The sequence below is a fragment of the Gorilla gorilla genome, chromosome 15, assembly GCF_029281585.2.
Source record: "Gorilla gorilla gorilla isolate KB3781 chromosome 15, NHGRI_mGorGor1-v2.1_pri, whole genome shotgun sequence".
In the NCBI taxonomy this organism is placed as follows: domain Eukaryota; kingdom Metazoa; phylum Chordata; class Mammalia; order Primates; family Hominidae; genus Gorilla; species Gorilla gorilla.
Genome location: NC_073239.2, coordinates 94,505,891 through 94,627,786, shown reverse-complemented (window position 1 = coordinate 94,627,786; position 121,896 = coordinate 94,505,891). Strand labels below are relative to the sequence as shown.

The window sequence follows — 121,896 nt, the reverse complement described above, 5'->3', positions numbered from 1 at the left end:
GTGCAGTGGCGTGATCTCGGCTCACTGCAACCTCCGTCTCCTGATTCACACGATTCTCCTGCCTCAGCCTCCCCAGTAGCTAGGACTACAGGAGCGCGCCACAACACCCAGCTAATTTTTGTATTTTTAGTAGAGACAGGGTTTCACCATGTTGCCCAGGCTTTGTCGAACTCCTGAGCTCAGGCAATCCGCCCGCCACGGCCTCCCAAAGTGCTAGGATTACAAGTGTGAGCTACCGCGCCCGGCCAAGAGTTGATCTTAAAATAGGGAGATTATCCAGGTGCTCCTGATCTAATCACATGAGCCCTTTAAAAGCAGAGCATTTTTCTCCAACAGTGGCAGAAGAGGAGTCAGAAAGATGTGCTTCAGAAAGCAAATATCCATGTTGTGAACTACCAATAAATAGGGCTCATGTGGGAAGGACTCGAGAGTGACCCCTAGGAGCTGAGGGTGGCCACCACTAACAGCACAAAACAAAACAGGGAACTCGATCCCACAACCGCCAGGAACTGATTTTTGCCAACAAGAATGAGTTAGGAGATGGATTTTTCTCCAGAGCCTCCTATGAGATTTCAGCCTTGTCATACCCTGGGCAGAGAACCCAGACACTCGGTAAATTACCAAGGATTACGAAATATCTCCCCAAGGGAGTGTTTTGGGGAGTGAGAGGATACGGTTTAAAGAAAAGTTTTGAGTGTGAATGTTTTCAGAGAGTCCAAGAACTCTCCATTAGCTAGTCTCATTATTACCTGTCGTTTTAAACGCCCTATCACTCTTACTTAAAGTAGCTGTCCCCGGGAAGCTTTTGTATTTTGTACCCCTTCTCGGGGAACGGGACTGAGTAAGGAACGTAATACAGCGGCCTAAAAGGCATCTCCCTGTATCTTTGATATTTTGCCTAGGGAACGCCCTATCATGTCGCATATAAGCCATCGAGTTATGCATTTGTTGCTAGCTGAAGACATTATTCCTTGATAACCGCTTGGTCTGGTCAGAATACAAACGGTACTCCTGTTCAAAGAACTACAAATCCCAGAAGGCCTTTTCGGCCAGAGCGCCTGCGCATCGCGCACTCCTTCCTTTCCGCTCCTCATCATCTGAAAAGACCCGCCCAGCGGTGCTGTCGCTCGCGTTGGAAGAAGCGGAAGAAGATGGCGCTCACCAGGTGGGTTGTTGATTGGGGTCCTCGATACGGAAGGGTCTGGGAGTACCAGTCTTCTTCATTTCTCTTCCCATATCCTCCGGGCGGTGACCTGACCCGGGGCACAGAATGACGTGGGCCAAGACTACGGCTACGCCCTCCCGCTGGCCGCCGCTACGACTAGGCCTAGTCGAAGCTGGGGTCTTTCAGCGGTTTCCCGGGTTTAGTTCACCCGCTCACCGAGGCCGAAAGCTGCGGAGTGGCCTCAGACACTGAAGAGTGGGTTTTTCGCGTGAGCATCTTGCGGGGAGCGGACAGCGCTCCCTCAGGTCCGCGGCTCGGGCGAACGAGATGGGGTTGGTGACCGTAGTGGCTTATTTGGGCGGAGTGAAGCGCGCGGGCTGCGACTGCGCGGCTTTCCGGCCGTTTGCCTGTGGTGGTCTCTCTCCTTTCGCTGTCCACTGGGTGTCTCGAAACAAGGATTCCTGAAAAAAGAGGCCCGGAGCTGAACACAGATTTAAATGAGCCACAGTAGTGACCGCCGTCTGCTGATATGCGCCACTGCTCCGCATTTTAACTTTGGAGCTTAGAATTTCTTCCGTAGATAGAACCACCTCAGTTTTGCTGTTTCCGGTTACCTTAGTAACCGTCTGTAAAGTGCTCTCCGCCTTTAAGAAAAAGATGCTTTTCAGTGGGAGAGTCCGAGAAGTTACGCTACTCCTACTAGTCCCCAGCCTTGCTGCCCCATTTTAAGTGGAAAAACTTTCCATGCGAACTCAACAGGAAAAGGCTAGTGTTCAGGAAGGTTGTAGAGAAAGTAATCCTTTTAGGACATCAGCTTGAGCTCTCTTAACACCCTTCATTCTCCTCACGCATGGTTTTTTTTCTGGCTGATGACAGTATGAATCCAAAAGTTTTAATCAAAAAATTATTTTGGGAATTACTGTTGGTGCCTTGCTCTGTCCTGGGGGTTATGTACACAGAAGAAAATCTGTCTTTGGCAACAGGGAAGATAGGGGTCCAAGGTATACAGACATAAAACTATTACAGAACACAAAATGTGCATTTGTGTAATACTAACCTTAGTGCAAAAAGAATTGAATGGAATAAGTTATGTGGGCTGGAGAGTTTTCTTCCCCCCTTCGTTTCTAAAATTTTTTTGCTTTTTTTTTTAACTTTATTTTTTGAGATGCGGTCTCGCTGTGTTGGCCAGGTTGGTCTTGAATTCTTGGCCTCAAGCAGTCCTCCTGTCTCGTCCTCCGAAAGTGCTAGGATTACAGGCATGAGCCACCATGCCCGGCATCTGAAATTTTTTTTAAAAAAAATTAGAAATGGGGTGTTACTGCGTTGGCCAGGGTGGTCTCCAATTCTTGGCCTCCATCAGTCTTCTCACCTAGGCCTCCCAAAGTGCTGGGATTGCAGGCATGAGCTACCATGCCCAGCCAAGAGTTTGTTTAGTAAATGTTACAGGCAGCAAACATTTGAGTGCCCCCCAGGTGTGAGACACTGTGTCATAGACTAGTAAAGTTATGAGGGGAGACTTTGTGGAAAAGGTGGAATTTGAAATGGACGCACAGGAAAAATTTCTAGAGATGTCATGGGTATTTTTTATTTATTTAATTTTATTTTTTGATACAGGGTCTCACTCTTGCCCAGGCTGGAGTGCAGTGGCCCAATCACAGCCCACTGCAGCCTCAACCTCCCAAGGCTCAGGTGATCCTCCTGCCTCAGCGCCCGAGAGTAGCTGGGACTCTAGACGCTTGCCATGATGCCCAGTTAATTTTTGTTTTTTTTAGTAGAGATGGGGTTTTGCCATGTTGCCCAGCCTGGTCTTGAACTGGGCTTAACTGATCTGATCTACCCATCTCAGCCTCCCACAGTGCTGGCATTACTGGCGTGAGCCACCACATCATCTGGCCTGTCATGGGTATTGTGTGCTTAAAATTGCAGTGGCAGAATGCGATCTTTAAATGGCCAGTCTTGAGGACTCCAGAGCTTTCCATACCTACCATGTGGTGTTCCTCAGTATTCTTTGTAATATCCTTTAAATCAGTAAACACATTTCCCTGAGTTCTGTGAGCTGCCCTAGCAAATTAGTTGAACCTGAAGATGAGGTCATGGGAACCCTGGTTTGTAGTTAGTTGGCCAGTGGCCTTGGACCTACTGTTGGCATCTAAAGTAAGGGCAGTCTTGTGGGACTGAGCCCTCAACCTGTAACATCTGACAGTATCTCCAGGTAGATAACATCAAAATTGAATTGAATTAGAGGACACTTGACTGGTGTCCAGTAGACAGTTGATAGCTTGCTTGATATGTGGGGAAAAACCATCACACATCTGGTATCAGAAGTGTTGTGTGTTGTTGATTGTTGAGTGAAATAATAGGATAAACTGAGTTTGTTTTAATTTTATACTCTATCCACATGGAGCTTACATTCTAATGGGACAGAATTAGAATTCTAATGGGACAGAATTCTAATTAGCTTACATTCTAATGGGACAGAGTGAGTAAAATCATAATGCAATTTCAGGTAATACATGCTAGGAATAAAATAAAGACCGGGTTAGAGAGTGACTCAAAGTTTGGGGTGAAGTGGCTATTTTGGGTAAGGTGGTCAGAAAACAGCTCTAGAGAGAGGTAACTGAGCAGAGACAAGAGTGCTGAGATGCAAGCTGTTGAAAGATCTGGGGCTACTCTAGGCATACTGCCTGTGGGATAGCCCTGCCCGGCAAGGAGCAGTCAAAAAAGAAAAGATCTGGAGATCTGGAGAAGAAATTTCTATAAAAGCATACGAAAATTTGTTCTTTTTTTTTTTTTTTTTTTTTTTTGAGGCAGAGTCTCACTCTCACCCAGGCTGGAGTGCAGTGGAGCAATGTCAGCTCACTACAAACTCCACCTCCCAGGTTCAAGTGATTTTCCTGCCTCAGCTGGGATTACAGGCGTCCGCCACCATGCCCGGCTAATTTTTGTGTTTTTAATAGAGACAGGGTTTCACTATGTTGGCATGGCTGGTCTCGAACTCCTGGCCTCAAGTAATCCACCTGCCTTGGCCTCCCGAAGTGTTGGAATTACAGGTGTGAGCCACCTCGCCCAGCCGGAAAAATTGTGATTGATTGATTGCAATAGATAGAGAAAAATTGTGATTGATTGATTGCGATAGATAGATAGATAGATAGATAGATAGATGATTAGATTGATTTTATGGCAGAAGGAATAGCCAATGTAAAGATCCTGAGATGGCTTGTTTAAGGAAAGATAAGAAGGCTGTAGTGAAATAAAGATGGTGAGTGCTGGGGAAGAGTGTATTTATTTCTCCTACAACATTTAAGGAGCTCCAGCTGTGAGCTAGAAGTCTTGGAGCATTAGGGATGAAAGAAGCATAAGGCGTGATTCCTGCAGAGCTGCTCACAGTCTCATGGAAACAGAATAGTTAAATGAGTAGATGATTGCAATACAGTAAGGTAATGTTGTAGTAGTGGTATATAGAGCGTTTTGGGGGAGCATAGAGACAGGCAGTTAACCCAAACTGGAAGAGTCATGGAACAGCCCTAAAATAATCAAACATACAGAACCTGTATTGAAAGTGTCTAGATACTATACCAACTGGTTCCTGGATTTCTCTCACTTAATACTTATAAGAACCTTATGAAGTAGATACTCTTATGAACTATTATTACAGATGAGAAAACAGATTCAGAGAGGTAAGTAGCTTATCCAGGTTAGTAAGTGGCATAGGTCGGATCTGAATTCTGAGCCTAGCCATCACTTACCTCCCCAGACTGGATTAGATCCCTCTCATGTAGACTGTCATAGCATCTATATTTTTCCATCATAACTTAACATAATGTGTAATTATAGATTTGTGTGATTTTTTTTTTTTTTTGGTCTCTGTCTGCAAGACTAAGCTGTCTTTCTCCATTTATAGTCTCATGCCTAGCATAGTGCTTGTACCCAAATAATAAATATTTTTGAATAATTAATAAGCTCTGCTACTTAGGTATGCTTACTATCCAAGAATCACAAAGGAACTAAGGTTATTTTCTCCATATTCATCCATCAGGATCCTTTTGTAATACTTTGGAGTATCACTGTAATACTTTAATACTTAAAAGTTGTTAAGAACCATTTAGTAGAAAGGTTACCTTGACTAAAGAATAAGCTGCATCTTCAGGGCTTCTGCTTTGATTCTTTGGCCTCTAAGGGTTTTTTTGTTGTTGTTTGTTTGAGATGGAGTTTTGCTGTTGTTGCCTAGGCTGGAGTGCAATGGTGCAATCTTGGCTCACTGTACCCTCCACCTACCGGATTCAAGTGATTCTCCTGCCTCAGCCTCCCGAGTGGGATTACAGGCGCACACCAGCACGCCTGGCTAATTTTGTATTTTTAGTAGAGACAGGGTTTCACCATGTTGATCAGGCCGGTCTTGATCTCCTGACCTCAAGTGATCCACCCGCCTTGGCCTCCCAAAGTGCTGGGATTACAGGTGTGAGCCACCATGGCTGGCCTGGCCTCTAAGTTTTAAATTTCATTGTAGATACCCTTGACACTTAAATATGCAACTTGTGTTTATTTTATCCACCTCTTTTTTACATTCAGTTTTAATCCTAGTTCTTTTGTATTTACACTGAAGTAGTTTAAAGTAAGGAGCATAACGGTAAAAATGTTAAAAACAAGGAGTAGCCAGGCGTGGTGGCTCATGCCAGTAATCCCAGTACTTTGGGAGACGGAGGCTGATGGATCACTTGAGGTCAGGAGTTCGAGACCAGCCTGACCAACATGGGCCAACATGGCAAAAACCAGTCTCTACTAAAAATACAAAAAATAGGGATGTGGTGGCATGCACCTGTAATCCCAGCTACTCGGGAGGCTGAGGCATGAGAATCACACGAATCCAGGCGACAGAGGTTTCAGTGAGCCGAGGTTGTGCCACTGCACTCAAGGCTGGGCGACAGAACGAGACTCTGTCTCAAAAAAAAAAGGAGTATAAGAATAGCAAGTATATACTGGACAGTTTATCCCTGAAGTATTAGGAATGTTTACTTGTTTGTTATAAGAAATATGGAAACAGGCTGGGCGTGGTGGTTCACACCTGAAATCCTAGCACTTTGGGAGGCCGGGGCGGGCACATCACCTGCGGTCAGGAGTTCGAGACCAGCCTGGCCAACATGGCGAAACCCTGTCTCTACTAAAAATACAAAAATTAGGTGGGCGTGGTGCTGAACATCTGTAATCCCAGCTACTTGGGAGGGTGAGGCAGGAAAATCACTTGAACCCAGGAGGTGGAGGCTGCAGTGAGCTGAGATGGTGCCACTGCACTCTAGCCTAGGTGACACAGAGAGACTCTGTCTCAAAAAAAAAAAAAGGAAAGAAATATGGAAGCATGGCCAGGTGTGGTGGCACACGCCTGTAATTCCAGCACTTTGGGAGGCCAAGGTCAGCGGATCACTTGAGGTCAAGTTCAAGACCAGCCTGGCCAACATGGTGAAACCGCATCTCTACTAAAATTGCAAAAATTAGCCTGGTGTGGTGGCGCATGCTTGTAATCCCAGCTACTTGGGACGCTGAGGGAGGAAAATCACTTGAACCCAGGAGGCAGAGGTTGCAGTGAGTGGAGATGACACCACTGTACTCCAGCCTGGGCAACAGAGTGAGACTCTTTCTCAAAAAAAAAAAAGGAAATATGGAAGCATAAACGCTTAAGAGTTTGTCTGTTATGTGAAATATCTGTTAATTTTTTATTCTGGACATCATTTGCTGTTGTCCTAGTCAGATGTTTTTACTGTGTATCTTTGAGTACTTCTGTCTTCCACATATTATAAAATGGCTAGTATTGAGTACTACCATAAATCATTGAAAAATCTGCTCTTTTTCTGAAAAGTAAAAGCATCGTAGGAAAAATTGTCTCTGTGGCCAAGTTGCAGTGGTCAAATTAAACATAAGAGTTTTTTAAATTTCTGACTTTTATTATCTTTGCTTATAGCTTTTTACCTGCACCTACTCAGCTATCTCAGGACCAGCTTGAGGCTGAAGAAAAGGCAAGATCCCAGAGATCGCGGCAGACCTCACTGGTCTCCTCCCGAAGAGAACCTCCCCCGTACGGATACCGGAAAGGCTGGATACCTCGGTTATTAGAGGTACATATAGATCTTAAGTTTAGATTTGTTAAATTGTGCTGAAATTTATTATAGCACACTATAACATAAATTTAAATGTTAGAACCTCTGATTATGAATGTCAGTGTGATAGAAATTCTGGTTATGTGCTCTCAAGATGTATATTTCCCTCAGAAGATGTATCATTTTCTTTTTGCTTATTATCTATCACTGCTTTGTGGTCGCTAGAGAACTGTACCATTTGTCTATTCCTATATCAAACTATTAAATATTTACAAGAAAACTAATATTTTATAAATTCAGGAATTACAGAAAATAATGGGAAAGTAAAAGATAAGAGAGATGAAAGTGGATTTCATATTTGGGCTTCTCCTCCTCCTCCTCCCCTCCGATAATACCACATAACCCTGAAGAGATAACTTTCCTTCAGGGAAAACTCCAGTAGCACTTCCTTTGCTGATTTCTTTCTCTTCACCTGTTTTCTTACCTTTAATTTGAGAGTGTTAATATATATCTGATATATAGATTAAATATATTTTTGCGGATAGACAAAATTTGGTTGATTTGAAGGCAATGAGGGAGAAGGAACCATCTGGAATAGCTCTTTCTATCTCTAGCTTGTTGCCAAATAACAAGCTTCCGGTTGGGCGCAGTGGCTTACACCTGTAATCCCAGCACTTTGGGAGGCCAAGGCGGGCAGATCACCTGAAGCCAGGAGTTCGAGACCAGCCTGACCAACATGGAGCAACCCTGTCTCTACTAAAAATACAAAATTAGCCAGGTGTGGTGGCGCATGCCTGTAATCCCAGCTACTCCGGAGGTTGAGGCGGGAGAATTGCTTGAACCTGGGAGGCAGAGGTTGTGGTGAGCCAAGATCGCACCATTGCACTCCAGCCTGGGCAACAACAGCAAACCTCCATCTCAAAAAAAATAAAAAATAAAAATAAAAAGAACAAGCTTCCTTGGCAGCACCTATTCTAATTACTCAGGATCCTTTACATTAATTAATTAATTTTTATTTTTTTTATTTTTGGGATGGAATCTCACTCCGTTTCCCAGGCTGGAGTGCAGTGGTGCAATCTTGGCTCACTGCAGCCTTCGCCTCCTGGGTTCAAGCGATTCTCCTGCCTCAGCCTCCCAAGTAGCCAGGATTACAGGCACGTGCCACCACACCCAGCTAATTTTTTGTATTTTTAGTACAGACAGGGTTTCACCATGTTTGCTAGGCTGGTCTTGAACTCCTGACTTCAGGTGATCCACCTGCCTCGGCCTCCTAAAGTGCTGGGATTACAGGTGTGAGCCACCGCGCCTGCCCCACACTCTTTATTAGAGTTTATAAGAGGAACACCCAACTAGATCATATCTTGTCCTATGTATTCCAAAAAACCCACATATAGGTCTTTTTGTTGCTTTTTTGTCAGCTTTCCTCTGGTCCTTATGAATGCTGGTGTGTGAAGGCCAGTCATATTGCAATTATTAAGGGATTTTTGTTGCTTTTGTTCTCTCTGATAGTGTAATTTGTGGGAGGCAGAGGAAGATGAAAGATTATCAAGGAGTCTTACCTGGGGCAAAAAAGTAGTGGTTGGCATCATCTAATAGAGCAGTTGAGTGTCTCTGTTGAGGCATTATAAATATTGTTTGGTCTGTCAGTACATTGCACAATGAGGGTGACAGGCATCATCTTACATAGAATGTAAATCTCATCCATGCATTTCAGCATTACGATACTTGGTTGCTATTAGATTTTTAGATTCTTACTTGGCTATCAGTGGTTTCATATATCCTGGTGAAACAGAACAACTTATTTGAAAATCAAGTTGAAATGGCTAGCTAATCTGGAAATGCTATGGATGCTGCTTGAGGGGAGTGAATGTTCTGTGGAAGAAGGCATTTTGTTCTAGTTTTCAAAATAAAAGCTATGATTTTCTGGCAAGCTTAATGACCACATAATGCTACAGCTACAGTTCTGAAGTACTTATTATAGTTGAAAAACTCTAGCAAATCCAAGCATGTGTCAGATTGATGGCTTGGGTACGGAAAGCACTTTTCTTAGGAATGCTTTAACTCTTTCTCATTTACAAGAAAATGTCTCTCAGCTTTATTCTCTTGGTTTTCAAAAACTTCAAACATCTCTTAAGCAAATAAGCATATTGTACTTAGGAACTCATATATCTTAGATCTAATGGAGTATTACTTAAAGAGGTCTTGTAAAAGTGAATATTTTCTTTTTTTTCCATCAAACCCCCTCTAAATGATTAATTTTAATTTGTGTTTTCTATTATTTCTTAATAGTACTCATTTGGCTGTTTTGAGCTAAAAGAAAGGTATTTCATAGTAGTAGAAAATACAAAGCTTTTCGGAGTCTCAAAAGATCTGGGTTCAGGTGCTGCATATAATACCTATGAGATCTCAGGAACACCGCTTAATTTTTCTAAGCCTGAATGTTTCCATTTAAAATGATGTTAAAGAGTTACAAGGATTAAATGAGATAATACGTGTGTGAATCATGTTTAAAGTGTACTAAGCAAATACTACTGAATTTTTTTTAACTACTTAAAAATTATACTTGATCCTCATGTTTATTTGATAAACCTTTTTAAAATACTACATTTCATCAGCAAACTTTATTTAGCTTGTTCTACTTTAGCAGTCTCAGTTCTCTCTCCTAAATAATTATGTATAATCACTAGTAGAAATGCAGTAAACTCATTTCTGGATCCTTCCTATTGTATTCATTTGCTTCTCACATAACAATGAATAAATAATATGTTAATAAAATCTGATTCCAAGAAAAAATCTTTTATATTTCTGCCCCAAGTATAGCTTTACCTGTTCCTCACTAAAATATGTATTTATATGCTAAAATATATACACATATATTTTGCCTTGTCCTAGCCATTTTACTTAGTTTCATCCTGCATATATGAAATCCACATTTTCTTGCTGTAGCATGTAAGTCCCTTTGTGATCTGGTGTTTTTTACTCATGTAACTTGTGCCTCAAGCTCTGCTGTCCTTATTAAGCTGTTAGCCCCACTGAATTCTCATTTCCTAAAATATACCAAGCTCGTTCTTGCAGCAGGGCCTTTGCATTGGCTATTTGATCCATCTAGAAAATGCTTCGTGTGTGTGTGTGTGGTGTGTGTGTGTGTATGTGTGTCTTCCCATGACTGCTTTCTAATCATTCAGGCTTTAGCTCACATGTTACTTCTTCACAAAGGCTGTCCCCAACCACCCTATCAAAAGTAGCCCCTTTTCCCAGTCTTTTTCTTTTATATTACCTTCATGGTACTTATCACAAGCCAAAGAATGTGTTTTTTATATCTTTGCCTACTAGAATGTAAACTCCACAAGAGGCAGGGACCTCTGCTGTATCTCTAGCATCTAGCATACTAAGGACTCAACAATTACTTGTTGAATGAATGAATATATCTTGAATGTCAAATGATGATTAACTATTTTATTTAACTACTTCTAATGTGTAGGATTTTGGAGATGGAGGTGCTTTTCCAGAGATCCATGTGGCCCAGTATCCACTGGATATGGGACGAAAGAAAAAAATGTCAAATGCGCTGGCCATTCAGGTGGATTCTGAAGGAAAAATTAAATATGATGCAATTGCTCGACAAGGACAGTCAAAAGACAAGGTAATCCTCTCATGTTTTCCCTGAATGATGAATATTTTAGGAAACATTTTAAATTTTGTGGACACGATAAATCTCTTGCTGTTTGAATTATGTTAAAAGTAGCAGTGGCTGGGCATGGTGGCTCGTACCTATATTCCCAGCTACTTGGGAGGCAGAGGTAGGAGGTTTGACTGAGCCCAAGAGTTTGAGGATACAGTGAGCCACTGAACTCTTGCTTGGGTGGCAATACCTTGTTTTAAAGGGGAAAAAAAGTACATTTTAAAACAGTTACTTTATATTACTAGCATTCTAAAACTGCCAGTAAATTTTTTAAAATCTGCAACCCCAGAGCCTTACCATCAACTTTTAATTTATCCTGTAGTTTCTTCTAGTTTTTTCCTATAGTCTTGACTCATTTCCTCCATGTACTTAGAGTACTTACATGTACTCTATTACAAGTATTTAATAGTTTATTTGAGTATAATAAATTACACAAACTTCTTTTGCCCTAGATTAAGTACAAAACTAGCATTTGCTATCCAGATTTAGGATGGCCCTGCTACGAAGTAATCCATAGGCCAAAAATAAAATTTGCTTAAAATAATCTCATCACAGAACAGCTACACTCAGGGCCAAGGAACTATTTTTAAGAAGACCTAGTTTTTTTTTTCTTGTAAATAAATACTCAAGATAGAAGTGAAAGATTTCTTTAGAACTGATGATGTTTGGAAAAATACTTGAGAGCTTTCAGTGCCTATCATTGGCCTCTCTCTCCCCCCAAACTTTTTCAATTTACCCTCTAAAATAGCACTAACAACCCATCCTTTGCTTCTGCATCATGGCTGCTGAGCTTTGGGGGAAGACAATTATGCAATCATGCAGATTTATATCTCCTATTTCAGCTCAGCTCCCTTGTTACTCCCGCCAAACTTTAATTCCTACTCCTTTCATCCCATCTCATCCTTAGCAGGTGACTCCCCCATCTATTTGAATATAAAGCTATTGGAAGACAGTTGTCAATTTTCTTCATCCTGCACTTGTCCTTTTTCCTCGACTTTTACTTTTGTTTTTGCACGAAATGCCTTCTTCTGTCTAAGCCTAATCTTTTTTTATTTTATTTTTTATTTGTTTTTTTGAGACAGGGTCTTGTTCTGTTGCCCAGGCTGGAGTGCAGTGGCACGATGATGGCTCACTGAAGCCTCGACCTCCTGGGCTCAAGCAGTCCTCCCACCTCAGCCTCTCGAGTGGCTGAGAGCACAGGTGTGCACCACCATGCCTGGCTAATTCATTATTTTTTTGTAGAGGTGGGATATCCCTATGTTACTCAAGCTGGTCTTGAACTTTTGGGCTCAAGCAATCCTCCTGCTTCTGCCACCCAAAGTGCTGGGATCACAGGCGTGAGCCACTGCACCTGGATCTACACCTGATCTTGCCATATATATTCTGGATCTCAATCCCTTCCCTCTTCCTCTATGAACCTTACCTACTAGTTAATCTTCTCAGCAGTTCTTCATCCCTCCTCTTCTAACGGCTCTTTCCTGTTAGCATTTGAATGTGCTTGTTTTTCTTGTCATTTGTTTGTTTGTTTATTCTTTTTTAGATTGTAGTGCCATGGCACCCTCATAATTCATTGCAACCTTGAACTCTTGGGCTCAGGCGATCATCCTACGTCAGTCCCCCGAGTAGCTGGGACTACAGGCGCCTGCCACCATGCCCGGTGAATTTTTTTGTATTTTTAGTAGAGATGGGGTTTCACCATGTTAGCCAGGATGGTCTCGATCTCCTGACCTCGTGATCCGCCCGCCTCGGCCTCCCAAAGTGCTGGGATTACAGGCATGAGGCTGCCTGGCCTTTCTTATCTTTTGAAAGATAGGCTTTTCCCTGAGTACCTACTCGCAGTGTTCTGTCTAGCTACCACCTAATTTTCTTCACTTTTTTCAGGCTTGTTTCAGGAGTTGTTTTTGCCCTCTCTGTTTCTTCACTTTCCTTTCACTCTTCAATTCACTACAAAATGACCTCACCTAAACCAGTTTGATGAGGTGCTCTCTGGCAAAAGTCTCTTAACACATTTTTTTACAGCACATTCTCTTTATATATTTTTTTTCTTTTAATCATTCTGTGACTTTAACCAAAAAACACAGCACATTCTCTTTAACTAATGTAATTTATTTGCCACTCATATGCTGATGACTGTTCAATCTGTGTTTCCAGCCCAGTATTCTCTGCTGGGCTGTAGGTCCTTATATCTTACTGTCTACAAGGGCAAGTGTATCTAGATTTCCCTAAAGTGCTACTTAATCAAATCCAAACCTAAATACATAATTGTCCACTTAATCTACCTGCTATTTCTGTAACTCAGTAAGTGGTAGTGATATTTTCCTAATTGTTTATGCTGAAAGCCTGGGAGTCATTTTTTCTTACTATTATATTGATTTTTTTTAAAAAAATTATACAAATAGGCTGGATGTGGTGGCTCACACCTGTAATCCCAGCACTTTGGGAGGCTGAGGTGGGTGGATCACGAGGTCAGGAAATTGAGAACATCCTGGCTAACACAGTGAAACCCCGTCTCTACTAAAAACACAAAAAATTAGCTGGGCATGGTAGCGGGTGCCTGTAGTCCCAGCTACTCGGGAGGCTGAGGCAGGAGAATGGCGTGAACCTGGGAGGCAGAGCTTGCAGTGAGCTAAAGATGGCACCACCGCACTCCAGCCTGGGCGACAGAGCAAGACTCTGTCTCAAATAAAAAAAAAAGTTATACAAATAATATATTATAGTAAAAGATACCATAAGTATATATCACAAGTATATACAGTCCTGCCCGCTTTTCTCCTACTTTACTTCCCAGAGGTAACTGCTGTTACTACAGTGATATATATAATTCCAAATTTTTTTTTCCTAAAATATTTTATTTATTTATTTATTTATTTTAGTATTTATTGATCATTCTTGGGTGTTTCTCGGAGAGGGGGATTTGGCAGGGTCATAGGACAATAGTGGAGGGAAGGTCAGCAGATAAACATGTGAACAAGGGTCTCTGGTTTTCCTAGGCAGAGGACCCTGCGGCCTTCCGCAGTGTTTGTGTCCCTGGGTACTGAGATTAGGGAGTGGTGATGACTCTTAAGGAGCATGCTGCCTTCAAGCATCTGTTTAACAAAGCACATCTTGCACCGCCCTTAATCCATTTAACCCTGAGTGGACACAGCACATGTTTCAGAGAGCATGGGGTTAGGGGTAAGGTTATAGATTAACAGCATCCCAAGGCAGAAGAATTTTTCTTAGTACAGAACAAAATGGAGTCTCCTACGTCTACTTCCCTCTACACAGACACAGCAACAATCTGATTTCTCTATCTTTTCCCTACATTTCCCCCCTCTCCATTGGACAAAACCGCCATTGTCATCATGGCCCGTTCTCAATGAGCTGTTGGGTACACCTCCCAGACGGGGTGGCCGCTGGGCAGAGGGGCTCCTCACCTCCCAGATGGGGCGGCCGGGCAGAGGCGCCCCCCACCTCCCGGATGGGGCGGCGGCCGGGCAGAGGCACCCCCCACCTCCCGGACGGGACGGCTGGCCAGGCGGGGGCTGGCCCCCACCTCCCTCCCGGACGGGGCGGCTGGCGGGGCGGGGGCTGCCCCCCACCTCCCTCCTGGACGGGGCGGCTGCCGGGCGGAGACGCTCCTCACTTCCCAGACTGGGCGGCTGCCAGGCGGAGGGGCTCCTCACTTCTCAGACGGGGTGGCCGGGCAGAGACGCTCCTCACCTCCCAGACGGGGTCGCGGCTGGGCAGAGGTGCTCCTCACATCCCAGACGGCGGTGGGGCAGAGGCGCTCACCACATCTCAGACGATGGGCCGCCGGGCAGAGACGCTCCTCACTTCCTAGACAGGATGGCGGCCGGGAAGAGGCGCTCCTCACTTCCCAGACTGGGCGGCCGGGCAGAGGGGCTCCTCACATCCCAGACGATGGGCAGCCAGGCAGAGACGCTCCTCACTTCCCAGACAGGGTGGCGGCCTGGCAGAGGCTGCAATCTCGGCACTTTGGGAGGCCAAGGCAGGCGGCTGGGAGGTGGAGGTTTTAGCGAGCCAAGATCACGCCACTGCACTCCAGCCTGGGCAACATTGAGCACTGAGTGAGTGAGACTCCGTCTGCAATCCCGGCACCTTGGGAGGCGGAGGCTGGCAGATCACTCGCGGTTAGGAGCTGGAGACCAGCCTGGCCAACACAGCGAAACCCCATCTCCACCAAAAAAATACGAAAACCAGTCAGGCGTGGCGGCGTGCGCCTGCAATCCCAGGCACCCGGCAGGCTGAGGCAGGAGAATCAGGCAGGGAGGTTGCAGTGAGCCGAGATGGTGGCAGCACAGTCCAGCCTCGGCTCAGCATCAGAGGGAGACCGTGGAGAGAGAGGGAGAGGGAGAGGGAGACCGTGGGCAGAAGGGGAGGGGGAGGGGGAGCTATAATTCCAAATTTTTATTATGGATTTAGATATTTATGTATATCCTCATTTTATGTATACATACAAACTTAGAAACTGTTGTTTACATGAATGGAATTTTGATGCCCATAACTTCCTTTGACTTGCTTTTTTTTTTACTTAACACATTTGACAATTTTTGTTAGTACATATAGGTCTACTTCATTTTTTTTTATTAATCTATATAGGATTCCATGGCATGGTTATCTGCTAGTTTTTTTAAGCATTGGTGGTTTTTAGTTTTACAAACAAATGTATTCAAGATCCACATACAAACATCTTGTTGAACATGAGTATTTGTTTAAATTCTTAGATGTGGACTTACTGGCTCAAAGGCTATTCAGATTTCACATGTGACACATACTGCCCATATGTTCTCTCTGCTCAGCAATCATTCTAGTTCTTGTTTCCCTCAGACCTTCCATCTATTTATTCTCTGTGAACGATCTTATTTCCTTAACACTTCTCAAGTATGTTCCCCTCTCTGCTACTTAGTTCAGGCTGTTTTCATTTTTTTTTTTTTTTTTTTTTTTTATTTATTTTTTTTTTTTTTTGAGACGGAGTCTTGCTTTGTCGCCCAGGCTGGAGTGCAGTGGCGCGATCTCGGCTCACTGCAAGCTCCACCTCCCGGGTTCACACCATTCTCCTGCCTCAGCCTCCCGAGTAGCTGGGACTACAGGCGCCCACTACCACGCCCGGCTAATTTTTTGTATTTTTAGTAGAGACGGGGTTTCACCGTGTTAGCCAGGATGGTCTCGATCTCCTGACCTCGTGATCCGCCCGCCTCGGCCTCCCAAAGTGCTGGGATTACAGGCGTGAGCCACCGCGCCCGGCCAGCTGTTTTCATTTCTTGCTTGATTTACTGCAGCCAAGCCTGCAACCATCTCGTTGACATTTGTCTTGCTGGCATGAACAAACAAATTCATCCATGTCTGTTTGTCTTTCTCATCATGTATATACACATACACGCAAGTGTGCACAATTAAAATCTTTCTACGGCTTCCATGGTCTTTAGGGTAAGGACTAAGCTGCTATGGCATGCTTGACCCCTTACTCACTTTTCTGGGCTGGCTTCAACTCTCCTGATCGGAATACTGAAATCCAAAAATAAATAGTTCAGTTTTAGCCATTCTGTTTGTTTTCACTATAAAATAAATACTATTATAGGTGTTGTTGTTTGTTTTTGAGACAGAGTCTTGCTCTGTCACCCAGGCTGGAGTGCAGTGGCACAATAACGACTCGCTGCAGCCTTGAACTCCTGAGCTCAAGTGATCCTTTCACCCCAGCCTTCTGAGTAGTTGGGACTACAGGTGCACACCACCATGCCCGGCTAATTTTTGTATTTTTTGTAGTGACAGGGTTTCACCTTGTTGCCCAGGCTGGTCTCAAACTCCTGAGCTCAAGTGATCTGCCTGCTTTGGCCTCCCAGAGTGTTGGAATTACGGTTGTGTGCCACCGCACCTAGCCAAGGTGGTTGTTAAGAAGAAAAAAACTTTTTTTCTGAGACCAAATCTTGCTTTGTCCCTCAGGCTGGAGTGCAGTAGGGCAATCTCAGCTCACTGCGACCTCAGTCTTCCCAGTTCAAGCAGTTCTCCTGCCTCAGCCTTCTGAGTAGCTGGGATTACAGGCGCCCGCCACCAGGCCCAGCTCGTTTTTGTCTTTTTAGTAGAGATGGGTTTCACCATGTTGGTTAGGCTGGTCTTGAACTCCTGACCTCAAGCAGTCCACCTGCCTTGGCCTCCCAAAGTCCCGGGATTACAGGCATGAGACACCATGCCCAGCCAAGAAGAAAAAACGTTCAAGCATTCCCTATAAATATTTGCCATGAGGAACTACTTGTAGTTCCCATAATATGACACATTCTCTCTTGAGACTTCCCATGGATATTCTTTTTCCTAGAAAGTTCTACCCTTATTCACTCTCTGACTTAATTCTATTGCTTTCCATTCTCAGCTCACTCTTCACTATTCCAGAGTGTTGTCCTGGACCTTCCCTGGCTAGACTAAGTGTCCCTCTTCTCTACTCTCAATGTTTATCATAGCAGTCTTCACCTTTTGTTGTAATTATCTGTTCACTCATAATCTATATCATTTGACTATAATGTTTTTAAGGGCGGGGATTATATATTTATATTTCCGTCTTTGGTGCCTTACTTACTGCCTGAAAGTTTGACACATAAGGCGTCCACCAGTGTTTGTTCAGCAAATAATAGTGGTTTTCATTGTATAACACAAAACCACTTCTGAAGCCAGTGAGGAAGTATAGTCCACTCCTGCAAAAGGAAAATTAGGCCCCTATACATGGAGAACATATACTGGAAATTTACCCTATACCATGGAGGCGTTCACTTGACTTCAGTTGCCTTTGTTTTGGTGCATCTCTCCTTGGGGGTAATCACTCTTCTTTATTGGTATGTGCTACCTCTCCAGTCCTATTTGGTAGGAAAAAACAACATCTAAGGGCAACAATTTGGCATTGGCAGATTGTGTTATTTTGAATGAAATACAGCTTTGGTCCGTTTTGCATTATATTTCAAGACTGGAAAGGAGTTTTATCTGATTTCTAGGGAATGATGTTTAAATCACTGTCTGTATTGGTGATTATTTTGTGTTCAAAATAGAGTAGAACTGTTCAGACTGAACTATCTATTTTTGGAGTTTAGTATCTTGGCCAAATAAGGTCTCCAAAGCATTGTTCCTTGTTTTTTCTCTTTTTTTTCTTTTCTTTTCTTTTCTTTTTTTTTTTTTTTTTTTTGAGATGGAGTCTTGCTCTGTTGCCCAGGCTGGAGTGCAATCTTGGCTCACTGCAAACCTCTGCCTCCCAGGTTTAAGTGATTCTTCTGCCTCACCATCCCACGTAGCTGGGATTACAGGCGCACACCACCATGCCCAGCTAATTTTTTTGTATTTTTAGTAGAAACAGGGTTTCACCATGTTGGCCAGGCTGGTCTTAAACTCCTGACCTCAAATGATCCATCCTCCTCAGCTTCCCAAAGTGCTAGGATTATAGGTGTGAGCCGCTGTGCCCAGCCTATGCTATTTTCTTTTTTTCTTTTTTCTTTTTTTTTTTTTTGAGATGGAGTCTCACTCTGTCACCCAGGCTGGAATGCAGTGGCACGATCTTGGCTCACTGCAGCCTCCCAAAGTGATGGGATTACAGGCATGAACGACTACGCCCGGCCAGATCGTTGCTTTTGTCTGTAATGTAGCCACTAGAAACAAACCCCAAACTGGGACCACTCTCAGGTTTATATCTTTTTGTTTGTTTGTTTTCTAGAAGTGGATAGATTCATGCATGAAGTTTGGAATGCACTGAGTAATTCAACATTAATCAAGTAACTATTATGTGCCATTGGCACTGGGGGAGCACTTTGATTGTTTAGGACCATCTTCAGCATTGTACAATGTTTAGCATAAGTGGTACTACCTATAAATCCCAGTAGTGTCCCCATCCTACCCCCATTGTCTTAACTAGAAACACCTCACACATTTACAAAGGCACTGGGAGAGAGGAGTTAGAGGTGGCAGTGATGCCCTGTTTGACAATCACTGGTTTTCCTGTTTTAGAAGAAATAGAAATGGACTGCATAATATATAAAATAGGATTTAAAAAATTTGTTATTCCAGAGACTGAACAGGTTATTGGATTTATGAATTTGGACTAAGATTTCTGATTTGCTTCCGAGAGGTCTGGTATTCTTCAGAAACGAGGGAGTTCTCACTGAAATATTAATAGTGAATGAGTAAGAATGGAAAATACTAGGTGTTAGGTATAAGAGGTGAGAAGAATCAGTGAGGATTCTAAGACGTAATATTCTAGGACAAGTCTAAGGCAATTCTCTATATGTGAAGTAAGTACTGTGTATACGACTTATTAGTCATACAAAATTGGGGATGAAAACGTTTTTTTAGTGTAAATCTTGATACAACCAAATGCTTTTTTTTTCCTAATTATGAAAGTGATAAATCTTTTTTTTTTTTTTTTGAAACGGAGTTTTGCTCTTGTTGCCCAGGCTGGGGTGCAATGGCACGATCTCAGCTCACCGCAACCTCTGCCTCCCGGGTTCAAGTGATTCTCCTGCCTCAGCCTCCCGAGTAGCTGGGATTACAGGCATGTGCCACCACGCCTGACTAATTTTGTATTTTTGGTAGAGACGGTGTTTCTCCGTGTTGGTCAGGCTAGTCTCCAACTCCCAACCTCAGGTGATCCACCCACCTCGGCCTCCTAAAGTGCTGGGATTACAGGCATGAGCCACCACACCCAGCCAAGTGATAAATCTTGAAATAAAGGGCTTGGTGTATGTATTTTTCCCTCTGAAATAGTTATGTAAGAAATACTACATACAGGCCAAGTGCATTGGCTCATGCCTGTAATCCCAGCACTTTGGGAAGGTTGAGGTGGGAGGATCATTTGAGGCCAGGAGTTTGAGACTAGCCTGGGCAATATAATGAAACCCTATCTCTTAAAGAAACGAAATGTTACACACATACTATACCCAAAAGAATGCCTTCAACATATTACCCCTAAAAAACCGTAACAACTTTAAACTGACCCCATGATAAATTATATGTTATCTTGTTTGTATGATTTCACACACTAGCTAAGCTAGATTAGCGTTTTCTTTCTACCTCACATAGTGAATGTTTTGACAGGCTTATCCTTTTAGTCAGTCTAGTTCTTTGCCAGTTTTCTGTAATAAAATATCTGTTTCACAGATGAGTTACCACTTTATCTTGTTGACAAAGCTTATTTGTGCTTCTGATACTTTCAAGAGTATATTGTATTTTTCAGAAAACGCTCCCCAGCCCATTTGCCTCCTGGTACTCAGTTTCCTCAGCACATTTAATTCTCAGACTATAAAAATTTGGGGTTTTGGCCAGGTGCCGTGGCTCACGCCTGTAATCCCAGCACTTTGGGAGGCCGAGGCGGGTGGATCGCCTGAGGTCAGGAGATCGAGACCAGCCTGGCGAACATGGTGAAACCCCATCTCTAATAAAAATACAAAAATTAGCTGGACGTGGTGTCATGCGCCTGTAATCCCAGCAACTTGGGAGGGAGGCTGAGGCAGGAGAATGGTTTTAACCCAGGAGGCGGAGGTTGCTATGAGCTGAGATCATGCCATTGCACTCCAGCCTGGGCAACAAGAGCAAGACTTCGTCTCGAAAAAAAAAAAAATGGGGGGTTTTATAATTAATTACTATGGAGGAATCTTGCTCTTCAGATGTCCTTCATTCAGCCTTGTGAGATACTAGAATCTTATTGATGCTCATTTGAAGGGTTATTAACTTTGGAATGCCCAAATAAGGAGCAGCAAATGACTCTTGTATGCTAAATTAGTATTGACACTTTATGTTGAACATACATGACTACCAGGGAGCCATTTACTTAGAATCCTTTCCTTATAACCGTTGCTATGGAGAAGTGATAAACTCTTCATGATTAACTCTTCATAGAATTGGTATTTTTTTCTTGTGTTGTTATATAATTTTCAGCTTAGGGTTGTATAGGTTTTTCCATGCTGAGAGGAAATAAGACTTTTGAGGTCAGATAGTAGCTGTATGATCTTAATGTACTGAACCTCACTCTTTTCAGTAGAGTGAGCTTTATGGTCCCTTCCAAAATCAACACTCTTAGAGTATGGTGACACTAATAACTCACATATCAGTAGTACGTGTTTTGTGCTAAATCACCTTAGGCTTTCTTACCTGATCCCTCTTCTCACTCCTGAGAAAAACAAGCTGGAGATTTTAGTGTATAGCCATGAGATAGTTTTTTCTGGGAAATCAGTAGCTTATAGAAAGTTCTGTAGGGCCTAAAATATAAACTTATTTATTTATTCATTCATCCATCCATTCTTTAAAATAGAGATAGGTCTTGCCATGTTGCCCTGGCTGGTCTCGAATTCCTGGGCTCAAGCTATCCTCCAACCTTGGCCTTCCAAAACGCTGTGATTACAGGCGTGAGTCACTGTTCCTGACCTATAAACACCTTTAGCTTGTAACAGAATATCTCTAAAATTCATTTATTTATTCATTTGTACAAAAAATATTGACCAAATATCTCCAGTCATTATTATAAAGCACAGGAGACACTTTTTTTTTTTTTTTTTTTTTGAGACAGTTTCACTCTTGTTGCTCAGGCTGGAGTGCAATGGCATGATCTCGGCTCACTGCCACCTCCGTCTCCTGGGTTCAAGCGATTCTCCTGCCTCAGCGTCTCATGTAGCTGGGATTACAGGCACCCACCACCATGCCTGGCTAATTTTTCTGTTTTTGGGAGAGACAGGGTTTCACCATGTTGGTCAGGCTGGTCTTGAAATCCTGACCTCAGGTGATCCACCCGCCTCGGCCTCCCAAAGTGCTGGGATTACAGGCGTGAGCCACCGTGCCCTCCCCGTTTTTATTGTTTTAATAGGGGAGACAGATAATAACCATGTAAAGTAGATAATTTCATGCTGTGAACAGTCTTGATCACAGTAAACAGTGCTATGGAGCAAATGATTGGGTGGGGAGGGGTTACTACTAAGGCAATCAGAAGAAGCCTCGATAATGGAGGACCTTTGATCTGAGACACACAGATTGAGAGCTTACTTGAAGAATGATAAACGGAACTCTGTAAAGGCCTAGAATTGGGGAAAAGTATGTTATGTTCAAGAAACAGAAGATGAGCTAGTGTGACTGAAGCATAATGAGTGAGAGAGTGAGAGTTGTAAGGGGAGATTGAAGGCATAGGCAAAGTCAGGTCAAGTTGCATAAGCCATAAAGTGGCTCACACTTTTTTGCTCTGTTTGGAGTAGAAAATTAGAAATAGCATGCATTTCCTTTAAACTTTTTTAATGAATGATGTATGATAGACTTATTAATAGAAGACTTTGGCTTGTAGTGGTAAACAGTTCTACAAAAAAAAAATTCTGGAGATCTCAAGTGCCTAGGAATTTGATTTTCTTTGATATTTATAAGTTGTCCTTTCTTTTTATGTACCTCAAAGAATTTCTGACTAAAGCATTAAAGGTAGAATGCCTATTATTTATTGAATTTTCTGTATCTCTCTCTTTTTTTTTTTAATATACAGTGTCTTGCTCTGTCACCCAGGCTGGAGTGCAGTGACGCAATCTTGGCTTACTGCAAGCTCTTCCTCCCGGGTTAAAGCCATTCTCCTGCCTCAGCCTCCCGAGTAGCTGGGACTACAGGCGCCTGCCACCACAACCGGCTAATTTTTTGTATTTTTAGTAGAGACGGGGTTTCACCATGTTAGCTAGGATGGTTTCGATCTCCTGACCACATGATCCAGCCACCTCAGCCTCCCAAAGTGCTGGGATTACAGGCGTGAGCCACCGCGCCCGGCCCCTCTGTATCTCTTTTTTACTTTAAAATATGCCATGTAACTTGTTATGAAAATATTTAAGAAGTATAGATGGACCTGAAAGTAACCAGTATTCTATTTGTTAAGAGCCTACCACATCAGTGTCAGCCTAATAGAAACCATGTTGGGCATAGTAGAAGTCATATAACAGGCCTCAATTTGGATAATGGATATAAAATAAGTTGTATATATAGAATATATTTTTCTTTTTCTTTTTTTTTTTTCTTTTGTCTTCTCATGGAAGAAAGCATTCTGGGTTTTTTAACTGTGGCACATGTTTATTTTCTTAGTCTGTGAATAGAGTTGATGGCAGAAAAGAGAAGCGTTATAAATAGGATGAGGTCAATAAAATTTTTCAGGCCCAGTGAATTTGGAAATTATTTGGTAACCTGACTTAAATTCTGATGAGTTTGTAATCTAGGTTAATGGTGCTATAGGCAATTTATATTATCATTAATTTCAAGTTTTAGTGGGCCTCAAAAATAGTGATCATCAATGCATGATTTTGTTGGCATGGTTTATTTGGATACTAACTTGATTAGAAGATCTCAAACAATTTAAATGCATGAGGTCAAGGGAAAATTACTAACTTGTAGCCAGGGTAGCAATTTGTTTATATATTTTAAGCTTCCTTGGTTTTAAAATCTAAAAGAGAAAATCTGAGTGTCCTAAATTTTTAAGTGTGCTGAGAGGGCATGTTGACATCTGAAATGGCTAATGAGGTTTCTTTTCGTTGTTTGCTTTTCTTAAGCCTGCTTGTGTTTGAACATTTTAGGTCATTTATAGCAAATACACTGACCTGGTTCCAAAGGAGGTTATGAATGCAGATGATCCAGACCTGCAAAGGCCCGATGAAGAAGCTATTAAAGAGGTAACTGGGAATTGATATATTCGATGACTATTTACATCCTGATTAACTTCCAAACTCTCAATGTGATATTTCCTATTTCAGATAACAGAAAAGACAAGAGTAGCCTTAGAAAAATCTGTATCACAGAAGGTCGCCGCAGCCATGCCAGTTCGAGCAGCTGACAAACTGGCTCCTGCTCAGTATATCCGGTATGAATCATGCCTAGAAGACTTAGTTTCATTCTGAACTTGATTCAGCTTGGGGGGTCATGGTATTCTTTCACTAACCCACTTAGCAACCATTATAAATGCATTGTTTTCAATAATAACTCAAAGCCTGTCTACTGTCTTTGCAGACAATTGAAAGCAGAATTTTTTAAGGTGTCCACTTTGGTTTTTGTTTGTTTTCTGAGATAAAGTTTCTCTGTTGCCCAGGCTGGAGTACGGTGACACCAACACAGCTCACTGCAGCCCCCACCTCCTGGGCTCAGGTGATCCTCCTGCCTTGATGCCACCATGCCTGGCTAATATTTTAATTTTTTGTAGAGACAGGGTCTCGCTGTGATGCTCAGGCTGTTTTCGAACTCCTGGGCTCAAGCAGTCCTCCTGCCTTGTCATCCCAAAGTGCTGAGATTACAGACTTGAGCCACCACACTTGGCCTCTTTTTATGCTTTTTTTTGGGGTGAGGGACAGAATCTTGCTCTGTTGCCCAGGCTGGAGTGCAGTGGTGTGATCTTGGCTCACTGTAACCTCTGCCTCCCAAGAGATTCTTCTGCCTCAGCCTCCTGAGTAGCTGGGATTACAGGTGCCCACCACCATACCTGGCTAATTTTTGTATTTTTTTTAGTAGAGACAGGGTTTCACCATGTTGGCCAGGCTGGTCTCGAACTCCTGACCTCAAATGATCCATCCTCCTCAGGTTCCCAAAGCGCTGGGATTATAGGCGTGAGCGACTGTGCCCAGCCTATGCTATTTTCTTTTTTTTTTTTTTTTTTGAGATGGAGTCTCACTCTGTCACCCAGGCTGGAATGCAGTGGCACAATCTTGGCTCGCTGCAACCTCTGCCTCCTGGGTTCAAGCGATTCTCCTGCCTCAACCTCCTGAGTAGCTGGGATTACAGGCTTGCACCACCATGCTCAGCTAATTTTTGTATTTTTAGTAGAGACAGGGTTTCACCACGTTGGCCAGGCTGGTCTCAAACTCCTGACCTCAGATGATCCGCCCACCTCGGCCTCCCAATGTGCTGGGATTACAGGCATGAGCCACCCGGACTGGCCCTATGCTGTTTTCAAATTATATTTTTTGTTTTTAGAAATTAACAGTTACTTGTGGTATATGACCTAAATCACAATTATTATTTATAGTTTTCCATTTATAAGTAATAGATATCTTTATAATACTTCTAAATTTTGAGGCGTTTTACTTGACTAAATCTGCATAGAGAATTGAATCACATACAGATATTGAGGGAAAATTCAGAGCTGGTAGGGCTGCTGTCATTATTCTTTTCTCTGTTTTATAACCTATGATTAATCGAAAACTGCTAACCGTAAGTTGCCTGCTGGGATTATTATGAGTGTTTTTTCCTCAGATGCAGGCATACTAAATAGGTACTATTTTCTAGACTGCTTATCTGTGAAACTGAACACGGCACCTTCCATGTTGGAAAACATATGAGGATGGGTTATTTGCAAACTAATACCACTCAAGTTTATATTTTGACTGTAACTCATAATTTATGTTCTTTTATCCCTCTTGCTGTCTGCTTTGTCTAAATATTTTGTTAATTTTCTGTTAATACTTTGCGAAAGGAATTGAAAATGTAGTCTAGCTTAAGATTGTAATAGAAGGAAAATACCTACTGAAAGCTTGAACTAATTACACCTTTAGTTTTTATCTGCTTTCTTCAGATACACACCATCTCAGCAAGGAGTGGCATTCAACTCTGGAGCTAAACAGAGGGTTATTCGGATGGTAGAAATGCAGAAAGATCCAATGGAGCCTCCAAGGTTCAAGTAAGTGAAAAGGAATAGGCTACTAATACACACAATAACATGGATGAATCTCAAAACAATTATGCTGAGTGAAAGAAGCCAGGCAAAAACAAGTACATACAGTATGATTCCATTTATCTAAAACTCCAGGAAATGCGAACTAACCTATAGTTACAGAAAGTAGATAGGTGGTTGCCTCTGGGGAAGGAGGTAGGGACAGAGAGGAGATGGGAGGGACAAGAGGAATAGGCAAGGGGCAAGCAGAAACTTTTGGGGATGATAGACGTGTTCACTATCTTGCTTGTGATGATGATTTCACAGGTGCATATTTGTGTCAAAATTTAATCAAATCGTATGCTTTAAATATGTATAGCTAATAAATGTCAATTATCTCAATAAAGCTGCCTTTTTTTTTTTTTTTTTTTTTTTTTTTGAGAGACAGTCTCGCTCTGTCACCCAGGCTGGAGTGCAGTGGCATGATCTCAGCTCACTGCAACCTCTGCCTCCTGGGTTCAAGCGATTCTCTTGTCTCAGCCTCCTGAGTAGCTGGGATTACAGGCGTGTGCCACAATGCCCAGCTAAGTTTTTGTATTTTTAGTAGAGACAGGGTTTCACCATGTTAGCCAGGATGGTCTCGATCTCCTGACGTCAGGCTATCTGCCCACCTTGGCCTCCCAAAGTGCTGGGATTACAGGCATGAGCCACTGCACCCGACCTAAAGCTGCTTTTTAAAGTGGAAAAAAGTATATTACTCTGCAAAATGACAATAATGTGGAGGTGGGGTGAGTAACAGTTTCAAAGTTGGCCATGTTTTATTCATTGTCGAAGTGGAGTGGTAAATGTATATCATTATACAGTCTCTGTTTTTGTCTATGTTTGAAACTTTTATGCAAGAAAAAGGAGGAGAGACTTGATATGATGACTAAAAGGGAGGAAACTATATCACTCTCTGGTTGTGTTTTTATGCTTCAGGATTAATAAGAAAATTCCCCGGGGACCACCTTCTCCTCCTGCGCCTGTCATGCATTCTCCTAGCCGAAAGGTATTCTTTGCTGTAGTCCAAAATATTTTTTTCTACTCATGGTTATTAATTTTATAGATAACCTCCCTATGCCTATACAGGTGCATGTCACCACACTGACTTGTAGTTTCTTTTTTTATTTTTCAAGATGAAGTTTCAAGAATGCTTATGAGAATGTATATAACATGTTAGCTATAAGTTTTGTTATTAGTAATGCAAACCCTACTTTTAATGGAATGGGCAAAGTCTGCTGTTTCAGTTTAAGGATGTTATAGGAAGTGAATATATGGGTTCATTAGGTCCCTGGTAATTTGACTTTTTAAGATATGTTTTGTTAATCAAAAGAACAATTTTTCATCCAAAAGAAGTCACATCGGCCGGGCGTGGTGGCTCACGCCTGTAATCCCAGCACTTTGGGAGGCCAAGGCGGGCAGATCACCTGAAGTCGGGAGTTCAAGACCGGCCTGACCAACATGGAGAAACCCCGTCTCTACTTTAAAAAAAATTAGCTGGGCGTGGTGGCGCATGCCTATAATCCCAGCTACTTGGGAGGCTGAGGCAGGAGAATCACTTGAACCCAGGAGGCGGAGGTTGTGGTGAGCCAAGATTGCACCATTGCACTCCATCCTGGGCAACAAAAGCGAAACTCCGTCTCAATTAAAAAAAAAAAAAGAAGTCACATCACTTTAAATATGGAAAAATACTAGCCAACATTTATAACTGTCAAGAATAATTTCTAGATTATTTTCCATTTTTCACACTAGTTCAAAGTTATTACTAGAATTATATGGTAAACTAGTGCTAGCAAACAAATGGACTGCTGGCCTTTTACTACGGCTGTGCATATGTCAGTGTATATGGAGCTGTCTTTGAAGATAAAGATTATACTTAGATTTACTTTGTAGACTATAAATCTAAACTTGTCTCTTCTTTCCCTCTTCTCTCAGATGACTGTAAAGGAACAACAAGAGTGGAAGATTCCTCCTTGTATTTCTAACTGGAAAAATGCAAAGGTAATTAAGTTGTCAAATCAGTCTCTATTAGTATAACCTACTGGAAAACACCAGTAAAACAACTACAGCCTGCATAACTGTAGTTGAAACAACACGTGGTTTAACTGAGCATTTTCAAAAAGGAATGCCCGATTTGGTGACTTTTTTAATGTAATAGAAATGTTAGTATGCCAGGTACGTGAATACCGTGTCAGTTCCTTTTTTTTTTTTTGAGACAGAGTCTCGCTCTGTCACTAGGCTGGAGTACGGTGGCGTGATCTCAGCTCACTGCAGCCTCCACCTCCCAGGTTGAAGCGATTGCCCTGCCTCAGCCTCCTGAGTAGCTGGGACTACAGGCGCATGCCACCATGTCCGGCTAATTTTTTGTATTTTAGTAGAAACGGGGTTTCACCCTGTTGGCCAGGTTGGTCTTGATCTCCCGACCTTGTGATCCGCCGGCCTCGGCCACCCAAAGGGCTTAGATTGCAGGTGTGAGCCACCGCACCCGGCCCCATATCAGTTCTTTTAGTGAATTGTAGCTAGCAGAAGCACATAGAGAAGGAATAAGTAGAATAAAGTGTCATATAAATACAAGATGGTATTTAGAAAACTCAAATTTATATCTAAAAATTATTTATAAAAGAAAGTAAACTGATGTAAAAGATTATATGACAAAAGAACAGAGTAAATGTTTGGATACTTTAAGTGCTTTAATATTCAACTACTTGGCTCTGTAGTAGTGAAGGCTTAAGCTATATATCTCTAATAATTGCCAAAGTTTCTAGGAGTTGTTAAGAATCTGTAGATTGTGGGATAGATTTGCTAGTTACTGTTTCATCTTCCCTGAATCATAGTTCATGATTTTATTTTTGATGGATAAAGAAGACCATTTCAGGTTTCTTAAGAGAATTTATATACTCACCCTAAACAAAGAAGTTGCCGACTGGTCTGATTTGAGTTGATTAGTATTATGTAACTGGATGGTATCTTGAGCTGGTTCTGTAATGCTTCATTTTATTATGAGACCATGGACTAAAAGTCAACATTTGAGAGACTAGTCAGATATCTGGAAAATAAAGCTAAGCCTGAAAGTTACATAGACATTCAAGTACAGTTCTTGAGTTATTGAAATGGGATGCAAAGTTTTAGAATGTAGAAATTCAGTTGTTTAGCAAACATTTTTTTTTTTTCCTTTGGTTTTTTTTTTTTTTTTTTTTTTTTTTTTTTGAGACGGTCTCGCTCCGTTGCCCAGGCTGGAGTACAGTGGTATGATCATGGCTCACTGCAGCCTCAACCTCCCAGGCTCAGGCGATCCTCCCACCTCAGCCTCCCGAGTAGTTGGGACCACAAGTGTGCCCCACCATGCCTGGCTACTTTTTTGTATTTTTGGTAGAGACGGGGTTTCACCATGTTGCCAGGCTGGTCTTGAACTCCTGGGCTCAAGCAATCCACCTGCCTTGGCCACCCAAAGTGTTGGAATTACAGGCTTGAGCTACTGCACCCAGCCTTTTTTTTTCTATTTACTAAAACTTCAGGATTCTAAGAATATAACAGATCATTAAGACAGTACAGCAGATTTAACTTCCTGTAGATGCTAAGATTATAGTGATTCTACCTTTGTTTGACTGTTACATTTACTTGAGGAGCAACTGTTGAACTGTTTGACAGTGATTTCCTTTTATTAAAATCCACAATTATTAACACAAATATCTATTTTTCCAGAGCTTGGGTTCTGAAATCCTGCTGTCTGAGTTTAAATCCTAATAGCCCACTTACTAACTGTATGACCTTGGGGATGTTACCAAAGCATCAGTGAAATGGACACAATAATGTTAGAAGCTTTATAGAGTTATCGTGAAGGTTAAATGAGACCATAGGTGTAAGTGCTTGATCTTCTACATAAAGCACTCATTGATAGCTGCTGTTGTTTTGCATCATTGTGAAGAAAGATGCAAGGAAAAAGAACCTCCAGTTAAGTGGTTCTCAAAATGTGGGCATATTTAAATTTAATTTTAGGCTCGATGGCTCATGCCTGTAATCCCAGCACTTTGGGAGGCCAAGGGCGGATCACTCAAGGTCAGGAATTCAAAACCATCCTGGCCAACATGGTGAAACTCCGTCTCTACTAAAAATAGAAAAACTAGCCGAGTGTGTGGCGCATGCCTATGGTCCCAGCTACTCGGGAGGCTGAGGTAGGAGACTCGCTTGAACCCAGGAGGCAGAGGTTGCAGTGAGCCGAGATGGCACCCCTGCCCTCCAGCCAGGGTGACAGAGCAAGACTCCAGCTCGAAAAAAATAAAATTAATTTAACTTCAAATAATTAATTGAAGCACTTCTGTGACTGGGTTTTCTGTCTGCATTCACTCTAGGGTTATACAATTCCATTAGACAAACGTCTGGCTGCTGATGGAAGAGGACTACAGACAGTACACATAAATGAAAATTTCGCCAAATTGGCAGAAGCCCTCTACATTGCTGATCGGAAGGTTGGTTTGTTATAATTTGTTTAATGCTCTTGTTACTTTTAAAATCCATTCTTGGTTACCTAAGGTACTGATAATTTAACTATAGTACCAAGCACCCAAAGAGAGTCTCACCCACGGTACGTGTGTCAGAAATGGCAGCTGCTAGTTGGCAGCTCTCTGCATGCTCCCAGCTTTTGTAGATGTGTACATACACCCCACAGTGGTGATCCGGCTCCCTCACAACATGTCAGAATAATGGTTTCCTAGGATGATCCCATTTTTTGAAGATTGCTAGGTTTCATAATTTTTGATTTCAAATTTTCCTCTATTTTAGATGTAGATGTCCCCCAAAAGGGCAGTTGCAGGAAAAGGCAGATAAACATTCTAATGAATTGAATACTACATAAAATGGCGTTCATAGCATTGGCCATCTATTAATGTTACATAATGTATTAAATATTATGGAATTAGGCTGGGCACAATGGCTCATGCGTATAATCCCAGCATTTTGGGAGGCCAAGACTGGTGGATTCCTTGAGGTTGAGAGTTCAAGACCAGCCTGACCAATGTGGTGAAACTCCATCTCTACTAAAAATACAAACATTAGCGGGATGTGGCATGCACCTGTAATCCTAGCTACTTGGGAGGCTGAGGCAGGAGAATCTCTCGAACCCAGGAGGTGGAGGTTGCAGTGAGCCAAGAACGCACCACTGCACTCCAGCCTGGGCAGCAGAGTAAGACACTTCATCTCAAAAAATATATGTAAATATAAAGATTATGGAATTAATATGTGATATTGAAGTTCACATGCATCATAGCATGTGTTTGGAACATAAAAAAAAATGTCTTTTGTATCACAGTGAGTACCCTTATAAAAATTATCTAGCAGATGTAAGTTAAGATTTTATCTTGAGTTGACTTGATTAACTTTGAAAGTGTTATTAATTTTGAAAATGTTATTTTTTTGAGATGGATCTCACTATGTTGCCTAGGCTGGTCCCAAGCTCCTGAGCTCAAGCAGTCCTTCCACCCTGGCCTCCCAAAGTGCTAGGATTGCAGGAGAGAGCCACTATGCCTGGCTTTAATTTTGTTCTTTAGATTGTTTCTGAGAAAGCATTAGTGAAATACTTGACTTACAAGATTAACTGGGGTCACGATAGTTTCAATCACTAAAATATTCCCAGAGAAAAAAGCTGACCTTGCAGTGTCTTCCAGGCAGGATATCTTTTAGTGGACAAGACTCTTTGTTTTAATTAGCAATAACAAATCTGAATTCTGTATAATTGCTCTTACCAGCCAGATGTTAGGGAGTTGGATGATAGCCATAAATATTTATCCCATGATAGTGTCCTGTTTAACATGTGACTTTACCAACAGGCTCGTGAAGCTGTGGAAATGCGTGCCCAAGTAGAGAGAAAAATGGCTCAGAAAGAAAAGGAAAAACATGAAGAGAAACTTAGAGAAATGGCCCAGAAAGCCAGGGAGAGAAGAGCTGGGATCAAAACTCATGTGGAAAAAGGTATGACATTCTCATTACTGAATTGAATTTTGCTTGGTGAACAAAATATATCTTATTTTAGAAAACCTTTTTCCTACTGCATATAAAGTAGGTACATATAAACAAAATTTAGGTACATCAGATATAGTGTAGAAATGGAGAGTAATCTCTGCCTTAGTAAGCTGAAGCAACAGGAGATAAGAAAAAGTGGGTCTTCAGTTTGGGACTGTACCAGAAATTTTTAAACTTCTGAGCAGTGTACTTTTCAAAATTGCATTATTACTCAAATGATAGGCTTGATTTTCTCTTATTTTAATCTCAAAACTTAAGAGAAATTAGGTATCTAACGGAATAATTCAGCTCCCTCATATGGTGAAGTAATCCAGAGTTTTTCTATCTTGTAGGCTCCAATGCATTTCTCATCATTAAATCTGCCAGTATTTTCTCTCTGACTTTACTTAGTGGTCTACATTGGTGTATTAATTCAATTAGAGTGGGAAGTCGAGTCCTAAGTATAATTCAAGAAATTTTGTGAGGGTGGTTATTTTTTTTTCATTACTAAATTCTTACCTGGTACATTTATTCATTCTTTCATTTATTTAGTTCATATTGAGCATCTGCTGTGTGCAAGGTTCTCTTTTAGACACAAAGTGTTTTTGCTAGACAGGGGTAGGGGGATGGGATATAACAGTCAACATTCTGGTGAGTGTAGACAGACAGAAATTAATCATGTAGTATAGTAAAAGGTAATAATTGCTGTGGAGGAAAAATAATACAGGGAAAGAGGATATAAAATTGCCAGAAGGTGAGAGTGGTCAAATAGCCCTCACTTCTGAGATGGTGCTGTTAGCAGAAATACTTGAAGAAAGTAAGGAAGCAAACCATGTGGATTTCTGGGGGAAGAGCATCCCACACAGAAGGCCAGCAAGTACATGGCTCTGAAATGGGAGTATGCCTAGTGTGGCCCAAGGAAGAGCAGACAGGCCAATATGACTGGATTTGTATGAGAAAGAAGGGGATAAGTAGGAGATGAGGTGTCAGAATAGTTAGGGCAGGTGGGAAGAGTAGTGGCCAGATCATGTATGGCCCTTTAACCTAAAGATAAAGCTTTTACTACAAGTGAAAAGGGAAGCAATTGCAGGGTTTTGAGCAGAGTAATGACCTGACATACTGTTTTCCAGCTTTATTGAGGTATAATTGGCAAATAAAAATTGTATAAAGCATACAACATGATGTTTTAATATACACTGTGAAATATTCATTACTGCCAAGCTAATTAACTTACCAGTCATCTCTGATAGTTACTTTTTAAATTTTTTGGTGAGAACACTTAAGATCTACTCTCTTGGCAAATTTCAAATATACAATGCAGTACTGTTAACTATAGTTAACATACAGTATATTAGATCTCCAGAACTTACTCATCCTGCATAAATGAGACTTTGTACCATATGACCATTTCCCCTAACATATATTTTTAAAAGACCTCCCTGGCTGCTGTGTTAAAAATAGAATACTGTGGAATGGGCATGGGCTAATGCCTTCCAAATAAACTGTAAGAGAGATGGTAACAAGAGGTAACAAAACATGGTCCCATATTGGTTGTATTTTGGTGGTAGAGTTGACAAAATTTGTTTGTGGGTTAGGTGGAGATACGAAAAAAAGTAGGAGTTAAGGATGACTCCAGAACTTTTATCCTAAGCAGTTGGGAAGGATTAAATTGCCAACTGCTCAGGATAAAAGTAAATATTACTTTTATTTACTAATATTGGGAAGACTGCAGGAGGAACAGGTTTGGGAGGGAAAGATGAAGAATTTATTATAGTTAAGGATATGTTAAGTTTAAGATGGAGGTGCCAGGTAATTGGTTACAAGAGTCTAGAGTTCAACCATAGGGAAATAACCAGGGTTTTAAGTAGTGATCCACTTCCCTCAGTTATATATGAATGACTTAATAAGGTGAGATATAAATACCTGCCTGGTTGTATACCTAACCATAGAAGATAATTAGAAGTAAAACTTACTGCATTTGAGTTCTCTAAACTAATAAGAAAAAGACAACAGAATCGTTCTCAAGAAATTAAAAATTTTAATGAATCTCTTGCCAGATAGTAGTAAAAACTAACATTTATCAGGTGCTTCTTATGGTGGACACCACTCTGAGTACTTTATTTGCATTATCTCATAATCCCTGGGATAACCCTATGTAGTGATACTATTATTATGACTGTTTTACAGAGGAGGAAACTAAGGCTTATAGTATTAAGTAATCTGCCCAGGTCACATGGTTAATTGGCTATAGAAACAGGATTTGAATCCAGACAGGCTTGCTCCAAATCTTATGCTCTTAACTGTACTCCATTCCCTCAGACTGGCGAGGGTAGAAAAAAATGAAGATAGATATAAATGCAGTGGAAATCAAGATCCAGCCAGCCCCTAAGGGAAATAAGCCGACAGTTCTTTATTCAATAGAATCTTTGAAAATATAAGGGAAACATTATGCATAATTCTTTTTTTCTGACTTTTTTATTATTATTATTATTTGGTTTTTTTGAAACGGAGTTTCGCTCTTGTTGCCCAGGCTGAAGTGTAATGATGCAATCTCAGCTGACTGCAACCTCCGCCTCCTGGGTTCAAGCAATTCTCCTGCCTAAGCCTTCCGAGTAGCTGGGATTAAAGGTGCCCATCACCATGCCCAGCTAATTTTTTGTATTATTAGTAGAGACGGGGTTTTACCATATTGGCCAGGCTGGTCTCAAACTCCTGACCTCAGGTGATCCACCTGCCTCAGCCTCTCAAAGTGCTGGGATTACAGGCATGAGCCACCACACCCAGCCTTTCCTGACATTTTATTATGAACATTTTCAAACATACAGAAAAGCTGAAAGAATTATATGATGAACACCCGTATCTCCTACCACCTAGATTCTACACTAAATTTTTTTTTTTTTTTAACCATTAACATTGCTCCCATGAAAGAAAAGCTCAGGATTTGACAGCTTCACTGCCGAATTTTTCCAAACATTTAAAGAACTAAATACCAGTTCTACTCAGACTATTCCAAAAAATTGAAGAGAAGGGAATGCTTCCAAATTCATTCTACAAGGTCATTAGTATACTGACACCAAAACTAGACAAATATACAACAAAAAAGAAAACCACAGGCTAACATCCCTGATAATCTTAGATGCAAAAATCCTTAACAAAATTCTAACAAACAGAATTCAACACATTAAAAAATATCATTCATCATAATCAACTGAACTATCCTTCATTCCAAGGATGCAAGGATGGTTCAATATATGCAAATCAGTAAATGTGATACATCACATTAATAGAACCAAGAATAAGAACCATAGCATCATTTCAGTAGAAACTGAAAAAGCATTTGAAAAAATTCAACATCCCTTCATGATAAAAACTCTCAACAAAGTGGGCTTAGAAGGAACATAACTAAAAATACTTAAGGCCATATATGACAAACCCACAGCTGACATTATACTGAATGGAGAAACATTGGAAGTCTTTACTCAGAGATCTGGAAGAAGGCAAGGATGCCCACTTTCACCACTGTAACTCAACATGGGACTGGAAGTCCTTGCCAGAGAAATTTAGGCAAGAGAAAGAAATAAAGGGCATCCAGATTGGAAAGGAAGGCCAGGCACAGTGGCTCACACCTGTAATCCCAGCACTTTGGGAGGCTGAGATGGGCGAATCACTTGAGGTGAGGAGTTCAAGACCAGCCTGGCCAACATGGTGAAACCCCGTCTGTACTAAAAATACAAAAATTAGCTGGGTATGGTGGCGTTCACCTGTAATCCCAGCTACTCAGGACGCTGAGTCACAAGAATTGCTTGAGCCCAGGAGGCAGAGGTTACAGCGAGCTGAGATCATGCCACTGCACTCCAGCCTGGGCAACAAAGCAAGACTCCATCTCAAAAACAAAAAAAAACAAGACATCAAATTATACTTTGTCAGAGACAGTATGATCCTATATTTAGAAAAACCTAATGATGCCACCAAAAAACTTAAAACTGATAAACGAATTCAGTAACATTACAAGATACAAAACCAACATACAAAAATCTGTAGCATTTCTATATACAAATAGCATACCCAAGCTGAAAAACAAGAAGGCAGTCCCATTTATAATAGCTACCAAAAACTACCTAGGAATAAAGGTGTTTTTTTTTTGAGACGGAGTCTCACTCTGTCACCCAGGCTGCAGTGCAGTGGCATGATCTCAGCACACTGCAACCTCCGCTTCCCAGGCTCAAGCAATCCTTGTGTCTCCGCCTCCTGAGTAGCTGGGACAACAGGCGCACACCACCACGCCTGGCTAATTTTTTTTATTTTTAGTAGAGATGGGGTTTCACCACGTTGGCCAGGCTGGTCTCAGACCTCAGGTGATCTGCCTGCCTCGGCCTCCCAAAGTGCTGGTATTACAGGCATGAGTCACTGCACATAGCCTCCTAGGAATAAACTTAACCAAAGAAGTGAAAGATCGCCACAAAGAAAATGATAAAAGACTGATGAAAGTAATTGAAGAGGCTGGGCATGGTGGCTCACACCTGTAATCCCAACACTTTGGGAGGCCAAGGCAGAAGGATTACTTGAGGTCAGGTGTTCAAGACCACCCTGGGCAACATAGTAAGACCCTATCTCTTTTTAAAAAAAAAAAAAATTAAATTTTAAAAACACAAATTGTAGAAGACACACTAAAAATGGAAAGATAGCTCATGCTCATGAATTGGAAAAATTAGTATTGTTAAAATGTTCATACTACCCAAAGCTAGCTCTAGACACAATGCAATCCCTATCAAAATACCAATGACATTCTTCAAAGAAATAGAAAAAACAATACTAAAATTTGTATGGAACCACAAAAGACCCCAAATAACCAAAGCAATCCTGAATAAAAAGAAAAAAAACTGGAGGCATCACACTGCCTGGCTTCAAAATATACTACAAGGCTATAGTAACCAAAGCAGCATGGTACTGCCATAAAAACAGACACATAGACTAGTGGAACAGAATAGAGAACCCAGAAATAAATGGATCGGCTATAAATGCATAGAATTTTTGATTGTTTGGAGACAATGTCTCACTCTGTCATCCAGCCTGGAGTGCAGTGGTGTAATCTTAGCTCACTGCAACCTCTGCCTCTCAGGCTCAAGCTATCCTCCCACCTTGGCCTCCCAAGTAACTGGGACTAAGGCACGCACCACCACGCCTGGCTAATTTTTGTGTTATTTTAGAGACAGGGTTTTGCCATTACACCCAGGGTGGTCTCAACCTCCTGGCCTCAAGTGATCCACCCGCCTCAGCCTCCCAAAGTGCGTTACAGGCATGAACCACCACCATGCCCAGCCAATGCGTGGATTTTTAACACTGATGCCCAAAGCATACATTGGGGAAAGGATAGTCTCTTCAATACATAATGCTGTGAAAACCGAATAGTCACATGCAAAAGAATGAAAATAGACCTCTTATTTCTTATCACATACAAGAATCAAATCAAAATGGATTAAAGACTTAAATGTAAGGCCTGAACTGTGAAACTACTAGATGAAAACATTGGGGACATGCTTCAGGACATTGGTCTGGACAAAGATTTTTTGGGTAAAATCTCAAAAGCACAGACAGCAAAAGCAAATATAGACAAATGGGATTGCGTCAAGCTGAAAAGCTTCTGCACAGCAGTCAACAGACTGAAGAGGCCACCTACAGAACGGAAGAAAATGGTTGCAAACTATCCATTTAAGAAAGAATTAATAACCAGAATGTACAAGAACTCAATCGCAAAGAAACGAGATAATCTGATTTTAAAATGGGCAAATGATCTGAATAGACAGTCTCAAAAGAAGACATACTTATGGCCAACAGGTGTATGAAAAAATGTTCAGCATCACTAATCATCACGGAAATTCAAATCAAAACCACAGTGAGATATTATGTCACTCCAGTTAAAATGGCTATCATTAAAAAGGCAATAATAGATGCTGGCGAGGATACAGAAGGGGGGAACACTAGTACGTTTTTAGTAAGAATGTAAATTAGTACAGCCACTATGGAAAACAGTATGGCAGTTCTTCAAAAAACTGAAAATAGAGCCACTACGTGATCCAGCAATTCACTGCTGGGTATATATCCAAAAGGAAATCAGTATATCAAATCAAAAAGGGATATCTGCACTTCCATGTTTATTGCAGTGCTCTTTACAGTTACCAAGATACGGAATCAAGTTGTGTCCAGTGGGTGAATGGATAAAGAAAATGTGGTCTATATACACAATGGGATATTACTCAGCCATAAAAAAGGATGAAATCATGTAATTTGCAACAATATGGATGGAACTGAAGGTTATTAAGTGAATAAGCCCGGCACAGAAAAACGAATACTGAATCTTCCCACTTGTATGTGGGAGCTAAAAAAGTTGGTCTCAAGGAAGCAGAGAGTAGAATGGTGGTTACCAGTGGTTGGGAAGGATGTTGGGGACAGGGAATGAAGAGAGATTGGTTGATGGTACAGAAATACAGTTAGAAAGAGTAAGTTCTAATGTTCCTAGTACAGTGGGGTGAATAGTTAATGATAATTTATTGTATATTGCAAAATAGCTAGAAGAGAATAGTTAATGATAATTTATTGTATATTGCAAAATAGCTAGAAGATTTAGAATGTTCCCAACACAAAGAAACAAATGTTTGAGGTGATGGATATCCTAATTACCCTGATTTGATTATTACACATTTTGTTCATGTATCGAATATATATACCCCATAAATATGTATAATGATTATATATCAAAAATAAATTTTAAAAGCAATTAACATTGATAAATTTGCTTTATCACATATTTGCCCATCTTTCTGTCCATCTGTCTGTCCGATTTACTGCATTGCATTTCAAAGTAAGTTGAAGACAGCAATACATTTTACCCTTAAATATTTTAGCTGCATGCTTGATTCTAGAATTCACATTCAAAAATTAAACTAATATCATTTATTAGACTTAAATTAATTGCAAGTAAGGTTTAAAAGGCTGAGTGTGACTACAAAGAAGTTTGGAATTTTCTAAGGTTAAAAAATATTCTCTTGTTCAGAATATTGGCTGGGTGCGGCAGATCACTTGAGGTCAGGAGTTTGAGACTAGCTTGGTTGAAACTCCATCTCTACTAAAAATAAAAAATTAGCCCGGCATGGTGGTGCACACCTGTAATCCCAGCTACTTGGGAGGCTGAGGCAGGAGAATCGCTTGAACCCGGGAGGCAGAGGTTGCGGTGAGCTGAGATCGCGCCACTGCATTCCAGCCTGGGCAGCAAGAGCGAAACTCCGTCTCAAAACAAACAAAATACTAATGGGGCTGAGTGCAGTGGCTCACACCTGTGACTCCAGCACTTTGGGAGGCCTAGGTGGGAAGATCACTAGAGCCTGGAGTTTGAGACCATCCTCGACAACATAAGTGGGACCCCATCTTTACAAAAAATTTAAAAATTAGCCAGGCATGGTGGCACACATCTGTGGTCCCAGGTACTCGGGAGGATGAGGCAGGAGGATCACTTGAATCCAGGAGGTAGTGGCTGCAGTGAACCATGTTCATGCTACTACACTCCAGCCTGGGTGACAGAGTGAGACGCTGTCTCTTTTTAAAAAATTATATATATAGACACATGTGTACACGTATGCACACATATAATACATATTACAGTGAAGTACTTTTCAACTGTTCACACAGAGGATGGGGAGGCACGTGAGAGGGATGAAATCCGGCATGACAGGCGAAAAGAGAGACAGCATGACCGGAATCTTTCCAGGGCAGCTCCTGATAAGAGGTAGGTGTTATTTAAGATGTGTACCAATCATGGTGGCCAGGCGCAGTGGTTCACCCCTGTAATCCCAGCACTTTGGGAGGCCAATGCGGGCGGATCACGAGGTCAGGAGATCGAGACCATCCTGGCTAACACGGTGAAACCCTGTGTCTACTAAACATACAAAAAGTTAGCCGGGCATGGTCGTGGCAGGCGCCTGTAGTCCCAGCTACTTGGCAGGCTGAGGCAGGAGAATGGCGTGAACCCGGGAGGCGGAGCTTGCAGTGAGCCGAGATCACGCCACTGCATTCCAGCCTGGGCGACAGAGCGAGACTCCATCTCACAAAAAAAAAAAAAAAAGATATGTACCAATCATGAAGAGTGGCCTTTTTGTACCTTTTAGAGCAGAGTTTTAGTCTACTAAGATCAGTTTTGCTTCTCTCCCTTTCTTCTTTAGTTTGATAACTTAATAAATTAGCACTTAATTTTCTTGTACTTAACTACTTTGTCTCAGCTCTAGTTGACTGTCTTTGGAATTAATCTTTTCTTCCATCACTTAAGTCAGAATTGAGAATGATGGGAATATAGAAAACGGAATCGAGATCAGATTTTTGAAAAGGATGTAGTAGTAAATTTGGACTGTTACAGTCCATTCTTTTTCTACCTCAAATGGTGAGATAAATGGATTATGTGCCTCTTTAGACAGGAAATAGCTTTCATGCTTTTATTGAGATCATTTTATATGCATAGTACTGCATCTAGTACAATTGAGGAGAAGAGCAGTTTTGAAAGAAGTAGAAAATCAGCTGATTTTTAGGAGTAGTTTAACTTACAGTTCAGAAAGACAGAGCTATCCATAAAATAATTTGAGAAAATTTGCAAAGCACTCTTAGTAAGTATAAACGTATAGAACAAACTAAATATATATATGAGGGCATAGAGTAAAGTAGGAATTGGGGAAGTTTATGGCTCACCAAAGGCTGAGGACTAAAAGTTCTGAAAAGTAGAGGGAATGCTGCAATACTAAGGTGGAATTCTGAGTGAGGGTTAAATGCAAATATAAAATATTTTCTTCCCAAATGAACAGTTTTCTGTGCTCTGATCATCCCATGAGCCTAATACATTTTTCAAGTCATATTTTAAACACAAAAAAGAGGCCGGGCACAGTGGCTGACACCTGTAATCCCAGCACTTTGGCAGGCCAAAGCACGCGAATCACTTGAGGTCAGGAGTTCAAGACCAGCCTGGCCAACATGGTGAAACCCCCATCTCTACTAAAAATAGAAAAATTAGCTGGGTGTAGTGGCACATGCCGGTAGTCCCAGCTACTCGAGAGGCCGAAGTGGGAGAATCACTTGAACCCTGGAGGCGGAGGTTTCAGGGAGCCAAGATCGTGCCACTGCATTCCAGCCTGGGCGACAGAGTGAGACTCCGTCTCATAAAAAATAAAAAATAAAAAAATAAAAATAAATAAGCATGAAAAAGATTCCTGCTGATATTAATTGGCATATTTCATCTCCCTGGATAAATGATGTCATGGAGAAGCAAAGACTCTTACTCTTGAGAGTTGAGGGTAAAGTACATGTAGAAGGAGGAGCAAAGTGTGAAAGTGTTTAATTAATGACAGTCTTGGTTAGTAATTCCTGAGTTGTAAAAGTTACAATGGCTCTGTGGATAAATTGGGCCCTCAAAACGAGTAAAGTGGCTATCAGAATTGACAACATAGAAAAGCTGTAAAATTGTAACTGGATGAAAATCAAATAGCCTATAGAAATCATGCTGTGACCTGAGTTTTTAGTAAAACAAGTAATGACAGTTACCATGGTTTCATTGGGATGTAGATTGCATATATAATGCGACAGCCAGGAAACCAAATTAATCTGAATGTCAAAAATCATACTAATTCAGTCATTGACATGTTTTCCTCAAAATTCTAGTGGGATAAAATTACTAAATGTGGTTAGATAAAAGAGCTGTTTCTAGCTTATTTAAAATGTTTCGTGTGCTATATCTAAATTGTATCCACTTCCCCAACCCCCAAACCATCATATAATGATAGTAAATATAGACCATAGCAATTTTATATCTCAGTATGGTTGTAAGGTGATTGCTTATATTAAAGAATTCCATGTCAACGAATCTGTTAGATGTTCTTTTGAGCTAACAGGACGTCCTAATTGTAAAACTCTCCCTCTAATCTGAAATGCTTTATAAGGGCTGCCAGCTTGATTATGTATCATCAAGGAATATATATGTTCACAAGATGTGAATGTGACATATTCACATCCTTTGCTTCTGAGATTGGTTGTATTTCTATTGAACATATTCAGCTTGTCTATAAAGAGTTTTCAGTTAGTGATGTCGTATTTCAAAATAGGTCGAAACTTCAGAGAAATGAAAATCGGGATATCAGTGAAGTTATTGCTCTCGGTGTTCCTAATCCTCGGACTTCCAATGAAGTTCAGTATGACCAAAGGCTCTTCAACCAATCCAAGGTACAAGTTTAGGAACAGCATATTGTGTGTGTTGATGTGAATACCTATCCTCAGGGAAACGAAAATTAACATACTTTACATTTGGATGTAAATGCCAGCATGATGACAAAAAAATTGGAAGTTGTATGTTGAAACTTGAGACAAGATGAAACAGTTCTGATTTTAACTTCTTATAGTGGGCTGAGATTTGAGACACTAGGAGAAGAAAGAAATTAGGTGATTAAAAACTTGGTGTTGTGGTACGTCAACCTTTTGTTTCTAAAATAGAACCAGGGAGCCCAGGCATGGTGGCTTTTGCCTGTAATCCCAACACATTTGGAGGCCAAAGCGGGCAGATCACCTGAGGTCAGGAGTTCACAACCAGCCTGGCCAACATGGTGAAACCCCATCTCTACTAAAAATACGAAAACTAGCCAGGTGTGGTGGTGCACGCCTGTAATCCCCACTACTTGGGAGGCTGAGGCACGAGAATTGCTTCAGCTTATGGTGAGCCAAGATTGTGCCACTGCACTCTAGCCTGGGTGACTGAGACTCTATCTCAAAAAAATAAAAGAGTCAGTGTCCTACAAAAGTGCCTCTTGGGTTTTTTTGTTGTTGATTTTTGGATTTTTTTTTTTAATGCTATAGAAATATGTCAATTTGGGATTCTTTTAAAAATGAAGCTGTAAAACGGGATTAAAGTACTAGGCTGGCTGTCAGGAAATCTGATTTCTAGTACCAATTGCCATTAGCTAACTAGGACACTTTAAGCCTAGGAAAACACACGCGGGCACGTGCGCACACACAAGAATACAGAAGTGTAAGTTCTACTGGAAAGTAGAGTGGGAAACTTAATTATGACTTGGAGGTTTTAAGTAAGCTCTTCTAAGTGATAATTTATTAGATGAATTTGATATTCTTGGCATTGTTCTAAGTCTTGTTATTATCTCAATTCTTACAAAAATCCTATGAAATAATACTATTATCTCTTATGTTATAGATGAGGAAATTGAAACACAGGTTTAGCTTGTGACTGATGGAATTAAGATTCAAACTGGGTGTCTTGATTTCAAATTTTTTTTTTTTTATATGGAGTCCCACTCTGTCGCCCAGGCTGGAGTGCAGTGGTGCCATCTCGGCTCACTGCAACCTCCACCTCCCAGGTTCAAGGGATTCTCCTGCCTCAGCCTCCTGAGTAGCTGGGATTATCACAGGGCATGTGCCACCATGCCAGGCTAATTTTTGTATCCTTAGTAGAGACAGGGTTTCATCACGTTGGGTCAAGCGGGTCTTGAACTCCTGACCTCGTGATCCTCCTGCCTTGGCCTCCCAAAGTGCTGGGATTACAGGCGTGAGCCACTGTGCCCGGCCAATTTCAAAGCTTTCTTAACCACTATACAATGGCAACTTACCAGCTGAGCAAAACGATCTAGGGGTGAAATTTCACATAAGTAAATATTTTCAAGATAATCACCTGTTAGAAGCTTAAGCTTAAAACATTTAAAAATTGTGATGAAAATATTTCTGGCTGGGCACTGTGGCTCACGCCTGTAATCCTAGCACTTTGTGAGACCTAGGCAGGCAGATTGCTTGAACCCAGTTTAAGACCGGCCTGGGCAATATGGCAAAACCCTGTCTACAAAAAATTAGCTGGACATGGTGGCACACACCTGTACTCCCAGCTACTTGGGAGGCTGAGGTGGGAGGAACACCTGAGCACAGGGAGGTCACAGCTCCAGTGAGCTATGTAGCACTTTGTGAGACCAAGGCAGGCGATCACCTGAGGTCAGGGGTTCAGGACCAGCCTGGCCAACGTGGTGAAACTCTGTCTCTACTAAAAATACAAAAATTAGCTGGGTGTGGTGGCACATGCCTGTAATCCCAGCTACCTGGGAGGCGGAGGCAGGAGAATCACTGGAACTGGGAGGCGGTGGCTGCAGTGAGCCAAGATCACACCACTGCACTCCAGCCTGGGTGACAGAGCAAGACTGTCTGAAAAAAAAAAAAAAGAAGAATCCAAAGTTGTTATGAAGTTTATGTGCTACCAGTTTTTTAATGAAGACTTTTTAATTTGCAGTTCAGATTGTTGAAAATGTGAGCTGTACATTAGCAAGGGTTTACTGTAAACATGTTATGATTCAGCTTTTGATAAACAATGTTTACACTTTTATTTAATGTCATCCATTTTTCCACAGGGTATGGACAGTGGATTTGCAGGTGGAGAAGATGAAATTTATAATGTTTATGATCAAGCCTGGAGAGGTGGTAAAGATATGGCCCAGAGTATTTATAGGCCCAGTAAAAATCTGGACAAGGACATGTATGGTGATGACCTAGAAGCCAGAATAAAGACCAACAGGTGCCAAGCCATACAACTCAATTTCAGTGTTTACACTGGTGAAAGCAAAGTAGTTCATAGTTTTTTCTCCTTTTCCTTAGATTTGTTCCCGACAAGGAGTTTTCTGGTTCAGACCGTAGACAGAGAGGCCGAGAAGGACCAGTTCAGTTTGAGGAAGATCCTTTTGGTTTGGACAAGTTTTTGGAAGAAGCCAAACAGCATGGTGGCTCTAAAAGACCCTCAGATAGCAGCCGCCCCAAGGAACATGAGCATGAAGGCAAGAAGAGGAGGAAGGAATAGGCACAGGTCTCTTCAAAGTGAATGAACTCTTACCCATAACCCTAATGATGCAAGTCATATGGGGGAACACTTTGTAAATGGTCAGGATAAAAACCAAATCTGGGTGCCAGATCCCAGCACTACTTTTTATTACTGGAGAAATGGGGGGGATAGAAAATTCTACTTTGAATTATTTAGTTTTTTTTAAAGAGTGGGTTGTGTTTGTGCTTCTCCCACCTTTCAGCATTTATAGAACATGCTGCCCCACATACAAAGTCAAGACCACTTCCTTTTGTGTGACACTAGTAGTTTGGGGTTAATGTTTTGTGTAAGAACAGCTGCATATGAGTAAAGTTACCCCAACCACAGTGAGGAGGAGGATGTTCACATACTGGAACCGTCCTGCCAAATAAATTTTGCCCCTATTGTGCTCTGTTTTAATTTGGAGTGGGCAAAGTAACCTCTTGCTTGGTGCAACTATTTGTTTCAAATAAAAACATTTAGACAAAATTCTCAGTTATGTTAACTTTATTAATAGGCTGCAGTCTCAAAAATCTTTCTTTTCATCATCAGATGTTTGCGGAAGTTTTGGCCTTCTAGTGTGAACCTGGACCTGAAAAAAATAAGCACTGTAAGGGAGGAAAGGCAATGTCTGCAAAAACATTCAAACTGAAAATCACTTTATTAGGGAGTCAGTATGAATAACCCAGGCAGTTTTTATTTGTCCCTTGTTCTTTCGTTTTCTCCTCAAATTTCTTTTACCATCTTTGTTGATATTATGACTCCCTAACCCTCAATTAAAAATTGTAAATCAGACCAGGGGCAGTGGCTCAGGCCTGTAATCCCAGCATTTTGGCAAGCTGAGGCAAGAGGGCTGCTTGAGGCCAGGAGTTCAACACCACCCTGCAACATAGCAAGGCCCTGTCTCATTAAAAATAAAATTTAAAGTAAAATAGTAAATCAGTTTGGCCCAGGATCACATGGTGGAAGCCAAGATTTCAGCCCCAGCTTGCCTGACCTGAAAAGCAGACTGCTGGCCAGGCGCTGTGGCTCACGCCTGTAATCCCAGCACTTTGGGAGGCCGAGGTGGGCGGATTGCCTGAGGTCGGGAGTTCGAGACCAGCCTGACCAACATGATGAAACCCAATCTCTACTAAAAATACAAAAAAAATTAGCAGTGCGTGGTGGCGCATGCCTGTAATCCCAGCTACTCGGGAGGTTGAGGCAGGAGAATCGCTTGAACCCAGGAGGCGGAGGTTGCAGTGATCCAAGATCGCACCATTGCACTCTAGCCTGGGCAACAAGAGTGAGACTGTCTCAAAAAGAAAAGTAGACTGTTATGTCCACTGTGTTACATATCTTGCTACCCATTAAAGGGTCATCTTGTACTTTCCTGGACCTTTTAAAACTGGGCACTCTACCACCCCCCCTTTTTTTTTTTTTTTTTGAGATGGAGTTTCGCTCTTCTTGCCCAGGCTGGAGTGCAATGGCGCGATTTTAGTTCACTGCAACCTCTGTCTCTTGGGTTCTCCTGCCTCAGTCTCCTGAGTAGCTGGGACTACAGGCATGTGCCACCACGCCCATCTAATTTTTTTTGTATTTTTAGTAGAGACGGGGTTTCTCCATGTTGGTCAGGCTGGTCTCAAACTCCTGACCTCTGGTGATCCCCCCCGCCTCGGCCTCCCAAAATGCTGGGATTATAGGCATGAACCACTGTGCCTGGCCTACCACCGCACCATTCTTTTGTTGTTGTTTTGTTTGTTTGTTTGTTTGAGACGGAGTTTCGCTATCACCCAGGTTGGAGTGCAGTGGCGCAATCTCGGCTCACTGCAGGCTCCACCCCCTGGGGTTCACGCCATTCTCCTGCCTCAGCCTCCCGAGTAGCTGGGACTACAGGTGCCCGCCACCTTGCCAGGCTAATTTTTTGTATTTTTAGTAGAGATGGGGTTTCACCGTGGATGGTCTCGATCTCCTGACCTCGTGATCCGCCCGCCTCGGCCTCCCAAAGTGCTGGGATTACAGGCGTGAGCCACCGCGCCCAGCCTCCACCCCACCATTCTTAACAAGCATTAAGGCAGCTTCAGTTACAAATCTCTGCAAGTCCCCATCATTCCACATTTATGATCTATTTAATTGATACATAATTAAATAGTACCTACATGTATATCATGTATGTATCTGGCATAGAAATAAATTTACCTTTACTCCATCTATAATATGATTTTCCTGTTGTAGTGCATTCCGAAGTCCTTCTTCTGAAGAAAACTGAACCCAACCCAAACCTCTGTGAAAGCCAGTCTCCTTGTCCTAAAAATTCAAAATATAGGAAAAGATTAATCATGAACTTCAGAAAGTTTCCATGAGTTCCAAATCAAACTACCAACTTTTTCATCTGCCAAAAATCGGACTTTTTAATTTAATTTTATTTTATTTTTAGGCAGGGTCTTGCTCTGTCACCCAGGCTGGGGTGCAGTGGTATGAACGCAACTCACTGCAGCCTCAACTTCCTGGGTTCAAGCAATCCTCCCACCTCAGCCTCTTCAGTAGCTGGGATCACAGGTACATACCACCATGTCTGCCTCATTTTTTTTTTTTTTTTTTTTAATTGATCATTCTTGGGTGTTTCTCGCAGAGGGGGATTTGGTAGGGTTACAGGACAATAGTGGAGGGAAGGTCAGCAGATAAGCAAGTGAACAAAGTTCTCTGGTTTCCCTAGGCAGAGGACCCTGCGGCCTTCCGCAGTGTTTGTGTCCCTGGGTACCCCTGGGTACTTGAGATTAGGGAGTGGTGATGGCTCTTAACGAGCATGCTGCCTTCAAGCAACTGTTTAACAAAGCACATCTTGCACCGCCCTTAATCCATTCAACCCTGAGTGGATACAGCACATGTTTCAGAGAGCACAGGGTTGGGGGTAGGGTCACAGATCAACAGGATCCCAAGGCAGAAGAATTTTTTCTTAGTACAGAACAAAATGAAAAGTCTCCCATGTCTACCTCTTTCTACACAGACACGGCAACCATCCGATTTCTCAATCTTTTCCCCACCTTTCCCCCCTTTCCATTCCACAAAACCGCCATTGTCATCATGACCCGTTCTCAATGAGCTGTTGGGTACACCTCCAAGCCGGGGTGGTGGCCGGGCAGAGGGGCTCCTCACTTCCCAGTAGGGGCGGCCGGGCAGAGGTGCCCCTCACCTCCCGGACGGGGTGGCTGGCCGGGCAGGGGGCTGACCCCCCCCACCTCCCTCCTGGTCCGGGCGGCTGGCCGGGCAGAGGGGCTCCTCACTTCCCAGTAGGGGCGGCCGGGCAGAGGCGCCCCTCACCTCCCGGATGGGGCGGCTGGCCAGGCGGGGGGCCGAACCCCCACCTCCCTCCCGGACAGGGCGGCAGGCTGGGCAGTGGGCTGACCCCCCCACCTCCCTCCCGGACGGGGCGGCTGGCCAGGCGGGGGGCTGACCCCCCACCTCCCTCCCGGACGGGGCGGCTGGCCAGGCGGGGGGCTGACCCCCCACCTCCCTCCCGGACAGGGTGGCAGGCTGGGCGGTGGGCTGACCCCCCCACCTCCCTCCCGGACGAGGCGGCTGGCCGGGCTGAGGGGCTCCTCACTTCCCAGTAGGGGCGGCCGGGCAGAGGCGCCCCTCACCTCCCGGACGGGGCGGCTTGCTTGGCGGGGGGCTGACCCCCCCACCTCCCTCCCGGACGGGACGGCTGGCCGGGCGGGGGGGGCTCCTCACTTCCCAGTAGGGGCGGCCGGGCAGAGGTGCCCCTCACCTCCCGGACGGGGCGGCTGGCCAGGCGGGGGGTTGACCCCCCCACCTCCCTTCCGGACGGGGTGGCTGGCCGGGCGGGGGGCTGACCCCCCCACCTCCCTCCCGGACAGAGCGGCTGGCCGGGCAGAGGGGCTCCTCACTTCCCAGTAGGGGCGGCCGGGCAGAGGCGCCCCTCACCTCTCGGACCGGGTGGCCAGCCAGGCGGGGGGCCGAACCCCCACCTCCCTCCTGGACAGGGCGGCAGGCTGGGCGGTGGGCTAACCCCCCCACCTCCCTTCCGGACGGGGCGGCTCGCCGGGCGGGGGGCTGGCCCCCCGACCTCCCTCCCGGACGGGGCGGCTGGCCGGGCGGGGGACTGACCCCCCCCCCACCTCCCTCCTGGATGGGTTGGCTGGCCGGGCGGGGGGCTGACCCCCCCACCTCCCTCCCGGACAGGGTGGCAGGCTGGGCGGTGGGCTGACCCCCCCACCTCCCTCCCGGACGGGGCGGCTGGCCGGGCTGAGGGGCTCCTCACTTCCCAGTAGGGGCGGCCGGTCTGCCTCATTTTTTATATTTTTTGCAGAGATGGGGTCTTCCCATCTTACCCAGGCCGGTCTCAAACTCCCGGGCTCAAGCAATCTTCCCATCTGGGCCTCCCAAAGTGCTGAAATTACAGGCATAAGCCACCATGCCCAGCCAAAAATCGGATCACAGACATTTATAAGTGTCAGTAACCTTGCTTTACACCCTTCCTGATTACCCAAGGCTAAATCCCTGTGTTGTTAAACTTCCTGTTTTCCTTGCTGCCATTAGAGAAGATACGGGTCATGAGCTTTCTGTGTCCTTCTAGATGCAAACCATACTAACAGTAATAGCTAAGGGAAATTTTGATCAGTACTCTTGTTCTAAGCTTCGTTTCTAGAAACTAGAAAATTAAGCCTCAAAGCCTTGTTGCACTCATTTCTGAATCCAATCACCCTCACCACCACCACGACGACTATCATCACGTGTTCCTAATGAAAAACAAGAAAAGATAATATTTAGCCCTTACTCAACCTAGTTACAGACTTCTGGTTAATTTAAACAATTTTGCTATTTTCCCTTGTGCAAAAGTTTCAACCTATACATCGCATACGGAAAACAGATTCTAGAGTGCTTGGATGTACCCTGCCCCTCCAGCCCTTCAACAGAAAACAGATATTAAGATGTCTAGTACCTGTAGATGACAAACTGGTCCTCATTAGTCTCATTCAAGTTATGCTGTGCTTTGCCAAAAAAAAACAAAATCTTACAATTGCTCCTCTACTTCAAGGATAACTTTATAAGGATTAACCTAGAAGACAGGGAAAGTTTCTGGTGATGTCCCAATGATCCATTCATTGTAGATACAACAATTTCTAAAGCATTCCTTTATTGTCATGTGACCACTTCCACAGTCAAAGGCATTAAGAAATTTGTTTATATTAAAACATAGGCCAGGTGCAGTGGCTGAATCCCAGCACTTTGGGAGGCTGAGGTGGATGGATGGCTTGAGGTCAGGAGTTCAGGACCAGCCTGGCCAACATGGTGAAACTCCATCTCTACTAAAAATACAAAAATTAGCTGGGTGTGGTGGCCCATGCCTGTAGTCCCAGCTATCTGGGTGACTGAGGAAGGGGGATCACTTGAACCCGGGAGGCAGCGATTGTAGTGAGCTGAGATCGCGCCTCTGCACTCCAGCCTGGGCGACAGAGCAAGGCTGTCTCAAAAAAAATAACTCAGTCCAGGTGTGGTGGCTCATGCCTGTAATCACAGCACTTTGGGAGCTGAGGTGAGTAGACTGCTTGAGTCCGGGAGCTCGAGACCAGCCTGGGCAATATGGTGAAGCCCCATTTCTACAAAGAGTACAAAAAATTAGTCAGGTGTGGTGGCACACGACTAATCCCAGCTACTCAGGAGGCAGAGGCAGAAGGATCCCTTGAACCCAGGAGTTCAAGCCTGCAGTGAACGTGATTGTGCCACTGCACTCCAGCCTGAGTGACAGAGAGAACCTGTCTCAAAAAAGGAACCAGGATTTCCAACTAGAGTACAATGAATGGAACAAAAAAATATTTTTTTTGTCATATTTTATTTTGTTTTACCAACATCAAAGCCGCCTTTTATTTAAATCTAAGATCTATTCTTTGCAGGTCCTATTTTATTTATGGACCAATAAAAATCTATTCTTTTTTTTGCAAGGAACTTTTTATTTAAATGCTCTTGAAAAAACTGAAGTTTTCAAACTTACAGAAAATATTTCATGTCCATAATACATGTGCCCAACTTTTCTATTCAACTATATAAAATTCCATTGCATCAGTGACTTAATATCTAATCAATCCCAGTGATGAACATTTAGGTTTCTTCTTCTTACTTGATTGACATTAAATAATGCTGCTTTGGAATATTCTTGACCACACATTTCTGTAGGATAAATTCTTAGAGAAGTAACCGCTAGATCAAAGCAAATATAAATTCTTAACTTTGGTATTTTGCCAACTATAACAGAACTGAAGGTACCAGTTGAACTTCTCAACAACTTGAGTGCCAGATTCCCTACACCTTCACCGGCACTATATATAACTAATCTGTTAGTCTTTGGGGGTCAAGTAACATTAAACCAAGAATTAAGAATTTAAGTTCCTTTATGTTGTTATTTTACCACAGCCCTTACAGTGCTGCAAGGAAAAAAGGGTTTCAGTGAAGTGTGTGTAAACTCTATGTACTCACATCACACCCTAAAAAAGCCCACAGAAAAATACAGCCCAGGATAAATTTATAGACTGATTTCTAAACCCTCACAAGAAAGCAAAGGAAATGTAATTAATATAAAAATATTGTTTTATTAGTTATAAATCTAAAAAAGAAAATGGTACTCAATGAAGATAAAACTTAAAATATCCTCTGCCAATTATTAGAAATCTCAAGTCCTTATTAGAATACTGTAGTAGGCAGAATTCTAAGATAGGCCCCATGATCTCCATGCATTCCCCACGTTACACCCTATATAATCTCCTCCCCCCTTGGGTGTAGGAGAAACCTGACTTGCTTCTAACCAAAAGAATACAGCGAAAGTAATGGGATGTCACTCCTGTGATTATGTTCTATATAAGATGCCATCTTAAGCAGACTGGAGAAGCCCTTGCTGGCTTTAAAGAAGCAAGCTGCCATATTGTAAGACAGCCTACAGATAAACTAGGTAACAAGGAACTGCAGGGAGTTCCTAGGTGAGAGCAGCTCCCAACTCAGAGCCAAAGGTCAACAAGAAAACAGACCTCAGTCCTACAGTTAAAGATGAATTATGGCCGGGCATAAAGGCTCACACCTGTAATCCCAGCATTTTGGGAAGCCCAGGCGGGCGGGTCACTTGAGGTCAGGAGTTCAAGACCAGCCTGGCCAACATAGCGAAACTCCATCTCTACTAAAAATACAAAAAATTAGCCGGGCATAGTGGTGGGCGCCTGTAGTCCCAGCTACTCAGGAGGCTGAGGCAGGAGAATGGCGTGAACCCAGGAGGCAGAGCTTGTGGTGAGCCGAGATCGCGCCACTGCACCCCAGCCTGGGCCACAGAGTGAGACTCCGTCTCAAAAAAAAAAAAAAAAAAAAAAAATAGCCGGTCGTGGTGGTGCGTGCCTGTAGTCCCAGCTACTCAGGAGGCTGAGGCAGGAGAATGGCTTGAACCCAGGAGGCAGAGGTTGCAGTAAGCTGAGACTGCACCACTGCACTCCAGCTTAAGCAAGGGAGAAAGACTCCATCTCAAAAAAAAAAAAAAAAAGGAGTTTTGCCAACCACATGAGGGAGCTTGCAAGTCAAGTCTTTTTCCCCAGCTGACCCTTTGATGAGACACACCACAGTCCCAGCTGACACCTGGAATATATAGCTATGTGAGATCCTAAGGAGAGGACCCAGCTAAACTGTGCTCAGCTGTGAGAGATGTGTTGTTTTTGAGCCATTATGCTTGTGGTATTTTGTTATACAACAATAAAAAAACTAACACAAATACCTATGATAAAGCTTTTTCACTTTTTAATCAAGTATCACTCAAAATGTAATCAATAAAGACTGTAGGCCGGGCACAGTGGCTCACGCCTGTAATCCCAGCACTTTGGGAGGCCAATGCAGGAGGATTGCTTGAAGCCAGGAGTTCAAGATCAGCCTGGGCAACATGGCAAGACCCCCCATCTCCACAAAAATAAGCCAGCACAGTGGCTCACACCTGTAATCTCAACATTTTGGGAGGCCGAGGTGTGCGGATAGCTTGAGCCCAGGAGTTCGACGAGACCAGCATAAGCAACATGGCGAAACCCCATCTCTACAAAAAATACAAAAATTACCCAGTTGTGGTGGTGCATGCCTGTAGTCCCAGCTACTCACGAGGCTGAGGTGGGAGGATCACCTAAGCCTGGGAGGCAGAGGTTGCAGTGAGCCATGACTGCATCACTGCACTCCACCTGGGGTGACAGAACAAGACCCTGTCTCTTAAAGAAAATGAAAATTTAAAAAATTTTCTAGTCTGGGCAGTATGGCGAAACCCTGTCTCCACTAAAAAATACCAAAAAAGTTAGCTGGGCATGGTGGCACATGTCTATAGTCCCAGCTACTCAGGAGGCCAAGGCAGGAAGATCACTTAAGCCTGGGAGGCAGAGGCTGCAGTGCTGCAGTGAGATCAGGCCACTGCACCCCTGCAGGGGGACGGAGCAAGACCCTGTTGCAAGATAAGAATTTTTTAAAACACTTTAAGCTTTTTTTTCAACAATTTTTGTGAGTGTATAGTAGGTGTATATATTTATTTGGGTATTTATATATATTTATATATTATTAGGTGTATATATTTATATATATAAATATATATATTTATTATGGAGTACATGAGATGTTTTGATACAGGCATGTAATGTAAATTAAGCACATCATGGAGCATGGGGTATCTATCCCCTCAAGCATTTATCCTTTGACTTATGGGGTATCCATCCCCTCAGGCATTTATCCTTTGAGTTACAAATAATCCAATTACACTCTGAGTTATTTTAAAATGTACAATTATTATTGACCATAGTCACCCTGTTGTACTATCAAATAGGTCTTATTCATTCTATTTTTTTTATACCCATTAGCCATCCCCACCTCCCACCTACTTTTCCTTAATACTTACAAAAGGTAAAATGCACCTTCTGACATGGCCGAACTGTGCAAAGTGTTCTTTCAGCTGACCTGTGTGGCAGAAGAAAACATTAAAAGTAGTTACTATATTTTGGATTCTCTATCTTAGACTGTAGAAAGAAACTAAAAGTGGTCCCAGGGTCACCAGATTTCTTGGGGACAGGAACTACTTTGCATTTCCTTAAAGGCTTAAGATTTAGGAAGCAGCTATGGTACTGACTATAAAGCCATAATGTACCAGACTTGGTGGTGAGGAGGTGAGATGGACAGAGAAGTAGTTGAGTTGGCTGCAGTCTCCATCCTCAGCAAATATCGAGTGTTTTCATACCAGTTACTGTGCTATGTGGACTATGATCCCTGTGAGCAGATCACAATGAAGAAAAAGACAAATTACAATCCAGTGTGTTTCCCGGTATACTGAAGATTTCCAAATAAAATCCCAACTTACTGGTCTTTCACAATTTAGTAAAATGTGTTGAGTTGCCCTCACCTACCCTTCCTGCCTTATTTCCCCACTGCTAGCCCCTAGTTACTCTCTAGTACAACTAATTGAATTATCTTTATCTGTCCTGCGGGTTACCCTCTTTGCATATGTTGTTCTCTCCCCTCCATATGTTGGTAATCCTATCTCCCCCTGGCTAACTTGTAACTATAACTATCCTTCAAGACCCAAACCAAGTACATCCACTGAGTATTACTTTATTGGGCTCCTATCACAGTACAAGACAATGTACCAGCCCTGTGAGACTTCAAAGATTTAGAGTATATAATCTTAAAGACTAAAAACTACACGACCTGTTTCTCTTCTGAACTACAGTGCTTGTACTTCACTGATTTACTTTTTATAATATCTATTTAGTTCTCCTAGTTCACCAAAACCTCACTGGTTCAACAATTGCCTATATTTGTTCTAAGTCTCTTCATCCCCACCACTAATTGTAAGCTCCCTCAGCATATAAACCACTATGTTTACAGTGACCAATAAACAGCAGGGCCTCAATATTGGCTAAATGAATAAGTAAAAGTCCACTAATCCTTCCAATAATCCACAGAGACTAAATTTTGAAGGGCTCTAATGGTTAAGTCAAACCAACTGGCAAGATCAAGGTCTCACAGAATATGATACTGGAGAACAAAATAATGTTAAACATATGTTTTATACCAGATAATTAAAGTCCTAGAAGACACTGATTTCAAAACAAACCAGCTCTGGAAGGTAACCCTCTTCCTAAATTGCCTAAAACGGTGAAGGAAAAACAGCTGCAAGCACCAAGAACAATGCCTACCACAGAATAGATACTCAAATATTTGCTGAATCAATGGAACAACAAAGAGAAACTGTTTCGAAGCTGTACATAATGCTGACTCTTTTTAAGGGTTTTAAACTAGCCCTTTATTGTCTGGAAACTTGCATCCACAAGATGCTAATGAAACTCCTCAGCCTTTCCATAAAGTTTCACAGGGACTACGGGAGACTTTACTGGGCTTGGTCTTCACCAACCACATGTTTAAAAGATGGGGCACAAACCAACCTATTTCCCATTCTACTACTCACATCTGAGCCACAAAAAACTTAGAAGAAACTAAATCTTGCTCCATTTTGTTTCCAGGGGTTGACCTGAAACATGAATATCTACAAAAAGAGTGACCACGAATGTTTACATGTTGGTAAGCAAATATAAAAACCTCATCTCAAAACTGCAGCTGACAAAAATTGAAGGTGGTGAAAGATTTCAGAACTAATTATTCCAACCTTTATCTGTAGACTAGGCCTCTCCCGTAAGTTTCAATTTTAGTTATCGTGAAAATAACTATCATTTGCTGAGTACTTACACTGTATCTAACACAAGTCTAAGAAGTTTGCATATAAACTCAATCCTCTCAACAATCCTATGAGTTGGGTATTATTGACTCCATTTTATCGATGAGTAAACTGAGGCCCAGTTGTGAGCCCTTTTCCCATACTAACTTCAGTTATTCAAGTGATACAACGATTAAATGGCCAAGTTGGAATTCTAACCCCAACGGTCTAGCTTCGGAGTCCACTTCTCAGCCACAATGATATACAACCTTTGTCCAATTGCCTGACGGAAACCTCACAAGTTTCTCAAAGTCAACACATTCAAACTTTACTCATCTTCTCTTGGCCTGCTCCTAACTTCTAAACAAACAATTCACCAATGCTAAAAACCCAGAAATCATTCCTCCCTTTCCTTTATTCCGTACACTTCTCCCACTTAAGCCATCATGAAACGGCATCTAATTTGCTTTTAAAACATTAATGCATCTGACCACCATCCTTCTACCATCGCCCTAATTCAGGTCCTCACGTTTTAAGTAAATTAATGAAATTGCCTTTTAGCTCCTCTGCACGCCTACAATCTTGCCACCTTGAATCCATCCTCCACACTACAGTCAAAATTATCCCTTCTAAATTGTAAATCTTGGTTACCAAGTAATAAATCTTTACACCAAATCACTCCTAAAGGCAAGAGCCGGTGCATTCGTGACCCCAAAAGCTCAAGGGACATCCCTAAACGGTTAACTGCAAACAAAATTTCTTTCTGCTCACGTGCATGCTCAGGAGCAGTCTCCTAATTCAGCCACCACGCTGACTTAAGTACCCTGCAAAAAGCAGAAGCTTTGAGGATCACTTGGACCTAAAAATTCCACTACTCCCACATCTCCATCACTCACTCGACGCCGCAGTCCAAGGAATTCTTCTCACAAAAGCAACCGGCTGATTGATACTTCTACGCAGCGCCGCAGCACCTCGCGCTGCTGAGGCTGCCATCTTCAGACTAAAGCACCTTCTCGAGCCGAGGTCGCGGCCCCGGAAAAAATTTCCGGATCCGGAACACGAGAGAATCTGCTTCCGGATCGGAGGGTATAGGCCGCGAGATGGGGAAGATGGCAGCGGCCGTGGGCTCTGTGGCGACTCTGGCGACTGAGCCCGGGGAGGACGCCTTTCGGAAACTTTTCCGCTTCTACCGTCAGAGCCGGCCCGGGACCGCAGACCTGGAAGGGGTCATCGACTTCTCGGCGGCCCACGCAGCCCGTGGCAAGGGTCCTGGTGCCCAAAAGGTACAGAGAGAGGAGTGGCGTGCGTCTCTCCATCGCTTTGCCCCGCGTCTTGGAGGGACTTACGTGTCTTCTTCGCCTCTTTTCACCTCCAGACCGATTGTTATTGAACGATTCCTGCCCTCCTTTGGCTGCAGAGTCGAACTCCCCACTAACCGTCACACTAGCAATAAAGCGTTGAGATGCCTGTTTCTTTAGGCGGCCATTCCTGGCGGGGGCGCTCAGTCAAAAGAGCCTGGGAATCCGTGTTTATTTCTTACTGTAACTGTCTCCTCACATTTCTGTTTGGGTTTTTGTAAAACCCCATAGAACGTCTTTGTAGACGGTAGGGTAGACTTCTGCAGCTTAAAAAAAAACCACTCCCGAGGAATCCCAGAACTGACAGGGATGCGGGGCTGTTTGTTAAGCCGCTGTGCGTAAAACTAGTCCCTGTCTTCTCCTCTGGCCTTTTTAGAAGGAGGTCATTGAAGGATTCTGAGAATCCCTCCGTGTTGAAAATAAATGGCAAACAAGTATATATGGAATACAGGCACCGTTCTCTCTCTCAACTTTTCCCCATAGAGATTAAGAAGGGGAACACAGTCCGGGAGCGGTGGCTCAAGCCTGTAATCCCGCACTTCGGAGGCCGAGGCGGGTGGATCGCTTGAACCCAGGGGTTCGAGACCAGCCTGGGGCATGGCAAGACCCCCGTTTCCGCCAAAAATACAAAAAATTAGCCAGTCTCATAACCTGTTCTCAAGTAAATAGATTTTTAAAAAATTATTTTTTTAAGAGAACATAACAGGCAAGAGGGAAAACGGGGAACCAAAACTGTAGTCCAATTTATATTTTCTTTCTTTACAATCCACTTTAACGTTGAGGATATGCAGTCCCTTAATTTGCTCTTGGTGTTGTCCACAGATGTCTAGATGAGGCATTCTTTCCAAGCTTCCTAACAGCTCTGATAAAATTGGGATGCTACAGTATTAAGTGTTAATGATTGCATACTTGAGCTGAGCTTTTCAGCACCTTCGTTAGGGAAAAAAGTGGTCTTAGAGTTGTCAAAATACAGAAAGTCCACACCCCAATAATAATATACTTTTTCTCTCCAGAGCGCTTCAGACTCTCATTCAGCTCCTTTTACCTACATTTTACCATAATATGTACATGCTTTTTAGAATGTCAGCCATCAGGGAATGAGCCATTATGTGTCTAGTACAGGACCTAAAACAGTACTAAGTACAGTATGTGTTGAGTACATGAAAACTTGGGTGTTTAGTTCCTCAGCTCAAAGCAGATTAAAGTACTAATTAAGAGAAGTTACTATTACAAGCCAGCTGATGAGACTGGTGGGGAAAGTGGTGGTTAACAGTCTGGCAAGGGAGGAAAGAGAAAACCTTTTATAAAAGCTCAGTGGTGTCGTTCAGTTTAGCATATGATAGAATAGGTCCACTAACATCACCTCCGAGAGTGTGTTGAATTATAGTGCAGTATTAAGTATGGCCTATTAAAGAAATCATGACAAAATGCTTAAAAGTGTTTTACCAGTGCCTAGGTACCTGGAAAACTCAACTGATAGTACTGTCAGAGGGTTTCAGATAGCCCTTTTATTATAGAGACTGGTTATACGTCAGCAAACTTTTGGTATTTTGTCCAGGAATCTCCACACTTGGAGAAGTTGATAAGATAAAAGATCATTCTCTTTCAAAGAGAATGTTTCATATATATATATATATATATATATATATATGTGTGTGTGTGTGTATATATGTGTGTGTATATATAATATATATACTTTTTTTTACTGAGACAGCGTCTCACTGTGTCACCCAGGCTGAAGTGCACTGGCGTGATCTTGGCTCACTGCAACCTCCGTCTCCTAGGTTCAAATGATTCTTCTGCTTCAGCCTCCCAAGTAGCTGGGACTACAGGCACGCGCCATCATGCCTGGCTAATTTTTGTATTTTTAGTAGAGACGGGGTTTCGCCATGTTGGCCAGTCTGGACCCAAACTCCTGACCTCAGGTGATCTACCTGCCTTGGCTTCCCAAAGTGTTGGAATTACAGGTGTGAGCCACCGCTCGGCCTGTTTCATATATTTTAAGGCAAGGCAGACCCTAGGCTTACTATTCAGGGAAGAATAAAGGTTTTTTCCTTTAATGTTTTGACTTCAATGACTGCATAGTGGGTCTCTTAACCAATGTAATGAGCCATCCATTAGATACTCACATACAAAGAAAACTTCAGCCCCTGAAATACTAAATTCATTTCTAAGTAATTAACAGAAGCAGAAGTTGTAGCGTCAGTTGGACATTTCATCTAGAAGAGGGCAAACAGGATTTTTTAGCTTTTACTTTTAGCAAACAGGATTCCCAGTGTCTCACTGAAACATTTTTTCTGTCTGTTTACAGCACTCTCTTTTCATTCTCTTTTTTTTTTTTTTTTCTCAGACGGAGTCTTGCTCTGTTCCTAGGCTGGAGTACAGTGGCACAATCTCAGCTCACTGCAACTTCCACCTCCCAGGTTGAAGCAATTCTGGTGCCCCAGCCTCTCGTAGCTGGGATTTCAGGCGCCCGCCACTACACCCAACTAATTTTTGTATTTTTAGTAGAGACGGGGTTTCACCATGTTGGCCAGGTTGGTCTCGGACTCCTGACCTCGTGATCCGCCTGCCTCAGCCTCCCAAAGTGCTGGGATTACAGGCGTGAGCCACTGGGACCGGCCTTCTCTTTTCATTTTCTCACCCTGTCCAGCTTGGTGTTCCTTATAGCTCTGTTTAAATACCAACTCTATACAAGTGTCTCAAAAGCATTACTGTTAGCCCTAACTGAAGTAAATAGCTTTGTGACTCAAGATATTTCAGTACACCAAGCACCTTTCATGATTCAACCCCATAAGAAGTTGGAAAGGTGTGATGTCATAGGAAAAAGTAGTTTTGAAAGCCAAAATTAGCCTGCTTAAGTTTTCTTATTACCATTTTGCTTTAATTTTGGGTGACTCTACTGTTACTATATAGATGAGAAACTGAGGCTCTGAGACATTAAATGACTCATCTAAAATGCCCAGATCAAGTAAGCAGTACAGCTAAGATTAACCCCAGACTTAATACTCCTTGCTTTGGCCAGGCACAGTGGCATATACCTCTAATCCCATTGCTTTGGGAGGCCAACACAGGAGGATCACTTGAGTTCAGGAGCTTGAGGCTGCAGTGAACTATGATCATGCCTCTGCACTCGCCTGAGCAATAGAGCAAGGTTCTGTATCTTAAACAAGAATCCTAGCTTTGCCTCATACAAGAAATGTCTTTGGAGGTTTGAGGTTCCCGGGGTTGACCTGCAAAATAGATTTAGTCCTTTAACTTCTGTTTCCTTCCTGCAAGGTGATCAAATCTCAGCTAAATGTGTCTTCTGTCAGTGAGCAGAATGCATATAGAGCAGGTCTTCAGCCCGTCAGCAAGTGGCAAGCCTATGGACTCAAAGGCTATCCTGGTGAGTGTAACTGACCTCAGAAAAGGCAATATCACTCAGTCATTTATGTCTTCATGTCTTCAAAGAAGGTACTGTGTGTGAGCAAGTAAATAGACAAAGGATACACATAATAAACAGATAAATGTTTCATTTCCAAACCCATTCTAGACTGTACCTTGTCTAAGACATCCGTTTTGAAAGGATAGAACAGGAGTCAGCAGTGCCTGCAAATGTGGCTGAAAGTGGCATGACCATTGAAAAAATAAGGACATTGCCTCTGGGCTCCCTGCCACAACTCTGAACATCTGATTTGGCAGAAGTGCTGTGAAGAATAATTTATCATTATCATTGTAATAAATGTCATATAATAGTTATGAATAATTCATAATTGTCCCTCTAGTCACATTCTCAAATGGCATAACAACTTAAAACTTGTTGCTATCAAGGCTGAACATATTTAATAAAGAATTACAATTAATGACATCAAAAGTCCTCGCCAAGTGTGGTGACTCATGCCTGTAATCCCAGAACTTTGAGATGCCAAGGTGGGTGGATCACCTGAGGTCAGGAGGTCAAGACGAGCCTGGCCAACATGGTGAAATCCCGTCTCTACTAAAAATACAAAAATTAGCTGGGCATGGTGGTGCGTGCCTGTAATCCCAGCTACTTGGGAGGCTGAGACAGGAGAATCGCTTGAACCCAGGAGGTGGAGGTTTCAGTGAGCCAAGATCGCGCCATTGCACTCCAGCCTAGGCAATAAGGGGGAAACTCTGTCTCAAAAAAAAAAAAAAAAAAAAAAAAGCTGGACGCAGTAGCTCACGCCTGTAATCCCAACACTTTGGGAGGCCGAGGTGGGCGGATCACGAGGTCAGGAGATTGAGACCATCCTGGCTAACAAGGTGAAACCCCATCTCTACTGAAAATACAAAAACAAAATTAGCCGGGCATGGTGGCAGGCCCCTGTAGTCCCAGCTACTCAGCAGGCTGAGGTGGGAGAATGGCATGATCCCGGGAGGCAGAGCTTGTTGAGCCGAGATTGTGCCACTGCACTCCAGCCTGGGCAATAGAGCAAGACTCTGTCTCAAAAAAAAAAAAATAAAGAAAGTCCTAATAGGGACCAGGCGAGGTGTCTCACACCTATAATCCCAACACTTTAGAAGGCCAAGGTGGGAGGATCATTTGAGCCCAGGAATTTGCAACCAGCCCGGGTAACATAGTAAGACCCTGTCTCTACAAAACAAAATTTTTTTTTCCCAGACAGTCTCACTCTGTCGCCCAGGCTGGAGTACAGTGGCACAATCTCAGCTCACTGCAACCTCCGCCTGCCAGGTTCAAGTGATTCTTCTGCCTCCCGAGTAGCTGAGACTACAGGTATATGCCACCACGCCCAGCTAATTTTTGTGTTTTTAGTAGAGACAGGGTTTCATGTTGGCCAAGCTGGTTTCGAACTCCTGACATCAAGTGATCCACCCGCCTCGGTCTCCCAGAGTGCTAGGATTACAGGCGTGAGACACCTCACCTGGCCAAAAAAAATGTTTTTAATTAGCCAAGTGTGGTGGCATGCCTCTGTAGTCTCAGCTACTCAGGAGACTGAGGTAGGAGGATTGCTTGGGGTGCAGTGAGCCGAGATTGTGCCACTGCACTCCAGCCTGGGTGACAAAATGAGACCCATCTCATTTTGCAGAATAGATTCGTCTGCAATTTTAAATTTAGTAATGTTAGGTAGCTGGTTTTACAGAGAATGAAATTAAGAAAATAATGAAGAATAGGTAGTGTTATTAACCTTTTTTCTAGGCTCCTGGGGCCATTGTAAAAGTTAACATTGCACTTGTGATTTCAAATATGGGTTAAAAGTAAGAGAAATCTTTAAAAAGAAATGTTAGTTTTCATTGTGCCAATGGCCAGGACTCTATGGTACAGCTCTTAATATGTTATGACCACCGAAATACTTGTTAATAGCTTGGGAAGATATAACAGCCTGGCTCCTCCTGAGTTTGGGTAAATGTAGAGCATGCATCACCAATAGTCTTGTTCTTGGAGGCCGCTCTTCACCTTTCAACTCTAGCACTTATTTTTATTTATTTATTTATTTTGAGACAGAGTCTTGCTCTGTCGCCTAGGCTGGAGTGCAGTGGTGTGATCTCGGCTCACTGCAGCCTCTGCCTCCCAGGTTCAAGCAATTCTCCTCTCTCAGCCTCCCAAGTAGCTGGGACTACAGGCACCCGCCACCACGCCCAGCTAACTTTTTTGTGTTTTTAGTAGAGATGGGGTTTCACCATGTTGGTCAGGCTGGTCTTGAACTCCTGACCTCAGGTGATCCACCTGCCTTGACCTCCCAGAGTGCTGGGATTACAGGCGTGAGCCACCACGCCCGGCCTCTAGTACCTATTTTTAAGGCCATGATTCTCTGTTGCTCTAGGCTTTCTCCCCTTAACAGATTGTTCATGCCACAAACTTAACCCCACTTGAGTTTTAAATTGTCTAAACTGCTGTATTTGCTTTCTGAGGCTTTCTAGGATTTACTGCTTAATTAAGCCACATCTTTTGGGTGGGTGTCTCATTATATCCTTGGAGAGTTTATTCTGTCTCTCTTGCCATTATAAGCTATGTTTATTTTATTTATTTATTTTTTACTTACTTTCCCCTATAAGCTGTATTTAATAGAAATATAATGTCCAAAATACAGGAGAGAACAGTCTCTTCTTACTCTGAGTTGATCAAAAGGATTGTGTTTACTTCTGGATCTGACTTAATCTGAAGGAAGCTGAGTATACTACAACCTGTCCTCACACTTGTGTGAGGACACATCCTCTTGAACAAGAGGATAATAGGCCTGGAAACCAGAAACAGAATCTAGGGAAGAAAAGACTTATGGGGGAACATGACAGCATTAAACATTGAAAAATTGTCCTGCACAAGAAGTGGTGGGAAGCAGTGCACACCAGTGGTTAAGGCATAGGTTCTGGTGCCAGGTTACCTGGGTTCATATCCTGGCTCTGCCATCTACTAACTGTAAGACTTTGGGCAAGTTTTTAAATTCTCTTGCCCTCAGTTTCATCATATGTAAAATGTATATAAAAATAGTACCTACTTCATAAGGTTCTTTTGAGGATTAAATGTTAATGTATATGTTAACTGCTTAGATCAGTGCATTTATCAAGCACTTAAAAATGATTTGGGGTTGCTCTAGGTGTCAGAACCCAAGACCAATGACTGAAAATTATAGAGAGGCAGATTTTTTTTTTAATCTGGAGAACATGTAGATGCAAGATAGGCAGAGTTTGGTTTTGTTTGTTTTCTTGAGACAGGGTCTCATTCTGTCACCCAGTGGGGTGCAGTAGCACAATCACGCTTTACTGCAGCCCTGACCTCCCAGGCTTAAAGGTTCCTCCCACCTCAGCCTGCCTAGTAGCTGGGACCATTGGCTTGCACCACCGTGTCCAGCTAATTTTTTTTTTTTTTATTTTTTGTAGAGATGGGGTCCCACTATGTTGCTCAGGCTAGTCTGGAACTCCTGGACTCAAGTGATCCCCCTGCCTCGGCCTCCCAGGGTGCTGGGATTACAGACCTGAACCACTGTGCCTGGCTAGGAGGCAGATTTTAACCCACTAAAAAGAAGACAACAGTTGTCTAAAATGGACTGCCTGAAGAGATGTTAAATTTCCTGTCACCATTCAAGCTTGGACTAAACCAGAAGTATTATTCCTTTAGTCTAATATGTTTGGGAATATTATAATATTCTTTATTTCGTGAAATTGTGGTGATAGCAGGTGGTAGGTTGTCGGGGGGTTTCCTATCTTTTTCCATAATATTGATGATCGTATCATTCTCCCAAACTATTTGGAGAATTTTACTGATAAATGAAACATAAAATCCAAATGTATTTTGGAGCTACTTTAGAAGACATATGAAAAATCAGATTACTGGTAAAAATCTTTGTATGAGGTTTCCTTGATGCCAAAAGCTCATTGACTTTGGTCATTAGGTTTAGTTTGGAGTGTATGCTATTGATAATATTAAATGGTGGAACAGGATTAATCAACTGCAATGAGGAACCTGTCCACATTGAATATCTCTAAGCTGTCTAGTTTTTTTCTATATCTGCAAGAATCTAGACATAGAATTTTAAGTGCTTTTAGTAAGATTTAGTACAGTAGAGGAATCTTCAGGTTATTTCCTGTGTATTTCTACAATGGCATAACTTCCTTTCAGCTGAACCATATGTGGTTTTAAATCTCTTTGAAATTCTGATAGTGGACCATTGATGATATTGTTCAGAGATTTGTTTGGTTAGAGCCTAGTATTTATTTATTTATTTTTATTTATTTATTTATTTTTTGAGACGGAGTCTTGCTTGTCGCCCAGGCTGGAGTGCAGTGGCGCGATCTCTGCTCACTACAAGCTCCACCTCCCGGGTTCACGCCATTCTCCTGCCTCAGCCTCCCAAGCAGCTGAGACTACAGGCGCCCGCCACGACGCCCGGCTAATTTTTTGTATTTTTTAGTAGAGACGGGGTTTCATTGTGTTAGCCAGGATGGTCTTGATCTCCTGACCTCGTGATCCGCCCTCCTTGCCTCCCAAAGTGCTGGGATTACAGGCATGAGCCACCGCGCCCAGCCAGAACCTAATATTTATAACGCAAAGAGCATAGGTTTGTTGCTTATGTGGGCTTACTGGTTTTGCTTGTTCCATGGCCACAAATCCAACTCTGTTTGTCGTATCCCAGATTGTTTGTTTGTCTTATCCCAAATGTGTGCTAGCCTTGTGATGGGCCAGGAGAGAGGGATGAATCAGTGAAGCCATGTTACCCCTCTGAAATTCTGTTCTCTTATCTGCAAAACTGGATTAATAACTTCCTCATAGAGTTACTGAAGATTAATGAGATAGCATAAGGTTGCTGGCACAGTGTCTGACACTTGTAGGCATCTAGTTATTTTTAGCAGCTACTATAATTAATGACTTAGGAATAAACTTACTTATTGTTAATTGCTGTTATTAAACTTTATCATTATTCTATTAATTTATGACTAAATTATATGCCAAAGAGAAAAGAGGAAAAGTAGTTAAGTAATAACAAAGTTGTTTCTGTTTTAGGCTCTCGGCTCAGTGTCTTTACTGTCTGCTTTCCATAGTAATTCTCCCTAAGGATATTTCCACAAAATGTGTCGTTATTGCTAATAGTCTATGCCAGGACTTGGCAAACTGCAGTTTTATTGTAAATACATTTTATTGGAATACAGCCACACCTTTTTGTTTACTTACTATGTATGGCTACTTTCTGGCTACAGTGACAGAATTGAGTGCTAAAGAGACCAAATAAGGGCAAGCGCAGTGGCTCAGGCCTGTAATCCTAGCACTTTGGGAGGCCGAGGCGGGCAGATCAGTTGAGGCCAGGAGTTCGAGACCAGCCTGGCCAACATGGCAAAATGCCGTCTCTACTAAAAAATAAAAATAGAAAATAAATTAAAATACAAAAATTAGCCAGGCATGGTAGTCCAAGCCTGTAATCTCATCTACTCAGGAGGCTGAGGCAGAAGAATCGCTTGAACCAGGGAGGTGGAGGTGGCAGTGAGCCAAGGTTGTGCCTGGGTGACAGAGCAAGACTCTGTCTCAAAAAAATAAAAATAAAGAGACCAAATAACTGTCAAAGCCTAGTCTTTACTATCTAGTTCTTGACAGAAAACATTTGCTGACCTCTGGTCTAGACTAGATCTGGAGTTCAACCAGGAACTGAAGAAGACTTTCAAATTATTGCCAGCATTTAATTCAGAAATCCTTAAGCTTTAGTCTGTTCATCTGTTTTTAAAATCCTTTTGCAAGGGGAACATTACACTAATATATGATGCTTGGCTTTTATATCATTGCTTGGATTCCTTCTTGTTCCTCAGGACCTGTCCAACCATGCTCACTTTTGTTGAGATGACCTTGCTATTTATCTTATTGGGAAAACTGAGTCCCTCAGGCACAAACCCTTTGAGCCTTCAATGCCCCCAACACTTATAAGCAAATGTTCTCATTTCCACCATCCAGTCGTAGAGGAGGAGTTCCTTTAGTTCAAAGCCAGTCTCTCTACCCTCTTGATCCATCTCACCTTCTTAAACCTCTTCCAGCTTTCAAGACCTTGCTCTATTTCTTTCCTCTCTTCTGTTTCCAAGTGGCTCTTCCCTGTTGGCTCTTTCTTCACAATCTGTAAGCATACTTAGGTCTTGCCAGTCCTTAAAAACCAAAAACTACCGTCTTAACTCTATTTTTCTATGACTGTGCCTAAGCTTTTATTTTCTTTCATAGCTGGTCTTACAAAAAGGAGTTTAACTTGTCTTTATTGCCCCCTCTCCAGACAAGGTTTTTTATCACTTTATCTCTAATTCTTTTTTTTTCTTTTGAGGCAGTCTGTTTTTGTCACCCAGGCTGGAGTACAGTGGTGCAGTCTTGGCTCACTGCAACCTGTGCCTCCTGGGTTCAAGCGATCCTCCCACCTTAGCCTCCCAAATAGCTGGGACTACCTGTGTATGCCACCACGCCTGGCTAATTTTTGTATTTTTTGTAGAGACAGGGTTTCACCATGCTGCCCAGGCTGGTCTCGAATTCCTGAGCTCAAGTGATCTGCCTGCCTTGGCCTTTCAAGTGCTAGGATTACAGGCATCGGCCAAGCCACCATGTCCGGCTTCTAATTCTTTTTTTTTTTTTTTTTTTATTACAGCAAATGATTTTATTTGTAATTTCTACCCCACTCAGTGCCTCCTCCCAAAAAACCTGCACATGAATTTACAAACCTATTAACGTATAAATAATGAGAAACATCCTGGCCAGAGTCTCCCGGTTGTCTTTGCTGGAGATTAAGACTGGAGGGGACGCTATCTTCATACAGACTTCCAGTGACATCGAGAGTCACTTGGTGGCTGTTCTGGGCCCACAGCTGGCTTTTTCAACACCTCCAAGTTCAACCACCAGTCTGTCTGGTGTGTCCAAGGTAGAGCCCAGGGACTGCGAGCATGTGCAGCTCCATTGCCCGTCATTGCTCCAGCTGAGGTCATGCTGGAAGGGGTGCTTCCTCTCCTGACAGTGCTTCATGGTGGCCAGCCCGCTCCTGCTGGCACTCAGAGCCTCAGTACTGGGCCACCTGGCAGCACCCACAGATTTTGAACTCCTGGAGCTACTTCTCAATCACTGTGCAGGAAGGGTAATGCTACTGTAGTAGGTGTAAGAATTCAACTCTTCCACCACGTCTCCATTGGTGTTATAGTACCAGGTCACAGTTAGGACAGGTCACTGCTCTTCTTTGGGGTCCATGGGAAGCTGCTGAATTGCAAGCCAGTACAAGCTTTGCTACCTCTTCTGGAGGTCTCTTTGGCTTTGGGCCACCAGCCCCACAGCACCAGCTACAGGTTGTCCAGGCAATTGTCTCAGTCAGGGCATTGAGATGTACCACCTGGAACCCAGGGGTCATGCCTCTTCTGTGCTCCCACAGCAACTCATGAAGGAGTCTTCCCAATCCTCTTCCTCAGTGCTTGTCGAAAGCGTACCTGAATATCTTAGTACCATTTCTATCTGCATCTACTTCCATTTGGACCTCAGAGGAGTATCTCTCCACCAGCAGGATATCTTTGCGCATCTATCAGTGTATTTGGTCATTATCTGACTGCATACTGCCTATACTACTCTCTCCTACCAGAAGCTACAGCCACTGGTGACAGGAACAGAGCTCTCATGAGGGTAAGGTCCCTGGCTAGTACAGCTACACAGGTAGCTCCCTCACAGCCAATGAGCTGAGCCATGTGATGTCCAATTTGAAGTCAGTCACGGCCAGGCCTATGCGCTCAGCCAGCAGTGCCACTCCCATGGGAGACAGGGGTGCTGGGGCAAGGCCAGGGCTAGGGTCAGGCCAGGCAGGCCCCAGGTAGGACAAGACCAGGCCCGGCTCACCTTGTTCATGCCAGACCTCCCAGGCACTGACCTCTAATTCTTAAGAAAGTGCCTAGTACAGACCAGCCTGGCCAATATGGTGAAACCCCGTCTCTACTGAAAATAAAAAAAATTAGCTGGGTACAGTGGCAGGCACCTGTAATCACAGCTACTTGGGAGACTGAGGCAGGAGAATCACTTGAACCCGGGAGGCGGAGGTTGCAGAGGAGCAAGATCACACCACTGTTCTCCAGCCTGGGCAACAGGATGAGAGAGACCCCCATCTCAAAAAAAGAAAGAAAGAAAGTGCCTGGCACATATTGTGTGTTTGATGAATGAATGAATCTTTACCATGCGTAGGATTCCAGTTAAATATTATTATTTATCTTTTGTTTTTGAGACAGAGTCTGGCTCTGTCGCCCAGGCTGGAGTGCAGTGACGTGATCTTGGCTCACTACAACCTCCACCTTCTGGGTTCAAGTGATTCTCCTGCCTCAGCCTCCTGAGTAGCTGAGATTACAGGTGCGTGCCACCACGCCCAACTAATTTTTGTATTTTAGTACAGACGGTTTCACCATGTTGGCGAGGCTGGTCTCAAACTCCTGACCTCATGTGATCCGCCCACCTCAGCCTCCCAAAGTGCTGGGATTACAGGCGAAAGCCACCACGCCCGGCCTATTTATTAATCTTTTACAGAGAAAAATGAGGTTAGGTTGCTGTCAAGGTCACAAAGATCTTTAACACACGTGCTGTAGTTGTTTACAAACACTGAGATAATACAGAGACACTAACTGCAGGAATTTGCAAACACTGAGATATTACAGAGACAGTAACTGCAGGAAGCAACTGTCACCCCTGCAGCTGAGAAGAACAACAAAAGAGCTTGGGATTACTACATTGAGAAGCTTGGAAAAGGGACTACATGGAACTGGGGCTTAGACTTCTGAGGAGAGGACATAATGAGGCTGATTCTAGTGATGTGGAAAAGCTACATTAGAACCAACTTCCGCCCTCCAGTCTTCCATTAGTGACCCTTATAGGCACAGGTTAGCAGACAGCCAGCTGGCAAATAAGAAATGTAGTTGGCAGGGTCTCAGCCCCATATTATGAAGCTAAGTATAGAAGAGTGGATTTGAAACTGAGAGAAAATAGACCAATAATGAGCACGCCATTCATTAGACGATGACTTTCAAATCTATGTTTTAGCTAAAATTCATTATAAGATTTCGTGTAATCATGCCTGTAATAAATGAAATAGGGAGGTAAAGAAGTCTCGGATGACTCTAAGTGTCAAGACCTGATAAAAATTAGAGGTATACTTTTACCACTTCCAATTCTAAAGTTTGCTTTGGGATAACAGTTGTTGTGGAATATTTATTTCTCTTGAGAATACCCAGAAAGCCAGACACATTTGCATAGGGGTAGATGTCTAATGTTCATCAAAACCTACCTGTTCATTAACTTGAAGCATGACCAAAAAATATGGGGAGTAAATAACAAAATAGTGAGTATAAAGATGTCAAAATTATTTGAATAACTGATGGAGAATTTCCCTCTCTTCTTTTTTTCCCACCCATCTTTTGTATAGGGTTTATTTTTATCCCAAACCCCTTCCTCCCAGGTTACCAGTGGCACTGGGTGAAACAGTGCCTTAAGTTATATTCCCAGAAACCTAATGTATGTAACCTGGACAAACACATGTCTAAAGAAGAGACCCAAGATCTGTGGGAACAGAGCAAAGAGTTCCTGAGGTAAGTCTTGTCAATCAGAATGAAGTGTTAATACTCAGCTCAGATCATCACAGGTCTTTGAAGGAACTGTTCTATAACAATGCAGTAAAAGTGACTGGCTGGGTTTTTTTTTCCCTTCATTGTTTCCAAGCAAAAACAGCACAGTTGTATTCTTTCCCCAGGAACATTTGGACAGATGCTTTGACAGTTATAGTAAATTGAGATCCATTTTAAAGACTTGCTTATCATAGCTTAGATAATTGAGTTCATCCTCATTAATCATCACATGATCCATTTCCATTAGCTTCAGCCATTTTTTTCTACTTAAAGTGAGTTCCTTTGAAGGCTTTTGGTATCCTAGGAAAGGTAACATCGAAAGCTCTTTGCTTCTACCCTCCTAGATGGATTCAGTGGTACTAGCCGTTTTATGATAGGTCAGTTGTTCCTCATGAGAATAACTAATATTTTCACCTTCATGCTTCAACATTCATTCATTCATTCCACAAATACTTAATGAGGGTCAGTAGTGTGTCAGGCATGATGCTAGGCACTGGACACAGAAAGATAAAGGCACCCTCCCTGCACTCAGCAGTGCATAGTGTCTGGCAAGAATGCATTACCTATGAGAATAATTACTGTAGAGCTCAGAAAGTGTTATGATGGGATTTAGAAAAATACTGTGGGAGCATAGAGGAGGAAATAATTATTCCAGGCAGGGTAGAAGTGTGAACGAAGAAAAAATGATTTTTTGTTTGTTTGTTTTTTGTTTTTTGAGATAGAGTCTCACTCTGTCACCCAGGCTGGAGTGCAGTGGCACGATCTCAGCTCACTGCAACCTCTGCCTCCTGGATTAAAACGATTCTCCTGCCTCAGTCTCCTGAGTAGCTGGGATTACAGGCATCCACCACCACGCCCCACCAATTTTTGTATTTTTAGTAGAGATGGGGTTTCACCATGTTGGCCAGGCTGGTCTCAATTCCAGACCTCAAGTGATCCCCCTGCCTCAGATTCCCAAAGTGCTGAGACTACAGGCGTGAGCCACCAAGCCCGGCCTGAAAAAATGATTTTTTGATTGGGTTATCCTCCTTTCACTGTCCATTTGAACTAATCTTCAAAAATGAGTAGGGGTTTACCAGTCAGAAAAGTAAAAAGTCTCTACTGAGTAGAGAAAGCAGCCTGAGCAAAGATACAATATTTAAGACAGAATAAATCGTCCTGCGAGACAAGAGCATAGGATGTGTACTTTCTTATGTTTATTCAGTCGTTATCTATTGAGTTTCTGCTATGTGTCAGACACTGTGCTTTAGTGTTAGAGATTCAAAGGCAGATAAAAAACAGTTCCTGTCTTCAAGAAATTTGTACTTTAGTTATGTTCAAAAACATACAAACAGATAATTAGATACAATTTGGGTCTGGGCTTGGTGGCTCATGCCTGTAATCTCAACACTTTGGGAGGCCAAGGTGAGAAGAACACTTGAGGCCTGGAGTTACCAGCCTGGGCAACATAGCAAGACTCCATCTCTATGAAAAAAAATTTTTTCTTTTTTTTTTTTTTTTTTTTTTTTTTTTTGAGACGGAGTTTCGCTCTTGTTGCCCAGGCTGGAGTGCAATGGCATGATCTTGGCCCACTGCAACCTCCACCTCCCGGGTTCAAGCAATTCTCCTGCCTCAGCCTCCAGAGTAGCTGGGATTACAGGCAAGCGCCACCACACCCGGCTAATTTTGTATTTTTAGTAGAGGTAGGGGTTTCTCCATGTTGGTCAGGCTGGTCTCGAACTCCCGACCTCAGGTGATCTGCCCACCTCGGCCTCCCAAAGTGCTGGGATTACAGGTGTAAGGCACTTCCCGGCCCCAAAAAAATTTTTTTTAATTAGCTGGGCATAGTGGTGTGTGCCTGTAGTCCTAGCTACTCGGCAGGCTGAGGAGAGACTGTCTCTAAAAATAAATAAATTAATTAATTAATTAATTAATTAAATACAATTTGGTAGATGCAGGGATAGACATTATAAGATATAATGGGAATGGTCACTTAAGTAGCTAGGCTGGAGGTAGATTATAGAAAATGCTTCCTGGAAACCATGAGTAGGTGGAATTGGTAAAACATGAAGGAGGAGAGGTGGATTTGGGCCAGATGGTAAAGGTTTTAGTGATGTGTAGAGCAGGGGGGTCCCCAACCACTGGGCCGCAGACCCAAGCATTACCACCTGAGCTTCGCCCCCTGTCAGATCAGCAGCAGCATTAGATTCTCATAGGAACGCGAACCCTGTTGTGAACTGTACATGCAAGGGATCTAGGTTGCGCACTCCTTATTGAGAATCTAATGCCTGTTTATCTGAGATGGAACAGTTTTCATCCCCAAACCACCCCCCATCCCCACTCCATCCATGGACAAATTCTCTTCCATGAAACTGGTCCCCAGTGCCAAAAAGGTTGGGAACCACTAATGTAGAGCACCAGTTCTGGAGTCAGACTGACTGTGTTCAGATCCCACCTCCACCACTTAATAGCTGTGTAACCTTGAGCAAGTTGCTTCACCTTTCTGTGTTCATAACAGTTCTTTCCTTATTGAATAGTATGAGGATTAAAGATAATACGTGAGAAGTCCTTTAAAGTGCCTGTTAAAACCATTTTACCAACTTTGTGTCCCGTTTGGTGTTACATGGCCTTAATTTTGTAGTTTTCAGAAACTGTCATGCCGATCCTAACAGAGTAAAGAGAAGATTTTCTTAAGGGGAAAGGAGAAGTAAAATTCAGTGGTTTTTTTTAAACCTTGGTCTGTAGGTTATGGTATCAACAGGAGCAGTGAGGAAAATCCTGTCCATGAGCTTTTAGTAGTGTCTTCTTCACAACTGAGAGCAGGGGAAAGGAAGATGGTGGTTAAGTAAAATTAGTCCAAGAGAACCTACTGCTATTAAACCAGCCTGTGTTTTCAAGTAATTTTTTTTCCTTCTGATATATGACTCTGCAGAAATCCCAGCTGTCTTTTAAGATAGCTCAGATGGATCTCTGCAATAAATCATCCTGTAAGCAGTGGTGAGATACCTTTTTTTAGGTCTAATAAATTAGCAAAAATAAAAAATTTGATGGTCGTACCTTATGTTGTCAAGGGTTGGAAGAAATTGGTATGCTCAAGACATTGTACTGGCAGCACTGAAAATCGATTAAGGCCAAGTTTTCATTGTATCACTATGTGATACGTGCTTCAGTTTCCTCATGTAAGAAATGAAGGTATTGGACTGGATAAACCATTCAAGGTAATTGAATCATGGGCAGTCAGGGTCATGTGGACAGTACATGGCAGCTCTCCCAACTTTGCCAGAGTCTCTCAGAACAGGAGAGAGTCTGTTGTTCAAAACAGTTCCCCTGGAGATTTTGATTAGGTATCATAACATCCTCTGACATTGAGAACCACTGAAGTAAAGGACCTCTAAGATCCTTTTGGTTTTAATTTTCTAGAATTCTATGGTCAGGGAAGAAAAAGCTTTAAATAGGAAATGAAGAAGAAATACTTGAACTTAAGCAAAAACAAAAATTATTTAAAAAAAAATACTTGAACTTAAGGACTGTTCAAAAAATTAGAGTACCTCAATTCTGTTCTTTTTTTTCAAATTGAATGGCGTAGCTAGAGATTGTTGTAAAAGTGTACAAGAGTTATGTGCAGGCCGGGCACAGTGGCTCATGCCTGTAATCCCAGCACTTTGGGAGGCCGAGTTGGACAGATCATCTGAGGTCAGGAGTTCGAGCCAGCCTGACCAACATGGTGAAACCCCGTCTCTACTAAAAATGCAAAATTAGCCGGGCATGGTGGCGCATGCCTATAATCCCAGCTACTCAGGAGGCAGAGGCCGGAGAATCACTTGAACCCGGGAGGCAGAGGTTGCAGTGAGCCGAGATCACGCCATTGCACTCCAGCCTGGGCAACAAGAGTGAAACTCCGTCTCAAAAAAAAAAAAAGAGTTATGTGTAAACATCTTCATTGTGACATTGTAACAGAAAAAAAAAATGCAAAACAGCCTAAGAGTTCATCAACAGGAGACCAGGTAAATCTAACGTGACGTATCCCAGACATAGAATGCAGCTGCTGTGCAAGGATTAAAAAAACTTTAAATGCAACCCTCTAGTATATATTCCAGACTTCAAAGCCAGAATAAATTCAGTCATTTCTCACCATCTCCATCACAACTGCCTTGGTCTAAGCTGCCATCATTTCTTATCTAGAGCACTGCAGTAGCCCCCTAACCAGCCTCCCTTCGTAGTACAAACTCAGGTGTGGTTCCAAGGGCCCACCTTGATTAACAGTGACACTTTATCACTCAGGAAATTTCAAGGGTTTAGAAGTTCCCTACCAGGAGCCAGGGACAAAGACCAGTCAAATTCTTTGTTACATAACATCATCACATTTAGAAAAAATCCAGAATTCTTAACCATGGCTGTAAGGCCGAGATGTCCTGGCCCACAGCTACCTCTCTACTCTCATTTCCTACCATTCCTACCTCATTTCCTTTTCATTTGTTCTTTTCTGCCACATTGACCTCCAATGCTATCCTTAAACACATTAGGCATGCTCAAGATTTTTTTTTTGTACAGGCTGTTCTACCTAGGAAGCTCTTCCCTTAGATCAACAGTGTCTTGCTTCTTGTAAGTCTTTGTTCTAATATCATCTTAGAAGAAAGTCTTCACTTATCATTCAGTCAACAAGAATCTCCTACTTCCCCTCATTCTTTATCTTCTTGCTTTGGTTTGTTTGTTTATTGCCACTTTTTTTTTAGAGATGGTGTCTTGCTATGTTGCCCAGGCTGCCTTGAACTTCTGGGCTCAAGCAGTTGTCCCACCTCAGCCCCCTGAATAGCCAGAACTACAATTTTCTGTCTATTTTTTGTTTTCTAAATTTTTTTGCTTGATTTTTTTAATTAAGTGCAACATAGTTGCCAAATAACAACTTAGCTTTATTTGTTCTGTAAATTAGCTTATGAAATACTCTATTTTTATGTATATGAAAGCTTTTTTCCCACTGTTACCCTCATTGTGGAAGCAGAATTAATCCTCTCCTCTTTCTACTTAAGACTGTTTATAATGCTAGTATAGCATTTATTCTAGTGAATTGAGTTATCTACCCCAGTCTCCTTCCATTGCCTTCCTCTCCCATCTTGAAAATTTTGTAGCCTTGATTCTTACCACAGTTCTTTGTATATATTAGAAGGTGCTCATTAAATATTATTTCAATTAAATTCATATTGCCTCTTTATTAATCCAATAAGAACAATGCTAAATTTGAGAAGGATCATTTAGAGACTATATGGCTTTTCTTCTTATTTTCACTAATTTATTAAATAATGTACATTTGTGTCTTAGAAAATATGTGATGCTAGGATAGCTATGAAGAAGAATAAAAGCCAGTGAGGGAGGGACTGTTAAAGGAGGAACCCAGGTACTTAAATAAGGAATTTACAATACCAAAGCATGTATACTTGAATAGAAGTTGCAAGGTGCTTTGGGGGCACAATATAGGAAATGGCTGGGAGAAAGACTTCCCAGAAGAAGTGAGTGTAAACTGTATGAAAAAACAAATTGGAAAAATCTGCTAGGCTGAGAGTGGAGTAGAGCATTTCAGTAGAGAAAACTGTATAGTCAGAGGCACGGCCATGAAAAACGTGAGAAGAGCATACCTTGTGGGAAATGCTTGGAGATGAGACTAGAAAGGTTAGTTAGAGCCAGAATATAAATGGCTCTGCATGCCATCTAAGAGTGTGGACTTTGTCCTATTAACAGTGGGTATTTATCAGGATTAATAACAGATTTTTCACTTCAGAAAAATAACTCTGTGGTAGTGGAGGAAATTGACTGAAAATGCAGTGGTTGCAAAAAGCACAATTAAGAATTTAGTTCAGGCCAGGCGTATGGCTCACGCCTATAATCCCAGCACTTTGGGAGGTCGAGGTGGGGGGATCACCTGAGGTCGGGAGTTCAAGACCAGCCTGGCCAACATGGTGAAACTCCGTCTCTACTAAAAATACAAAAAATAGCTGGGCATGGTGGCAGGCGCCTGTAATCCCAGCTACTAGGGAAGCTGAGGTGAGAGAATTGCTTGAACGTGGGAGAATCGCTTGAACCCGGCAGGTGGAGGTTGCAGTGAGCCAAGATCGCACCACTCTACTCCAGCCTGCGCAGCAGAATGAGACTCTGTCTCAAAAAAAAAAAAAAAAAAAAGGCTGGGTGCGGTGGCTCACACCTGTAATCCCAGCACTCTGGGAGGCTGAGGTGGACGGATCACGAGGTCAAGAGATTAAGACCATCCTGGCCAACATGGTGAAACTCTGTCTCTACTAAAACTACAAAAATTATCTGGACATGGCAGCACGCACCTCTAGTCCTAGCTACTCAGGAGGCTGAGGCAGAAGAATCCCTTGAACCTGGGAGGAGAGGTTGCAGTGAGCTGAGATCACGCCACTGCACTCCAGCCTGGCGACAGAGCAAAAGCAGAGCAATTGAGACTCTGTCTCAAAAAAATAAAGAAATTTAGTTTAATCCATGCAAAAGATGATAAAGGCCTCAAAAAGATGTTGTCTACAGAACTTAGTTACCAAGCAATTATAAAAAGTGAGAGAAAAGAAAGTTAACAATTATCTACAGATTTCTACATGGCAGTGAGGGTAATACTGAGGCTTGTAATGGAAATAAGTATTGAAAGAAGAAAAGAATGAGCAGAGACTATACTTAGTGTAGTTGGGGCCATACTGTTTTTTGAAATGCCTGTAGGGTATCCAGGTGGAGATGTCCAGCATGATTTTGGAAATACAGAACTGAGCTTAGGAGTAACGTAAGGGTGAGAGGGACATGAAGAGAAAGAGATGAGATGAGGGAGTTACACGTAAAGGCCGTAGTGAAGCGCTGAAAATAGATGTGGTTTTCTTTCTTCTTTTCTTTTCACTTTTCTTTCTCATCTATAGAAAAGAAGGCTGTTGGCCCCAGGAAGCATCAGCACAGGATGATAGAGCAGGAAAAGACATCAAGCAGCCAGAAGGATATGAGGAAAAATAGAAGAAATGCTGTTAGAGGCTAAGACAGGAAAATGTTTCAAGAAGAGAAGGGCCAGCCATGTCAAATAGGTCTAGGATTTGATAATTAATTGGTGTAATGAAAACTAAGAAACTAGATTCAGTAGTGGTATAAACAAAAGTCAGATTATGGTGAGGGGAGAGAGTGAGGGAGGCAAATGTTGAATTTTTTAGAAGTTTAATTATAAAGGGAAGGAAAGATAGGTAGGGGGTAGAAGGAGGTGAGATATAAGCAGGGGAGCTTGCATAAGTGACAAAGAAAATGTTTTTGTTGTTTATTCTTAAGTACGTAGGAGTATTAAACATGTTTGAAGGCCAAGAGGAAAAAACAAGTTCAGAAGAGGACTTGAAAGTATGAGAAGAAACATTCTATTAATGGAGAAAGGCCTCAGAGGCTGTGTCAGGGAAATAGGATATAGTATAGGTAGAGAATTAGCTTTGGAAGAAAGAAGTAGGACCACTTCTGAAACCAGGAGGATCAGGTGAAAATTTAGAGAAGTTTAGTGGTGTGGGGGAGGAAAGTTGAAATTGTTCACTGGATCATTTGAGCAGGCTTCTGTTTTCTCACTGACATAGAAGGAAATAAGAACAAAACTAAGGACTTGAGATGAATGGTGAAGGTTTAGAACAGAAGACGGTTAGATAAGACTGAATATTTGCAGGATAGCAAAAGGATGTTAGCAGTTACGGTGGCATTGGATGTCCATTTACAGTGAGTGACTGGGAGTGTCAAGTTGAGAAGGGAGAGAGAAAACTGGAAGCACTCAAACACTGAAAGAATGGGGTGGCCAGGCGCAGTGGCTTACGCCTGTAATCCCAGCACTTTGGGAGGCAAAGGCGGGTGGATCACAAGGTCAAGAAATCGAGACCATCCTGGCCAACGTGGTGAAACCCCGTCTCTACTAAAAATACAAAAATTAACTGGGCATAGCGGCACACATTTGTAGTCCCAGCTACTTGCGAGGCTGAGGCAGGAGAATCACTTGAACCCAGGAGGCAGACGTTGCAGTGAGCCAAGATCACGCCAGTGCACTCCAGCCTGGTGACAAAACGAGACTCTGTCTCAAAAAAGAAAAAAACGATTGCTAAGAGAAATGCCAACGCTTACATAAGGCACTTACCCATGACAGAAACCAAGCAAACTGCTGTATGAGCACATTCACCAGGGGAGAATGTGGCCAGCCCACCCATCCATCATCCTTCTGCTAGTGCCTGGAGAAGGCAGCAGGGAGCATAGCATGTTTCTTTTTTAGTGAGACCCAATAATTAGGGTCATGTTTGCTTGAACACATTCTCTTGGATAATTGGATAAAGATGTATTAGGTGCCAACGTATTTCCTGCATTCTTCAAGGTGAGAGTTGTATTGGTACTGATCCTTCTTGACCTCCTTTTGGACAAGTCAGGTTTAAAAAGAGAACAACCCACCCCCTTCAGTGATTCTCTCAGTATTTTATGCTTAAAAATGATCCGGAAGCATGTTAAATGGTTTTGGTCTTACTATTCACAGTGTTCAAGAACAAATCTTGGAATTTCTGTTACTCAGGAGGCCCATGATTAAGCAGAAGGGTCCTTAAATAGTACTAAGACAAGAAATGTTTGGTGCTGGCCAGTCCTGCTCTCAACATATTGAAGGCAGATATTAAGAGTTGTTGCTACTTTCCTTTCAGAAAATACAAAGGCAAGAATTGAAATCAGGTTTTCAGAAGAGAATATAAAATGAGGGTCTAATGCACTTACATGGGTCTAATACGTTACAAAAATATATATGTCATTGCCCCCAAAATGGCATAGACACTCAAAGATCACAATTTTTCTTTTTGTTATGAGGACTGAACTTAATGCTTTTCAATGTAAGACTCAACTCTGGCTTGTTTTACATCCCTGGACCAGTCATCCTCCATAATATAACGCAAAAACTCAAAGCCTTTTTTTTTCCCCCGAGACAGGGTCTCACTCTATTGCCCAAGGCTGGAGTGCAGTGGCACAATCTTGGTCTACTGCAGCCTTCTCCTCCCAGGCTCCTGCCTCAGCCTCCCGAGTAGCTGGGACTACAGGCGTGCACCACCATGCCTGGCTAATTTTTTGTATTTTTAGTAGAGACGAGGTTTCACCATGTTGCCCAGGCTGGTTCTCCAACTTCTGAGCTCAGGCAATCCGCCCACCTCGGCCTCCCAAAGTGCTAGGATTACAAGCGTGAGCCACCACGCCCAGCTCAAAGCCTTTCTTTTAATCATACAGTTAGAGTCCTTTTTTTTTTTTTTTTTTAAGACGGAGTCTTACTCTGTCGCCCAGGCTGGAGTGCAGTGGCATGATCTTGGCCCACTGCAACCTTCTGGGTTCAAGCGATTCTCATACCTCAGCTTCCTGAGTAGCTGGAATTACAGGCACCCACCAGCATGCCTGGCTAGTTTTTGGTTTTTTAGTAGAGACAGTGTTCCACCTTGTTGGCCAGGCTGGTCTTGAACTCCTAGCCTTAAGTGATCCGCCCATCTCAGCCTCCCAAAGTGCTGGGATTGCAGGCGTGAGCCACCGCTCCCAGTGAGAGATGTTATTTTGGCTTCTTAGGAAAGGAACTGAATTAGAAAAGGTATATTACAGGATGATTCTATTCATGCTGTCACTATAATTTCGATAATTTTTATTGTTAATAACATAAACCTGTGTTTATAAAATGTATTCTCTCTTCTTGAATATTAGACTAAATCTTTTGGTGGAAAAGCAGTTTGTTGCGGCCATATCAAATGTCTAAAATACTGTCACCTTTTGAATTATTTCCAAAGCTGCATTATTACGTTTATTGTTTCAGATCAGTCTAACATTGATATAATGTATGGATTCTTCATAAAATGAGGCTGGGCATGGTGGCTCATGTCTGTAGTACCGATACTTTGGGAGGCCAACGCAGAAGGATTGATTGAAGCTAGAAGTTCAAGACCCACCTGGGCAACATAGAGAGACCCCGTCTCTACAAAAAAATTAAAAATTAGCCAGGCATGGTAGCACACACCTGTAGTTCTAGCTACTCAAGAGGCTGAGGTGGGGAGGATTACTTGAGCCTGCAGCAAGCTGTGACTGTTAGGAGGCTGAGGCAGGTGGATCACCTGAGGTCCAGAATTCGAAACCAGCCTGGCCAACATGGTGAAACCCCATCTCTACTAAAAATACAAAATTAGCCGGGCGTGGTGGTGCATGCCTGTAATCCAAGCTCCTTGGGAGGCTGAGGCAGGAGAATCACATGAACCTGGGAGGCAGAGGTTGCAGTGAGCCAAGATCGCACCATTGCACTCCAGCTTGGGCAACAAAAGCAAAACTCCGTCTAAAAAAAAAAAAAGAAAAAGAATAAAACAATCTGTTATTGAGCTAGAAAGAAACGGAAGGTATTGTGTTTTGTTTTTTAGTTTGGGCTAGAATAGTGGTTTTCAAAGTGTAATTCCTGGACCAGCAGCATAAGTATCATTTGGGAACTTACTAGAAATGCAGTTCCTAGGCCCCCACCCCAGACCTGCTGAATAAGAATTTATAGGCCTGGACCCAGCCATGTGAGTTTCAACAAGCCTTCTAGATGATTCTGATGTAAACTAAAGTTTGAGAAACACTCGGCAAAAATTAAGTGGGTTCTGTAATTAAGACAGGTTCTGTAAAGGCTTTCAGTAGAGCTCTTAAGACACTTTGCGCCTTTCAGCTGGAACTGCCATCTTCCAGTAATTTGCCAAAATGACGAAGACAAAGGGAAAGAGGAGAAGTACCTGATAGATGTTTTCTAGGCCTTTTAGAAAATGGAGTTTTTCCTTTGGCCATGTATATGCGCATCTATAAGAAAGATGATATTGTCAGCTGGATGCAGCGGCTCATGCCTGTAATCCCAGCACTTTGGGAGGCTGAGGCGTTTGGATCACCTGAGGTCAGCAGTTCAAGACCAGCCTGGGCAACATGGGGAAACCCTGTCTCTACTAAAAATACAAAAATTAGCCAGGCGTGGTGGTGCGTGCCTGTAATTCCAGCTACTTGGGAGGCTGAGGCAGGAGAATCGCGGAACTTGGGAGGTGGAGGCTGCGGTGAGCCGAGATTGCACCACTGCACTCCAGCCTAGGTGACAGAGCAAGACTGCATCTCCAAAAAAAAGGAGGATGATATTGTCGACATTAAGGGAATGAGAATGGGTACTGTTCAAAAAGGAATGGCCCACAAATGTTGCCATGGCAAAACTGGAAGAGTCTACAGTGTTCCCCAGCATGCTGTTGGCATTGTTGTGAACAAGTAAGTTAAGGGCAAGATTCTTGCCAAGAGAATTAATGTGCGCATTGAGCACATTAAGCACTCTAAGAGCCGAGATAGCTTCCTGAAACGTGTAGTAAAATGATCAGAAAAAGAACCCAAAGAGAAAGGTACCTGAGTTCAACTGAAGTGCCAGCCTGCCCCACCCAGAGAAGCACACTTTGTGAGAACAAATGGGAAGGAGCCTGAGCTGCTGGAACCTATTCTCTATGGATTCATAGCATAATAGGTGTTAAAATACCCCTGGACTGTTTGTAAAAAAAAAAAAAAAAAGACTTTGTAGCTTGGCGCGATGCCTCACTTAGCACTCTGAGAGGTCAGGGCGGAAGGATTGCTTGAGGTAAGGAGTTCAAGATCATCCTGGACAACATGGTGAGACTACATCTATATATTTTTCTTTTTTGTTTTAATTAAACAGTAAAAATAGGCCAGGTGCAGTGGTTCACGCCTATAATCCCAGCACTTGATGAGAGGCCGAGGTGGGTGGATCACCTGAGGTCAGGAGTTCAAGATGAGTCTAGCCAACATGGTGAAACCCCATCTCTACTAAAAATACAAAAATTAGCCAGGCGTGGTGGTGCATTCTGTAATCACAGCTACTTGGGTGGCTGAGGCAGGAGAATCACTTCAAACTGGGAGGCAGAGGTTGCAGTGAGCCAAGATCGTGCCATTGCCCTCCAGCCTGGGTGACAAAACGAGACACCGTCTCCAAAAAATAAAATTTTTGAGAACACTCTTTGCCATTTAGATACTTAGGGTGCCATCTATTTTGAGTTCTAGATTCCAGTCTTAGATGACCAACTTCTTTCATCTTTTACTACCACTTCTACCATCTCTCTTTTCCCCCTCCTCAAAAACACATAGCTTCAGTATTCATAAGATCATCATCATCATCCTTTTCTTCAACAGCATTTTCTTGTATCCTAGAGATTACCTTAAAATATGGAATTGGCTACGAAGTAATACCTTGGAAAGAGAAATAGAATGGATCACCTCTATAAGGTGCTTATGTAACTCTAGAACTACGTTTATATTTCCATTAACCACAAAGTCCACATGAGTCATACTTATTTTTCTGTCTCAGGCTACTAAAATAGAACATATTCTCTAGAGGAGAGCATCAAGAAGTTCTTTTATTTGTACCTTTAGCTGAATAAACATTGGTAGACCTCAAGTTGTGTTAATAACTACATTACATTTTTTTCATTTTTCAGTTTTTATGCACAAAAATAATGTGTGGTTGTTATCCATATTGTAATTGTTCAAATCAGCTAGTTGCTGTCAGTGGCCAAGCCTTATATTTTTCCCTAAATTATTAGTTGTCTGTCTCCTGTTGTGTCAGGGAGTCCCCAAAACCACACCCAGATTTGATGATTCGCCAGGAAGACTCACAGGACTCAGCATATGGTTGCACTTACAGATTTATCACAGTGAAAGCATACAAAGCAAGATCAGCAAAGGGAAAAGGCACCTGGAGCAAAGTCCAGGAAAAACCAGGTGCATGCCTCCAAAAGTCCTCTGCCAAGGAAGTCACACCGGATATGACAATGGGTTGTGACAAAATCTGTGAAATGTCTACCAAAGAAACTCAGTGCCTAGGTTTTTACTAGGAGCTTGTCATGTAGGCAGCCTCTGCCTGACACATGCCAAAATCACAGATTCCCAGAAGCAAAGCAGGTGTTGACCACAAACCATATTGTTTGCACAGTTTAGGTGCAGTAAGCCACTCTTAACACTTCCAGAGAATTGTGTGAACCTTGCCAAGGACCATCTTTGTAAGCAGACCATCAGTCAAGTCTGCTATGTCTCTTCTGCACACCTGTCCTAAATAAATCAGTGTTTGTTCGTTTCTTTTTATCTGCTGGTCCTGATGTATGTATGTGTCATGATGTCTTTCTTAGAATGTAAACTCTGTGAGGACAGATAGCATCTATTCTGTAAACTCTTTGTCAAACATCAAGATGAGTGCCACTGAACAGTGTGGGTCTCAATAAATCCTTTGCTTTTGCTTGTGCTGTGTGCCCATATTGCCTACTGCATCACTCCGTATTTAAATGCTGCCCATTCTTCAGTGCCGTGCTCAACTCCCAACTCTGCCAAGAAGCCCCGACTGATTCGACAGCTGACTTTGAGCTCTCCTTTTTCTTAATTCTCGTGCCCCTCAAAGTCTGCTGTTTACTTTAGTACTAGACTTTATACTGCGTTCAGTTTCCCTCTAATTTCTCCTTAGACTTTCTATTACATTTGCCATTTCCTGTCACAATCAGATTCCTTAAAGGAATCTGATTTTTTCTTTTTTAAACAGCCATAGTTTTGGACAAAAAAATTTTTGATTGATCAATGATGTAAATAACAGAGAAAAATTAAATCATTAGACCTACCATTCTCATATTTTTAGATATTTGGAGGTGAGCCAAACAAACAAGCTTCCTCTTTAGAAAAAGAGTAGTGGGCCGGTTGTGGTGGCTCACGCCTGTAATCCCAGCATTTTGGGAGGCCAAGGCAGGCGGATCACCTGAGGTCAGGAGTTCAAGACCAGCCTCAATATGGAGAAACTCCGTCTCCACTAAAAATACAAAATTAGCTGGGCGTGGTGGTGCATGCCTGTAATCCCAGCTACTTGGGAGGCTGAGGCAGGAGAATTGCTTGAACCTGGGAGGCGGAGGCTGTGGTGAGCCAAGATCGCGCCATTGCACTCCAGCCTGGGCAACAAGAGTGAAACTCTGTCTCAAAAAAAAAAAAAAAAAAGAGTAGTTAATCACATAGATTTGATCAGACGAGATGTAATTGCAGAAAGAGCACCTCTCGGTTGTACAGAAACCTCCTGTGGTTTGAACAAGGGTATGTCAGAAACCAAATCAGTTACAGTGGTGCCTTAATTGTTAGCTAAGCCTCAGTTATCTAAGCTATGTTATACAGAGTTAAAGAAGTCATGTTAAACCAGTTATTTTTTATTGTACTATACACTATATTTTGCTAAACTTTTTTTTTCCCAACCTGCAATTCTGGGAAGCCACCGTCATTATAGACATAGAAATCATTGTGATTAACCATACCCTGCTTTTAGCAAACCAAACTGAAAATGTTCTGTAAGTCAAATTTTTGATTGCCCATAGTGCTCTTGGTACCATTTCCCATGGACAGGTAAAGACATTTCTCTTGTCATTGTTGTCATTCTTATTTTATCATTACCAAGATGCTGGAGGCTTGTGATTTAAAGTTGACCCCATTCAGCAGAGGATTTAGAACAAAGGATTATAAATTAGAAGTGCTAACATGTTTTTCTCTGTTTATGTATCTGTGGTCTACTTATTTATCTCTTCTAATTTCTCCTACTGAGTCTTGGCTAACGGCTTATACCATGTAATACTAAATTTTAACTCCAGAGTCCATACAAATGGCTATTGCTGCCATTTTGCATGAATGATTCCTCTTTTGTCGCCAATCTTTGCAGGTATAAAGAAGTGACTAAACGGAGACCCCGAAGTTTGCTGGAGAAACTGCGTTGGGTGACTGTAGGCTACCATTATAACTGGGACAGTAAGGTATTCAGGTTTTCTTAATTCTTTTGTTTTCTGTTTATAGGCTTCTTTAGCCCACATAGTTGTATTTCTTCCTAACCACGCTTAAGATATCAAGATTATACATTTGTGGGAGGATCCCTTTCTTTTATTTCCTTAAAAAATCTCAACTGGGCCAGGTGCCGTGGCTCACATCAGTAATCCCAGCACTTTGGGAGGCTGAGGTGGGCGGATCACTTAAGGTCAGGAGTTTGCTGCCAGCCTGGGCAACGTGGCACAACCCTGTCTTTACAAAAAATACGAAAGTTTGCCGGGCCTGGTGGCACATGCCTGTAGTCCCAGCTACTCAAGAAGCTGAGGTGGGAGAATTACTTGGACCCAGGAGGTGGAGGTTGCAGTGAGCCAGGATCGCACCACTGCACTCCAGCCTGGGTGACAGAGCAAGACTCTGTCTTAGAAAAGAAAAAAAAAAATCTCTCCTCAGGTATCTCAAGAGGAATGAATTTTATTATATCAGAAGTCACCAGTGCTTTCTCACAGTAGGTTCCAGGAATATAGAACTCTTTTCAAGAGCAGTTCTCACCATCTTTATTTCCATTATTAGTGAGAGTTTGTTGAGCATATATTTTTCTTTTTCTTTTTTTTAATTTTTATTGTGCAACAAAAGCCACATTCAAGAGCACTTATTTTTCTATGTAATATCTGCCTGGAGTAAAAGAAGCTCCATGTATTTCAATTGTTCATTCGTCAACTCACAAAAGAACTTTCAACATATGGATACCGATGACACGTGGTGGCTCACGCCTGTAATCCAAGCACTTTGGGTGGCTGAGGTGGGAAGATCGCTTGAGCTCAGGAGTTCCAGACCAGCCTGGGGCAACATAGTGAAACCCCATCTCTACAAAAAATAGAAAAATTAGCCAGATGTGGTGGTGCATGCCTGTGGTTCCAGCTACTCAGGAGGCTGGGGAGGGAGGATCGCTTGAGCCTGGGAGGCAGAGGTTGCAGTGAGCCAAGATCGCACCACTGCAGTCCAACTGGGTGACAGAACAAGACCTTGTCTCAAAAAAAAAAAAGATATTTGCCTGCTCTATAATGTCTGGGAAGGAGGGAGGTGGGAAAGAATTTCCTACAGTTGACAGTTTCGTGTTTTCTTGAGCTACGATTTCTTCTTTCCTATCCTCTATGCTTTAGAAAATGCCTTGTAACTAGCAGTGCAGTGCCTCTTGTCTCAATTAGACATTTGCCACCAAGTGAATATACTGATTATAAGAAGAAAATGAAAAAAAAAATATTGGTATAGACCATTTTCTTTGCCTAATAACCAGTTACTTTGTCTGTTTTTTTTGTTTTTTTGTTTTTTTTTTTTTTTTTTTGGTAATGGTCTTAGACTGTCACCTAGGCTGGAGTGCAGTGGCACAATCACTATAGCCTCGACCTCCCCAGACTCAGGTGATCCTCACACCTCAGCCTCACAGTAACTAGTTACTTTCTAAAAGCTCCACAGTTTCAGCCAACCCAACTTATTAACAGATACATTAACTGCTCCAAATAATGACAGATTTGTTTTAAAAATATTTGTGATATAATTCTGACTTTCAGCAATACAGACTCAGTAGGAAACTAGATATTTTTTGAGGGGAAATGCCATGTGATTTTCTTTGGATTAGACAGCCCGAGTTTGAATCCTTCCTCCAGTAATGATAGTGCCTACCCCATAAGGCAGTTGTGAAAATTAAGTGATCAGTGCCTGTAAAGTGATCTCAATGGTGTCTGGCTATTCTAAGCAGTTAAATGCATTATCACAATAAATGTTAGCTTTTTTTTTTTTTTTTTGGTGATAATATTTTTACTGTTGATATTGTTATTCCCCAAGACCTCAAAGTTAACCTCATTGACTAAGAAAAATAGGGAGTAAAAATGACCAAAAACTGAATGAGTAGTCAGAGAAAAGTGAAAGAGAACTTTAAAAGAAAAAGTAGTGAGTAATGCAGAGACAGTTTGGACAGGGTTGAAAGCCCAAAAGGGTGATTATTTCATTATAGCAGAGGCTATCTGCAGCTAGAATGACAGCCTTGACTGTTTGATTATCTGAGGGACTAAAGCTTAAAATGATAGAGGAAAACTTAAAGTTCTTTAATCACACTTTGAGTTTTGAGAAATTAAATAGGAACTCTTCTAATTTACAGTTCAGTAAAAGGAGAAAAAATAAAAAACAGAAAAGTTCCAACTGAAGAGACCAGGCCATTCATCAAGAGTCTTCCTTACACCTGAAGTTAAAGGTCGCTTCTGGCCAAAGTAAATACTTGCTGTCCAGACCTATGACTCTGCTGCTTCAGCTAGAATACGTTCAGACAGTAGTAGAGATATGAGACAAAAGTAGATTTTCTGATCAGATTTGAGGTTAATTTAGCAAAGAAAGAAGTGAGAGCAGAGGAGCATCAAGACAAAAGAAGAGTGTGTCAGGTACATGTAGCCCAAATAGCCCTCAGATTCATCCATATAGGAACCTGTAAGTGAAAGTCTTAATCATAACTGCAGCCATGTCACTCATGCAGAAAGATGTTATAGAGAGTATTATGGCCAGGCCAGGCATGATGGCTCACACCTGTACTCCCAGCACTTTGGGAGGCCGAGGCAGGCAGTTCACTTGAGGTCAGAAGTTCAAGACCACCCTGGCCAACATGGTGAAACCCTGTTCCTACTAAAAATACAAAAATTAGCCAGGCGTGGTGGCAGGCACCTGTAATCCTAGCTGCTCAGGAGGCTGAGGCAAAAGAATCACTTGAATCTGGGAGGCAGAGGTTGCAGTGAGCAGAGATCGTACCACTGCACTCCAGCCTGGGTGACAGAACGAGACTCAGTCTCAAAAAAAAAAAAAAGAGTATTATGGCCTTTGATGTATTTTTTTTTTAACTGGAAAAAGATATTTGTGATCCTTAGGTGTAAAAAACAGAGACAGCCCAGGGAAGTAAGTTCAGGAAATTACTTCCAATTTAAAGGCCTATCTTGGCCATGCTATAAATGAGAGTTAGTTCCGATGTTTTGAGCATGTCATCCCATCAGATTGACCAGTCAAATTGCCACTAAGCCATGTTGCAAGCTGAGAGGTCCAAAACCAAACTGGCTATAGTATTTGAGTTGCCTTTTTATAAATTAACTTTTTAGTTTAGGATAGTTTTAGATTTGCAGAAAAGTTGAGAAGATAGTACAGAGAGAGCTTGTGCTCTCCCCCTATTATTAACATTTTACCTTAGTATGGTACCTTTGTCTCAAATAGTTAACCAATAGTAATACATTACTGTAATAGCATTTGTACTTCATTTAGATTTCCTTAGTTTTTAACTAATATCTTTGTTCTTATATCTAATTTTCTAATATCCAGGATCTTATCCAGGATACTACATTATATTTAGTCCTTGTGTTTCCTTGGGCACCTGTTGGCAATGACGGTTTTGAGTTGCATTTTTACCCTAATAGAACTGTCTCATTTACAGATAGAGTATACTAACTAGAGGGTGGTGGAGTAATTGCTTCATGTATAGACTCAATGCAGTATATAGCACAGTGCCTGTTATATAACAGGTACTTGGGTTTTTGAATGATTCATTATTAGATCATTAGATACCCCAAGAATGGATGGATAGACCGGGCACAGTGGCTCATGTCTGTAATCACAACGCTTTGGGAGACTGAGGCAGGAGGATCATTTGAGACCAGTCTAGGCAACATAGTGAGACCCCATCTCTGCCAAAAAAAAAAAATTAGCCAGGCATGGTGGCACGCACCTGTGGTCCTACCTACTTGGGAGACTAAGGTAGGAGGATCACTGAGCCCAGGAGGTCTAGGCTACAGTGAGCCATGATCACACCACTGGACTTTAGCCTGGGCAACAGATTGAGGCCCTGTCTTTAAAAAAAAAAAAAGAAAAGAAAAGAATGGATAGATAATGCTGTGTTAATATCTTTGTAAGTAAGATTATTTTAAAGTGGTAATTAATCTTATAGTTTCCTGTATTCCTGAGATCATTGTTTATTTTTCTTATTCTCTCTACATTTACCAAAGAAATACTCAGCAGATCATTACACACCTTTCCCTTCTGACCTGGGTTTCCTCTCAGAGCAAGTAGCCGCTGCCTGTGGATTTGAGGATTTCCGAGCCGAAGCAGGGATCCTGAATTACTACCGCCTGGACTCCACACTGGGAATCCACGTAGACAGATCTGAGCTAGATCACTCCAAACCCTTGCTGTCATTCAGGTGAGTTAGTTCCAGGGATTTGGGATTACTTTTTATCATTTAATTCTTTTTTCTAAGGCATTTTACTCTAAAATAAATACAGGTATTTAACTTTAAAAAAGTGGTTGGACTCTATAATCTTCCACTTCTGGGAATTTTAACAAATTATAGTTAGTATCTCTGTTTAAGACACATGGAGCCTACCTTTTATTTTTATTTTTTATTATTGTTTTTTTTTGAAACAGAGTCTCGCTCTGTCACCCAGGCTGGAGTACAGTGGCTTGATCTCAGCTCACTTCAACCTCCGCCTCCCAGTTTCAAGTGATTCTCCTGCCTTAGCCTCCTGAGTAGCTGGAACTACAGGTGCACACCGCCACACCCAGCTAATTTTTTTTTTTTTTTTTTAGTAGAGATGGGGTTTCGTCGTGTTGCCCAGGCTGGTCGTGAACTCCTGAGCTCAGGCAATCCGCCCACTTCGGCCTCCCAAAGTGCTGAGATTACAGGCGTGAGCCACTGCACCTGGCCGTAACCTACCTTTTATAATGAAAGGTATTGTCAGTGCTCTGTGGAATAGACAAGTGGAAAGCCATAAAAGCAAAGCGAGTGACCTTTGGTATAGAAGAGCAAACTATAGAGCAAAGCACAAAAGCCTGAGTAGTTTACTCTCCTTGTCTCCCTAAAAGTAAGTTTAAATTTGTGCCAAGTTTTGCACCTGTATCTCGGGAAAGTGCCTTTTATTAATTGCCTTATCTTTAAAATGAGGAATGGTAAACATAGTAAAGAACTCAAATGATTTTATTGAAAGACTCAAAGACACATCAATAGGCTGGGCATGATGGCTTACACCTATAATCCCAGTACTTTGGGAGGCCGAGGCCAGTGGATCACTTGAGTTCAGGAGTTTGAGACCAGCCTGGCCAACACGGTAAAACCCCATCTCTACTAAGATACAAAAATTAGTCGGGTGTGGTGGCACACGCCTGTAATCCCAGCTGCTCTGGAGGCTGAGGCACAAGAATCACTTGAACCCAGGAGGCTGAGGTTGCAGTGAGCCGAGATCGCGCCGCTGCACTCCAGCCACTCCAGCCTGGGTGACGAAATAAGACTCTGTCTTTAAAAAAAAAAACCATCAATAAAACTTAAATGGATAACATTAAAGCTAAGTTCTCCATTTGCTTATTTAACTGCATCCAATTTTATTTTGCAGCAGTTCTGTGGGCTGTCATAACTATAGGTAGAAGGTCATGAGTTGGTCACTCATAGACACGAGCCAGAAGAGAAGGATCTTAGCACAGTTTAAAAAGGAGGATTTGGGAGCAATAAATATCAACCTGAAATTACAAAATAACACAGTTGGCAGTAACTTTCCCAGTCATAGTTAATAAACAAAATTTATACTTTTTTATTGTTGTGTGTTTTTACTTATTTTTTGTAGCTTTGGACAGTCCGCCATCTTTCTCCTGGGTGGTCTTCAAAGGGATGAGGCCCCCACGGCCATGTTTATGCACAGTGGTGACATCATGATAATGTCGGGTTTCAGCCGCCTCTTGAACCACGCAGTCCCTCGTGTCCTTCCAAATCCAGAAGGGGAAGGCCTGCCTCGCTGCCTAGAGGCACCTCTCCCTGCTGTCCTCCCGAGAGATTCAATGGTAGAGCCTTGTTCTATGGAGGACTGGCAGGTGTGTGCCAGCTACTTGAAGACCGCTCGTGTTAACATGACTGTCCGACAGGTCCTGGCCACAGACCAGAATTTCCCTCTAGAACCCATCGAGGATGAAAAAAGAGACATCAATACAGAAGGTTTCTGCCATCTGGATGACCAGAATAGCGAAGTAAAACGGGCCAGGATAAACCCTGACAGCTGAGACTTGGAGATCCCATCCTTTTTACTCAGGCACCTGCTTACCGTAAATGATCATGTTATTGTGTATTGCCGTGGACTTCAGCACCCAGACAAGCCAAAAACAGAGACAGGGAAGAACTCATTGTTGATCACGCTGTTGCCTTGGAACCCACGCAGAAGTAAACTCAGCCACTTTGCTCAGAGAAGTGTTTGACATGGTCTGTTCCTAGTTACATGTTGGCTGTAATGTATGTTGAGAGGTCAGTCCAAGGAGGTATGTTCTTCCACAACAGCCTTCTCAGCCTCTGCTATTTCCTTTGAGGAAGGTAGAAGTGAGTTTCCATGTTTGCAGAGTATTTAAATACCTCAGATTTTATTAATGAGAAATACAGTACCCCTCCCTCCACTCCATCTGGTAATTTATGGTAAAATTGTGGTTCTGTGAACCAGCTATTAGTCTCATCTTCTTAACTCCCTCAGGCATCATCAAATTCTTTGATCTTCTCTTCCACCTCTCTGGCTCTCATGGAAGAATCCTTTACACATGAAAACAATGGAACTGGAAAATCTTGTCTCTTAGAAAAGAAATTAATCACAACTATCTCTCTTGCCTAAAAGATAAATATAGGTAAACCCAAGGAAAGGGGAATTTAGTTTCTGTACATGTCATTTCGGTCTCCAAACTCCCTGTTGGCTTTTTAATGCAATTTTAATTGTTGGAATAAAAAAGTCCCAAGGGTGTTTTGTTACTGTTTTCTCCATGAATAAACTCACTTGATTTTAAATTAAAGATCTATATCTGTCTTTGGGGTTTAGTCTATCTGGGATTAAGGTTTTTTTTCTGTTTTTCTTTGCCGTATTGTTCATGCTATTGAAGCCCTCTAGCTGTTTCTGCCCTACACCATTCTGCTGTGCCCTAAGTATTCTTTGTGGCTATCTCACAGAAGAGAACATTTCTTAATATTCCAGTCACTGCTGTTATTGTCTGAGGGTAGGCAGCTTGGAAAATGTAGGCAATACCAAGTTTTAATCTTTATACCCCCAACAATTTGACTGACTGTATCATGGTCCAGGTTACTTTACATTTCTCTGGACCTCGGTTTCCTCATCATAAAATGAAGATACTGTAGACTACCATCTTCCTAAAGGGATATTGGTATTTGAAAGAGAATTAAGTGCTCCTTTCTAGAAACATGATGTGCCAAAATTGTTTTATTATAAGGGCTCTTTGAAACATCCTAACTTCCTTGTGTGGAGGACTGGCTGGAAGCCCATTTGGTACCTACTGTTTGCAATGCATGTTATTAAGTTTACATGTCTCCTCTGTCCTGCTCTGCCCCTTTTTTAAATTACTGGCATTGAATATTGAGTTCATATGGTAATAGCAGGGTTTTTTAAATGAATAAAAATTATGGATTTATCTCTTATGTGTAAGCTAGGTTCTTTGTTTTTTGTTTTTTGTTTTTTTTGAGTCAGAGTTTCACACTTGTTGCCCAGGCTGGAGTGCAATGGCACAAGCTCAGCTCACTGCAACCTCCACCTCCCGGGTTCAAGCGATTCTCCTGCCTCAGCCTCCTGAGTAGCTGGCATTACAGGCATGCGCCACCACGCCTGGCTAATTTTGTATTTTTAGTAGAGATGGGGTTTCTCCATGTTGGTCAGGCTGGTCTTGAACTCCTGATCTCAGGTGATCGGCCCGCCTTGGCCTCCCAAAGTGCTGGGATTACAGGCGTGAGCCACTGCACCCAGCCTAGGTCCTAAAATTAATACATAGGAAATCTTTATATAATTAAATAATACCACTGGATAAGATTACCACTGTTAACCTTAAATTTTCTACAACGTATGTTAAATGTGACCTACAGAAACCAACATACTGTCATTTAGTAAATCCAACAGACAGTCTAGCGTTAAGACAGATTATTCTTTCTTCACTTGTGTGTCAGATAAAGGCATTGGTTTGTGTATGGGAACCATGTTGTACAAAAAACACATAACTAAATTGTAGACTCACTCCATGAAGTGAGATGTTTATGCTATGAGAAGCAGGTAGAAACAGGCCAGCCAAGAGAATAGCACATTCCTGTCTCCTGGGATGGTGAACAGATCATTCGTACAATTAAATATTCACGCTCTCTCTCTCCCCGACCCCATCTCCTCCCTCTAGCCCTCCCCACTTTCTCTGGCTCTCTCTCTACTTTTATTTATATATTTTTATGAAGCACATATAATTGAAGACGTATATAATGTAACTCAGTCGGACGTGGTGGCGGGCGCCTGTAGTCCCAGCTACTCAGGAGGCTGAGGCAGGAGAATGGCGTGAACCCAGAGGCAGAGCTTGCAGTGAGCTGAGATCGCGCCACTGCACTCCAGCCTGGGCGACAGAGCGAGACTCCGTCTCAAAAAAAAAAAAAGAGTAGGCCAGGCACAGTGGCTCATGTTTGTAATCCCAGCACTTTGGCAGGCTAAGACGGGAGGATCACTTGAGCCCAGAAGTTCAAGGTTACAGTGAGTTATGATTGTGCTACTGCACTCCAGCCTGGGCAACAGCAAAAACCTGCCTCTAAAAACAGGGCTGGGCGCTGTGGCTCATGCCTGTAATCCCAGCACTTTAGGAGGCCAAGGCAGGTGGATCACCTGAGGTCAGGAGTTCGAGTCCGGCCTGACCAACATGGTGAAACCCAGTCTACTAAAAATACAAAATTGGCCGGGCGTGGGGTGGCTCACACCTGTAATCCCAGCACTTTGGGAGGCCGAAGTGGGTGGATCACTTGAGGTCAGGAGTTTGAGACCAGCCTGGCCAACATGGTAAAACCCCATCTCTACTAAAAATACAAAAATTAGCCAGGCATGGTGGCAGGCGCCTGCAATCCCAGTTACTCAGGAGGCTGGTGCAGGAGAATCGCTTGAACCTGGGAGGCAGAGGTTGCAGTGAACTGAGATTGTGCCATTGCACTCCAGCCTGGGTGACAACAGCAAGACTTCATCTCAAAAAAAAAAAAAAACATAATAATTAGCTGGGCGTGGTGGCGGGCGCCTGTAGTCCCTGCTACTTGGGAGGCTGAGGCAGGGGAATCATTTGAACCTGAGAGGCGGAGGTTGCAGTGAGCCAAGTCGTGCCATTGCATTCCAGCCTGGGCAACAAGAACAAAACTCCGTCTCAAAAAAAAAAAAAAAAGTAAAGTCACAGACGTTAGGCCCTGAGAAATTGGTTTTCTAATACTCTGTTAGTAGGGATGTAAATTGCTATAGCCCCTAAGGCACAATTTGGCATCATGTAATGTGTGACTTTTTATCCTACTTTGACCAGGGTAGTCCTGGATCTCCTTTTCCACCCAGAAGTGGTCTTTCATTCAATGATAATTTATGTGGTCATCCTAATAATGTTTTCAAATGTATACCCTTTGTCCCAGTAAATTTCACTTCTAGGAATTGAGTCTGTGGAAAGTAATCAGAGCTGTCCAGAAAGATTTTTGTGTGAGAATATTCATAGTAGAGAAAATATGAAATATACTCAATATCCAGCAACAGGGAGTTAAATTCATTTACTTTTCAGCACGTGGCTACTGAGCCCTGTTCTTTGGCTGCACAAGTACTTTCCTTTGTGGAGCTTGTATACTGGATATGCCATAACCCTATGTAGCCTTTAAAGGCCATGTTTTACAAGAATAGTTAGAGATAAGGGGAAATGTTTATACTATATTTAGGTGAGAAATCCAATTATGAAACTGTCCATAGTAACCTAATTTTGTATAGAATGTTGACATTTTTATTTTACGTTTTTTTGTTCAGACCTCTCAGAGATGAAATGTTTACGTATTTTTTTAAACTGGAATGATGTGAATACCAAAACATGAATGATGGTGGAATTACAGTTGATACTTACTTGTGCTTTTCTGTATTTCTGATTTTTAATTTTTTTTTCTCTTTCTGCGCACCCCCCTCTCCCCCTGCCCCATCTACTGGGCACCAGAGTTATTTGATTTTTTTTGTTTGTTTTGTTTTTTTGAGACAGGGTCTGGCTCTGTTGCCCAGACTGGAGTGCAGTGGTGCAATCATAGCTCACTGCAGCCTCAATCTCCTGGGCTCAAACAATCTTCCCACCTCAGCCTCCCAAGTAGCTGGGACTACAGGCACCACCATGCCTGGCTAACTTTTCTAATATTTTTGTAATGACAGGATTTCACCATGTTTCCCAGGCTGGTCTTGAACTCCTGAGCTCAAGTGATCCACCTGCCTGAGCCTCCCAAAGCTCTGGGATTACAGGCATGAGCCACCGTGCCTGGCTTGTCTGATATTTTTGACATTAAAAATCTTTTTAAAACATTTTTTTAAGACTGGGCACAGTGGCTCATGCCTGTAATCCTAGCACTTTGGGAGGCCGAGGTGGGCAGATTGCCTGAGCTCAGGAGTTCAAGACCAGCCTGGCCAACATGGTGAAACCCCACCTCTACTAGAATACAAAATAATTAGCCAGTCACCATGGCACGTGCCTGTAGTCCCAGCTACTCGGGAGGCTGAGGCAGGAGAATCACTTGAACCTGGGAGGTGGAGGTTGCAGTGAGCAGAGATCACGCCCCTGCAGTCCACTCCAGCTTGGGTGACAGAGCGAGGCTACGTCTCAAAAAAAAAACTTTTTTTTTTTTTGAGGCAGAGTTTTGCTCTTGTCGCCCAGGCTGGAGTGCAATAGCACAATCTCTGCACACTGCATCCTCTGCCTCCCGGGTTCAAGCAATTCTTCTGCCTCAGTCTCCCTAGTAGCTGGGACTACAGGCGCCCGCCACCACACCTGGCTAATTTTTGTATTTTTAGTAGAGACAGGGTTTCACCATGTTGGGCAGGCTAGTCTTGAACTCCTGACCTTGTGATCCACCCACCTCGGCCTCTCAAAGTGCTGGGATTACAGGCGTGAGCCACTGCGCCCAGCCAAAAAAAAAAAAAAAAACTTTTTTTTTTTTTGAGACGGAGTGTCGCTCTTGTCCAGGCTGGAGTGCAGTGGCGCAATCTCGGCTACTGCAACCTCCGCTTCCCGGGTTCAAGTGATTCTCCTGCCTCAGCCTCCTGAGTAGCTGGGACTACAGGCACGTGCCATGATGCCTGGCTAATTATTTTGTTTTCTAGTAGAGATGGGGTTTCACCACGTTGGCCAGGCTGGAAGAGGAATTTTCTCTGCACTTCCTCTTATTTTAAAATATGTCTGGCTAAGGTGGATCCACTCACTACTCTCTGCTTATTATTTTGGTAGAGCCTCTTGCCTGTTGCTCTTTTTTTGCACCCCATGTCTGGTTTTTCCTGGAAGGGTGCCGAGGCCTCAGACATAGATGTCCTGCTGAACAGGACAGACTCAGCGAGACTTGGCTTTCCAGTGTTCTCATTTTTTCAGTTCTTTGGTCACTAAGATGAGCTGGTCTTACCCCATTTCTCTTTTCCCTTAATCTAAAATATTGGTTTATTAGAGTAAAAAAAAAAAAAAAAAGACCCTACCCTAGGTGGATCCAATAAGGCAAATTAGAATGGTAATGAGGCAGAAGGGAGCCCTTGGGGTGACTTGATCTCAATGTGATTGACAGGAGGACCTAGAAAGAAAGACACCTCACCTGTTTTCTCCTGTTTCCAAGGTCACAGTAGAAGCAATGCAAATCTAATGCCTTAGGCTGAATGGTAAATTTCTACTGATTTTGATCAGCTACCTATACAAATTTGAGCCCTCCTGGAGATAGGTTTGTTGGCTCTAATTTTATTGGTAAGACAGACTTCTGGCCAGGCACAGTGGCTCATGCCTGTAATCTCAGCACCTTGGAAGTTCGAAGCAGGTGGATCACGAGGTCAGGAGTTCAAGACCAGTGTGGCCAAGATGGTGAAACCCCGTCTACACTGAAAATACAAAAATTAGCCAGGCATGGTGGCACACGCCTGTAATCCCAGCTACTCGGGAGGCTGAGGCAGGAGAATCGCTTGAACCCGGGAGGCAGAGATTGCAGTGAGCCGAGATCGGGCCACTGCACTCCAGCCTGGGCAACAAGAGCGAAACTCTGTCTTAAAAAAAAAAAAAAAGACAAACTTCTTATTAAGATAAGATGGTACAGTAGATGGAAAGTAACATTGAGTGGTTACCAGAAAAGCTAATTCTAGTAAAAATTCCAACACTTAGCTGTGTGACCTTGACTAAGTCTTCAGCTGAGCCGCAGTGAACCTTTTTGGGCCCCAGTTATCTCATCTATAAGGAGCTTGCCAAGTAATTCTTGTGTTGCCTACCACTTCTGCAATACTATATTTCTAAAATGAGAAGTTAATCTCACAGAGGTTGGATAAACAGCAAACAAAAGTTACCCCATGAGCAGCAAGATTTTTGGTAAGGAAATGAAGTGTTAACCAAGTAAAACTAAAGGAGAACAAAGCAAAACTGAAACTTCTCTGAAGAAAACAATACAAATAGCCAATAAACATCTAAAAAGATGCTAACCTCACTAGCAGATAGAAATGCAAATTAAAGCAATAGATGTGTATTTGTACCCATTTATTTGGCAAAATTAATTACATTATCTCTTGACTGTCTTTCACTCACATTATTCTACTTTTTTTTTTTTTTTTTACTCCCGTTCTGTCACCCAGACTGGAGTGCAGTGGCACTATCTCTGCTCACTGCATCCTCCGCCTTTTGGGTTCAAGCGATTCTCCTGCCTCCGCCTCAAATAGCTGGGATTACAGGCGTGTGCCACCACACCCAGCTAATTTTTGTATTTTTAGTACAGATGGAGTCTCACCATGATGGCCAGGCTGGTCTTGAACTCCTGACCTCAAGTGATCCACCCACCTTGGCCTCCCAAAGTGCTGGGATTACAGGTGTGAGCCATTGTGCCCGGCCCACTCAATCCTACTTCTAATACCACAGGAAATGTTGGCTCTACCTTTCAAGTATCCAGAGTCTAACCACTTGTGTTTACCTCACTGTTACTGTCCTGGCCCAAGCCACTATCATCTCTCAACTGGGTTATTACAATAGTGTCCTAATAGCTCCTCCTTCCATGCTTTGCCCCCTTCTCTTCCCCCATATTTTATCCTCAAGATAGCAGCCAGAGTGAGGCTATTAACACCTGAGACAGGTCATGTCACTCTTGTGCTCAAAACTCTTATGTTGCTCCTCACTCTGAGTACAAGCCAAAGTCCTGTCAATTGCCTACAAACCCCAACCCATCTGGTCCCCAATTTCCTCTTGGTCCTCTCACCCACTCTGTCTCAGCCACACTGGTCTCCTTGTTTTACTTCTGAAGATGCAAAGCACATCCCTGCCTTGAGACTTTCACACTGAACTGTTTCCTTTGCCTGGAATGCTCTTCTCCCAGAGATCTGCACCCTCACTGCCTTCCAGTCTTTGCTCAAATATCACTTTGGTGAGATCTTCCTTGACTACCCTCATTGAAAGTTTCAATTCTGCTGCCATTCCTAGTTTTCTTTACACAGTATGGTAAATAGTCTGTTTTTTTCATAGCATTTCTGATATAACATTCTACATAATTTACTAAATAACAAAATAACCCTTTTAAGGAAATAATGATAAATAATTATTGTCCCCTCCACTAGGCTGTAAGTGCCGCATGGCAGAGACGTGCCCTGGTGTCTAGTACAGTTCCTGGCACATAGTAGTTACTCAGTATATGTTGAATGAATGGATATTCACTGTAGGTGTGGACGTGTGGAAATGGGCACTCATGTACTACCGTAGGAATGTAAATTGGTAAAGCTCTTTGGAGGCTAATTATCAGTGTTCACATAAATTTTGACCCAGCAATTCTACTTCCTTAGTATCTTCCCTATAGAAATAGATGGACACAATATGTGTAAAAAGATATTTATCACAGTGTTGTTCATAACAGTGAAAAACTGGAAACAACCCAAATGTTAATCAGTACTAAAAAGATTAAATTATGGTTCATATGCACTATGGAATATTATGAATATGTATTCCTTCACAAGAATGTACTGACATCAACAGGGCTCCAGGATATTTTGGTTAGTAAAAACAAGTCGCAAAATAATAAATACAGTGTAAAAACATGTAAAACTATTATATATGTAAATATATATATATATAAACTAATATGTAAAAACTAAACAAGTCTTTCTTTTTTTTTGAGATGGAATTTCACGCATATCACCCAGGTTGGAGTGCAATGGCGCAGTCTCGGCTCACTGCAACCTCTGTCTCCCAGGTTCAAGCGATTCTCCTGCCTCAGCCTCCCAAGTAGCTGGGATTACAGGCGCCGGCCACCATACCCAGCTAATTTTTGTATTTTTAGTAGAGACAGGGTTTCACCATGTTGGCCAGATCGGTCTCCATCTCCTGACCTCAAGTGATCCACCTGCTTCGGCCTCCCAAAGTGCTGGGATTACGGGCGTGAGCCACCGTGCCTGGCCTAAACAAGTCTTATCTATATATGCACATATGTTTGTAAATGCATGGGGGGAAAGGATATGTCCAAGGATAAGGGTGGGGAGGAGAGAGATTAGAAGATTGTAGAAGGTACTTTCTACTATGTGATTTTTGGCCTTAGATTTTTTTTTAATTTTTTAAAATTTACATTTATTTATTTATTTATTTATGAGACAGGGTCTCACTCTTTTGCACAGGCTGGAATGCAGTGGTATGATCTCGGCTCACTGCAACCTCTGCCTCCTGGGTTCAACTGATTCTCTTGCCTCAGCCTCCTGAGTAGCTGGGATTACAGGCACACACCACCATGCCCAACTAATTTTTGTGTTTTTAGTAGAGACAGGGTTTCACTTCATCGCCCAGGCTGGTCTCGAACTCCTGGGCTCAAGCGATCCTCCTGTCTCAGCTTCCCAAAGTGCTATGATTAAAAGCATGAGCCACCATGCCCAGCCTGGTGTTTATTTTTTTATGAGAATTATTCACATGTTACTTATATATTTTTATTATTTATTTATTTATTTATTTGAGAAGGAGTTTCGCTCTTGTCGCCCGGGCTGCTGTGCAACGGCGCGATCTCCACTCACTGCACTCTCCGCCTCCTGGGATCAAGGGATTCTCCAGCCTCAGCCTCCCGAGTGGCTGGGATTACAGGCGCCCACCACCACACCCAGCTAATTTTTTTGTATTTTTAGTAGAGACAGGGTTTCACCATTTTGGCCAGGCTGCTCTCGAACTCCCGACCTCAAGTGATCCGCCCGCCTCAGCCTCCCAAAGTGCTGGGATTACAGGTATGAGCCACGGCGCCCGGCCACGTATATATTTTTAAATTATTTAAGTTATATGTAGCAAACTTTAAAGAATCATATGCAGTAATAAAAATTTGAGGAAATGTATCTTTCTCCAAATTCTCTGAAAGTTTTTGTGTTGTTATAAATAAGATCTGGTAGTGTGTTAAATCATGGGAAAAGCAGCTGATTTTGGCGGCCGTCATAAACACTAGTTCTGGTCTCTGAGTTGGATTCTCCATGGGCTGGCCAGAGAATGTTCGATTGTACCTATTCAGGCAAGAGAAGCAGCCCCTTGTTTTTCTATATCCTAAATTCATGTATACTGCTGTGCTCAGGAACCCCAATAAAAATAGGAGGCTTTGGTTGCTAAGGCAATAGACAGTCAACCTTAAGGTTGAGCCGCTTGTGAGGGCTATAGTCCTCTGAAAAAGATTACTGTATTCTCCTAGGGACATAGCTAGCAGATAGCATTGATATCCACAGGGCCCCATGGTGTATTATTTCTGTTTTCTCTGTGGCAATGGCACAAGGGAGGAGTGGTGGAATCTGCTGTTTTTGGCACACTGAGAGGTATTTGTGCACATGTACACTGTGTATTCCCTTTTCTTGTTAGGTATTAATTGTCCTATCCCCCAAAGTGAGCGTAGGCCTACAAGTGTGGCCACCAGTGGCTGTCTGCTTCCGTCCGCTCTCATCCACAATAATCAAGCACTTCCTGAGAGCCACTGGATACTGGACCTACAGGCTTTATATCTTCATTTTTAACGGGTGCTCAGCAGAAGGGCACCAAGCTCAACAACAGGAAAAGCGTGAACAAACTGTGTTTCTGGCTATGGAAGATTTTTCTCTGTCTTTGAAGACAGTGATGCTATGTCTGTGTTATTAACCAACTCTTTTTGCCTTTGGAAGGTCACGTAGTGTAAGAATTGCCTAAGGGAGTGAAATAAACATCAGTATTGCTGCTGTCAGTTAGGTGTCAAGCCCTTGTTATTCATCCAGCAACTACTGAGCATCTATGAAGTGAGTCACTGTGTTAGGTGAATGTAACAGGCATTGTTTCTGCCCTCGGGTCCTTCCATGAGTGGGAAAAACACCTACGTAAGTAGGGTTGCCATAAAAGTATGCTCCCATGGGCCAAGTACAAGGTGTAGTGGGAGGGGCATTTAACCTAGAAATGGCAATGACAGGCTTCCTGTAGGAAGTGACATAAAAGCAGAGGAAGAAGGAGCTAGACTTAGCTTCACTACCCTCCTATTTGGCTAAAGGCCGTTTATTATCTCCTCTATTGTTTCATTGTTCTTGTGGGAATAAGAGCATCTGGAAAATCTTGAAGACCTTTTTAGCCTTAATAGTTTGTGATTCTGTATGACTCACATGATAAAAATCATTTATTTTGTTCATAGCCCTTAGCACTATCTGCTATTATATCTTTTTTTACTCTTTATTATTTGTGTCCTCCAAAGAAGAGCAGGCTTTTTTCTTTTTTTTTTCTGTCTTGTTCTGGGCTATTTCCCTGACACCTAGAATTGTTCTTGGTACATAGTAGCTGCTCAATTAAATATTGTTGAATGAAGAACATTTTATCATACTCTTAATGTGATGTTGTATATCACAGAAGTCCTTTGCAAATAGTTGGCTGGAGAAGGGGGACAGCTTCTTTTTAAGCATTTACACATATACAAGCAGTCTTTTTTCTAGGGATTCACTGTTTATCCTGAGTGGGGATGTGGCTCCAAAAGGCACTACTAGCATCACAAGCCAAACCTAACCCAAATACTCTAATGCCTTAATCAGGGATCATTCCACTACAAGACACAAACCCACTAAATTACAAAAAACAACCAAGGGTAGGAAGTGCAGCCAAGCCTCACTGGGAACTAGAATTGGTAAAAACATCAGGACTCACAGCAGCTGCCATATTCCACTCTCCCCTACTCTCCCTCCCTCTTGGTTTTTTTCTGCCTGTCTGCTTCCTTCTTATTGCAACCCTCTTTGTTAATTTTACTTGCACAGTGATGCCCCTAAATGGCACCTTCAGTCCCCAGTTTTCCAGGTTGCTTGCATATAGATGACCTAAATCCCGATTGCTCGAAGAAAATCAGGTTGGCATTTTTTGGATTAGTTGTCTACCCCAGATCAGTTACCTGTGGCCCTGATGATACAGAGGACTTAACTCTTCAAAACCAAACAAAGAACAATGGATGGATGGAAAGGAAGTAATTAGTGTGGGGAAAAGAAAGAGAGATCAGATTGTTACTGTCTGTGTAGAAAGAAGTAGACATAGGAGACTCCATTTTGTTCTGTACTAAGACAAATTCTTCTGCCTTGAGACTCTGTTAATCTATGACCTTACCCCCAACCCCGTGCTCTCTGAAGCATGTGCTGTGTCAACTCAGGGTTAAATGGATTAAGGGCTGTGCAAGATGTGCTTTGTTAAACAGATGCTTGAAGGCAGCATGCTCCTTAAGAGTCATCACCACTCCCTAATCTCAAGTACCCAGGGACACAAACATTGCGGAAGGCCGCAGGGACCTCTGCCTAGGAAAGCCAGGTATTGTCCAAGGTTTCTCCCCATGTGATAGTCTGAAATATGGCCTCATGGGAAGGGAAAGACCTGACCGTCCCCCAGCCCGACACCCGTAAAGGGTCTGTGCTGAGGAGGATTAGTATAAGAGGAAGGAATGCCTCTTTGCAGTTGAGACAAGAGGAAGGCATCTGTCTCCTGCTGTCCCTGGGCAATGGAATGTCTCGGTATAAAACCCGATTGTATGTTCCATCTACTGAGATAGGGGAAAACCGCCTTAGGGCTGGAGGTGGGACAGGCGGGCAGCAATACTGCTCTGTAAGGCATTGAGATGTTTATGTGTATGCATATCTAAAGCACAGCACTTAATTCTTTACCTTGTCTATGATGCAGAGACCTTGTTCACGTGTTTATCTGCTGACCTTCTCTCCACTATTATCCTATGACCCTGCCACATCCCCCTCTCCGAGAAACACCCAAGAATGATCAATAAATACTAAGGGAACTCAGAGGCTGGTGGGATCCTCCCTATGCTGAACGCCGGTCCCCTGGGCCCCCTTTTTTCTTTCTCTATACTTTGTCTCTGTGTCTCTTTCTTTTCCAAGTCTTTCGTTCCACCTAACGAGAAACACCCACAGGTGTGGAGGGGCAACCCACCCCTTCATCTAGTGGAAGAAATTACTGGCAACTCTAATGGTGTTATTATACACATTTTACTTCTGGAATGAAGTGCTAGGTGACTGGACCAGGAGATGATAAAAGTAGAGTGTGTCGGTGGCTCTCTCCAGCCCCCTTCACCAGACACTACTCCCAGGCCCCACCCCACCCCCAACAAACAAAATTCACCCGTGCCCCCTGTGCCATCTCCTCTGCTTATCGCCTCTTGGGCTTTGTCGAAAGGTTGGAGACAACAGTGAGGCATGCTCCCACGGTCCCATTGCTTTGGAGACCAGAGGCAATTGAGGTGCTTTCAGCCAGAAAAATATAATTTAAGGGCTTGGCATCTGGCTGGGAGCAGAGAGCTATGTTGCCATGGCAATGCCTCGCTTCATTTAACAGCAACATATCCCCAAGTTTGGTCACGTCCACACTCAGGCACATACAGCACCTCGTCAGCAGCCCCCATGACGTGCACACACTCACCTCTGGCAGAAATCCCTCTGCAAGGTGCAAAGCCCATTCCCTGCACCCTCCTCTCATCATAGACACCCACACTCCCCCATATCCTTTCCTACAACACCTCGGCCAATCAGGTAGATTCCAAAGACACCTCCAGACAGCACAGAACACTCCAGGGAATTTTGTTTTGTTTTGTTTTGTTTTTGAGATGGAGTTTCACTCTTGTTGCCCAGGCTGGAGTGCAATGGTGCGATCTCGGCTCATCACAACCTCCGCCTCCTGGGTTCAAGCGATTCTTCTGCCTCAGCCTCCCAAGTAGCTGGGATTACAGGCACCTGCAACCATGCCTGGCTAACTTTTTTGTATTTTTTAGTAGAAATGGAGTTTCACCATGTTAGCCAGGCTAGTCTCGAACTCCTGACCTCAGGCAATCCACCCACCTCAGCCTTCCAAAGTGCTGGGATTACAGGTGTGAGCCACCACGCCTGGCCATTCCAGGGAATTTTGAGTGCTCTGTGAGTGCAGACTCTCTTAAATAGGCCCACACCACGAAGGCTGCTGGAGTCCCTGTGCTTCTTCAGCATCCCTAATATGCAACTGTAGCTCCGTCTTCCTTTACAAATCTTTGTGTGTCATCTCCAATCCTTTAATAATGCCCAAGAGGATGGTAATGAGGGAGAGGAGCAGTGGTGGCCAGCGGTGCACAAATCTCTTTTCTTGAGAGCAGAGGTTAGCCTCTAGGGGTCAGGTACAAGGACCAAATCCCTGCAGTAATTATCCAGAAGCCCCCAAGTGCCTACTGATATTCTGTTTCTGCCCCTCCCTTAACCCAGGCAGTGGTAAACAGGATGGATCAGAGAAGAGAGACTTGAAAGCACAAGATCATTTACTGCAACAGTGTTTATAGTAGTGAAAAAATAGAAACTGCCTAAATGTCCGTTAACAGGAACTAGCTAAATACACTGTGGCTCATCTGTATAATGATGGACTCTATGGGGTTTAAAAGAATTATGCAATCCATGTGTATCATGTGAAAATATGTCAGTATGTAAAGTGTGATCCCACCAATTTTTTTTTTTTCCTGAGATGGAGTCTTGCTGTGTTGCCCAGGCTGGAGTGCAGAGGTGCAGTCTCAGCTCACTGCAACCTCCACCTCCCGGGTTCAAGCAATTCTCCTGCCTCAGCCTCCCAAGTAGCTGGGACTACAGGCACACGCCGCCACGCCCAGCTAATTTTTTGTATTTTACTAGAGACAGGGTTTCACCATATTGCCCAGGCTGGTCGCGAACTCCTGAGCTCAGGCAATCCGCCCGCCTCGGCCTCCTAAGATTTTTTTAACTTTAGTATATACACATGGATATTGATAATGTGAAGAAAAAGGTCTGAGAAAGCTGGACACAGTGGCTCACACCTGTAATCCCAACACTTTGGGAGGCCCAGGTGGCAGGATCGCTTGAGCCCAGGAGTTTGAGACCAGCCTGGGCAACATAGCAAGACCCTGTCTCTACAAAATATAATAATAACAATAAAAATAATAATAAATTAGCCAGGCGTGGTGGCATACACCTGTAGTCCCAGCTACTTGGGAGGCTGAGGTGGGAGGATTGCTTGAGCCTGGGAGGTCGAGTCTGCAGTGAACTATGACCATGCCACTGCTCTCCAGCCTGGGCAACAGAGAAAGACCCTATCCCCCACCAAAATTAATTAAATTTAAAAAAAGGAAAAGGTCTAAGAAGAGTGGGATCGAGAGAGGGGTGATGGTGACAGTTTCAGTTGTCCTTTGCTGCATGACAAAGTTAGAGGCTTAGAACAACAATAACTTGTTATTTTTCCTGATTCTGTGGGTTGGCTTGGTAGCTCCTCGACTAGGTTCCCCCAAACTCACTGATGCAGCTGCATTCACCTAGTGCTGGCTGCCAGCTGGGCTTCCCCAGGGGCCCACATGGCCTCTCATCACCCAGGAGGCTAGAGTGGCTTCCGTGGTGTCCCAGGACAGCAGTCCGAGACCATCAAAGCAGAAGCAGCAAGAGTCCTGAAGGCCGAGGCTCTAGAACTCAACAATATCATGTCTGTCATGCTCTGCTGGTCAAGGCAAGTCAGAAGTTAGCCCGATTTCAAGGGATGAGGAAACAGACTGAAACTCTTGGTGACATGCATGGCACAGCTACGTTGCCAAAGGGCCTATGGATTGGGATAGGGAGAATCTGTAGCCATGAAACAAACAACTGTCATGGGCACCTCTCACTTTTTACTCTATGCAATTCTGTACTTGCGTTCAGGTTTTCCTTGTGTAAATTTGAAGAAAAAAATAAGTGGAAGAGTGAATCTAAGAGAGAAAAGGAAGAATGATGAGGACTTTGTAGACACATAATTTAGATAGAAATATCAAAGATGACCTAAAGGCTACCAGCCTTGAATACTAACTCATAGCAAGCTTTTTGTTTTTTAAATCAACTGTGAAGAAGAGAAGATTGGAATATCCAAGGGTGGAGATGCAACGACATTGACTAGTGATTCAGTGGGTGAGAAGCATGAGTTTTAAAGAGCAGCAGAAGAAAGTATAGCTATTTCACTGGATTCCCATTTTACAGGAAATAAATGTAATCAGCCTTTGAAATAGCTATACATATGCAGAAGATGTATATATTATCACCAGCTATCAAAATGGATGGCAGGTTTTTCATTTTCTGCTGGCTCACTGCCTCTTCTTGCTGGACATTAAGTAAATTCCAGAACCACATTCCCACCCATAAAACAAAAGGATCCTTCCTTAGAAAGTATTTGTTTTGTTTTTGTTTTGTTTTTTTAAGTGAAGATTTCACATTTATACAACATTCTTGCAAAGTTGGTTTGTTCCATCCGCATGGATGATTTAACAAAACAACAGCCTCAAAGTCTTGGACATGGCCGGGCGCGGTGGCTTACGCCTGTAATCCCAGCACTTTGGGAGGCCAAGGCGGGCAGATCACCCGAGGTCGGCAGTTCGAGACCAGCCTGACCAACATGGAGAAACCCTGTCTCTACTAAAAATACAAAATTAGCCAGGCATGGTGGCACATGCCTATAATCCCAGCTACTGGGGAGGCTGAGGCAGGAGAATCGCTTGAACCTGGGAGGCGGAGGTTGCGGTGAGCCGAGATCGCACCATTGCACTCCAGCCTGGGCAACAAGAGTGGAACTCCATCTCAAAAAAAAAAAAAAAAAAAAAAGGCTTGGACAAAGACGGCCAGGAAAAAAGAAAATGAAACCTTCTTATTCTCAAAATAGCAAGTTTGTTGGAAGCATCGTGATTCCCTCTGTGTCCTGAGTCAGGGCCTTGTCTATATGCAGCACCGTGGAAAGCCTCAAGTTAACAGAGAGTTCCCAGGACACAGTAGGGACAGGCAGAAGAATAAGACGATCAGAAAAACACCAGGGATGCAGAAGTCATCTGGTCACTGACCCCACAAGGAAGAAAGATGTCATGGGCAGAGGACAGGACCACTGATGTAAGGAAAGGATATGACGGGGGAACCGTCTTCCTCATTTCTGATGTTTCCTTCCTGCAAAGGAAGCTTAATGAGTGGAACTTCCGGAACTCTCTCTGCCCCACTGCTCCCTCCTCTCCTGGTGGGTGTGGGGGAGGAGCAGTGACTGTTCCCACTGGTTTTTTGGTGGGGAGGGGAGGAAGGTTGTTTGTTTGTTTGTTTGAGACAGGGTCTTGCTTTGTTGTCCAGGCTGCAGTGCAGTGGCATGATCATGGCTCACTGCAGCCTCCGCCTCCTGGGCTCAAGCGATCCTCCCACCTCAGCCTCCCCAGTAGCTGGGACCACAGGCATGCACCACCACACCCAGCTCATTTTTCTATTTATTGTAGTGATGGGGTTTCACCATGTTGCCCAGGTTGGTCTCATACTCCTGGGCTCAAGCGATCTGCCCACATCACCCTCCCAAAGTGCTAGGATTACAGGTGTAAGCCACCATGCCTAGCCTGTTCCCACTGTTAATTTTGAGAATACCTGGGTATCTTTGGCTCAGATCAATACTTTTGTCTCTGTTGGGCATGATTCCACCTGTTGAGAAGTTTTCTCCCCTTCTTCATGCTTCTACTCTGCAAGGGGAGGTGTCTGCTCCACCCAGTGTTCCTTGGGTCTGTGTGGGTATCCACCTAAATTCTGGGGTTTGGGATTGTCAGGCTCAATTGGCTTAAGTCACATCCTGCAATTTGGCCTCTTATCACTAATGAAAGTGATATTTCACCTTCCATATTTACTTTTTGTTTTATTTCTTGGCCGCAAAACCCAGGAAAAAATAAGAGAGTGTCCTCTTGAAGCCTGTATCAGTTGTTTATTGCTGGAAATATGGCCACATTTACTTAAAACGATGAATCTTTATGTTCACACCCAGTGCCTCTGGGAGCAGCTTGCCTGAGTGGTTGGTGAGCCTCAGGGAGGCTCAGGAGGTTACAGGCAGGACGTTGGTCCAGGCCGCAGTTGTCTGAAGCTTGATGCGGCTGGGGCATTGGCTTCCAACCTGGCTGAGGGCAGAAGGCCTCAGTTCCACACACGTGGGCATCTCCACAGAGCTGCTGCATGTCCTCATGACATGGCAAGGGTCTTCCCTGAACAATGATCCAAGTGAGAAAGAACAGGAAGTTCCAGTGCCTTTTGTGACCTAGTTTCTGCAGTTGCACACCATCACTTTTGCTTTATGTTTTTAGAAGCCAGTCTCTGAGTCTACCCCAGGAGAGGAATTAGGCTCCCCATCTTCAGGAGAGCAGCAAAGAACTTGCAGATCTTTCTTAAAACCACAGAGACCTCGATAAAGGAAAAGTAACTGGGCTCTCATACAAGAAGCTGGTCCAGAGTTGGAGAAAGAGAAGCCATTCCTGCTGGGCGCAGTGGCTCACGCCTGTAATCCCAGCACTTTAGGAGGCCGAGGCAGGCAGATCACCTGAGGTCAGGAGTTTGAGACCAGCCTAACCAACATGGAGAAACCCCATCTCTACTAAAAATACAAAATTAGCCGGGCATGGTGATGCATGCCTGTAATCCCAGCTACTCGGGAGGCTGAGGCAGGAGAATCACTTGATCCTGGGAGGCGGAGGTTGCGGTGAGCCAAGATTGCACCATTGCACTCCAGCCTGGGAAACAACAGCAAAACTCTGTCTCAAAAAAAAAAAAAAAAAAAAAAAAAAAAAGCCATTCCTTCAAACAGCTCTTACTGAAAACCGCTAACTGCTCGGCTTTGTGCGGGATGTAGCCTGTGAAGGCAGAAATACTACAAGATTCTTTTGCTTGAGGTCTGAGTGAGAGAACACATCCTTAAGAGACGCTCTCCTTTGCTCTAGCCCTCCGTATCAGCCCAAGGGAAGTGCCTGCCCAGAGACCTTGGCCCCCTTGCGCTCTGAGGACCCAGGACCCCAACATCCTCTTCCCAAGTGGCCCCGAACCTGCTTCTCAGCCTCTGCAGCCTCATCCTCAAGTTCATCTTCCCGCCTGTGTACACACCCCCAAGCCCAGGGCAGCTCTTGGTGGGAACCGGCCAAAGCTTAGCCCTGCAAGCTGGGCTGTGGAGTGTCCACACTCATGGTGTGGGTCTGAGGCAGGGCAGGAGGAGAAGGAGGCCTCCCCTCCTGGAAAGGAGATGACGCACAGAGGTCTAGGTCTCCACAGTACATCGGGGTGTTCCTTTCCTTCCTCCTCTTACCTGTAATCTAGCAAGTGTATGCAGGGGCTGCATGCCTCTTCACAGCCCAAGACTAGCAGCCAGCCCCTCAACAATAGGTGGGTGTGGTGTCACTTCTGAGCCCAGGCCTCCCTCTAGCGACCAGTCGGGAGACAACAGCCAGAGGCTCTTTGCTACTCTCCTGCACCTCTTCCAGAACCTGCTTTCCAGAACACAGATCTGATCCTGTTGTTCCCGGCTTAGAAACCTCAAAAGCAAAGAGCAAAACCTCCCAAGCTCCCTGCGTTCCCACATGCCTTTAAGTCCCTTAGCCTGCTTTATGTTATCCCAGGGCCAGCCAGGAGGCCCTTCCAGGTTTAAGCCAGCCTACATCTCCAGGATGGCTCAGAGCCAGCTTCCAGCACACACACACACACACACACACACACACACACACCTCCCTCCACCACCTGTTAAACACACACACACCCCTCCCTCTACCACCTGCTACACACATACACACACATGCACACACACACACACACCTCCCTCCACCACCTGTTACACACAGACCTCTGCCCACCACCTGTTACACACACATACACGTCATCTCTGCTACATAAAGTGCACACACACACGTTTGAATTCTGCAACCCCTCTCCCACCCGCTCTGCTACACACACACACACACACACACACACTGTCATCCTCCACTGCCACACTGTTTGCCACACCAAACACACCATAGATTCCCTGCCTCCTTTTTTTTTTTTTTTTTGATACAGAGTCTGGCTGTGTCACCCAGGCTGGAGTGCACTGGCACGATCTTGGCTCACTGTAACCTCCGCCTCCTGGGTTCAAGCAATTCTTGTGCCTCTCTTTTGCTGACAATTAACCACCCACCTTTGCCCATCAATCAAACAAACCTTGACTCCTCCATAAAGACTCACGTAACAGCTTCTTTGTGGCTTGCTCCAGCCCCTGTGAGAGTTAACAGCGGCTCCTTGCTGGTTCCTGAAGCACTTTTGTGCAGAACAATCGCTAACATCTATTGAGCCCTTAACGCCAGCTGAAGGCTCCACAGGGATTACCTCATGTGGTCTCACGGTAACCCTGAACGCCAGGCGCTGCTGTCATCCTCGTTTTACAGATGTGGCAAAGGAGAAGAGAGGGGCTAAATCATGGGCCCAAGGTGACCCGGGCAGCAAGAGCTGTGTGGTGCCCACGTGCTCCCTGGGCCAGGGCTCTTCAGCAGGCGCCCTTGCTTCCTGCCCGCTGAGAGCCCCTTCAGAGAGAGGCCTGTTCTCCTGCCTCTGAATGCCCAGCTTGAAGCACCACAGCCCTGTGCTTGGAGCCTGCTAGACCCACCACGCATTTCCTGGATTGAATGGCAGGCAGGAAGCGCTAGCTCTGCCTACTACCATCTTTCTCAGGCCCTTCGCGTCTGAACCCTGATTCTAAATCTCCCACCTACAGCCAAAAATCTTGTTTCCCTGCACAGAGCCAGTCAGATATACTTAGCAAATGAAGGCAGAAGCTGTGGGCACAGTTTGCAGTGTAAGGACGAGGTATAAGTTGGGGCTAGTTATCAAAACAGCTGATCCTCCATTCCCCACCTGTAACCTAATTAGCCCCAAACCAGCCGGGAGTTGGCACTCATCCCCAGGTGCTCCCTCAGGACTCCAGCGTGTCCCAGAGGGCTGCCTCCCTGACCCAGGGCCCCGTCCCTGCTGCCCTTCCTCCTGCCACTGGGGGAGCAGCCTGCATTCGTCCCCTCTCCTTACTTCCTTTCTCGCCGCTTTCCTGTGTTCTGCCTTCACTCACTTTAACTTAGGCAACATGCATTAAATAAACTCCTTTTTGGCTCACCTGGAGTGCTCATTTGCTAAGTTGCATCCGTTTCCTCCTTTTTTTTTTTTTTTTTTTTTTTGAGATGGAGTCTCACTCTGTCGCCTAGGCTGGAACGCAGTGGTGTGATCTCGGCATGGCAATTCTCCTGCCTCAGCCTCCTGAGTAGCTAGGACTAGAGGCGCCCACCACCACGCCTGGCTAATTTTTGTATTTTTGGTAGAGATGGGATTTCACCATGTTGGCCAGGCTGGTCTCAAACTCCTGACCTCAGGTGATCCACCTGCTTCAGCCTTCAAAGTGCTGACATTACAGGCATGAGCCACTGCACCCAGCCCTTTTCTTCCTTTTCTTCAAAGTGGAAATACGAGGTCTCTTTGTTCTTCTGGATTATGAAAGTAGTATGGTTTTCCTGTAAAAAATTCAAACACAGCCGTCCATTTTCCCGTCAGCCACGAAGGACGTTGTTGTTAAGGCTGGCATACCTATCAAGGACAGTAACTGCCATGGCTTCCGGTGCTTTGACGAAACCCGATGCGTGGCCTTCTGGCCAAGCACCTGTGCTTTCATCTTGTTTGAGAACTCATTGTGTCTGTGGGGGTTGCAGCTCTCTATAAGTTTGCTGTGGCTGAACCAAGAAAAAAGACATACACAGATTTCTACAGTAATTATGAGTTCAATGAAAGATTTTTGAGGAAATGAGGAAGGCTGGTATCTTTCAGAGTGCAAAGTGATTTGGGAATATAAAAAATTTATTTGGGTTGCATCACCTAGAAGTTTGTCACTGACTCGTGTTCTTGAACTAGAAACATGAATGTGTGGGCTAAGAAATAGTTTACCTTGATAAAGAAACAACATATTTTTTAAAAAATCGAAACACAGGCCAGGTGCGGTGGCTCATGCCTATAATCCCAGCACTTTGGGAGGCCAAGGCGGGCGGATCACCTGAGGTCAGGACTTTGAGACCAGCCTGACCAACATGGAGAAACCCCATCTCTACTAAAAATGTAAAATTAGCAGGGCATGGTGGTCCATGCCTGTAATCCCAGCTACTCAGGAGGCTGAGGCAGGAGAATCACTTGAATCTAGGAGGTGGAGATTGCAGTGAACCGAGATCACACCATTGCACTCCAGCCTGGGCAACAAGAGCGAAGCTCCATCTCAAAAAACAAACAAACAAACAAAACCACAAATGTTTAAAGTAGAAAGTGAAAGTGGTCAGCCATCCCACTACAAGATAACCAGTGTTTTCAGTTTGGTTTATAGCATTCCAGATTAGCATGTGTGTGTATGAGTTTGTCATTTTACGTTTTTTTTTGTTGTTGTTGTTGTTTTTGGAGACAGAGTCTTGCACTGTTGCCCAAGCTGGAGTTTGGTTGCAGGATCTCAGGTCACTGCAACCTCTGCCTCCTGGGTTCACGCAATTCTCCTGCCTCAACCTCCTGAGTAGCTGGGACTACAAGCATGCACCACCACGCCTGGCTAATTTTTGTATTTTGGTAGAGACAGGTTTTGCCATGTTGGCCAGGCTGGTCTCCAACTCCTGACCTCAAGTGATCCGTCTACCTCAGCCTCCCAGTGTGCTGCGATTACAGGTGTGAGCCACCGTGCCCAGCCTAGTTTGTCATTTTACTTTAATTTGAATCACAAATGAAAATCTGTCTGTCTCTCTCTCTCTCTCTCTCACGGTAATTTTATTCCAGCAGCCCTAGGTTGAAATCATAATGCTGCTGCAAGGTCTTAGTCAAAAGCCACCCAGATTCATTCCGACAGAATGCTCTGGCTTCAGCTGGGGAGGAATCAGACAAGGTAGTATTGGAACCTTTCCTTCCAGAGGACTCCTAAGGTCCCTAGAGCAACTAGTCATACAAGCTCTACATATAGGCCGGGTGAAGTGGCTCACGCCTGTAATCCCAGCACTTTGGGAGGCCAAGGCGGGTGGATCACCTGAGATCAGGAGTTCGAGACCAGCCTGACCAACATGGTGAAACCCCATCTCTACTAAAAATACAAAATTAGCCAGGCATGGTGGTGGGCGCCTGTAATCCCAGCTGCTCAGGAGGCTGAGGCACAAGAATCGCTTGAACCCGGGAGGCGGAGGTTGCAGTGAGCCAAGATCGTGCCGCTGTACTCCAGCCTGGCAACAGACCAAGATTATGTCTCAAACAAAAAAGCAAAACAAGACAAAAAAACCCTACATATAAAATGGCATTTTCTAACTCATGGGAAAGTCTTTTTACACCATTTTCCCAGAACAAGACTTCTATTTACTCACATTTACCAAAACTAAGAGATCCATTGGCATCACATTTCCCCCTGTAATAATAAAATATCACCATACTCAGGTAATTTGCTGGCTTCCCTTCAGGACAAAGCAGAGGATGGCAGGGTACTGGGAGGCAGCGGGGACTCACTTTAGCAGACGTTCATTTATTCATTCCACAAGCATTGGCTGAGGAAACAATGATAATACACGGTTCCTGCTCACAGGCTATGGGAATAATGCGTCTTTTCCACAGAGTGCCAGCGGCATCGAGGGTAAAGTACTCAATAGAGGGTAAAATGCCAGACATGGGTAGAGCAATGATTACTGTGACACACTTCTAGACTCATGAGAGCTTGATGCTTAAAAACTGAGAGAGCCGTTACATTGTTTACTAATAAGAGATACAACCTTTTTTTTGAGATGGAGTCTGTCTCTGTCACCAGGCCTGGAGTACAGTTGCACGATCTCAGCTCACTGCAACCTCCGCCTCCCAGGTTCAAGTGATTCTTCTGCCTCAGCCTTCCGAGCAGCTGGGATCACAGGTGCCTGCCACCACGCCCAGCTAATTTTTGTATTTTTAGTAGAGACAGGGTTTCACTGTGTTGGCCAGGATGGTCTCCATCTCTTGACCTTGTGATCCACCCGCCTTGACCTCCCAAGTGCTGGGATTACAGGTGTGAGACACCATGCCCAGCCTGGAGATACAACTTTTAAATGGGCCAGGCATGGTGCCTCACACCTGGAATCCCAGCATTTTGGGAGGCCAAGGCAGGAGGATCGCTTGAGGTCGGTGGTGGGCCAGCCTGGGCAACAGAGTGAGACCCCAACTCTACAAAAAATTTAAAAATTGGCTGGGCATGGTGGTGCGTGCCTGTAGTCCCTGCTACTTGGGAAGCTGGATTGGGAGGATCACTTGAGCCCAGGGGCTCCAGGCTGCAGAGAGCTATGATTGTACCACTGCACTCCAGCCCAGATGACAGAGTGAGACCTTGTCTCAAAAAAGAAAAAAAAAGATTGGCTACTTTTGTTTACTGATCATATTCTCTCCTGTAGGTTTATAATTAAAAATGAGAATAATAATGTATATAATATAATGATAATAATAGTTACTCTTCGTTGAGTGCATACTATGTGCTAGGTACTGGGCTGAGCCTGTTATCTTCATTTTCTCACCTAAATCTCTCTACAACACTGTGTGGTGGGTACTGTTTCTTTTCTTTTTCTCTTTTTTTTTTGAGATAGGGTCTCACTCTGTCACCCAGCCTGGAGTGCAGTGGCACAATCTCGGCTCACCTGCAACCTCTGTCTCCCAGGTTCAAGCAATTCTGCCTCAGCCTCCCAAGTAGCTGGGACTACAGGTGTGTGCCACGACGCCCAGCAACTTTTTGTATTTGTTGGTAGAGACAGGGTTTCACTGTGTTGGCCAGGCTGAGTGGGTACTGTTTTATCCCCACTTTGCAGATGGGGTTCAGAAATGTTTAGGGCAAATAAGTTGAGACCCAGAATTCAAACTCAGTTCTGCCTGCCACCAAGACCCAAGCTCTGAATTGCTCACTTATGGTAACTCTTCCCATCTGGGAAACCAGATTGTAATCTGGACTCAGAAGAAGGGACATTAAATTAGGTGGAGATTCTTAAACACAACTCAGATGTAATTGAGCCTTTTTGGAGCCAGTCTCAACGCAACAATGTACCACAAACAAAGCACAAATCTGACTCCCAAAGCCTCTGTGCCAAAAGTCTGTTTTCCCAAAGGTTTTCTGAAAGAGCCAAGAGGTTACACATCACAAACCATCCTAAGCATTTTGTTTCAACATCTTTTCCCCAAAGCCCTCCTTCTTCCAGCAGCTGTCCACAAGCCCTTCCTCTACCTTCTCTCTACTTCATCCCACTCATTCCTTTTTTTTTTTCTTTTTTAAAGACAAGGTCTAGCTCTGTCACCCAGGCTGGAATACAGTGGTGTGATCCTAGCTTACTGCACCCTCAAACTCTTCGGCTCAAGCGATCCTCCCATCTCAGCCTCCTGAGTAGAAGGGACTACAGGCATATGTCACCACACCTGGCTAATTTTTGTATTTTTAGTAGAGACAAGATTTTGTCATGTCACCCAGGCTAGTCTAGAACTGCTGGCCTCCTGTGATGCTCCTGCTCGGCCTTCCAGTGTGCTGGTATTATAGGTGTGAGCCACTGCACCTGGCCCATTCCTTCCTTTTGAACTCTTCCTCTGCTTCATCTGAGACTTCTTCTCCTTCCTCCAGAATTTTACCCTCATTACTATCTCAGAGATTACAGACTGATAACTCCAAACACAGCCTACAAAAGTGTTTTGTTTGGCTGTTACTGCTCTTGGAAGTGGGGCAGGTGCTTCAGTTAATCACTGGATCACTGTCCTCCCTTCCCTATAGCCTGTGGACTGTGTGTCTGAGGGTCACTTGCTCTTCGTCATCCTCTTAACCCATGTAAGTAATTGGCCTGACCTCTTGGATCTTGGATTTCCAGTTATTGGCCTGACCTCTTGGATTTCTAAGCCCAAGGCCTTTTTCTTCCTTCCTTCCTTCCTTCCTTTCTTTCTTTTCTTTCTTTTTCCTTCTTTCTTCTTTCCTTTCTTTCTCTCTCTCTCTTTCAAGACATGGCCTCACAACCTCTGCCTCCCAGGTTCAAACGATTCTTCCATCTCAGTCTCCTGAGTAGCTGGGACTACAGGTGCGTGCCACCACGCCCAGCTAATTTTTGTATTTGTAGTAGAGATGGTTGCCCAGGCTGGTCTTGAACTCCTGAGCTCAAGCAGTCTGACTGTCTCAGCCTCCCAAAGTGCTGAGATTACAGGCATGAGCCACCGCACCTGGCCTCTACTTTTTTATTTAGAACCACAACATGATAACCAGTGCAGCCAGACTTTGGAGATCACCTTGGGGTGGATTTGTCTGCCATGTCTATGAGTGTATTTGGACACCTTGGAAATGTGCCACTGATTAGGAAGACTGTAGCTCTGGTTCCTTTAAAAAGATTCCAGGCCTGGGCACGTCGGCTCATAAGAAATTATCCAAGTGGGTGCACAATGAAGTGCATGCACCCTGCCCTCAATTGAATGCTGATCAAAGTTCAGGCGTATCTCCTAGGGACCCACTCTTATCACAGACTAAGAGTCAATTGTGCAATAAAAAGTGAATGCTTATCATATCACATGGTGATAAATAATACAGGTTATTTTAATACTCATTTTAAGATTTGATGCTTGTAGTCTAACTTATGATAAGTAAGAATCTCAGGGCTTAGGGATTCAACTTTGAAACAAACTTTCTCCTTTTCCTTTTGAGCTTGGGAATTCATTTAAATAGAGACTTCTTAAGATTGCAAGGTTAGCTTTTATCATTTCTAACAACTTTTCTGTTACTGCAGATTTCTACGGTATTTTGCTGTGGTGGACTCTGTTGTTGTTTATGAGTATTCTTTACTCCTTTCTTTCGTTCTTTCTTTTTTTTTTTTGATATGAAGTTTCGCTGTGTTGCCCAGGCTGTAGTGCAGTGGCACGATCTCTGCTCACTGCAACCTCCACCACCTGAGTTCAAGCAATTCTCCTGCCTCAGCCTCCTGAGTAGTTAGGACTACAGGCGTGCGCCATCATGCCCAGCTAATTTTTGTATTTTTAGTAGGGATGGGGTTTTGCTGTGTTGGCCAGGCTTGTCTTGAACATTTGACCTCAAGTGATCCTCCTGCCTTGGCCTCCCAAAGTGCTGGAGTTACAGGCATGAGCCACCAGCCCAGCCCTCTTGTCTCCTTTCTTGAGTAGGATCATATTTCCTTGCTTGTTGACATCAGGCTTTGACCATGTGATTTGTTTGGGCCAAAAAATGTGAGCAGAGCGATGTGTGTTAATGTTAGAGCCAGAGCTCTAAGAGCCAGCAGTGGTTTTACATGGTTCTCTCTTCCCTCTGGCACAGCAAGGACAGCCAGGCCCTGGCAGGAGGGCGACCTGTAGCAGGGCTGTGGCTGCCCCAGATGGATACAGGGCATGAGCGAGAAATAAACCTTTGTTGTTACATGGCACTGAAATGTTGGGACCAACCGTTACAGCGGCATAACCTAACGTATCCTGACCAAGATGTATGCAAGCAAACCACAACTATTAACTCTGATACTGAAGCTGACAGGACAGGAGATTGCAATAAACCCAATTTCATTTTTCCCTAATCATTAACATGATCTAATTGTTCTCATTGATTGAGAGGTAAGTGTTGTAAATTTAAACTTATAAAATAATTATATACTAATAAAATTCTCTATATAATATGATACATAATTTATACATACATACATATATAGTAGTCCGCCCTTGCACAGTTTTGCTTTCCATGGTTTCAATTACTCAGGGTACAGTATAGTAAGATATTTTGACAGAGAGATGAGAGAGAGATGGAGAGAGACCACATTCACATCACATTCATTATAGTATACTGTTATAATTGTTCTATTTTATTATTAGTTATTGTTGTTAATCTCTTACTGTATCTAATTTCGAAATTAAACATTATCAGAGCTATGTATGTATAGGAAAAAACATAGCGTATATAGAGCTTGGTACCATAAGCAGTATGAGGCATCCTCTGGGGGTCTTGGAATGTAGCCCCGGGAGATATTGGGGGGACTACTGTATACACACATATACATATATACAGTCTCTATAAATTTTTTTTTTTTGGGATGGAGTCTCGCTCTGTCGCCCAGGTTGGAGTGCAGTGGTGCGATCTCAGCTCACTGCAACCTCCGCCTCCCGGGTTCAAGAGACTCTCCAGCCTCACCTTCCCGAGTAGCTGGGACTACGCGCATGTGCCACTGCATCCAGCTAATTTTATTTTATTTTTTGTATTTTTAGTAGAGACGGGGTTTCACCATGTTGGCCAGGCTGATCTCGAACTCCTGACCTCAGATGATCCGCCCACCTCAGCCTCCCAAAGTACTGGGATTACAGGCGTGAGCCACTGCGCCCAGCCAGTCTCTGTAAATTTTTGAAAATAAAGTTCTGCTTGTAAAAATCATAAAATTCTCAGGACAAAATTCTGGTGTTTATGGGGCAGATCCCCCCCAAAACAAAGCTCAGGTGAGAGCTGTCAATCAAAAAAGCTGTTGGCTTTATTGGTGTCTCCTTTTCTAAGCATTTGCTGCCAGTCAGCCCCTTTCCGATGAACTTTTTTCTTGAAGTGGGTCCATAGCGTTGATCCACCTACTGTGTCAAGTACTGCAAACCTGGAAGCCATTCTACCTCCTTAACATAGATGGGTATCTCTGCTCAAATCCACTGTGAGTGAAATATTTTAAAATTATTGCAGTAATACATGTACATAGCAAAAAAGGCATACCAAAGATACGTGATAAGTAAATTATCTCTCCCTTCCCTAACCCGCAGTGCCACTTCTCAGAAGTAATTATGTGAGGAATTTCTTATCAGGGCCAGTTTCGCGGGAGTGTTACCGATACAGTCACACAGGCTCCGCACTCAGAAGGACTGTGCGCGCTTCATTTAATGCTCTGCCATTGCCTTCGTGAATTTTTTTTTTTTTTTTTAGATGGAGTCTCGCTCTTGTCGCCCAGGCTGGAGTGCAATGACACAATCTTGGCTCACTGCAACCTCCACCTCCCAGGTTCCAGGGATTCTCCTGCCTCAGCCTCCCAAGTAGCTGGGATTACAGGTGCCTGCCACCACGTCTGGCTAATTTTTGTATTTTTAGTAGAGATGGAGTTTCACCGTGTTGACCAGGCTGGTCTCAAACTCCTGACCCCAGGTGATCCGCCCGCCTTGGCCTCCCAAAGTGCTGGGATTACAGGAGTGAGCCACCGCGCCCAGCCAATTTTAGAAATGTAATTTAACTCATTGTGAGTGCTTGGTAGACAATCCACATAGCCTATGAGTAATGACAGCCTGAGCTATGGGTGTGACTTATAGAGCTGAGAACTTATTTTTTGTTTGTTTGTTTGAGACACAGTCTCTCTTTCTTGTCCAGGCTGGAGTGCAGTGGCACAATCACGGCTCACTGTAGCCTTGACCTCTCAGGCTCAAGGGATCTTCCCACCTCAGCCTCAAGAGTAGCTGGAACCGCAGGTGCACATCACCATGCCCAGCTAATTTTTGTATTTTTTGTACAGATGGAGTTTCACTATGTTGCCGAGGCTGGTCTTGAACTCCTGGGCTCAAGCGATCCTCCGCCTCGGCATCCCAAAGTGCTGGGATTACAGGCATGAGCCACCACACCTGGCCCTTCTCAGCTTTTCTATCACTAATTCTCTGCATTAAACATTCTCTGTTTCAAGTGCTCAAAGTGGTTTTCCCTTTCCCATTTGACCCCTGAATGATTCCCTAAATAATTCTTGCAGACATTACATGTCCTGTGATATATCTAGCTCTAGTCACTGGTGATACAGTGTGCTGCATATGAAACTCATTCTAAAAGTAGGCTGACTGGAGTTTGAATCCTGACTCCAACCATTTCCTAGCCTCAGTTCCCTCATCTGCAAAATCAGGATAATACTAAAATCTAGCCCGTAGGGGAAATAGTGCTTGAAACATACTTAGCATAGTGCTTGACACAGAGTAAGTGTTCAGTGTTAGCTAATATAACAGGAGGAAGATCAGGGGCTTGCGAGAAGCTGACAGGGTCAACCATAATTCCCGGACTGTTCTCATAATTTATGGTGTGTGCATTGTACAGCATTGTAAGCTCTTGTGTAGCATCCTAGAAACTTGTTTATAATCCCCTACCATGCCCGGAACAGTGATTAGAACATGGGAGAGCCTCAGAAAGTTGGCTTGTTCTTGATTTTACAATTACCACAGAATACCTTACATTAGGCACCCCCTTTTTCTATACTGCTTAAAGCTGGCCCTGATCTTGTCCTTAGTTTCTGGGCCTTTGTTTTTGAGACGGAATCTCGCTCTGTCACCCAGGTTGGAGTGCAGTGGCACGATCTTGGCTCACTGCAACCTCTGCCTCCAGTGTTCAAGTGATCCTCCGGCCTCAGCCTCCTAAGTAGCTGGGATTACAAGTGTGCACCACCATACCTAGCTAATTTTTGTATTTTTAGTACAGATGGGGTTTCACCATTTTGGCCAGGCTGGTCTTGAACTCCTGACCTCAAGTGATCCGCCCGCCTCGGCCTCCCAAAGCGCTGGGATTACAAGTGTGAGCCACCACACCCACCAGTTTCTGGGCCTTTAACCAAAGGACTCCAGTATCTGCGGAGTCCTGTCTCCTCTCCCCACTCACCCCTCACATACCCGACTCAGACCCCAGCGTTTAAAACCAAAAGAACTGCTGAGAACTCCAGACCAGAAATCAGCAAACTTTTTCTGTAGAGGGCCAGACAGTAAAGATTTTGGGTTTTCCAGGCCTCTTATAATTTCTTTTGTAACTACTCAACTCTGCCTTTGCAGTGTGGAGCAGCCATTAATGAATGAATGTGGTCGTGTAGCAATGAAACTTTATTGCTGGACACTGACATTTGAATTTTATATAATTTTCACACTTCATGAACTATTACTATTCTTTTGACTTTAACCATTCAAAAGTGTAAAGACCATTCTTGGCTCTCAGGCTGTACAAAAACAGGCAGCAAGCAGGATTTGGGTGGCAGGTCATAGTTTTCGGTTGGCTTTTGCTCAAGTTCCTGTCTTCTTTTTGTTCCCCTCTTTCTTTCCTTCTTTGCTGTGTGACACTAAGTTACTTAGCCTCTCTGGGCCTCAGTTCTTTACCAGTAACTCTGGAGTGGCAGTAGATGAGTGTTTTTCAAAACCAGATCATCAGTAAGAATGGGATGAAGGGAGGAACAAGAGAGAAGCTGTTGGTTTTGTAGTTTTATTGTTTTTCATCTCTTTTATCTGTTTAGACTTACAGGTAAAATTCTATTCTTTTTTTTTTTTTTGAGACAGAGTCTTGCTCTTTTGCCCAGGCCAGAGTGCAGTGGCGTGATCTTGGCTCACTGCAACCTCCGCCTCCAGGGTTCGAGCGATTCTCCTGCCTCAGCCTCCTGAGTAGCTGGGATTACAGGCACCCACCACCACGCCCGGCTAATTTTTGCATTTTTAGTAGAGATGGGGTTTCACCATGTTGGCCAGGCAGGTCTCCAACTGCTGACCTTAGGTGATCCGCCCACCTCGGCCTCCCAAAGTGTTGGAATTACAGGTGTTAGCCACCGCACCTGGCCAAAAATTGCATTCCTACACACAAACACACACACAGACACACACACACACATTTATTTATTTATTTATTTGAGACAGGGTCTCACTCTGTTGCCCAGGCTGGAGTGCAGTGTCACAGTCATAGCTCACTACAGCCTCAAGTTCCTGGGCTCAAGTGATCCTCCTGCCTTAGCCTCCCGAGTAGCTGGGACTACAGGTGCACACCATCACACACGGCCAATTTTTAATTTTTTTTTGTAGAGATAAGGTGTCCCTTTGTTGCCCAGGCTGGTCTCCAACTCTGGGCTCCAGCAATCTTCCAGCCTTGGCCTCCCAAAGTGCTGCGATTACAAGCGTGAGCCACCGCTGCCAGCCTTAACATTCCATTTAAACAAAAAGTACTCTTCCTACAAATACTTTTGGGAAATTGCCAATTGGTCCGGGGGTTCAACCGTTTTTCCTGCCTCCATCAATAACATTTCATGGGGCAGAGGTGAAACAGGTGTGAAAGTTATTGTCCTCCTTGAGCAACCCCTTCCTGACCGTCAGTGCATTTGTTTGTGTCTTGGGTCCTTTCAGTTCCAAGTTTCATTCGCTTAATCATGATGGAAACGTTTGTTGAGCGCCTCGGGTGCGCGGGGCCAGGACTGGATGT

At 43.3% G+C, this 121,896-nt stretch overlaps 3 protein-coding genes and 1 pseudogene across 6 annotated transcripts; 2 read left to right on the top strand and 2 right to left on the bottom strand.

The window, feature by feature from the left end:
- Nucleotides 1-337: 337 nt before the first annotated feature.
- On the top strand, nt 338-44,940 carry SNW1 (SNW domain containing 1). 3 transcript variants are annotated; one of them, XM_019009806.4, is made up of 15 exons: nt 338-612; nt 903-1,165; nt 7,119-7,272; nt 10,736-10,897; nt 23,488-23,583; nt 23,665-23,771; nt 25,473-25,577; nt 26,529-26,598; nt 27,525-27,590; nt 29,939-30,055; nt 31,412-31,553; nt 39,267-39,363; nt 41,717-41,834; nt 44,009-44,172; nt 44,253-44,940. In XM_019009806.4, the coding sequence occupies exons 2-15, from the start codon at nt 1,152-1,154 to the stop codon at nt 44,449-44,451; spliced, it is 1,611 nt and encodes a 536-aa protein (XP_018865351.1). In that variant the 5' UTR covers nt 338-612; nt 903-1,151; the 3' UTR covers nt 44,452-44,940. The 3 variants fall into 3 exon arrangements, with proteins under 3 accessions (XP_018865351.1, XP_018865350.1, XP_055217062.1); XM_019009805.4 differs by lacking the exon at nt 338-612 and having other exon boundaries at nt 1,011-1,165; nt 44,009-44,940; XM_055361087.2 differs by lacking the exons at nt 338-612; nt 39,267-39,363; nt 44,253-44,940 and having other exon boundaries at nt 1,011-1,165.
- On the bottom strand, nt 44,941-56,250 carry SLIRP (SRA stem-loop interacting RNA binding protein). 2 transcript variants are annotated; one of them, XM_063698059.1, is made up of 5 exons: nt 56,053-56,203; nt 53,348-53,406; nt 49,394-49,437; nt 46,630-46,737; nt 44,941-45,043 (listed from the first exon to the last, which is right to left on the bottom strand). In XM_063698059.1, the coding sequence occupies exons 1-4, from the start codon at nt 56,147-56,149 to the stop codon at nt 46,641-46,643; spliced, it is 297 nt and encodes a 98-aa protein (XP_063554129.1). In that variant the 5' UTR covers nt 56,150-56,203; the 3' UTR covers nt 44,941-45,043; nt 46,630-46,640. The 2 variants fall into 2 exon arrangements, with proteins under 2 accessions (XP_063554129.1, XP_004055567.1); XM_004055519.3 differs by lacking the exon at nt 49,394-49,437 and having other exon boundaries at nt 56,053-56,250.
- On the top strand, nt 56,242-91,236 carry ALKBH1 (alkB homolog 1, histone H2A dioxygenase). Its single transcript, XM_004055517.4, has 6 exons — nt 56,242-56,439; nt 59,794-59,902; nt 69,372-69,534; nt 84,299-84,389; nt 88,431-88,624; nt 90,039-91,236. Exons 1-6 carry the CDS (start codon nt 56,257-56,259, stop codon nt 90,466-90,468), a joined length of 1,170 nt encoding a protein of 389 aa, XP_004055565.1. The 5' UTR covers nt 56,242-56,256; the 3' UTR covers nt 90,469-91,236.
- Nucleotides 66,770-67,481, bottom strand: LOC109029523 (zinc finger MYND domain-containing protein 19-like; annotated as a pseudogene).
- Nucleotides 91,237-121,896: the final 30,660 nt, after the last annotated feature.

Excerpts from the sequence above, each read along its gene's own strand:
- SNW1 (XM_019009805.4), top strand. Across the intron at positions 26,599-27,524 it reads TGCATTCTCCTAGCCGAAAG|ATGACTGTAAAGGAACAACA; the intron begins GTATTCTTTGCT and ends CTCTTCTCTCAG. Across the intron at positions 27,591-29,938 it reads CTAACTGGAAAAATGCAAAG|GGTTATACAATTCCATTAGA; the intron begins GTAATTAAGTTG and ends CATTCACTCTAG.
- SLIRP (XM_004055519.3), bottom strand. The coding sequence starts at position 56,149 with ATGGCAGCCTCAGCAGCGCGAGGTGCTGCGGCGCTGCGTAGAAGTATC. Across the intron at positions 46,738-53,347 it reads GAAGGTGCATTTTACCTTTT|GACAAGGAGACTGGCTTTCA; the intron begins GTAAGTATTAAG and ends TTGAATTTTTAG. Across the intron at positions 45,044-46,629 it reads ATATTATAGATGGAGTAAAG|GTCCAGGTTCACACTAGAAG; the intron begins GTAAATTTATTT and ends TATTTTTTTCAG.
- ALKBH1 (XM_004055517.4), top strand. The coding sequence starts at position 56,257 with ATGGGGAAGATGGCAGCGGCCGTGGGCTCTGTGGCGACTCTGGCGACT. Across the intron at positions 56,440-59,793 it reads AGGGTCCTGGTGCCCAAAAG|GTGATCAAATCTCAGCTAAA; the intron begins GTACAGAGAGAG and ends CCTTCCTGCAAG. Across the intron at positions 88,625-90,038 it reads AAACCCTTGCTGTCATTCAG|CTTTGGACAGTCCGCCATCT; the intron begins GTGAGTTAGTTC and ends TATTTTTTGTAG.